General features: G+C 41.4%; 2 protein-coding genes across 7 annotated transcripts in view; both read right to left on the reverse strand.

Moving 5' to 3' along the window:
- Positions 1 to 18,494: 18,494 nt before the first annotated feature.
- Positions 18,495 to 90,924, reverse strand: MOCS3 (molybdenum cofactor synthesis 3). Of its 3 annotated transcripts, none has more exons than XM_075203342.1 (13): positions 90,763 to 90,921; positions 82,740 to 82,875; positions 74,854 to 74,946; positions 53,693 to 53,813; positions 51,424 to 51,502; positions 47,474 to 47,587; positions 46,484 to 46,592; positions 46,249 to 46,311; positions 42,056 to 42,219; positions 41,926 to 41,973; positions 36,763 to 36,859; positions 34,695 to 34,799; positions 18,495 to 19,488 (listed from the first exon to the last, which is right to left on the reverse strand). In XM_075203342.1, exons 1-13 carry the CDS (start codon positions 90,886 to 90,888, stop codon positions 19,331 to 19,333), a joined length of 1,413 nt encoding a protein of 470 aa, XP_075059443.1. In that variant the 5' UTR covers positions 90,889 to 90,921; the 3' UTR covers positions 18,495 to 19,330. The 3 variants fall into 3 exon arrangements, with proteins under 3 accessions (XP_075059443.1, XP_075059445.1, XP_075059444.1); XM_075203344.1 differs by lacking the exon at positions 18,495 to 19,488 and adding an exon at positions 32,427 to 33,455 and having other exon boundaries at positions 90,763 to 90,924; XM_075203343.1 differs by lacking the exon at positions 18,495 to 19,488 and adding an exon at positions 34,007 to 34,292 and having other exon boundaries at positions 90,763 to 90,924.
- A 35,829-nt stretch (positions 90,925 to 126,753) lies between these two features.
- The window catches only part of NDUFAF7 (NADH:ubiquinone oxidoreductase complex assembly factor 7), a 102,167-nt gene continuing 84,741 nt past the window's right edge, over positions 126,754 to 144,179 (reverse strand). For 3 of the 4 annotated variants that reach the window (XM_075203347.1, XM_075203345.1, XM_075203349.1), the window contains 2 exons: positions 143,035 to 143,208; positions 126,754 to 127,421 (listed from right to left, as the gene is read on the reverse strand). In XM_075203347.1, the coding sequence (XP_075059448.1) occupies positions 127,218 to 127,421; positions 143,035 to 143,208 (378 nt within the window). In that variant the 3' untranslated portion in view covers positions 126,754 to 127,217. The remainder of the gene's footprint in view (positions 127,422 to 143,034; positions 143,209 to 144,179) is intronic. The other variant, XM_075203346.1, reaches the window with a different exon arrangement.

Consider the following 144,179-nt stretch of genomic DNA (forward strand, 5'->3'; position numbering starts at 1 on the left):
AAATGAGGATACTGATTTGTAAATACTTAATATGGTTGTGTTCACCCGCCCTTCACTGGCATTAGTGCCCACAGTTATAAGTGCACCCGCTACCTGCATGCGGGGAAAGGGGTGTCTGCCCACAGCTTCCACATGCAGGGCCCGTCGCAGTTTTTCTGCCAACATTCCCCCCTACTACAGGTGTAAATTTCTTATGACGCTACTCCTCTGCTTGACGCCGGCAGTGTCAGGGACCCTGATGTATAACCTTTACTGGTCTCATAACCATATATCAATTTACATGAGCCAATTGTTTATATAACATGTAGGGGCGTGCCCATGAGGGATTGTCAATAGACTGCTCATTAATGCCTTTGTGACAGGAGTTGTGTAGCAAAATCCCTGCTGAACTTATAATTTAATTGTGATGTATATTTTTGTACTGGCACATCTCCATATACTCTGAGTATATCAGTATGCATGTTTTCTTACACTTTATTTTGTCCAGGTAACAGATGCAGTTCATACGGATGGGATCTGCTATAAGGAAGGGCAGTGAGTACACTTGATGTTATGGAAGAGCTGCCGGCTGTTCGACATAGCTTACAGGTCTGAAGTGGGGTGTGTCCTTAGCAAGTTCTCTTTATTATCGCAGTTGACACAGTGAGTGCATAGTTATTATGTACTACGGCGTTAGGGGTATACTTTTTCCTGGGGCTAGCTGTTATTACATTATAATTTTACCTATAGCATTTAGTTGATGGTGGGTAGCGGCACCCCGGGCTCCTCCTGGCTCACTTATTAGGTATATGTAGGATTGTTCTTGCATGTGCGTAGGTATTACACTATTTGGGAATACTCTACCAACAGGGGCCATACGGGTTTCTTGTGCCAACCAGGGCCATTTTTATTTTGAGGGACATTTTGTGGGCGATCAGGTATCCAACTTTTGAGAATTCTGATCTACACTTGAACTAGGTTATTCCCAGGAGGTTCTGTTAAAAGAGTGACCAATGAAACAATATTACACACTGAGGGACAATTTCTGGAGCAATACTCCAATAAACTGGGGAAAGACAGGACCATTTTGTGTCATCTGTGTTGATAAAGGAGGCAGATGATCTTTGTGATACATTTCCCATAACAGTAATTCTCAGTAGATTTACTATATGTTGCTAGGTGTGCTATGGCCCACGGGGATACGGATTATGCTTTATTAAGGATAGTGCCATCCGATATATCACCTTGGTGCAATCTGCCTGTTTTTCTTCAGCTCCACTGGCCAAATATTCTCAGGATGTGTCAAGGACACTATGGCATATAAACTTTATTTGTGAGCAGCCCTTATGCAGGTGGATTACACTAATAACACAGTGGAACAAACCTTTTTTAGCTGCGAAGTACAAGAGCAACATCACTCAGATTTATATTACACAAAGTCTGTATATGCTGATCTATCTGCAACTGTGGGAAAAGGTTTTTTTTATTTAATTTTTCTATTTTTGTGGTAAGTGAATAGTTTGGTGGTGTTGGAGATACAGGTATGTGTACGGATACAGATACATATGCAGAGACATGATAGGGATACGAATATGGGGTGCGGATACAAATGCATTGCAACGCTGGGTTCACGTGGTCAGGCAATGTTCCCCGTATGAAGCTACTGGGTTTGCACAGTGTCCAGGACAGAACTTAATTAATAAAGGTTCAGGGATTTGGATATAGTTATTATTATTATTATTTATTTATAAGGCGCCACAAGGTTTCCGCAGCGCCGAACACAGTACAAACAATGGACAGTACAGGGAATAACAGTACAGAACAATAAACGAGTAATACCAAGACTTCAGTTGCTCCAGGAAAAGCAAAAATATTGAGGTTGGAGCAGAAGAGAAGGTAGAGAGACAGGAGGGAGAAGGGCCCTGCTCATTAGAGCTTACATCCTAAAGGGAGGGCAACAGACAATCGGCACAGAGGGAGTCAGAGGAGGGGAGCAAGCGCACCCTTTTCAAAGGAGGATCCAGGAGATGAGAGCGAGCATGGAAAGAGGGTTAAGTGGAGGGCTGGTAAGCTTTGAGGAAGAGATGAGTTTTGAGTGCCCGTTTCAAGGAGCACAAGTTAGGGGATAGACGGATGGAGCGAGGGAGGTCATTCCAGTGCAAGGGGGCAGCTCGGGAGAAGTCTTGAATTCTGGAGTGGGATGAAGTTATTAGAGTGGAGGAGAGGCGACGGTCATTGGCCGAGCGCAGGGACCGGGCGGGAGTGTGGATGGAGAGGAGATTGGAGATATAGGGGGCAGTAGAGTGGGAGAGGGCCTTGTAGGTGAGTGTAAGAAGTTTGAAAAGAATTCAATAGGGGAAGGGGAGCCAGTGAAGGGCAAGGCAGAGAGGGGAGGCAGAAGAGGAGCAGCGAGAAAGGAAGATAAGCCTCGCCGCCGCATTGAGTATAGATCGAAGGGGGGCAAGGCGAGAGCGGGGGAGGCCGGCAAGGAGAAGATTGCAGTAGTCCAGCCGGAAAATGATGAGCGCGTGGATAATAGTTTTGGATGCTTCATTAGATAGGAAGGGCCGGATGCGGCAATGTTACGAAGTTGAAAGCAACAGAATTGCGCAAGAGATTGAATGTGGGTGGTAAAAGAGAGGGAGGAGTCGAGGGTGACGCCCAGGCAGCGTAGTTGTGGGACGGAGGAAATGGTGGAGTTGTTAATAGTGATGGAGAGATCCAGATGGGATAAGGACTTAGACGGAGGCAAAACAATAAGTTCTGTTTTTTCAATGTTAATTTTGAGAAAGCGAGAGGACATCCAAGAGGAGATGGCAGAGAGGCAGTCAGATACACGAGAGAGGAGGGGAGGGGAAAGATCAGGAGAAGAGATGTAAAGTTGAATATCATCGGCGTATAGGTGATACTGAAGGCCGAATGAGGTGATGAGGTGATAGTTGCTTGGAGAGACCTATTGGCTATAAGTAATAGGTAATAGATAAACACAAAGGGGCTGTCATTTCAGAGTATTTCCTTAAGTATAGTATTATGCGCTCCTGGGACAGTCGGTGCAGATGGACAGTCTTTCAATTTGGATCGGGCCCATGAGCTGACTATATTTTGGAAGTGGCTCCTCTGTAAGCGCCACTGTCGCCTTTTCCCTCCTACAGGGGTGGGCCTTCAAGGGGGGCCTATGCCCTGGTGTTGCAGCCCTACTTCTTTTCTGGTTTACTTCTCCATGCTACACAGTAACATATGATTTTTCAGGGGTGGGTCACGCAGACCCATTTTTTATCATTAATAGATAATGTCTTGCAATATGGAGGCCCTTCCTGCTCCTAGTTATGGATCTGGATTGGGACCCTTATTGTATTGATGGAAGTGGTATTTTGGAGGTGGCGTTTTCTTGCCTATAGGAATTTAGACAACAATCATTCTTGTAGTCTTGACAGGAGCCACTAATTACTGTTATTGGAGTAATCATTGGGTCTGCAGGGGCACGGTGTAAAAGTAGCCCGGTATTTCTGGCCTCACATTTTCAGCTTGGGTGAAGGCATTAATCCTGTGAGAGCGAGATTTGCTTGAAGTAATTGGAATTGCACTCTAGCCTGCACATTTGATTAATCTGATATACAATATTTGCAATGCAGACTCCTATGGCGCTGCAGTCCTTTATGTTTTTGCTTTGCTCACTTCATTTATATTTGGTGCACAGTATTTACACTGTGGTCCCTTATGGTTACATTTTAGGCACGGATAGCTGTTCAATTGCTGCGATGACACAGGGTTACAGCTGCTTTTTGCCTTTGGAGGCAGGGCGCAAAGGGATTTTTTCCTCTAAAGTGTGGGCCTGATTGGTAATTGGCACTACGAGGTTTTATGGTTTTACCTTCGCTTGTGTCTTCCACTGCCCGTTTTGTTTCCTCTTTTGCCTAGTGAGCAAGTATACCTCTGGTATGTGGAGCTGCGGGTGCCGCTGGGTGTGTGAGGTTCTTCACTGGTCTCTCTATTCTTTCTTTCTTTTTCAATCTCCTTTTCCCCACTCTGCCTGTTTTTAATTTGCCGCTGCTTATTTATGTTAACATTGTGGTTTCTTTTCTGTCTTGCAGACCACCGTAACCCGCTGCAGATTTGGGTGTTGGTACACTTAGATCTCCAATGGGCTGTGTTGCATAGTGCAGCTGGGGACAACTTTCCGTTTCAGGGGTCATTAATGGTTTATGGTAGAGGTTAAAAGGGGTTTACGGTGGCCCGGGTTTAGGGTGCTCCTAGAGGCTGACATAGCTAGTCATGGGATGCTTCATATCTTGGTGATACATTCAGGGGAGTGATTTGGGCCGCTGTAAATCCATGGACCTGATGTTATTGATGCAATCCGACCTAGCTTCTGTCCATACCTCCTAGCCTGTCCTGCTCCTAGCCTGTCCGATGTAATGCCCAGAAGGGTCTTGCATTTTTTCCTGAAGGGCGGTGGCAGTTGTGATATGAAAGATAGTTGGTCCCGTGTTGTCCCAGTTCATGTGCCTTTTAGATTGCTGGCAGTTGGAACACCCGCGAATTAGATTCCTGTGCCCGTTCCTATATAGGCCATAATCAAACCCCTGGGTTCAAGTGGGGGACAACCAATCACACCTATAATCCTTTGCAAGAGGAAGCAGGCATGAAAGCTGTCACCCAGTTGCAAAGCGGATCACAGAAGCCATGGCGACTATGCTAGTATTAGATCTGCGACCAATATTCACTATTAATGCAGCTGGTTTTAGACAGTTACTTGAGGTCTTGTGTTCCTGTTACCAAATTCCATCACAACACCATTTTACTAGAAGCTATTCCTCACTTCTACCAGAAGGTTCGTAAAAATGTAATTATAGGGCTGCAAAATGCCATTCTATCTACGGAACACTTAATCACAGATATGTGAACAAGCGGAACTGAGCAAAATAAAGATTATATGACTGTGAGTCGCCTTCACAAGCAGGAACAGCAGCAGCATGTACCCAACCATGGCAGATTTTTCCGAGGCAGACTACTCTGTGCATGAGCAGCTTCACGAAGAGGCATACAGTTGATAATCCGGAACGAGCTCCTGGCTGATCAGGATAGTCCCTTAACATCAGGACTATCATGATGGAATCAGGACAGTTGAGAAGTAAAGGTATGTTATTTTTTTGATTATTGAATACAAAAATACAAACAATGGTTGATTATTTTTTAGTTATAAAGTCCTTTAGAATGAAATATACATGAAAAATGCTCATTTTCAGGTTTTTAACATTGAAACAAAACCAGAGAAAAACAAGCCCACGCTCGGTGTATCCCACATTATATATGGTACCAGCTGCTTGGCAATAAGCCCGGGCTCGGTATATCCCATATTGTATATGGTACCAGCTGCATGGCAATATAAATGCCCATATATGTATACAAAACAAAAGACAGTTGTCAGTGCTTATCCTTAACACTGCATATCTGTGTGTGTCTAGCAAAATGAAAACATGAGGTATTAGTTCATATTTTGATCAAAAGTTTAAACCTGCATCTCAACGTCAAGGGCACCTCATTATATACAGGTCCTACACTGACCTATATGTTTTAAACACCATTAAAGTGCAGTTAAAATCAGATGCACTCACCTCCCAGGTATAGCGGTTTACATCTAGCAAGGGCTGGCTTGTGAGCCACACCCAAATGTGCCTTAAATAGGCTTTATGGACAGCTGCTGTGACAAAAAGGCAATATCATGAAACAAAACCAGAGAAAAACATTTTAACATTATTATTAAAATTATTCTATTGTTTTCAAATAAGCATTGCCCAAGCAATTGTATTGTGTTTCCATAGCACAAAGTAATTTATTTTAGCAGATGTAAAATTTAGCAGTTAAATACATAATTATAATACAGTACAGTCAATACCAAAAGATACATACATACCGCTGCGCTCCCACTGGTACTGGCGAACAGTACTTCACTCCAGAATACTGTGGTCAGAGAAGACTGAGGCCAGTGCCAGTTAGAGCTCTATTATATACACTCAGTGTTACAGTGAAAACAATGCAGATGGTGTGGCTTGCTTCTATTGGTCCAGGTATCAGGAAGGTCCAGAGTGCTGCAGGTCATAGGCCAGTTCAAACCAAAATATCCAAAGGTGGGGGTCATCTCTCCAGGGGTTGTGCTCTGACTTTCCCGCCAAGAATCCAGTTACAACTAGTCTATTAGCATTTTATAGTCAGTATTTCTTTAAACATTTATTCCCTAACATCACTAACTAGAGTATGCAATATGCGATCTCTTCGGCGAAGCAACCGGACAACTGCTGATGAATAGGGGATTAAAATGATACCGGACATGACACGTTTCCTGTAACCTGAACCTTACATAACACTAAAGTGTACATATAATCATAATATATACACTAATAATAAACTAAATAATATCTGCTCACAAATCACTGTGGAATGGAATCAATATAAATATGAAATATATAAATAACTAAATTTTGTAGTGCGAGTGTGTGCGTGCGTATTTTACTGCGTGATCGCATCATGCCATGTGTAGCGTGGCATACTGAGTGCAATCGCACGATAATACAATATTAACCAATATACTTTTGTTCATCCAATTATACGACTTCGACAGTTCCACCCTTTGATAGTATAATAAACTATCACCCTAAAGATTTTATATGCAGGATCTCAGTACCACGTTTCATTGCTCTGTAATGCAAGTCCCCCTTGGTGTATGACCATGCTGTCTGTAGATCAAAACAAGTTATCACAATACAGAGTCTTAATCCTCAAAACAATTATTTTCCTTTTACTATAGACCGTATACCTCTGGAGCTTGAAGATAACCTTTTTTTTTATGCCCTTCAATGGTACAATAGAACATGTAATACATTATTTGGAATGGTACAGGGTACAATAGAACATGTATCAACAATACAGAATACTCTACTACAGTTCTTCATGTCTAACAGGTTCATCCGACCAAAGCATGTCTTTTAGCTCAGACAACATTTAGATAGTACATGTTCATCAATAACATCATCCTATGTCTATCAATGTCATATACAATATCCTTCAGCTTGCGTTAATATATACACTCATAATGTCATCAGTTCTTTTCATCACTTGTGGGGCGGGCTATTGTCTGTTCGTTCTTCCCAGTCTCCCAATACTCAAGTTTCTTTGTACGTGAAACAGTGGCCGGCTTGCAAAATATTGGGAGACTCCAGACTAAGGGACCTAGGTGTCGTACTTTTCCCCTAGTGACCTCCCACCCATAATTCAGGTACCTCAGGAATATTTAGTGGAAAGAGACCTAGTCCTACTCGATATAATTACTGAGGCACGTGAGAGCACACCCAGCACTTTTTGGTCTACAACCTTACCCACCCAAGAATGATAATCATTCTCAAGGATGCCTGCTCAAGTCAGAATATTACTGGACTGGCATCGCTGGATGTACCTCTCTTCAACTATGGGGTCAACGTACTTACGGACGTAATGCTACTCAGACAATAGCCCCTCGCACTTTCTCCAAGCTTCAAGGTTTCCAAATTTTGCCTTTACCCCTGAATTAAATAGAGTAATTGGCTGGACCGATTGTGCTACTAACTTCTCCTTTATCCCCAACTCCTCAATATCACTACCTGAACCTGCCTCTGTCAACTGTCCACAATTAAAAGATTCGACTGTCCTGAAAAGAGAATGAGATGAGAGAAACACAGAACAGGAAAAACTACAACTTCATGCTGGACAACTGTCTTAGTCTTTGGCTCAGGTGCTACTAACTGCATACGAGGCCTCCCAGAACAGATTCATGAGTGCACTTGGACCCTTCTCTGGGTGTTGGCTCCTCTGCAGTGGGTGAAATGGATACCAGTGTGTCTCTGCTACCCTTGAGGTCGTAATGCTGGTAGCCTACACTTGGTACCCATCTGTCAAATAACCTGAGCCTAGGAAATTACTGTTCCACAACTTACTCTCCCGGTCCAATGTCCTGACAGTTAGTGTAACTTTTCAGGAGAAAGTGTTTTGAACGTTCTTGGTTACTATCTCATTGTTTACCCTTCCTCTCAAGGTCTAGACTAGTCTCTCAGTTACAAACTCATCAAAAGAAAAGTCAAAACATTTCAAAAGTCAACAGATTAAGAGGCAGCTTAGGAGTGATCTCGATAGTGGGGAGGACTAGTGGCCCAAGCTATCAGCCACTTCAATCAAGTTTCAACTCTCAGTCTATTCAATTCGTTCTAACTAGTACCGTTACTTTATGTTCACACTGGTTTGTGGCTAATCAAAAGTATGTAATTTGTTACCCCTACTCATACATTATCAGTAACATGAATACCCCTATCGCCTATTATAACTCTAGGGCTATCACACTGAATAACAAAAGCTTTGAGTATGACACAGTAATACATTAGAAACATTTCAATACACCTTTACCTAGACATATTTCATCGGTACACCAGTGTATACTTGAGGATCCTGCAAGGTGGTAATTGGATGACGTGGATTTGTTTTACCTAGAGAAAAACCCATCTGCAGGAGGGATATGGGATGGCTCTATTGGTATCATCTTCCTGACATTCTCTCAATCAAGACAGAACGTTGCCGTCCTACTAGCTTGAGAAGAAACGTCTGGTGCACCCCAACTTACTCTTACCAGCTTGCACATACCTTCTGTACCCAGCTGAGCCAGATCATGTGCTGCCTCCGCTAGGTCTGGAAGATACACTCTGGGAGCTACTGGTCTACCTTGTTCATCTCTCCAGGGTCCGCCAGACTCCTAACCACATCTCTTCACCTTTCAGACAGTTTATTCTTCAGGTAACACAAATCTTCATATATTAACTAATATGTGTATGCGTGCATGTGTGTGTGTTCACATTTTAAAACAATACAACGAAAAACAAACAAAACATAGATTTGTCAGCTGTCGCATAAAACCCTGCTGTCTATTTTGACAGCTATGTTCGCCCTGGTGTGACAGCCATGTATAGTCGTGTGTATAAGTGTGGATTTTACTAGCAGCTACTTCGGTTGGTAACTGTGTCACTGTATAAAGTCCTCTATGTAATGTCCTACTCATGTGCTGGCATTGCTATAGAAATATTTTTTTTTCAGTCACCTCAACGTCGCCCCCTAGACTAGAAAAATAGAAAAAAAACAAATGTATATCAATCGATTTTCCCTCTGCCAACTCACATGCCATTTTCAGTACCCCACATTCAGCTACTTGACTAAGTGAGAAGGGCAAAGGGGTCTATCTCTTTCTTCAAATATAACAGTATCAGTACATGTCTGTCTAACAGTGAAAAAATATAAAACATGAAAATTTTACATTTTCTAGGGTTTCACATTATGTCATATCTTGTGGCAGAAATCTTACTCCAATGTTCTACACAGAGATGCATATCTGTATGTCTAACTTCCAGCGATCCATACATCCACCCTTTGTGCATACATATAAAGGCACACTTTGTACAGGAGGCCCAAAACAAGATAAAAACAAAAACAGATATGAAATCTATAAAACGTGAATCGTATTTCCACAACAGATCCTTTCTGCTTAAATTAGCAGCTTCTATACACACAAAAAAAAAACTAACTGTTTCTGTAACTCATGTCAATCTAGTGTGTATCCCTGAGTCCGTCTTATGTCCAAAAATGTCTTAGCCCCATTAATGAGACACTGTTTATGTCTTTTTTGTATCTCTATACAAGAGAAGAGAGAGATATACTAGCATAGATGTAAAGAATGAGAAAATAGGAGAGCAATGAATAATAAGAATACATAGATTTGAATACAAGGGTTTGAAAACAAATAGACATGCAGAAAGGGAGATTTTACAGCAAACATGACAGCTGGATTGGACACTATGGGGAAATGGCTGTATTCATTCCACTAATCCCCTTAGCTATTCGCTAAACTATGAACTCTCCCCATACTTGACTAGGGGGTCTTACATCAACTGTGCAATCCAGTGTCGTCCGTCATTTGTTCATTAAGAGCTCGGTATCACCATAACTATATACCTTTGCGACGGATTTCCTGACTTATAATAGAGAAATGAAAAATTAACTCTTAGTGACTCATACTTATCTGAAATACATAAAATGATATTTTAGAGCAAAGTATGTATATACTTAATTTTTGGATAATGATTCTCAGCCAAACAAATTATCATGAGTCACTGCAGGCCAAAACAAAGAGTGTTCCAATAATCCATTGTTAATTTTTCTTTCAAGAGTAATTTTTCTATTTCTCTATTCCACCCCCTTAAGCACTAAGTCTATATTTCTTTTGTCTACCCTTATCTGTGAGAAGAAAAGACAAGATAGTTATCTTTGAACAACAAATGAAACAAACATTTTTATTCCTTACCATCGGGCAACGATCAGGAAAGCAAACATATGACACATAAAACAAACAAGCAATAACAACAAAGTATACTTAAATCAGTCTCTTTCTAAACATGCACACTAATACTTACCACAGTTTAATATTTACCACGCCTGGTTGTAGAACTATAGGTATGACCTGACTTCTTGAGTTGGCTATAGTTCTCCGTCAAAACATTTGCTGCTGTGAGGTGTGCAGGTAACTGTTGGGAAACCTCTGAGACTTATGTGCGCCTTCTCTGTGGGTATCTATGTAATTCCCCTTTAGGTGGCCCAAGTCTATTTGCTTCCGCTCTTGTCATTATACAGTCCCTTGCTTGATGTCCTGTTTTATGGCATCTAAAACACTTCCTCAACTCATGTTGTTTCTATTCCTTAAACCAGGTGTTATTATACTGTGGTCGTGTGTGCAGTCCCCCCTTAGTGCTGGGATACTTACCATCATTACCCTATCACTTAGTGTCTCTTTCTGTTTATTTATATTTCGATCATGTCCTATAGCTGACTCCCTGAGAACATTTACAGTGATTTCTTTCCAGTGTGGTAATGAAGTTTGCACCCTGCTTTTCAAATCTTTCCTGAGGCCATCCATTAAAACTATAACAGCAACCTCTCTGTAGTGTACATTATCTTTTATGTCTGATACTCCAGTGTATTTAGCCTTCGCTATCAGAGCCCTGGAAAAATAGTCTGTTGCATTTTCACTATCCTTTTGTTTGATAGTGAAAATTTTACTCCAGTCCACTACCACAGGAAAGTATAAGGCCAACTGAGAAATTATGCAGTTAATATTTTCAAGGTTATCGCCCTCTGTTGAGCATCTATCCTCCTCCAATATACAATCCTTGATAAACTTTTGTATATCAATATTGAGAGGAAGACAGGCCTTCAACATTACTCGCCAATCGTTATTAGTTGGCTCGTACATGTTACCATAATATCTAATAAACTTCTGGCACTTGGCCAAATCTTTTCTAGGATCAGGAAAATCAGACAAAATTGAAAACATTTCAGACCTAGTCCATGGATCATGTTTTGCTACATGTTTTAAGGGAACTTCACCGTCTCTGTCCACCTTCCCATTGGGAACTGCTGTTGTGCGGACAGGATGTAAGCCTACTAAATCACTACATTCTGAACTAGTTGCTGGAACTGCTGTTGCAGTATAATGGATGTCCCCCCCTTTTTAAACCTTTACATTATTCTCACCGCTTTCAGCCACTGCCCCTGCTGGTGGGATCGTTCCTTTTCTTTGTCCTGAAACATTACTTTTAACATTACTTAAAACAACATACAAGTTACTAGTTACAGTTTTTACATTTTTGGTATCGGCTGTACTTACCGCCCCGACTACATCTGTCGGTGGCGCGCTTGCGCTCAGTTCGCCATGCTTTGCAACGCACACTTCCGGAATGCTTATTTCCGGTACGCTTACTTCCGCTGCGCACCTACCCTGCCATGTGTTACCTTCCTGTTGCCACAGTTTTAAACAATCCTCATGTTTAATTCTCGTTTTTGTTGATTTGATCAATCTCACTTTATCTCTAACATTATTTAGTACCTCTGAATTAAAATTCCCTATTGTTGGGAAAGGCCTAACACAATCTTTGGTCATCTTGACCCATGTGTCACAATACGGCGTTGCGTATATACCATATTTCTTACACATAAGAAATCTCGCTGAACCAATAGGCCCTTCTTTAGGCAGTACATTGGCCATCTCTAGCGTATGCTTAGCACCCATGTTGAACAATACCAATATCTATGCGGACCACAGATAATATCGCAGTACTCTGTCTCTTCCGCAAACACTTTCAACCCCTTGCTACAAGCAATCTACCGCTAGAGATCTCTAATGGCCATGGACGTATTTGCTCAAGCCGCGTCCACTCGCTTCCTCTCACACTGAACGAGGACCTCCTAACACAGAAATATCAATGCGGACTAAAGGGCTATCAGCTCCTTGATACCCTTGTCTTTCCAGCAAATCTGTTGAGTTTATTATCACTGGTAGCACAAAGTCAATACAATCAACCAGCCTTTCCAATTTAATTCCTCCAAGCTGCTCTCCCAAGTCACAATCACTGCCTTACCATGCGGTCAGATCGCACCGCTTACTAATACTAATTATCAGTAAATGTTGCGATTACTATTGGGCGCGCTTGGCGAAAACCTCCTTCGTTTTCGCCTTTGGTATACCTGCCTAATATACCGTTTACCAGTTGGGCATCTGCCTCGTCAGACAGCAACTGACACTCTATTAAACAATAGATCAAACCTTAGTGTATTTTAAGTCACCAAATCACACGACATACACCTTTTCTGCGCAGAAAATCAAAGTTCCCAACAATAGTAATAACGTTTCAGAGGCTTTAACATCTGATTATACTATGCATGTATAACAACTATCACACCTATTGTTTAAACATGTGGAAAATCTACCAGAAGTACACATACGCTATGCAGGAAGTACACATATGTTATGCAATGCAATACTTTTAAAACGCAATACGACAATAAAAAGAATAATTTTTCTTTCTTTTCCCTAGATTCAAGTTAGCGCTCCTTTAGATTATGCAACAGCGGATATTCGGTTTCACAACACAGACTGAACAACAGGTTTTGAACACATTGCGTTCTTTCCCGTATGTGACGCGTCAATCCACCCTTTGTTGAGGAACCGAAATACGTATGCGTTGCTTATCGTCCGGTAGCGTAACCACCGCTAAGAGCCCCCAAATTATTAAAGTAATTCTATCGTTTTCAAATAAGCATTGCCCAAGCGATTGTATTGTGTCTCCAAAGCACAAAGTAATTTATTTTAGCAGATGTAAAATTTAGCAGTTCAATACATAATTATAATACAGTACAGCCAATACCAAAAGATACATACATACCTAGCATTCTACATACTAGAATGCTAGTACATGTAACTGGGTCGTGGGCTGGGGCCAGTCTCGGATTGTCTCTACCTTAGCTGGTTCTGACCTAATCCTTCCTCCCCCTATACGATCACCCAGGTATTGTACCACCGACATCCCCATCTGGCACTTCTCTGCCCTAACAGTCAAACATGCCCACCCCATATTCCCTAACACTATTTGCTCCAGATTATCTTCCCAAATCTTACTGAAATTGGAAATGTCTTCTAGGTAACCCTGAACTCTGTCCAACTCCTCTACAAAAGCGTTAATACAGGGCACAGACAGGGGACCTACTATGTCCACAGCCACTCGCTGAAAAGGTTCCCCAATTATTGGCAAGGACCTGAGGGGAGCACGAGCACTGGGGCGCCAAAGCCGCTGACACACATCACAGGACTTACAGTAGGCGCGGACGTCAGACATTCCAGGCCAGAAAAAATTCTATGTCAGGCGCTTCAGTGTTCATGGGCAACCGACATTAGATGCGCACAAAAGCCCTGTGGTACCACCAGCTGAACTTGTTACCGGACTGGTCTATCCCCATCTACCTTCCTAGCTACACAGTACAACAACCATTTAAACCCAGGTCACACTCCCTACCTCCATCGCTGGAAGGCTGCCACCAGCCTGGCGGCTCATGCCTTCCAGTGAGGGATCAGAGAGCTGCGCTGCCCTGAAATCTTCCCTGCGGCCCTCACTATCATCTAAGTCAGGATATGCTGCATGGGGGTCTAAGTTGGGGTGACTAGGGTCAGTCAAAGTGGGGTTAGTTAAAGGTAGGTCACTGTGGTCAGTTATACTCACTGCTGGAGCTGGCATACTGCTAGGGACAGGAGCATCACCACGCACCCTCACAAAATCAGGTTGGCAAGAGACAACATTCTCTGCATTGCTAGGGGACGTAGTCTTTCCAGCGGCAAAGAGCTGGCTGTTTCCTGAAGAAATAGCAGATGTGGTCTTTTCCTCTGGGCTGACTGAAACTGTGGTTGCTGGTGATGGCTGTTTTCTAGCAGCTGTGGTCTTTTCCTCTGGGCTGGGTTGTGCAGGTGTAGATCCTGAAGACTGCAACTTAGCCCAGGGTAATAGAGTTGAGAAATGCAGTCACAATTCCACCCTCAACATCGTTACCCAAAATCACATCAGTTGGGAGGCCATCCATAACAGCAACATCTCGCAACTCCTGCCCATCTCCCTAGTCCAGATACACCCTTGCTACAGGTACTTCCTTCTCCAGTCCATCTGCCACAGTAACTTTGGCAGTGCGATCCTGCAATACTGCAGTAGGATCGATAAGATGGGGACTCACAACAGTAATTGAGGCCCCCGAGTCTCTCAGTCCTTCACACTGCAGGGGTCCCACTTGGACCAGCTGCAGGTTCCTCCACATGTTTTTGGGGGATCTTTTGGACACACCGGTGACTCTTTCCCCTGAGTCACCTTCAGACACGCCACATTCCGTTGGGCTGGCAGGGGTGGAAACAGTCTCTAATGGCTCACATTTGCCAGTTAAGCAAGTCAGTCAGGACTCAAATTAGGGGCACGAGTCTGGGGTGCTGGGGCTGTGGGACAGTCCATCCTTTAATGACCGGTTTTCCCACAGCTGTAACACTTCCTCCCCATACTGGGCTCCGATGGTCTCTGATAATTTACAGGGACAGGTCGGGGCGGTGGCTTGAGAGTGGTAACCAAAGGGTTAGGTAATTGCTTTTGGGGGTGAGTAGTAGAGGGGTATCCCCCCGTTTGTACAGTCCTTTGGGGTTGGCTGTTAGCCTGGCGCTTCTGCCAGTGTGGCCTCACTGCAACATACTGATCCGCCAGCTGGACTGCTGCTTCCAGGGTGCCTGGCTTCCTGTCCAGCACCCATTCTGTCATGTCCGGTGCGCACCGGCATTGAAACTGTTCTTGGCACATTAAGTCTATTACCTCATCCACGGTCTGGGCACCTGCTCCACGCACCCACTTCCTGGTAGACTCCCGCAGCAGGTTGGCAAACTCCTCATGGGTGGCGTGGAGGTCCTCTGTAAAGTCCCGGAACTTCAGAAAATAGGTCTCTGGGGTAATAGTGTACAGTTTAATGAGTGCCATTTTCACTATATCATAGTCTGCACAGTCCTCTGTGGGCACCCCACGGTAGGCCTCCACTGCACGTCCTTGCAGTGTGGGCACCAGATGCTTAACCCATTCCTCTCTGGGTACAGCGTGTAGCCTGCAGGTCTTTTCAAATACCTGCAGGTGCTCAACAACATTCCCAATACAGTCCTTAAATTTAGGACAAGGTAAATATAACAGTCCTGATCCTCTAGGGGGCGTCTCGACCCTGGGCTGCATGGCTGGTGCCCTTCTCTTGGCACCATGCCTCGATGACCTGTGCCCGCTCAGCTGCTGTTGCATTTTCCCCTAAGGCCGCCAGCTGGATCTTTAGCCCGGCAGCCCTGCGCTCATCATAGGGCAGAGGGGCTGGTTGTGCGGGTAAAGTCTGCTGGGTAGAGGTCTCTGCAGGCTGTTGAGCAGGGATCTCAAAATATAGATTTACATGAATTGCAAAGCTAACAATATTTACACTTAATTGTGAAATTCTAGAAATGCTGTGATGTCCTGGATCTTGGTTTATGCGCAGGAAATCTAGCAGCACGTTTTAAATTAAACCTTCCTGTCTCCAAGTGAAACTTCACACATCAAAAGACCCAATTATGAAATGGGGTCTTTCTTCAGAATACACATTCCCACAGAACATCACAAACCAAAACAAGCCATTTTCCCACATCACAATAAACAAAAGGCTTCCATCCACAAAAGCTCATTGTATCAGATATATACATCAGAAATAGGCATTTGCTTTAGAAAGGGTAAAACAGAAAAAAATAATTTTCTACCCTGGTCTCAGATTCGTGTGTGTGTGATTCGTGGTACAGCACAAATCACACACAGCCTCTGCAAGCGCAGCCCCAACCCCACTCAGCCTAGAAATTGCTTGCCTGTTGCTCTTCAATATCAGGACCATCTCCTGAGAACTAGGTCTGCATCACCATCCTGCTTATTGCTCCAAATCCCTCCCTTTTTTTTGTGCTTCTAGCTGGCCGGGCATATCTCTGTGGAGAGGCCTGGGGCTGCAGCCCCATCAGGACCATTGTTAATCTGGCCCTGTACTATCAACCTTTTCATGGTCAGCCAACAAGGACATTGTCATACAGTACCCAGGAATAGATTCCTAGGCACTTTCTCCACAGGGGGTGAACAGTCCCAAAACACCAGTGGGAGGACACTAAGGGTTAAATGTTCTCATTTTCCCACCTATCACAAGATGGCTACCGCCCCTAATCCGCCCACCACTAGCCCTACCATTGTGAGAATATTGAAGCATAAACCTGTATTTTTGACTAGAGGAGTAGTGGATTAGTGACTAAAACTGTGCTTCCTTCACATGCGATTATTTGTAGGTACAGCATACACATCTGTCTGGTGATTCATATCTACATGTCTGTACTGCCATCTATGGAATAAACTGCATTTTGGTTGCAGCAATCTGCCTAGGTAAACAAACCACTAGGATGTGCGGTCCTCACACAAGGGCTGGCGTCTAAGCCACACCAAAAAAAAGCCCTTAAATAGGCCTGAGAGACAGCTGCCAAGACAACACAAGGCAATATTTTTAGACAAAACCAAAAGTGTGTGGCAATATAAATGTATATAGAGTTTTTCTCAGCGCTTGTCCTTAAAACTTCATGTATGTGTGAATCTAGCAAAATGAAAACATAAAGTATTTGTTCATATTTTGATTAAAACATTTAAGCCTACATCCTCTGGGTATTCTACTTTGGCACCGACTGGCTACGGGTTTTGGCTACTGTTGGACTGATTCAGGATTGTGCCAGTGTGGATCTTCTGCAGACATTGATACCTTATGCACCTGTCAAAAGCAGATCATCAGACTTTGTCCCTGCCCTGCAAGCAGAGGAGCCTACAGTGTGGCTCTGTGCCCAAGATTGCTTTCCATGGGATTGGGAATGTCCTCAAAAGCATTTTTTACCATTGAGGGTAAGGTTTTCTAGTAACCGTTCTTGTACGGTTAGCCCCCTGATATTTACTTTAGGATGAATTGTAAATACATCTTTTTTTATATAAAATTAAGTACAGGTGTACTTTGTCAGTTGTCTAAGTGATTCCAAACACAGGTGGTTATCGGATCCTCAGTTAGCACATTAGGCCGTTTACGGGCAAATCAGCTACACATAAGTCCGGTATTCTGACACCGACCCCGGTGCCACCAAGTCTGGGCAATTTCATATTTAAATCTCCCACCCAAATCACTTCAGGGACCTGCCCTGGGGTCTAGCTCCCCATTCCAAATAGATATTGGCAGCAAAGGGTGTGTGGCCAAATCCTGGGGCAGGGTGTCCCTGCTGCTGAAGCCTTCCACGATCCAGTGTGACTCTTTGCCTGACTGCAGGTTTGAAAAAGTGTACATGCTGCCATTAAGATTCTAGCTGTCATTATGTAGATTGCACTAAATAATAACTAGAATTTGATTGGTTGCTATTTGCAACATCTCCACTTTTTCAAACCCACAGCTTGATAAACTTACCCCCAAGTGTCAAATGAATCCAAGGAAATTGTTTGCTATAGAACCCTATAGTATAGATATATAAAATTACTATAATTACTTTACCCATATATAGTAGCTGATAATATTATTAATCCCCAGATTAAATGGGTTGGAATCAAAATACAAGCAACTCCCATATGGGAGAATTAGGTTTAATTCATGTAACTCTTTATTATACATATTCAAATGCCAGACAGTAGCATATATAAATAAATTTGATATGTAATATTTCTCTATCCACTCTCATAGAGGATACCTAATTGCTGATATAATTCTTTTTAATTCTCACCTTCTTTGCTTTTCTTCCCCTACTTACATGATTTTAATATTTTGCCTTCTACAGGAGAAACCATTCTTCTTTTAAGGAATTTTAAAATTTACAAGTTTTAACAGAAACAGCATATTTTCTCTGTGACCAAAGTGTGCACCAAATATTAATAACCAGTCTTTTCCTGATGTATAAACACCATTGGTTATATGGCGGCACCTTTCCCTAAGAAATTCCCAATATGACTGATAGGCGTGATAATAGGGATTAGGACTAGGGCTGTGCGGCTGTGAGTCTTTTTCTCTCCCACATATACACTGGACCACCAAGGCGAGTTCCAAAATATATTTTATTAATATATACATTTTAAAATTAAGTACATTTTAAAAATATTTTACAATGCAATGGCAGCTCATTTTTTAATTTCTCAAGAAGCCATACCTTAACATTCTAGGTATCATGTGCTAAACATTACTTGTGGGTTTGGGAGGTTGCAGAGTGCTTAATTTATCCATAAGAGGGGGTAGGGTACTGCAGCTCAGCAGTTTTACTTATGAGCCCAGCTTTGCTCCTGGCTGCTGCTTAGACACGTCTTTCCACTTTTAGCTATGCACATGTAGTCATATATTGGTATTTTGCCTGCTGTCAGCAGGTAACAGATTTAAGGATGGCTCAGTGCACACTTTGGTATTTATTTTTGCTATTTTATAAGGCTATGTGCTTATCTGATCTCATTACTGACACAACCCATTTATAACCATATAATCTTCCCTTTACCCTAAACTTCAGTTTGTACCCTCTGTACAGGAAGCTGTGCTGTCCATTCTGACATTTGGCCTGTCCCCAATTTGCCCTATGTGATCCAGTGTCTAGCAGTACAGTGAGACCAACTGCATCAACATTAAATCCTAAAAATAATTGGTAATGTTAGCTATTTTTAACAGTTGTAAATAAGTTGTAGACTTTATTTGATTTGAGGTTACTCCAATGTTCCCTTTCCTCTCCATATTGAGGATTTGTTATTCATATTACATATAAGCATTATATAAGCCCCCTCGACATACGTTAAATTCTTTTTACACAAAATAAAAACATAGAAACCTTTGCTAAAACAAAATACCAAAAGCTGTTTTATTTACAAAGACTTAAATTCACACATTTCAAACTTCAATATTGAGGAAATGTAGGATCAATCTTCTCAGACCAAGCCATCAAACCACCTTTAACATCTTTTGCTACAAACATATCCGTTTTTTTGCCAGAAACTTTCTGCAGTATTTTCACAGCTTTTTGCGAATCATTTCCAAGTTTGCAGATCACAATCACTGAAACAGAAAAGTAAATTATAGTTAGGCATCAATAGTTTTTATATAAAGATTCTTAAGAGTTTGCCGATTGAAAATTTCTAACAAATGTGTATTGCAGCAAAAGGCATTTTCAATGTGTTCATGGTTTAATATCATAAATACTAAAAAGGCAGCTATCTAGTAAATCTGGCTTATATATTACGGCATGAGTGTATACACTTTTGTTATATGCCATGTAAAGCCACACTAGAATTGTCTAATATCTAAAGATTTTTTGGCAAAGCAAAACAGATTGTTACAGTGGCCTTATACAGGAATCTATATAATACACGGGCAGCCCGGTGGCACAGTGGTCTCACGGCGTTGGGGCCATGAGTTTGATTCCAACCAGGGCCCTATGTGTGTGTATGTTCTCCCCATCTTTGCGAAGGTTTCCTGAAGGTGCTCCGGTTTCAACCCACTTAAAAGTTAATGCTTATTTTCGACATTACAACTTGTCGACGTAATGAACATCGCCATTTTGAATGTCGACATTTTAGCTGTGTCAACATTCTGATTGGCTACAGTATGGTGTCAAAATTCTGAATGGTGTCATTTTCATTGTCGCCATTTTGACTACATCCCAAAAATAACACCCTGAATCTACGCTTGACAAAAAAAAAAAAAGTGCATTGGAAAATTGTGCCAACATTCAGGAAAATTGGAAATTAACTTATAATTAGGATGTACATTTCTTACAGAGATCAAATCCTTTCAATTAAACTATTACTTAAATGAACAAATAAAAATGAGATGCTAATTGATCTTTCAATATAAGTCCTATCCTGAAAGCAGTCTCAGGAAATTATTTATACTAAATTATGGTCTGAATTTTAACCTTTCCAAATAAGTAGGATGACAGACTACATTTCCTTTGTGGTCAATAGTTGTAGGAATTTGTCATAAATTGAAGACTAGGATAATTCATCATGTATATAATAATGAACACAGCATAATAATAAAATTTGGAAATAAATTTCGGACGACGTTGATGTCACAAAGAAAAATTGAAGTTGTAGCTTAGTCACATGTTTAAGACATGACAAAACTAAATATAGATCAAATGGTACTCTGTCACCATATGCACTAAAATATAGACAATTGTTTTTCCATGTTCTTTTTTTATTTACACTTACCTTATCTCATCCTATATTAGTACGCTACTTTATATGAACTTTTATTGGTGGTGAAAAATTATACAGGTTTGTGACTTTGTTGGTTACAATTCTGTATCTAAAAGAGTCTTTACAAGTCACTATACCAGCCCCAGATGCTGTAATAACTAAACCAGAATGGCGGACATAGTAAACTAATCTTGTGAGATTCAAATCCTTTTATTCCAATTAATATTATTAAGGATTCAGTAGCCATGCCACTAAAGCCAAAGGGTATGTCTGATTGTGTGGTGCAAACCATGCTTTAGGGAAGGAAATTGGTTTCGTCCATAAATTATCAGTGTGGAAAACATATTTTCTGGTGCAAGAGGAATGAATTTTCTTTTTTTTTTGTTTACCAAGATTACTTATGCTCTTGCAAAAATGCCAGTTTGCTCCTTAGCTCACTATCCATCTTCTTTCAAAGAAGACTAGCTCTGTTACCGGATGTTCAGACATTTTTGAAAGGTTTACTTTATGTACAATCTCCTTATGTCCCTGCAGTGGGCTCTCAACTTGGTCTTGAGTGCTCTACAACATTTTTTTTGTACCATTGGACTAAAAGGAATTGAAAATTCTGATGTGGAACACGGTCTTTCTGTGGCTGGATCACGTATAAATAACTTACTTGTAGCTGAATTTATTGTAGAAATTTATTTCAATTAGTTGTGCAGGTGCCAATTTTTATCATTGCAAAGGTACTTATTTTTTTTACATATTGGTATGGGTTTGTATGGAAATGTATTGATTTCAGAGAGAGGATTCCATGTTTGGGTTTTGCAACTGTCTAGAGGCAGGTAATCTCATGTTAATTAGAATTTCATCGCTGAGTGATTATACTTGCCGGGGTATACTCCCTACGCAAATGATCACAGATGAATGTGAATTTTGCAAGTTAAATTGCGTTCAAAACAAGATTAGAGAAATGTTATATCCCGATGTTAAACATTCAATAGAAAACCTCAGACATAGTGGGGCCACTAGAAGCAATGTAAAAGATGTTAAACTCCTCCAGGCTGATTTATGGGCAGGCTGCATGAAGCACCTGGATTGGTTAGAGGGGCAAGATGCTTGATTACATCCTGCCAGGGTATCTGTGTAAATTTGTATAAAAAATGCAACGTGTTTGTCCATAAGTATTATACCATCTGCACTTCTGGAGATCACTAGTAACTTAAACTTGTGAGTGTATAACTGTCCTTTTTAGGACATCCTGAGCTAATAAACTTCTTTAAAGGAACCTGCTTTGACGCCTACTTACCCTGCTGTAATTCCTGTGACCTACAGATTTTACCTAATCTAATCCATTATCCAGCTGTTCTGAGGTTGGGACCCAGCATTGCAGTACAAACGCTCTGCCTGCAACTCTGGCCAGTGTGATAGACCAGGGGGAAACATCCACAGCAACCCTGATCTGAAGGCGAGAGGTCAAGGGTACCAGCAAGGGAGTACACTAGAAGCGAGTTACCAGGAAGGACATGGGTAACTGGTAAGTGCTTGCGGACATATGTTCATAGGACAGGATTTAAGACGTGAGCAGGGCTGATGATCTTTTGGTCCACTAGATGTGCATAAGAGGGGCTCTAAGGTTACCATAGCTAGTTGGATTATGGCTGTAATCCATCAGGATTATAGTAGAGCATAGCAGCCTGTTCCCGAGAGTCTTCGGGGTCACTCCACCAGGTCGGTTACCTGAGCAGCTGTGTGTGGCTGCTACCTGGTTCTTTGATTACACTTATATCAGATTTTAGAAGTTTAATGGATTTACACCCAGGGATGCATTTTGGGAGAAAGGCGATTTATACTGTTTCTTCTGGGCGCTCTAACCTGTGATGGCAGCATTATTATTTATCTAAGGTGTCTGGTGTCCCCAATGGATGATTGAGAAAATAATATCTTCATACCTGCGTTAAATCCTTTTCTCTTAGTCCATTGGGGGTGGGGAACCGGACATCCACCTTTACACACTGGGTTCTACTTTTGTGTGATATGTTTATGGGGTTTTTTTTGTCCAGAAAGGTGGTGTTCTTTTTCTCCTCTCATATCATTTCTCTCCCTCTCTTTCTCTCTTATTCTGTGGGGCTTGGTTAAAAATAAACGGAGGGCCTTCAGGAGCAAAATATAGAGGAGGAGGAGGAGGAGCTGTTAACAAGTTTAAGTGCCCACATGTCTGGATCTACACACTATACCCAAAAGGTATCCGATGCCCCCCAGTGGACTAAGATAAAAGTATTTATAGCATAAAAATCTTATTTTTTTTCTCTTCTCAGCTGCTGCAGTAGAACTATGAATGATGCAAGGACCTGTGGTACACGTCACATGCAGAACAATCTAAAAATGGGAGCATGAAGTTTGCATTGCAAGCTTTGGTTGAATTACAAGCAAGATCCAACTTCTAGCAGTCATTATCCTTAACAAAACCAAGGGTTGGGGGAGAGGCCTAGACAAACATACTAACGATACTGAAGTTGCCAATATGAATTTACATTGTATGGTTTATGTGAAAACCATGTGGTGGTGAGGACGACTACCACATTCAGTGGGTGTCGATTATTACATCCGCATAGTTACCTTTGTTGACTTACGATTTTGCTGCGGGTATTGTGCTCTGATGCCAAACAATGGAATAGCTGCCTTGTTTCAGTAAGGATTTATTGTAGTGTATGCTACCATTATGAAATCATTGTGAAGAAGTAAAAGCCATGTCATATGGTATTTTCTACCCATGATTTCTGTAATACAAGACACCAACAAAAAGCCAGTATGGCAGCCCTTTTTTGACAGAAAAATCAGATGTCAGACTGTTGGTGTACAGTACTACCAAAATAGGAATTTATATATCACTTCCTCGGTTGTATTACATATAGAGGCATCTTGTGTAAAAATTATATTTTTAAATTTGCTTTACAGTGAAAGATTAAAGTAATTCCCTCACATGCAGGCAACACTGGCAGGATATTAGCTAATGGCATAATGTATAGAAATGTTTCATTGACCCTATTTCTGTACAATAGGATTCAAATATTGTGAGCTGGCATAAGAGTTATTGTCTGGCATGAATAAGCAAGTGTCTAAACTTAGGCTACTTTTCAGTTCCTCCAAAAATGCTAATTTGTCATCTACAATAAATAGGGCCATGCACTCTGCCTAATATATCATTAACACCAGGACCCTTAATGAGTCTGGGAGCGTCATTAAGTCTGTTGAGAGTTTTCTGGTCCCGGTGGACATGGGACCGGTCGCACAAATCAGAGCTCTGTTGCAGCCACAGTGGAAAAACACCATTAAACACCGCTTAGCAGTCTATTACCGTGGGGATAATATATATCCCGCCGCAGAATTCGCTCCTACGATGGAGGTAGAAGTTTCTGGCGTCCTTCATGCCATCCAACCAACATTGCACCAAGGCAGAGAAAAAATGTGTCGATTGCAATAAGGCCGCCTTGACCAGCGTGCCAGCTCCACAAGTAGAAGATATGACGGAACATCGCCTAACAACAGATCAGTATGTATCAGTGCCTTAGGCAGTCACCCCCGTTTCTTATGCTGAAGTTGTAAAGGCAATACAAGAGACAATGAGACCCCTCATGCAGTTACAAGTCGGCAAACTAACGGAGACCATTAGAGATATGAAGGAACAATTATTACAAGTATCACAAAGAGTATCTGCTACCGAATGCCAGATTGCAGAGCTGTTCCAAGACATAGCCTTACTTAAGAAAGGTTCATCTGCTCTATATAAAACGCAAAAACAAATACAGAACAAACTAGACTACATTGAAAACCAATCCAGAAGAAATAATTAAAAAAAATTGGGTTTGCCTGAAACAATGAAAGGCCCAGATTTATACTGCTTTATTCATGATACTTTGCCTGATCTATTGCATATACCAAAAGTTAATGTCATCTTTGCTATAGAACAAGCACATAGACTGGGTCCTATGAGATATAATTCTGATTCTAAACCTCGTGTAGTCATATTTAAATGCTTAAATTATGTGCATAAAATGGCTATCTAGTCCGCTTTAAAGAAACATAACCTAACCTGGGGAGGGCATAAGCTGCGTATATTTCAAAATTATTCAGCAGAAGTGACAAGAGCCCGAAAAGATTTCTCCCAATTTGTACCAAGCTAGTGAAAGAGGGCAGAAAGTTTGCTTTATTATATCCGGCGCACCTCCCGTCTGTTTCAAGGCAGCGATCATAAAGATTTTACCAAGGTGGCAGATGCTTCTGCATGCTTGAATGAAGAACACATGGAGAGTTCAGATCAAATGGTTCCTGATGGAATAATGGCTGGCCCTGATTGAGATCCCTGCTTTGCTGTGCTCAAATCTTCAGATATTGTGGCTCTGTTAAGTCACCAAGTTGCCGAGTTAGTTTAAAATATCTCAATTCTTCTCCTCAATTTCTACACCACTATAAGCCCATACTAGCCCATTATGTGGCCATTTCACCCTTTAGCAAAAAGTCAGCTCTTTTTTTCCTTACCTTGGAGGGTTGCACACGAATGTATCAGAAGATTAAGACCAACTGATTTGCAGCAGACAAGGAAGAGAGGACGCGTTGTTTTTTTTTTCTTTATCTTTTTGGGTATATTTTCTGGGTATATATTTTATTTTTCCCTCACATGGTAACCAGACATAAAATCACATTGTTTTGCTGTGGCTCTTGAGGAACACCACCTGATTTCCATATTTCACGATACGCTTATATCGCTGGAAGTCGTAGCTGGTGCTCTCTTGCACTGCAGGTTTGCCCCCTTGTTTTTTCCCTTTGTATTCCTTAATACCTTTTTCTTTCTGTGTGTATTTTTTTTTGTGTTCTTAGATGTTAAAGTCGAATGATTACTTGAGGTATTAAGGTGCAGAAGCTGGTGCCATTCGTGCTCTGTAAAGATAAGAACGGCCTCTTGCCGGATGTGGTTGTAAAGGGTTCTCAAAATTGTGGTAGGATGTATATTGTGTATGTACGAAAGGTGGCTGCATCCTAGTTGAATCTTATGACTTTCCAGGATACACCCCTCTCCCATTTTCCAATTGGTCGTTTGTGACTCAGTTTCAGATTGGTTAGGGGATGTCCCTCCTCCACAGGGAAATCCTTTTGGATCTCTCATATCAAAACCATCTCCACATGTCACCTCTAAAAATATGTTCCTGGAATGTGATGTGAGGGGCATAAATTTGCCTATTAAGAGACCGAAAATCTTAGCATACTTAACTAAAATGAAGGTGGACATTACCTTCCTGCAGGAGACTCACCTGGTAGATACCGAAGTTGTGAAATTACAAACACAAATAGTTTGTAAAGAGAGAGAGATATCCGCACTAGGCAAATCTCACACCAAGGTCTATTGATAGGCTCTCTAATATATTATAGCCTATCAAAAACAGGATGTTTATAATATAGTAAACAACATCCTGAACGGTGCACCCATACACCTGAAATGCAATGTATACCAAAAAGAAAAGAAAAAGGCAGGTGACTGTGGGGCACTCAGAACAATGGATGAGTGTATTTATTTAAATAAAATTCAATTTTATTGATATGCATTAAAATTTATTTGATAATTCATCCTATACCCAAAAGCTGGCGAAATATTAAAACCAAAACCAAAAACAAAAATGGATAAAATTGCAGATCCACTGCAAACTTAGCTCGGTGGTCCTATATTGGTTAATAGGTTCTAAATAGAAAGTATCGCTAATGTAGGTTAATATATAGATGTATTGGTAACAAGGAAAATAATATATATGTTTCTTTGCTAAGGGTTCCCTAATAGCAAATAAATCTCCTATTTTGTCTCCAATGATGCATTAGGTCTCTAACAAGATTTCTATGTAATTGAGAGAAACCCCTAGTGGTGACTTGTAAATAGCTATCTAATGAGCTATAGGGTTACTATATCTCAGAGAGTATAATATATGTACATGAATCGTTTCAAGGAGTTGCGTGGATACCCTAATATAAGAACGCTGAGTAGATCAATATGAATCTCCCTAAATGCCCTCTATTTCTGTGAAGAGAAATCTCTATATCATGGGGTAGGAGAGATGGTCTGAGCGTTTCCTAAGCAATTATAGATAACAAGGAAAATGGTATATAAGTTTCCTTTCTAAGGGTTCCCTAGTAGCAAATGAATCTCCTATATTGTCTCCAATGATAAATTATATCTCTAAAAGATACTTTCTATTTAGATACTTTCTATTTAGAACCTATTAACCAATATAGGACCACCGTGCTAAGTTTGCAGTGGATATGCAATTTTATCCATTTTTGTATTTGTTTTTGGTTTTAATATTTCGCCAGCTTTTGGGTATAGGATGAATTATCAAATAAATTTTAATGCATATCAATAAAATTGAATTTTATTTAAATAAATACACTCATCCATTGTTCTGAGTGCCCCTCAGTCACCTGCCTTTTTCTTTTCTTTTTGGTAGAAATTACAAACACACAAGCAAAAAGTAATGGCCTCCGCATCCTATAATTTGAAAGCCAGGAGTGTAGTTATCTTAATTATAGACCAAACTAGATTTACGCTCTCTAATTTATACGCCCCTAACAAGTACACAAAGTACTTTTATCAATCAATGTTAGCAAAAATGTATCCCTTTGCTGAAACTAAATTGATAATTGTAGGAGATTTTAACTTCGTTGCTTCTCCAGCCATGGATAAGATGAATAAATCTGCAATCACAAGTCATCCAATAGTTGGGTATAAATTATATTGCCAAAAAGCTGCATCTGCATTTAATAGATATATGGAGAGTGTGCCATCCGGTAGACATAAATTATACTTGTCTTTCGGCGGCGCATGCTTTCTTATCACGAATAGACTATTTCCTGACAGCTGATGTCTCGCCCCACAAATAACGGACACAGACATTGATACAATCTGCCTCTCAGACCACGCTCTAATTTGGTTTAAGATTGATACCCATAACCAAAGAGCCCCACCAAATTATGGAGATTTCCAGCATGCTTAGCCAGTTCCGTACGATTTAGAAATATGCTTGACGCAGCTTTGATGAAATATATAGGAAACAATCAGTTTAATATGGAGGATCCATTATTACTTTGGCAGGCTGCCAAAGCTGTAATACGTAGAGTCATACTTTCTTATGTCAGTCAACAAAACAAGAACCATACTGCCCTACTCAATAAGAGACAGGCTGAATTAACCGAGGCATATCAACAATATATAAAAACTCCAACCCCACAATCAAAATCAAAACTACCAAAGACGTAAGATACAGATAATACAGTTACACATTTGGGAAACAGTTCTATTTCACATAGGAAGTACCGATTTCATCAGTTTGGTAATAAACCGGCCAAACTTCTTTCCAAACTGCTGACAGGGGAACAAACGCCTAATTCCATATTAATGTTACAGAATGAGGCAGGAACCTTAGTTTATAAAGGGGAACAAATAGCAGAACAGCTCTTACACTTTTATACTGAGTTATATACACAAGAACCCATTGAAGAGGAGAAGCTAAACTTTTGGAGATATATGAACATACCTTAAATACAAGATAATGAGGCTAAATTGCTGTCTTGATGGTCAAAGAAGTTCGTAAAGCTTTACAATCCCTTAAGGCAGAAAAAAGCACCAGGACCAGACGGTCTCTGCGGTGAATTTTACAAAATTTTATCCCCTAGACTGTGGATCTTATAACAGAATTGTTTAATACTATCATTTCTAAAGAAGTCATACCATTATACTTTAATTCAGCAATCATTTAAGTCCTCCCAAAAACTGGGCTCATATCACCCAATATCGCTCCTAAATGTCGATTATAAAATATTCACCAAAATACTAGCTGAAAGAGTGAAAGTACTTCTTCCCTCTATAGTGTATATTGATCACACAGGCTTTGTCTGGGGGCGTCACTCCGTAGTTAATATAAGAAAAACAATACACTATTTAGATTTTTCTGGAGCACAAGATCTTAACCTTATCCTTTCATTAGACGCTGAACCTGACCTGGTAAGATCTGTTTACAAATTTTACCAGAGATCATGCCATTGACGGGTGGGACAAGATTACGGGGGATATGCATTGTAATATCATGTTTTACACGGACATGTACTTCGATTAAATACTTAGGGATAACTATTCCACACTTAATTAGGTCTTTGTATCAAATGAACTTCGTTCCTGTCTTGGCAAAGGTCATCAAGTTAATGGATATTTGTCAATTTCTTAAATTTATCATTACTTGGACGTGTAGTTACTGTGAAGTGTAATTTTTCCAGAAATGGCTTATCTTATCCAAATGTTACCTATTAGCCTTAACAAATTGAACAGCGAAAAATGTATGTCTGCAATATTCAGATTTATATAGCGTAACAACAAACCTAGAATAGCAAGGGTCTGCTTACAGCTTACTAGAAAACATGGAGTGGGAGTTCCCAATATACATGCATTCATGCAAGTGGCTATGTTCCGTTATATATTGGACTGGCTGCACAACAATAAAAAGCTTCACGAACAAAAAATTGGAAAGAGCGCTATTCTACCTATATTGCCCAGCAGCACTGCTGCATTTGTCTAGAACTCAAATTCCCCCAGCTTTTGCTATCCAACCCTCTATTTTCAGATACTTACAAATCACGGATAATTATTAACAAGAAATATAAACATCCTGCCACAAGTACCAAATATATACCAATATAAGGTAATCCAGGTTTTTCTCCCAGTCTGGAGAATACAACACTCTTAGGGGGTATTCAATTTACCGCGAGTTGGGTTTTTGGCCCTCAGCGTTAAAAAAAAAAAAAAAAAATATAAATCATCACACGCGGGTTTCTAGCGACTGTTTTTAGGTAACGCGGCGTTAAAACTCGTGCAATTCAAATTAAAAAAAGAGGGAACGCTGCCCCCGCGCGTTGATCATTGGTGTTTGCAAGTTATTAGGGGAGTGAAGAGGAGTTTTAATGCGGTCATGTGTAACAAAAAAAAGGATTGGCATACATTTTCATACATTAGATTGCATTTGATAATATCTACATTACAGTACGTTCACTATTTTTTACAATAGAATCATCTATACCATGTCAAAACACATTAGTACATACATATTTGTACCAAAAACATACATAAATATATTTAGTGGTTTTTTTATGGGTTTTTTTTCATTATTTTTTCACAAGAAAAAAAACTTTTTATTATTACGCATTACTGATAAACATAGTTTATCTTTTTTTTTTTCATTATTACATGATTTCAAATACTTTTCATAGGTTTTTTATTTTTAGCACACCCCAAAGAGGTGCGAGATAAAACAGCATATTTGTCTGTTTAACACGCCGCATTAAATAACAATTGAATAGCTTTTAACGTGACGAGCTCTCAACCACCCTATTCTTTCAAAAGACCTTCTACTGGAGCACGAGAGGACCGTTTCATGAAAAAAAAAACTGAGCGTTAAAATTAAATCGCAGGTTAAACTGCTCGAAAATGGGAAAAAAAAACAGTATAAAATGACAACGCGAACATACTCCCCAAATGGCTGTACCTCTTCCAAAACCCTTCCGGTAGCTGTCCCTGCCTCTTTCCTTGCCAACATCCAGAAGGCACTCACCCGCTTTATTTGGAACCATAGACCTCCTAGAGTCTCATCCAATATCTTAAAACGACCAATCCCTGGAGGAGGAAGAGGCCTTCCCGACATCAAATTATACTATTTGACATCCCACCTTTCGCAAATCGTTGCCTCCTACGCTCCCTCTGGCTCCACTGCATGGCTTGATATAGAATCGGCCCATCTAACCCTGCCCGATCTCTCCTCTCTCTGGGGCATATCACCAGCTTGTCGCCCCCCTGCTGTTAGAGCACTGCCTTCTATCAAATTTGATGCTATGCTCTGGGACTCCAACTCCTTCAAACTGCAATATCTCCTTTAACCCCCATCTGGCATAACCCGGTGTTCCCTCCCGGATCTGCCTCTACGATCCAATGTAACTGGTCTCGTGCAGGGCTTAAATTTCCAGTAGATTTTTCCAAACAGGGCCGCTGGCTTTCGCTAGCGGATCTCCAACCCCAATCCCCGTCCCAAATCCTCAGCCCCTTTGAATTCTTCCAAATTAATCATTTCTTACGATCCCTGCCACCAACCTATGTTCTTAGGGACCTTACTCCATTTGAATCTCTTTGTAGAAAACATCCCTTGGACAAGGGCATGATTTCTCAAATATATAGCATTCTTCTCACTTCTGCCCTTCCCTCTCCAAACCCTCATGAAGACGAATGGGAAAAGGACCTTGGTCCTCCCCCGGATGAAGAGGCTTGGGAGGACATGAGACTGGAGATAGCTAAATGCTCTATATCAACTAAACTTAAGGAAACCTCTTACAAAATGTATTACCGTTGGTATTACACTCCCACAAGACTCCATACAATGTTTCCCTCTTCCTCGCCCTGCTGTTGGCGGGACTGTGGCCAAAGGGGTACGATGTTTCACATTTGATGGTCTTGCCCGATTATCACCACCTTCTGGGATTCAGTCCATAGTTTCCTAAATACCCTTTTTGAAGCCCCCATCCCGAAAGATCCCTGGATATTTCTTTTATGTTACCCTCCCCAAGACCTGGATAATTTCTCCAAAAAATTAACTGCCCACATCCTGACAGCAGGCAAATCACTCATAGCCCTTAATTGGAAAAAGACCTCACCTCCATCCCTTTTGGCTCTCAAGAGGCAGATTTGGCACGTGCCCGCTATGGAGGAGATTACATACTACCTCCACGATAGAGGCCACGTCTTCAGTCAAGTCTGGGCTCCATGGCTAGCCGTGGAACACACCTTCCCCCCTCAGCGCTCCGCGTCCTCCGACCTGACCCATGTGCGATGACCCTAACTCTTTCCGACACATATCTCCCCCTCTGCTATAGGCTCAACACACCCTAGTTATCGTCTAAATACTTACAGTGCTTATCTTTGTGGTCCTACCCCCCTCACCCCTCCCCCGCAATCCCTTTTGTTCCTACACCCATTTTATATTACTCTTTAAAAATGTAAAAACCGGTCATTTTTGTCTAAAGGTTTCCTAATATGCGATACTCCACAATAACTGTTGTGATTTTACTGTGTATGCTACACAGTGTTATCGTTTGTCTGTATTTTCTTGATTGACCACTGAAAATAAAAAATTCAAAAAATAAATAAATGACAACGCGGTGTTAAAAAATATCTTGCGGTCAATTTAATCCCCCCCTTACTGTGGAGGGAGAAGGGCATCCAAGCTATTAAAGATATTTTTCGAACCCAGAGGCCGAATGAGGTCAATTAAGAGACAAATATGGTCTACCAAACTCACATTTTTTTTGTTTCTCCTAGTCTGCTATTATATACGATCCCTTCCTACACCAGAAGAACTAAATGATTAAGGTAATTTGGTAGATGAACTCACTAACTTAATCCATTTTTTTCACAGCAATAAATAGAGATATTTGTATTTAGATTTGAAAAAATGTACTGGTGTTTGGACAGGGATTTGCAAGAGTTTGGAGTCTAACATCCCTGATATTGCAAACCCCAATATCTTACTCAAACATCATGAAACTATTATGAAATCCTTGAAATCTGCAATGTTACAAGAAGTCTATTTACGAGTGATTAACAGAGCGTACATTGCTCAAAATGAGAGGAAACACGGTTTCAGACGAGTCTGGTCATTGTGTAAAGTGTCAAAGGGCGAATGATTCATTCTTCCATAATATGTGGGAATGTCGCAAAATAATTCGATTTTGGGACAAGGTACTGAGTTTTATTAATACTACTTTCTCACTTAAACTGAAAAAAGAAGCAATTACTATGTTATGCTCAAACAGACATATAGAAACCAGAACTACATGATACTGAACTTATTCCAATCCTAGTACTCACATTGACTATAACGGAAAAAAAAGTTATCCTAAAAAATTAGACAATACATAAACCACCATTTCTAGGCGCTGTGAAAATTCTACTACTAGAACATCTATACTTTGACAGTCGAGCAACAATGCCCGAAATTGAGAAAGGGGTAAAAAAGTTGCATAAAAAGTGGGGTAGATATATTAATATACTAACAGACGATCAGCAGAAGCATAGCATGCAATTATTCAAATCTACTAAATGGTTCTTATATAAGCAACCCAGTACTGGCACGTAGCCTTGACTTTCATGCTTGGTGTTTGTGACTTATATTTCGATGTTTGAAATTTATTGGGATGAGGCAATATGAATATACACGAAGATGAAGAAGTGAGCGCAGATGGTACCAGCACGGGTAGTAGTAGTAGTAGTAATAATAATAATAATAATAATAATAATAATAACAGTTATTTCACACCTTGAGCGATGTTAGATCCTGAGCTGAAAGCGGATATTTGATTGCTTTGACATCAACATTGAGGTTTTTTTTCTCTCTTTCTATTTTAGCTTATTACAAAATTGTGTTGAACGGTGAGAGTACATCGTCCGAACTTTATGTGAAGACTGGGACTCTATTAGGATTCTTATATTCATAAACCTTTGCTTAAATTGATACTAGATACCACTTTGCTATTAATGCTTATAACTTTGACCATTGTTCATGGCCATGCTGATACTTGTCATGCCATATGTCTGTATTTTGCTCACTGTTTGACATAATACAATAAAAAGTTTATAAAAAAAAAAAAAAGAAAAGAAAAAAAGAAAAGAAAGTCTGTTGAGAGGTGAGAGGTCTAGTCATTCAGACAAACTTGGTGCATGGTTTCTGAAGCTGTTTGAAGTCAGTAATGCTTAATGATAAATATCTGAAACAAGAACAAAACTCTGGTAAAGATGTTTATCTTCAAAATCAACAAAGTTTGTAAAACTAATTTTCAAAAAAACGCTTTGCAGCTTGAAGTATGGGTAGAAAATTAATATTTTAGGTGTATTAAAGCTGCATAATCATCTACTCAAAACCTTATTACAAAAAAACAACGTTTAAGTAGGATGGAAAGGACCAATCACAAGCATCAATCAACTGACTTCAGCATGCAATCGGAGAGCTTAACAGAGCTAGACAAATAGCCAACTGTCCCTCTTCCAGATGGTCCATTGATATACATTGTAAGAAAAGGGAAACCACAGGTATTTTTTACTTAAGTTGCATTTCTCCTGCCCCCTGACACATGAAATTCGATCATATTGTAAAGTCTGTTGATTTTGCTGTTTGCCATAAGAATATATATTTTTGTAAAAATACCAGTTAAAAGTGCCGGATGACAAGAAACATCTTTGATTTGCATCTGATGTAAACCTAAGCCGTAATCTCACTTCATAAAATGCTTTGCTGTGATTTCTTAGAACAAAAGCTGTGATTGAAGACTACCACTTTGTTCTTTGGAAGTTCTTCTGGTACATCCCATGTTGGGAAGTGGTCCTAGTTGTTTAGCACCTCCATCGTCATTTTAAATTGCTGAACAAAACTGATTTGTAAGTTCTGCATTACATTGTAGCTTCTGCTAGAAGGAGTTTAGCAAAATGTATCTAGTATCAAGGTAGTAGTGCAGTTTCAAGACAAATAAATAAGTTGGAAGGGTTGGTGGTACCCAGATACTGATTGTTGTGGGAAGACCATCACAATGAAAGAAGATTCAGAGCTTCTGAATTAGAAAACATTATGTTGAAGTTAGATATATTTTGAACTGAACTCCATATTAACATTTTTATACAAGTAACATATTTCCTATCATTTATATTAAAATAAAAAGAGCATACTATTGATCAATTTGGGTCTCGGGACATACAGTTTATGGTTAAAAACTTTTGCATTAGAAGATTCCCAACAATTTGATAAATATTTTTAGCCTACAGTGCCCCATAAAATTACAAGAGAGGCACAAAATGTCTGCATTCTGATTCAGAAAATGCAATGTCCTACAATTACTGATAAATAAAATTTTCCATTGTGTCTGATGAAATACACAGCTGTCTGCAATAGCGAAATTCTTTGAACGTTACTAAGCAATGAACACTTACAGATGATTATTTTCATTATTACTTACCTCTTTTTCCTAATTCATTGTAGCAGCTTCTCATTTCAGCAAGGTTTTTCTTTAGAAAATCTATCCACGTTATATTCTTGTCTTCCAGCTGACTTAAGGGTATATCTATTTTTTATTTTAATAAGAAAAATAATTATGGACAGTAATGCTATATATAATTTGTATTTGCAACTTATATTTAAAAGCAAGCCATTATTTAAAATGAACATATAACAAAATCTAGATTGATGAACTGAATAAGATATCCAAAATATCTTCAGTGTGTATACTTATCCAAGTATGTCCTAATGACCTCTAACTCATTCTCATCAGTTTGCTGTGTTGTGGAAGTTAGCCCTAAGCATACTGATGTACAGACAAAAGGAAATATCAAATAAGGCTGGGTACACACTACAGGTTTTTCACCTGATTATCGGTCCAATCACACAATAAACAACCGTTGAGCCCTATATCACAATAGAGTGTACACTCAAACGATGAACAATTATCGTTCCAAAGTAATTCGTACCGATTAACTGGATTTTATAAATGGACTAAAAATCTCAGTACTTTCAGTAATTGGTAAAATAAATAGTTAACAATATCACATCGGGAGTAAGTTTCTGAAGTGTGCACCCAGCCAAAGTCAGGGAAAACAGTTGGCACACTGTCCTAGGGACAGCAACTACTTGTTTTTTTTAAATCAGCAATGTAAAGTTACCAGTACTAAATTAAAGATGTGATTACTATACAAACACACACTTCACCTTTGAAATAAAAGCTCACTGATAAACAACCTGATACAGAGATTCTGCTAAAGCAGCTGCAAAATAGGAGATCGCCACCCTCCTGAACAAAAGTTTACAAAAAAAACAACAAAATAATGCAGCGCTACACACAAAATTCAAATATGTATAGAATCAGCTCCTAGTCACTATATAGTAAAATATGATATTTATTCAATACATGTTGGAAACATAATCAATATAAATAATAAATATTGCATTGCGTTTTATTTAATTATATTTAAGTCTTATCATTGTGTGAACTGTTACAGACTTGTAATTATTAGTACTTGAACAGCTGATTCAAGAAGAGTTTAACCTACGAGATGCTTCTCTCACTGACACACGAGCAGCTTTACTTCAGGACACACAGTTCCGGATTAGTACCTGGATAGAGGCGGCCGTTAGTGCAGGCGCGCACTTAATATTTACAGGCACCCGTATATCGGACCTAATAGCCAGCCAGGAAGGAACTATACTTCTGACCTAGATCTCGCTGTGACCAATTAGCCATCATCTATACCTATTTTGGCTACGTCAATAACCAGACAGGTGAGCACTACTGGAAGTCTATTATACGGACAAACGTGATTTTACACATTGCACAATACAATAAGCAAATACGGAGAGCTATGCAGTATTGAGAACTCCAGACTTATATAGAATATATTATGTGCGCACATTAGACAGTCCTAATAGGATTGATATCTACATATTTATTTGCAGAACAGTATTGTTCGAAATTACATCTCATATTGGAGGATCAATATAATAGTATCAATTTTATCTGAACTGCATACACGGCAGTGTATACTGAGTAATTTACAATTCCAGGATATAAATTATGAATGTGGGCCCACATCTTGAAAATCAAATAATATGACACTGGAGGAAGAAGATTGCTAGCATATAGAACTAATTATTGGAATTGTTTTTATACTCAAGGATTATGCTTCCATAATCAGTGTGATCTGTATTCATATATTGGATTATTTTATTGGCATTGCGTTATTTATTTTTATATTGATTATGTTTCCAACATGTATTGAATAATTATCATATTTTACTATATAGTGACTAGGAGCAGATTCTATACATATTTGAATTTTGCTTGTAGCGCTGCATTATTTTGTTGTTTTTTTTGTAAAGATGCGATTACTGGTGCAACATGGCGGTAATGCAGTTGCATTCAGGATTGATTTGTACCATTATAAAAACTTTTTAATATTAAGAACAGGTCCTGGATTATAATTTATTTTTAATAAAATATGAGCTATCCACTTTTCAAAAGAGAACAAGGATACGAATAGAATGCTCCAGGTGACATATCTCTACTTCAGGCAGTGGTCGAACATCGATGAGTAAGTGAGGAAAGTTGTCATCTAGAATATTTTTATAATCCTGAAAATGGAAACATGAAAAACATAGGTCAATACTTTAACAGACCCCTTAAATGACTCCAAATAAAATAGCAGACACTCCAAGATATGCAATTTATATTTTGAATGTTGTCGGAGAATGTAATTGGGCCCAATATACATTAATAATAAAAAAAAAATGTCCGTATTCAACTAGAAGCAGCTCTGAAGAAACGTCTCTTGTTGAATACAGGTCTAGGTACGCTCTGCTCTGACAGCCAATATATTGCAGGATACTATTCCAACCTTACATGCAAAGATGTATCCAGTTTTCTAAACAATTCTGGAATACAAAATGCTAGACATTGTGTGGTATATTCAAAATGAAGTGAAGATAGTGATAACGGGAGAGAGATAGTCCAAATATCCTTCAGTGCCTGCAGTAAGGAAATACACCCTCCAACACCGGTGTCTTCACACTTTTCCACACCCCCTAATGGATTTATGCTTACAGGATCCAGGCAATAATGACGCCTTAATACGAAGATGATCCCAAAGTTTTCCCTGAAAACTCCTTCTTTCCTTCACATGGGATATCCACACTCAAATAAGCAGAGATTAAAAATCTAGCGCATTATCATTTTTAATAAAAGATTTTACATAAAACAGAGGTTTGACTTGAACCAGAGCATAGATTCCACAAGCGTGTAACAAGGTAAATTTTACCAATGAAGTCCGCTCACTCCCATCTGCATCGCTCACGGTCCGTCACCTCCGAGATTAAAACCAACGCGTTTCAACTTAAATCTTAAGTCTTTTTCAAGGTATGTTTATCGCTCCACCACGGTCCGTCTTTATACTCTTCAATGTCACGCCCCTCTTATTAATTCAAAACGAGGCTTGGATCGTTTGCTTTCCGGAAGTTGCCGGTTTTTCATATGGAGGCTTGAATGTATCGTAGAGGTTCTTCGGATAACACATATACAATAGAAATGTCCCTAACTAATACAACAAATATTCTGACTATGATAATAGTCCCGAACATATCCTTTCATATGTTGTTCTGTTCTTCCTTTTCATATCCAACCATAAAGCTCAGAAAAAATATATCAGAAAGAAACATAGTGAAAATGAATGGCACATATCAACTAGATACCAAATAAATGCCTGAATTACACATAAGGACTCTCATGCTGACAGATGTAAGTTTTATAAAAACCACTTAAGCTCGAAGTCAGCATTCAATCCCTTTGGTACCAAAGTGTCTAAGTTATAGATGTATTTCATTTCCCACCTAGATAAAGTGGTTAAGTTGTCAGTATTCTTCCAGCACTCTTCAACTTTATACAGACCCCAGAAACCTTTTATATATTGTCCAGAACACGAGTGTTTATCCTTAAAATGCTGGGATAAAGTATGGGTAATTAAACCTCTTTTTATATTATATAAATGCTCCCGCATCTTCACTTTTAAGGGTCGCGTTGTTCTGCCTATGTACAAATAAATGAATGATGTACAAATAACAATGGGAAAAAAATGTTTACAATTTAGTCAGACAAACTACAAGTTACAAGTCAGTATGGCTTGGTCAAACAAAACGACGGAATTTTGTTTTTACTTTGTAACTAAACTGAGAAATAAGTGTATATTTCACTTATTTAGACTTCAGCAACATATTTCATACGTTATCCATGGGTCATACCCTGCACCCCATATTTGCTGCAGTAAATGTTTTAAAGTTATTTCTGCCACACCAGGCACTTTTTGTGACCAAAATATTAATATATAAAAATGTGTACATTAAGGTTTATAATGTAGCTTTTTGGCACTATCATCATCATCATTTATTTATTTATATAGCGCCAGCAAATTCCGTAGCGCTTTACAATTGGGAACAAACATTAATAAGACAATACTGGGTAATACATACAGACAGAGAGGTAAGAGAACCCTGCTCGTAAGCTTACAATCTATAGGACCATCTGAGTTTGAAACACAAGGGCATGTGCTACATCACTACAGCACTGTGGATAAGGCAACTGTTTTATTTGAATGTACCGATTTATTTCTGATGGAGGAAACCCACAGCAGGGTTTTGGAAGATTCTGTGACACAGGCTATGACATTTTAATTGAATACCTGGTCTGAGACCAGGTAGGGAGATGGTGTTACCCCCTGACCACCGTTAAATTTATTTCTACACACACATCTATATTATATTATTATATATATATATATATATATATATATATATATATATATATATATATATATATACATATACATATATATATATATATATACACACACACACACACACACACATACATACATGCATATACACACACACACAAATATACATACACATATCGCTCCAACACTGACTGTCTTCTCTTTGCTTCTAAGGTGGGCCCTTCCACACACAATGAAGTGTGGTCGAAGTGACTCCATGTTAACATTCTATGGGGCATATTCAATTAGCTTTCGGATTCGCGGTAACGCGCCGGAACAGCCGCAAAACGTAATACACGTTACCGCAATAACGTGGATTTTCGTTCGCAGCCCATAGGGTTGCGTACGAAAATCCGCGTTAATGCGGTACCGTAATACCCGCAAGAACGCGCACTTTTCGCGGTAACGCGCGTTACCGCGAATCCGAAAGCTAATTGAATATGCCCCTATACGTGCAAAAGGGAAGTCACACTAACAACATCCCTGAGTGTTTGAAAAGGCCTGCCACTGAAGAAGATAGCAGACCACCAGCAATCAGTGGAGCCCTCTGGGAGACTTGTAGGATCACCAGGCAATAGTTGAGTTGAACTCTGCATTGCATTGTAACTGAATGAACTCCACTATTGTAATTTACTGTACTGTTCTAACATAAATTGACATGTATACACATATGACTCACACTGTATGTAAACATTATATTAGTTGAACATCATGTTTTAGATGTGAAAGAGCACTTCAACATATGTTGGTGGAAAGATTCTAGAATAAGACAAATTTTTGCCTTCCTCTAACAAACACAAGACCTTGCAATAGGTTTCATATATTAACTGAGGCATTTGCCTTAGTATTAAATCAATATGTATAAATGTAACATTAAATGAAGGTGGCTAATCCTCACATCCTTTGTCCAACTACACCGGGCCTGTAACACACTTTTGGCCGTGCACAGGGACTGACAGACATGTTGATAATACAGGAGAGTGGTGGGGCTTTAGCAAAATATTGCACAGCTCTCAATATTTATTTTAGAATAGGTCTTTCTTTTTCATGAACATAAATCTGTTGTTTATGTTGAAGTGGTTAGTAACAGTTTTGTAATTACACCAAGTAAGAAACACTACTGAACATTAGATTTAAAGAAAAGAACAGAGTGGAGTACATATTTGTTTTTTTAAAATTTCCTTCCTTTTCAGATTAACAAACATTTCCAAGGATACAATGTGAAACAAAAATTACAAACAAAAAAAGTTTTGGAAACAAACTGAAATCCTATAGACGTTAACTATTGTGCTACTGGTCTACATTTCAAGTGCATAATATTAAATTGGAACATTAAAACTGAAAAAAAAGAGTGTTAATGATAACATCTGCTGGTCTTCAATATTTAGTGGAATCCTTTTTTATAACTACATATATATGCCTCCTATTGAGATAACACTGGAGAAATCAATTTAAGATTACTAATCTATACATGATCCCCTATTATATGTATTTATTTCTCCAGTTTCACAATATGCTTCTTCAGAAATGTGCCTAAAATTGCACTGCATATTTGAATATGTGGCCTGCCAATGCTAAATTATCAAAATTATACACCTCTCGCAAACATATGCCCATCTAAATATAAATGAATATCCTGTCGGCATATGTTACAGAGCGACATTAAATGTTTATGCCAAGACTATGATCTACAAAGATGATTATATCTTTCTTAATCATGGAGTCACCCAACAATGTCCTACTTACAGAGTACACTACATGCCCATTTTAGTCCCTAAACACAAGATTCTAAGTCTAAGATTGTCTGGACTACAAAAAAAAAACAAAACGAAACAGTCTCATTCAATTTTGTAAGGTTTATTGAGAAAAAGAAAAAATAAAGTTCAATGTCTTTATGCTGCTTTTGCTCCTCTTCACCTGTCTCCCATTTCACACTGCGCCCTTCATCTGTCTACCCTGTATGACACTGTGCCCTTCATGCTGCCTTTGCCCCCTTTATTTACCTTTCTATTTACTTCTTTCCTCTCTTCTGTTTTTATTTTTTCCTCTCGAGGCTGCTCTCTGTGCGTTTCTTACTGCAAATGTCGGGCGTGATGTCGTCACGCCCAACATTAAGTTTGAATGAAGGAGGGAAGAAGGGCGTAGGACTAGGCTGTGTCAGATAAGCACTTTTTATTTCTGGGCCCTGGCAGGGTCGCAAAAAATATGCGTATGGGCCATATGCGGCCCATAAGTTTAACACGTCTGCCTTACATTTATCCACACTATATATAGTCTGCCATATTAATACTCATTATATCCAAGTCCCCTTGTAGGGCTAAACACAAATAGTAGTGTAGAGTCAGCACCCTGAAATTATTATTGGTGCCCACCACACATGCAGCTGCTCAGCACTAAATAAAACAAGTTCAAATACATAAGTACAATAAGCATGAAGCCCTCAAATGGCTGTTTGTTTTAATGCCCAAGATATCTTATACTGACATTGTTGCATACATAATTGTGTGTAATCCACAGATATCAATTTCTATACTATTTAAAGTCCAATTAGTAATAGCCAGTGATGATAACCCTCTAGACCAGTCTTTCAGTCTATTTAAGTATATGCAATTGTATGTAAGTGTAAGTAAAATCTAAACATACTATTCTAAGCTATTGATAGCGAAGAGATAACTTTTCTCTTTTCTTTTTGTTTGTAATACAGAGTAAGTGAGACAAAACAACCACTAATGCAAACTGTCTAAAATAGTGAGAAAGAGGATGCATAGATAAAAGCCTCACTCAACTCCATAGAAGTTGCATTTTGCAGTCCACCATGCTCATAAGCATATGATTGTATTAAAAGTTTGCAAACGTTCACTTTTCTGGAATTCTTACCTGAACTGTTAGCCTTTCTTCATTGGATAGTATGTTTAATGTTTTACACTGCAATTGAAAATGGGAAAATATATTTACCAACACTGTGACAAACAAAAGCAATTATTCAAAATAAGATAATTCCTAGAACCTTGTCTGAAGCCGATGAGCCACAGAAAGCCTCATAGTTTTCAAGAATTTTAAATGCCGAATTACTGCTGCAAACTGCACAATCAGGTTTTTTGCCTCGAAGCTTTATGTTGCGGAATCGTCCATCTAGTGCATCATACATTAGCATAATACCACTATATGATGCTATAAATAAAAAAGTTAAGGCATTATAAAATCAAATGATTCCCTCCTGCCACAGAATAATTCACACTTTTTTTTGATTACTCAACAATGGCTGCAATTCTTTTCACACATAAAAAGGAAAAGGAATGTGGTTAGAGTACCACAATGAGAAGGATAATGATTGGAGCTGGAGTATGGTCTTCTTGCTTTTATTACTACTATGATTATTACATTATTTATAAGGCGCCACAGATTTGTAGCACTGGACAATCATGAAATAAAAAATACATGAGGCAGTTACGCGTAAGTAGCACAGATGAATGAGAGTAAAATTTTGGGGACTCGCATAGAATGTAGCAAAAGACCTGACAGGACATAAAAGAGTGACAGACATAAGACAATAGAGGGAGGGGTGGTGAGAGACAGTAGGACCAACTGGGAAAAAAAATGGAGATTGTGGACAAAAGAAAAAGTGTTGGGTAAGATGCCACCAGAAAGTGGTAGGATAGGCGAGCATGAAGAGATGAGTTTTAAATGAGCGTTTGAAGGATTGTAGGTTGGGGGAGTACGGGAAAAGTCTTGGAGGTGAGAGAGGAAAGTGATAATGAGAGTTGAAGAGGTGTGAAGGTCATAAACACAGTGGAGTGGCCAGATCTGGGTATTTATCGAGACAAGGGCAGAGATGTATCAGGGAGAATTTTTGGTGATGGCTTTATGAGGGGAAGGAGATTGAACTCAATTCTGAAACAGATAGGGAGCCAATAAAGGGATTTACGGAGAACTGCAGAACGTGAGAGGAAGATGAGCCTAAAAACAGCATTAGAAGGTGGAAGTCAGGAGGGTCAGTGAGGAGATGGCGGCAGTAGTCAAGATGAAAAATTATGAGCGAATGGACCAGGATTTGGGTTGCTTTCTAAAAGAGGAAGTAATGTTACAGAGAAGGAGGCTGCAGGACTAGGCAAGGGACTGGATATGAGGACTAGAGCTGAGGTCAGGTGGATCACTGTGTTTGCATCATGCAAAACTACAAAGGTAAATATTTATGATGACAGAAATCTATACATACACTATATGGACAAAAGTATTTGGCCACACCTGTTAATTATTGAATTGAGGTGTTTCAATCAGACCCGTTGCCAGAGGTGTATAAAATCAAGCACCAAGCCATGCCGTCTACATTTGCAAACATTTGTGATACAAAATGGGTTGTTCTGAAGAGCTCAGTGACTTCAAGCGTGGTTCTGTGACAGGATGTCACCTTTGCAATAAGACAGTTTGTGAAATTTCATCCTTGGTGGATATTCCACGGTCAACTGTAAGCGATATTAGAAAGTGGAAGCATTTAGGAACACAAAGTGGAGGACCACATAAAATGAGAGCGTGGGCAACAACTGCTAAGGCGCATGGTGCGTAAAAGTCGCCAACGCTCTGCTGATTCCATAGCTGAAGCGTTACGAACTTCCACTGGCATTAATGTAAGCACGAAAACTGTGTAGCGGGAGCTTAATGGAAAAGGTTTGTATGGCCAAGCAGCTGCATGCAAGCCTCATATTATCAAGACCATTGCCAAGCGCCGTATGGAGTGGTGTAAAGCACACAGACACTGGACTGTGGAGCAGTGGAAACGTGTTCTGTGGAGTGATAAATTACGCTTCTCTGTTTGGCAGTCAGATGGGTGAGTCTGGGTTTGGTGGATGCTGGGAGAACGTTACCTCCTTGACTGCATTATGTCAACTCTGAAGTTTGGTGGAGGAGGGATAATATAATGGGGCTGTTTTTCATGGTTTGGGCTAGGCCCCTTATCTCCAGTGAATGCTTCATACCAAGTCATTTTGGACAATGCTATGCTTCCAACTTTGTGGCAACAGGTTGGAGAAGGCCCTTTTCTATTCCAACATCACTGTGCCCCAGTGCACAATGCAAGCACTACAAAGACATGGTTTGATGAGTTTGGTGTGGAAGAACTTGACTGGCCCGCACAGAGCCCTGACCTCAACCCCATCGAACACCTTGGGGATGAACTGGAACGGAGACTCCGAGCCAGGCCTTCTCGTCCAACATTAGTGCCTGGCCTCATAAATGCTCTATAGAATGAACGGGCACAAATTCCCACAGAAACACTCCAACATCTTGTGGAAAGCCTTCCAAGAAGAGTGGAAGCTGTTATTACTGCAAAAAGAGAGACCAACTCCATATTAAAGTATATATATTTGAATAAAATGTCTTGACCATTACATCAACAGTCACTGTTGATGTAATGGTCAAGTGTCCAAATATTTCTGTCCATATAGTGTATGTCTGATTTAAACAGAATACTACAAAACTGATGGGCATATGAGATGAAGATTGGAATTGAATTTGTATTGTCATTTAAACTGGACTATATATCAGAAATATCTATTTTTTTATAATCTTGTTGGTTAAGTGTATGGTGCATCCTTTCTGGTTTTAAAATATGAACGTGTTGATAATGTAATTTCTATATGTGCAGTTAATAAATATTTTGTAATACACTGCAATGAACAGAGTAACTTTAGACTTTTATTCATATAGTTTGCCTACATTTTGGGGGAGCAAACAAACAGTGGCATAGGATCCTCTAGAAGTGTGCCACAATGAAAATATAAATGTGAGCGAACCACCCCAAATCCCCCAGTGACTTTACAATCCAAACTAAATTATCTGGTATTGATACATTGCAGATCCAAGTAGATTACTTACACCTCCTGTGGTCCCATACTGTCTCTCAGCATGCTAGAGAGGAAGATTGGCTGAGATGGAAAGCTAATTGCACTTCAACATAAGACAAAAAAACAGACTCCTCCTTACTATGGTTTAACAACATTTCCGGTGAGCATTCTTACTAAAGCTTTGCACAACAGGTTTGAGAGGGTAGAGGTTGGTCCATTAAAATGTATTTATCATGACAGGCAAAAATTTAAAACATCACCAGTTCAGGTCAAATTAGGTCCAAGTGAAATTCAAATGACCATTTCAAAACATATCTTTACAAGGTAAATTTGAATACTTTTCCTATTATTGGTGCCTCTACCCCCTCTACCTTATGCATACCGCAGGTACTATTATATATCGGAGTGTAGCTGGCCTCCGAAATGGCTCCTATTTATAATAAACTGTTCAAAATCAAATTGGATCATTATTGGGCATGTTGGTAAATGCAGAGAACTGCTAATAGCCTGTGTTTGCGATCTTTCAACTACAGGCCCTAGAGCCACTAGAATATATCCGTCTGATCCCCCTGAGCACCAAACAACTGGATCTGTTCAAATTTGGCGATTTGCGTGTGCAGCCAAACAGAGCTTTGATCTTGCTGCTCAGTTTTCTTACTAATTCTATGGGGGGTATTCAATTGTTCGCCCGGACCGCCGAAAAACTCGCGCTCTAAAACTATTACCGTTAATACGGTAATTACTCGCTGAATTTCAGCTCGCAGCTGAAATTCAGCGAGTAAATTACCGTATGAACGGTTTTTATGCGCAATATTACCGTATTAACGGTAATAGTTTTAGAGCGCGAGTTTTTCGGCGGTCCGGACGAACAATTGAATACCCCCCATATATGTCTAAACAAATATCACACCTGGTGCGCAATTGTATGCAAAAAACTATAAGTATTGTGCCTTTAAAGAACATATTACACTATTTTCCTTATTCTGTGGAGTTTCAGCCTCTCGTATGGAATCAGGATTCCTAACATTATAGAGCTAAAGAGGAGGTCTCTACTCCAAATTACGCACTCACATCAGATATGCTCTGTTTGATTTTATTTCTGGTAGGCTATTCACTGCATAGATACATGGATCACTGACTTTTGAAACATGTTAAACTATGTTTCGTGCTTCTGTTTTTATCTTATATTTCAGGTATTATATTTCCAAACAGGAGCTTAAACATAATAAGTAAACTTAATGTATGTTTTCGTCTATATTTTTTCTTTGTAAGTTTACTAATCACTGTGTTCAGTTGTCACCTAGCACCTTAAGTTTTTTATTTGTTTGACAAATTCAGCTTAGTTTGCCTTAAAGGATACAGGACATTCCAGATGCTATTTTGAGCACTTCTAAAGCTTGTATGCAACCCATTATTCCAGGCACTAAAACAAACATAAAAATGTACAAGTTACATAATTAAAAAGGTGTATAATAACAACGTGGCATTACCATATATTAGACAATTCCATCCCAACTTTAGTCATTTCCCTAATAAGTATATCAATTACAAGTCCATGTGACAGTCATGAACCAAATACAAATGGAAGCACTTACCAATACCTAAAACGCCACCATCTGCACAGTTTGTAACCGTTTCGGAGGGTGGTGGGACAGGGAATAAGCAACGGTAACATGGCCCATCATGGTGATTATACACGGTTAGCTGGAAAAAATAAAATTATTAATTGTTCATGGAAGCAATCAAAAACGTTTTGCTTTATTTTAAAGTGATAAAATATTGTAGACCACATAATCAATTCCAGTCCTCAAGTAACCATAGAAGATTATGTCTTAATAATTACTGGCTTAGGACAAACATCTAAAATTTACATATACATGACTAAGAATACTTAAAAGGTAAGACTGGAGAACCTCTGCCCTAGACAAACCCAAGTTGTTTTAAAAGACAGTCCTTCCAAATACCACAGAGCAGAGATTGGCTCTTTTGAAACTGAGAAATGGTGTCATATGTGGAGACACTTCCTGTATCAGCAAGCTTTATTACAGAATATGGCATGAGAAAGAAGATAAAAAATCCTGTCATGAAACTTACTCCACTACTGACAACTTCGACCCAGCACAGGAGCACACAGCACACTTGCTTGTTCATAATTCCATAACGGAGGATGCCAAACAGAAAGCACTTATGACATAATTTCTTGTTTTTGACAGCCCTGCCATTGCCATATGATGAAAATCAGTGCTTTCATTGTTCCTCTGGAAAAATCTCTGGCATCCCCTATTCACTATAGCAAAAATAGTGTTTTATATTTAAATAGGTCATTTTGGACCTGAGGCATTTCAGGCTTGTGTTTTTGGAAGCATGTGAGGCTCACTATATATCTTTTTTTTACAGCCTTCAGCCATCAAGAATTTTAATTTACTGTAGTATCCACCCTTTTAACTGTTGAATATGACATTAATGCTGACCACAAATGCTGCAATACTGCCAATTATATTGCGGACATCAAAACAATGTAGAAATAAGTAACATTTCAACAAAGCAAGCTAAAGGTTCCAAAAATAACTTAAGCAACAACTTACCTGGCCTTCCCATCTAAGTGCACTGGTAGATACTAATGGTTTTCCAGCTAGCACACAAGCATCATTGACTAAGTATCTAGTAGGGACATTATCAGAGCAATCTGCTATTACATCATATGTTAGAAGTTAATTAAGGAATAGTTTGATAATGATATGGATCTTGTGAGGGCCATCCTACAGCTTAACATGTGGTATGTAAACTAAAACAAAATTTAGCTCAAAATAACCAGTAAATTTCATGTTTTTATTTTTAAAGAAACACAATGAAGGGGAGTATTTATTAAATAAGCACAGTCACATTGGTCTGCTTGGTAACATGTAAAGCTATAAGGGTGTACATGTAGAGGTTGAAAAACACTGTTGTAGACAAATCTGTGGAATTCTAACTTTTAGATATTTTTTTTTATTAAAATAAATAAATATTATAAAAATAAACAAACAAATAAAAAAATATTAATATAATGAGGCTTGCAACAGGGTGGAAAAATGTTTTTTTTTGTAGATGAAACATTTTCCTGTTCTTTGTAAGTTATCAAATCATACTGCTTGGATTAAAATTGCACATCTGTCCCACTTCACAATGAAAATTAATTTATTGCAAAAAATGGAATTTTGGACTTGCTTTATATCCCTTTCTTGGAAGTCCAATAGGGGGACGCTAGAACACTGGGGTATAGAGTGTGGTGGCAGGAACTTGGGCACTTTAAATTTACTGAGTTACTTTATACCCGCATTTGTTGCCCAGGAACCTCAGTATTTTCCTAACAAAGCCTGAAAAGACAGAGCGAGGAGTACAGAAGAGGGCGAGGAGAAGACGATATTAAATGAGAATAAGGATCGCAAAACCCATCGATTTAATGATATGTGCCCTCATATTTTAAGGCTCCAATGTAAGCCTGGTGAATTACTAAAGTAATCCACCTAGCAATGGACATATTAGACGCTATTCAACTTCTCTTGTGGTCATTGTAGAGGACCAAAAGGGCATGTCCTGCGCAAATACCGGGTCCTCAATGCCTTAACAACATCCACAGAACAAAGAAAGCCCACTTCTTCTAGAGACTTATCCCAGTCTAAGGCCAGTGTCACAATGTCCTGATTAAGATGGAACTTGTATACCACCTTGGGCTTAAAGGAAGTTTAGGCTTAAGCACAGCACTGTCCTCAAGGAAGAGATGAAGTGGTGACCTACAAAACACAGATCCTAGGTCCAAATCTCTTCTAGCTGGCAGTCTTCCAGGTAAGGAACTTCAATTCCACCAATTCAAATAATTTGAAAGGAGGATGCTGTAAAAGGCTGTCAAGCACCAGACTGATATCCCGAGCATTTACCAAGGGCATGTAGCCAAGCTGAATGACAAGGCACAAAACGGAAAGTGGTGCGAATGAAGTGCATAACTGAGGCTCTGTGGTGACTCCCAGATTGAAGCATGCAAGTATGTGTTCTTCATGGACTCATCCTATGTTGATAACCAAACACGAGAACGCCCTATTGAAGCAGTCTCTCTGCAACTGAACATTTAAGGATTTCAGTTCCAGAAAAGGTAAAAAGGAACGGTCCTGTTTCTGGAAAAGGGAAGGTTTGAGAAAAACCCAATCCTTTCTGATGTTCCAGAACTGGTATAATCACTGTTGCTTAAATATGGGACTCAATAGTTTTGCGCAAAAAGTTTTGCTCTGTCTCCAGGTAAATCCCTGGCTGAAAAAACAAACAAACAAAAAAAAAAAACATCTGGGTGAAGACTTCAGGAGATATGTGAAGAATCCTGGACTTACAATGCCTCTCAACAAGGCATCTGTGGTGAAACCGAACCACTGGTATCAGAAGAGCAGCATATGGGTTCCCACCACAGGAGTTCCTAGATTGGCAGCCTGCCAGTCATGATGACTGTTTGCTAGAGGGCTTGGGAGCTGGATACTTAGCAGCTAAAACCCATCTAACTTTTTGCAGTACTCCCTAAGGGCCATAGAATTGACCCCTGGAAGTCTGACCACTGGCCTTCCTGTAGGGTCAAAAGGAGTGAAACCTAGGTCCCTTTGGTCTAGGGGCATTAACAGGAAGAAAGGAACTCTTACCCCATGTGGCTTGGGCACACATTTTGGTCAGTCTGGAACAAAACAGAGTAAAAAGAGACTCCTTTTAGACTCCATGTCCATCTCCCAAGCCTGAAGGCAGGAGGCACGGCTTGCCAAGACTGCCGAAACTGAAATGCTAGCTCGTATCAATTGTGGCTTCCCCAATATATTCTGATGCCTCACTGATGTGCTCCAGAGTTAGCAATAAGGATGTTGACCTTTCGGGTTCCGGATGCTCTGCCAATTGCTCCAACCGCCCCTCTCTACAGCCTTACTGACCCAAACAAGCTAAGCAGGGGTTAAGGAATGCCCCTGTCACAGTATAAATAGTCTTAAGCGTGGACTCAATTTTCCTATCTGTGCTATTCGTAAATTAGCCATGTTCAGAATGGAGTTAGTCTTGGTCTCAGACAGGCGCGTTATGGGAGCATTCACCCTAGGCATGAATTCCCATTTCATCATATCCCCACTAGGGAGAGGACAATCTGATTGCAATCGGTGTCAGACTTTAAATCTGTAATCAGAATTAGTCTTCGCTTCACTAAGCAGGTCTAACAACTAAGGCAATGAGGGAAAGGAAATGGTTTATTTTTCCTCTTAAACAGCGAACTGTCCGATTCTTCCTTAATTGCTGACGGTATGCACTAAATTGTCCACTTCTTGTTTCCTGTAGGAGGGAAAACTCAGATTCAGACCCTTCCATAGTTGGAGAGCCCTTGGAAGCGGACATTGCAATGGTCTAGAATTGATGGCTGCTCTCAGAAGCCTCTCTCCAATGAAGAAGATACCTGAGCTAGTCCCTGTACTGACCATGCCAGGCCCTGAGCCCAAGCTGACTCATCTGGCAATGTTAAGGCAGAACCAGGTGGGTCCTGGGAGAGAGACTCAGGGGAGTAAATTACGCTCCCGAGGCTGCCATGGGAGATTCAAGGGAGAATTGGCCCAGGGTTCCTTCATCATCTTAGTGGGTGCTCCCACAGGCGAACACTCACGTCTCATATGCCAAACACAGGACATGTATCCCAAACTGGTGCAAGGCAATTTGGAGACACATCTGGAGCAGGCAAAAATCTTTTCCATTGTCTTACCTCCAGGTTTGGTCATGGACATATTCCCCTTCCCACACATAGAAAAAAATGAGGGAAGAAAAGAGAAGGCACAACAGCAGTAGCACAATCCAAGAGGATGAGGAAGAAAATACACCTAACCACTGCTTCCCTGCAGATGAAAGGGCAGACAATGAGCAGTAGGAGCTATTGTTGCTAGCTTTTCCTAAGAGGCCCTCTGTATCCCTTCTTGTCGGTTTGCCAAACTAGGAGAAGGAACTGAAGGGATGTCACCTAGCCCACAGCACTGCAGGGTATTTACAGTTCAAAGAACAGCCTCCTTAACCTTCTTGTGCCTAGTGCTGAGTTGCTATGACAGACAGACCTGGACCCCCCAAACCCTTAAAATAAAACATAACAAAGGTTCAGTGGCTGGCTGCATATGGCAAACAAGCACTCAGTTCCAGCAGGCACTAAAAATAAATAAATACTGAGGTTCCTAGGCAGGCAATTGAGGTATAGAGGGGGAGACGTTTAAGTTATTGCTGGTAAAACTAAAGTACCCAAGCTCCTGTCACCACACTTTTTACCCAAGTGTTCCAGTGTCTTCCATGGATGAGTGATAAATTATATTATGACTGTAGATGGTGGATTTTTGTTTTGTTTTTATTTAACACTGAGAAGAAATATCAAACTACATGCTCATTATAATGGTATATATTATCTATTATTGGTAGCTTTGTATGTGTAGTAGTATATTTATAGATGTTTGTTCCCTTTCAATTTCGTTTTGTTTTTCCTTTTGCAGTTATACCAAATATATAAAGGATATTGTTGTATAAGCTGTAAAGCATTCCCAGCATTTAACATCACTTGATATGGAATATATTCAACTGATGAATTCAACCTGAAAGGTGCAGACATAAAAAAAAAAAGACAACATGGATTTTAATAGCTTGCATTCATCCATTCCTACAACACAAACGAGTTTAGCATCAAACCGTAATAAACTGAATGATGGACGATAAAGAACAATTGGAGGAAATAAAGAGGAAGACAGTTTATTAAATGTGCTATTTTCATAAAACCACTGACACCTGTTTGTTGTATTTCTGCTTCATGATCTTGCAAAAAAAAAAACTTACAAGAACCAAAACAAAACAAAAAAACACTGAAGTGAAAAATATTGATTAGCTCATTACAATGGCACCTATCAAGGGGTGGGATATATTAGGCAGCAAGTAAACAGTCAGCTCTTGAAGTTGATGTGTTGGAAGCAGGAAAAATGGGCAAAGGATTTGAGCAACTTTGACCAAATGGTGATGGCTAGACTGGGTCACAGAATCTCCAAAATGGCAGGTCTTGTGGGATGCTTCCAGTATGTAGCAGTTAGTACCTACTAAAAGTGGCCCAAGGAAAGACAACTGGTGAACTGACAGGGTCATGGGTGCCTACTACAATAAGGATGTTGGCTTCCCAGTTCTCTACGGCCGGGATGAAAACAGTTGAAATATACTAGTTCAACCAACAGAATATTCTGGCGGTCTTACTCATTGCTAGGTCCCCTTAATGATCAATGTACTACACACTGTGGCGTTATCTATTGTACTTTTTACGGCCCTTCCTCGTAAGAAGATGTTATGCCCATGTTAAAAGTACTTGCAACAAAGGCTGGCATTAACAAACTCTTAGGAGTTGCTCTATTCAAATAGAGGACATTCAAATGTCTTCACACACTTCAATACATGTGTACTAAAACATATATAACCAGCAACATACCACATTCACTTTAAAAACCCTACATAAAACACGCCAAGGAAAACAGGTTTAATTGACCAATAAACACAAAACATATTTTCCTCCAACTTAACCTAAACATTACAGAAAAGCAAAACATTTCTCACCTAGACTTGATATTACAATAATATGCACAGCATAACAATTAAACACATCAATAAACATTTAACAAGTCCTTATCAATAATCAAACAAAAAAGAAGCACACCATCTTTTTTTTAATCCAGTACAAAATGGAACCAAGCAGATTTAAAAACATTTATATGGCATTCCCTAATAAATAGCATACAAATATCCATCTTCTATATACATGGATAACCCCTGCAGACATTACACCCCCATTAATCCACATCTTAACCCTTCTGTTTCCCTTTTCATCTCCACCTTAATCCCATCTCACAATTCCCCCCCCTTATGTTCACTCTCTATGCTCCCCCTCACTCCTTAAATCTATTCAACCCCCCTCCTCGGCATCATCAATGCCCACTCAATATTCTTCTACCTGCATTGCATTGTCCCCTTAATCACTACCATCATTCTGTCCCCTCATCATCGTCATTGCATTCATGATAATTAACACCCCCCTCACCCATACACATAAATTTTATTAACCCCTCCTTCCTCCATCATTTCCCCTTAATCAAGTGAGTTTAAATTTGGAGCTCCAGAGTTTCGAACCAAGTGCACTGTATACTGGGACGTCAATTACATGGCAATGTCAGGGGTCAGAACAGACAACTCATAGCAGAGCTCTCTGATGCCATACACAAAGCTTTCTCCTCTGAGCACAGTGACACAGCAGCGCATAGAAAAGTTGTGATTCACGCATGGCACAGCTCAAAAAGACTGTGGGTGCTATGGCCCAAGTGTTAGGTGACATGGCGCATGGGGTTTCTCTAACCTTTGTTAAGTGTACTGCTTGTTACTTGCTTTGAATATTAACACAAACCCTTTACTGCATGGGACCATTGGTTGTCTTTCAGAGGTATTATTTGTGGTAATTTGATATTGCTTTGCTAAGGGGTCCCCCTTTTTTTTCTCCCAGACCATCATTTATTATATGTAATAAATTTATAGTATATTGACAAGTAATTTATTAATCATTTTACCATTTATATTTTCAATGCAGACAAGCGGTTTAAAATGTAGTTTATCCCTTCTAGGCTTATAATTAAAACAGTTTTCTCCTTTGCAATAGGCCTAATTATAGAATAAAAAGGAACAGCCTGACTGAATAATGATTAAGTTTGGTTAAAGGTGTGCAAGACAATTTAACTATATTAGGGAAAGAAAATACTTACTTTTTTAGTGTTTTCACAACAGATAATGCTTTTGACATGCCTTGTCTTTTTTCAATGTGCAGAACCTGTCTATGAAGATTGCTCATTTCCACCAAATCGTAATCCAGTAAACCCAACCGTCCTATGTACAGAAAATGGGAGAAAAAAAATAAACCATTTGGGACTCATTTAGTTAGGAGCAAAGCAAAAAAATATAAAAACAACAAAACACCAGAGGAGCAAATATGTTCCTCGATAAACCATGTTGCAATACAAGTGATGTAAATGCCTTTATTGTTTTTTCTTACATGCAGGGAAAATACTGGCTGCATTTGCACGTTGCACACAAATACTGGACAATTTTATTTTAACATTGCAATTTATAGTTGAGCTAGGTCATGCCCCCTCCCCCTGCGTAGTGCAACATGGTTTTTGCCAAAATTTGCTCCTAACGCTAAATGCTTTATGGCTAATAAATAATATTCCACAACTGAATTTCAAAACTTCATAACATATTACTAAAAAAGCGTTTAAAATGTACAGATGTTACTGTGTTTTTAAAGGATAATTCCATAATAATAATAATTTTAGCTGTTAGTGGAGTTCAAAAAGTTTCTCTAGAAATACCTATTTTGGTATTTTTATTATTACCTATTTTGGTCAGGACTACAACGATCCAGTGACACCCTCCTTTATGATTGTAAAACGGGCTTGTTTCAACCACACATCTCTGTTGTTGGTGACCACAGACCACACCAATAACTGATAAGTTCTCAGGTAAAAGGCAAAACAATCTATACAGCCTATTCAAAACAAGAAATCGAAAATAAAGGCAAGTAGCCAGAGCACTGGAGCCTTTGGGGGAACCCCAGACCCCAGAGGTTAGAATAACTATGTATTTTAGAATAACTTATTGATTAATTGGAGTTCTTTAAAGATCAGATGTACTTTCCTATAAATATGAAATAAAATATATACGCAAAAGTTATTCTGCAAATTGTGAGAAACTGCTTTTCTGCACGGGGTTGGTTCTCCCTGGGGTTCAGCAGCTTTTTTGCATACCCAACAGTTGCATATTAAAACAGGGGGATCCCAGATTGCTGGATTCCTTGTTAAAGTGTGACCAGCTTATCTTGGCCTTTTGCCAATAGCCCCTTTTGGTTGAGGGAAAGCCGCATGCTTTTGATCCCCCCAGCATTAGAGCTAACTAGCACAGACTACAAGCATTGGTGCTATTCTTTTTTAGGCTATTTTCTGTTTATTATTCCTTTCTACTTAAACAAAGTTGATGATTATGACTAGAGTATCTTTACTGGGGCTGCATTAAGGTACACTTAAAGCTTATCTTGATGTAACCGCATCTATACACAGTATTTTGAGTCTAAAATGAGGCCCTTCATGTCTAAAATAAGAAGATTTTTACTCACTGTAAAATCGATTTCACTTACTCTATTGGGGGGACACTGCGAGACATTGAGGCATAGTAGTGGGTGTAGGAGTTTAGGCTCTTATCAACTTCTTTGATCTTCATTTTCCTCCCCTACTATTCCCCTCCTCTCCTCAGTTTTGACTAACCAAGCCTATGAGGAAGGGAAAGCCCAATAGGGCAAAGAATATACGCATAAAATATACACAACAGAACTATTTACAGAGCAAGGAAGGGTGCGCAGTGTCTCCCAATGGAGTAAGAAAAATCGATTTTACGGTGAGTAAAAATCTTCTTTTCCCTTTCCTACCATTTGGAGACACCATTTGGAGACATACCAAAGCTGCCTCTAATGCTCTGGAATGGCTGCACGCAATACCTTGCGCCCAAAGCTCGCATGAGAGGATGCAAAGCCCTGCAACCTGTAGAATTTAGAGAATGTATGGACAGATGACCATGTAGCCGCTCTGCATAGCTGCTCCGCAGGCCCCATGACGCGCCGCTCACAAAGCGCCAACAGCTCTGGTAGAGTGAGCCTTCAACTATACTGGGACCGGCAGAGATGCTAGAGCATAAGCCAGTCAAATGGTGGAAGTGATCCAGTAGGCAATAGACTGTTTGGAAGCCAGCCACCCCGCTTCTGCGCATCGTAAAGAATAAAAAGACCCTTGGTTTTACGGACAGAGGCCGTGCGGTCAACATAATACCGAAGAGCACGAACCACATCCAGTGACAGCAAGTCGTCAATTGAAGAGGATGACGAAAAATAAAATTACGGAGGGCGGAAAGTCGGGACCACAATCTCTTGATTTAAGTGGAACCTGGATACAACCTTCGGAACAAAGGAGGGTTTGGTGCAAATGACCGCTCTATCTTCGTGAAAAACTAGGAAAGGGGAAGTGCAGCACAGTGCTGCTAATTCCGACACTTTACGGGCTGACGAGATAGCCAAGAGGAATACCGTTTTCCCAGCGAGATGGCGCAAACCCACCGAATCTAGCTGTTCAAACGGCATATGGATGAGCGCATTGAGCACCAGGTTGAGGTGCCAAGGCTCTACTGGTTGAATGAAAGGAGGCTGCACATGAAGGACCCCCTGTAGGAAGGTCTGAACATTCATGGTGGCTTCTAGCTTCCGCTGAACATAAATGGAGAGCGCCGAGACCTGAACCTTAAGGAATGACAGAGGGAGCCCCTTATCTAGGCCAGCCTGAAGGAAGGCTAGCAACCTAGGAAGGCTAAACCTGGATGTGTGGAAACCCTGGGCCTCACGCCAAAGAATGTAAGCCTTCCAGACTCGATAATATATGCCTGAGGAAGACAATTTTCTGTCTTTGATCAGAGTACCAATAACCACTCATGAAAAACCCTTGGCCCTGAGAATTAAGGTCTCAATAGCGACGCCGTCAAAATTAGTCGAACTAAATCGTGGCAGAGAACAGGACCTTGAACGAGAAAATCCGGTCACACTGGCAGGGTTAAGGGAGGATCTGTTGCAAATCTCAGAATGTCTCAAAACCATGCCCTGCGTGGCCAATAAAGGGCTACCAGAATTGCGGGAAGCCGCTCTCCTTTTAGCTTTTTTAGTACCCGCAAGAGCATGGTAATCGGAGGAAACAGGTACACTAGCCAGAAGTGCCATGGAACAGACATGGCATCCGTGAAATGTGCCTGAGGGTCTTGAGACTTTGAGCCGTACAGGAGAACTTGATGGTTTAGCCTGAATGCCATGAGATCGATCTCCGACATGCCCCAGCGTTCCACTAGGAGGGCAATGACCCGCTTGTTGAGAGACCATTCGCCCAGTTGAACCCACTGCCTGAGGAAGTCGGCCTCCCAATTTTCCACGCCTGGAATATAAACAGCCGATGTCTGGGGTACGTGGCGCTATGCCCATACCATGATCCTGGCTGTCTCCCACATGGCTCCTATACTGCGAGTTCCCCCTTGGTAATTCAGATATGCCACGCCTGTGGCATTGTCTGACTGAATCTGAAGAGGCCTCCCTGTCAGAAACCTCTGAACACAAACTAAAAACACATCTTATGACCCAGTTATTAAAGTAATTCTATCATTTTCAAATAAGCATTGCATAGGCGATTGTATTGTTTCTAACGCACAAAGTGATTTATTTTAGCAGATGTAAATAGTCAACAATTCAATACATTATATTATGATACAGTACAGCCAATACCAAAAGATAAATACATACTGCTTGCGCTACGCTGCGCTAACCACGGGCACCAGTGGACAGTGATTCACCCTTTGAATACTGTGATCAGTGAAGACTGAGGCTGGTGGGGGTGCAGCTATGATTATATATACAGTCAGTGTTACACAGTGAACAATAGAGATGACGTAGTTTGCTTCTATAGGTCCAGACAAGGGTGGTCTCAGGGTAAACAGGTCATAGGCTGATTCAATCTAAGGAATCCAAAGGTGGGGGTCATCTCTCCAGGGGATGTGCTCCAGTTACAATGAGTTCATTAGCATATCACATGTCTGATATCAATCTGGCTATTTACTCCCCAATATCAATAACTAGAGTATGCAATATGCGATCTCTTCGGTGATGGAACCGGACAGCTGCTGATGAATAGGGGATTAATATGATATCAGACATGACACATTTCCCATAATCTGAACCTTAGATAACACTAAAGTGTACATATAATCATAATATATAAACTAATAATAAACCAAATACTGTCTGCTCATAAATTACTGTGTAATGGATCCAATATGAATAACATAAATAACTAAATGTTGTCATGCGAGTGTGTGCATGCGTATTTTACCGTGCGATCGCCGTATGCCACGTGTAGCGTGGCATACTAAGTGCAATCGGCCAATAAAACAATATTAACCAATATACTTTAGTTCATCCAATTATACGACTTCGACACAGTGTACATAAGCCGAAGACGGCAAAGAGAACAGACAAGAAAAACAGACGGATAGAGGGGGGGGGGGCAAGACAAGACAAGAGACTATCCGGTCATAGAAAGTGTACCTTTGGGTCTAGCCCAAGTACTCAACTTAACTCAAAACCCATTCCACAGTACGCACGGATCAAAGATTGAACTATGATCCGTAAAGTACTCATACCATATAAAACACTTAACAAGCGGGGAGGAAGCCCCTGTAAACTGATTAAAACTTATGGTTTCCATTTTGTAGCTATGTTGGATCTTGTTAATAATTTTAGGGAGTGCTGGAATTAGAGGTGATTTCCAGTTCTGGGCTATTGCAGCTCTTGCTGCAATAAGAATATGTCCAGTGACATAATGATTATGCCGCTAGAGATGTTTAGGATACAGATGAAGAAATGCCATATCTGGGGAAGGAGAGATATTATTTTTGGAGACCTGAGAGATTACATGAAAGATTTCGGTCCACAATGGCTGAAGTTTCGAGCAAGACCAAAAGATGTGCATAAAGCGTACCAATTTCACCACAATTCCTCCAACAATATTTAGATTCTGATGGCCAGATTTTATGCAGCTTATCTGGAGTAAGATATAACCTGTGAACAATTTTAGTCAACATTTCCGAATGGTTAATACACTTTGACATCTTATATATGTTTAGGAAAATTCTTTCCCATACCTCTTCTGAAATAGTGATATTTAGGTCAGATTCCCAGACAGCTTGAATCGGTAAAACACGATTGTCAATAGGAGTTAAGTGTGTCCTGTACCATAGGGAAATACCAGATGCGTGGGATGTGGGGGAGAGAATCACCTTGATACCAGGGGGGAGGGGTCCTATCACCCCCAAATGCGAGGGGCGTATTTGTAACCAGTGCCTTACTTGAAGATATTTGTAAAAATCGCGGACAAGGATATCATACTTAGCTTGTAATTGGGAAGAAACCCTCCCTCCAGGGAGGTCCTGCACACGTCTAGCTCCTTGCCTGTGCCAAGAGTCAAGACGGAGGTCTGGGATTAGTTGCGATAATGCTATAGTAGAGAGACTAGAGGAAGGGAGCTGGTATTCTGGTAAAAGGGACATCATCTTATCCCAGATGGTGAGAGAATCTCTTATGCTCCTTTATGTGGGGACTGGATTAGGTCTACTAGGTTTGTCCAGCCATAATAGATCTGCTAGTGGGAATGGAGAGAGACTATGCTGTTCAATGTCCACCCATGGTTTTTTCAGTGGGGGGGAGGCCTGCCAATCTCTAAGCTGATCCAAAATAGCCGCCTGTTGATATGCTTCCAGTTTAGGAGCGGCTAAGCCACCTTTTATTTTAGATCTAAACATTCTCTCTCTAGAGAGCCTAGACTTCTTGTTGCTCCAAATAAACTTGAACGCAATAGTATAAAATTTCTTAAGGAGGGCCATAGGAGTTATAAAGGGAATAGAGCGGAACAGATACAGTATCTTCGGGAGCAACATCATCTTTACCGCTGCCACTCTACCAATCCAAGATATCTCATAGTTTGTCCATGACTTTGCAAGCTTATCAAACTGCCCCAATAGTGGCTGGTAATTACACTCAATGACTAGCTTAGGATCCATAGGTATGCGTATGCCTAAGTATGTCATGTAAAGGGGACACCACTGGAAATTATAAAGCGATTTCAAAGAATTCAAAGCTTCTTGTGTGAGGGCCACCCCTAAAACCTCTGTTTTACCAGTGTTTAGTTTATAATAAGATAATTCTGAGTACTCTTTCAGGATTCTAGATACTGCAGGGATAGAAGTCTCAGGATTTGTAATAAATAGAAATACGTCATCAGCAAAAAGACAAATCTTATAATGGTATTTACTGATAACCGTGCCCTTCACTTCTTCGGACGATCTGATCCTAGCAGCCAAGGGTTCTATAGCCAAAGCAAAGATCAGAGGGGAAAGGGGGCAACCTTGTCTGGTACCGTTAGTGATCTGGAAGGCCGAGGAGAGGAATCCATTGCTGAGAACCCTGGCTGAGGGCATAGTGTACAAGGTAGATATGGCTTGAAGGAAAAAACCTCCAAATCCAAATTTGGAGAGGACAGCAACCATATATTCCCAGTGAATTCTATCAAAAGCTTTTTCTGCATCCAAAGACACCAATAATAAGGGAACTGAGCTAGCTGAGTGAGTCTCTAAGATGTTCAGGGCCATCCTAGTATTATCTGGGGCCTGTCTTCCCGGTACAAAACCCACTTGATCTAGGTGGATTAACTGCGATAGAATAGGATTTATTCTGTTGGCTATCATCCTAGCAAAAATTTTAAGATCTAGATTAAGAAGCGCTATAGGTCGATAATTGTGGCAGTGCGAGGGTTCCTTTCCAGGCTTTGGGATGGTGACTATTCGGGCCTCAAGCATTTCTGCCGGAAAGAACGTGTCATTAGTGGCACAGTTGAACAATTTGGTGAGAATCGGGATTAGCTCGGACTGGAAGGAGGAATAGAAGTCCAGGGTAAATCTGTCCAGGCCTGGAGCCTTCCCACGCTCCATAGCTTTTATAGCGGCCTTAACCTCTTCCTCCGTCCATTCCGAGCACAGAGCTTCCGCTTCCTCAGGGGATAAGGATGGAAGCGAGACAGATGCAAGAAAATTGTTAATTACTTCACTAGAGGGCTGGGTCAGAGTTACGTCTTTCTTTAGGTTATACAGATCCTCATAATAAGAGGCAAACCTGTTTGCTATAGAGAGAGGATTTGAAATATGAATGCCCCGTGGGTTACGTATAGATTTGAATCTATTGATAGCATTCTTCCCGCAAAGTTTACGGGCCAATTTGCTAGCTCTATTACCTAATGTGTAAAATCTCTGGTTTAACTTAGCTATGGCATTATTTATTTGTAGCAGCGAAATATCGTTAATTTTCCAATGCATATTCGCTATTTCATCCTTAACCTTAGTGTCTCGGGGGTTACGGGTTACGTTTATGTGTAACTTCTAGGGACGCTAATTGTGACTCATAAGAAGTCAGTACCTCTGCTTGCGTTTTCCTAATTGCTGCTGCAGCCTGTATTGCTGACCCTCTGACGGCCTTAAGGGCACACCAGTGTGTGTATACAGTGGTTTATTAGTTTCTAAGTAGGACTCCAAGGTGTCACTCATTATCCGAGAGCCCTCCGGACTAGCCAGTATGTGTTCTGCCAATCTCCAGGGTCTAGACGGTCGGTTCCCAGCAATGGACTCCAGGTGCCACACTATGGGGGCATGATCCGACCAAGTAATAGGAAGGATTTCAATTTTTTTACAACGTTGGAGGGACCATTTGTCAGATAGAATCATATCAATTCTAGAATATGAGTTATGTACATGTGAAAAATATGTATAATCCCTTTCACCCGGGTGGTACACCCGCCACACGTCATACAGGTCGTATTCTGATAGCACCTGAGAAAACGCTAGAGAAACAGCATTAAACGAAGACATAGACTGTTTGGAGAGGGTAGATGAGCGATCTAATTTCGGATCCGGGGCTACATTATAGTCCCCCATACAAAATAACATCCCTCGTTTAACTTTATGAACAGCCTGGCACAGCTTTCTGAGGAAAGGGAGCTGCTGCGTATTTGAAGCATAGAGATACCAACATAATATACTGGCGGCCCATTTTCCCCACCAAGATTATGTATCTGCCGTTCTTGTCAGAGATCTGTTTCTCCATTTTGAAGGGACACTTAGCACCTATCAATATAGCTACCCCGTTTCTCTTAAATGGCCCTGAAGCAGCATAACATGTAGGGTAGGTAGAATTATGAAATTGCGGTGAGGAGTGGCTCGAAAAATGAGTCTCCTGGATAGCTACAATATCTGCACCCTGAGCTGCAAAAGCTTTTAAGGGCAACCCTCCTTTTATTAGGGGAGTTCAGGCCCTTCGCATTAATAGAGAAAAACTTTAACATTATCCAGGATTTTTCAAGGGGTTAAGACAGCTTACCCTGATTTCCAGTCTCGGCGGCTTCCGTTTCCAAACAGTCTGTAACATGACGAGAAACAAAAGGGAAGACACAAAAGGGAGGGGAAAAACACAAAAACAAAAAGAAACCAAAAAATAGTTCCCCTATGGGTACTATTACTTTTGTCACTAAATAGAGAAAAGAAAAAGGAGTGGCAAAAAAAAGATAGCAACATGGGGGACGTGCACCCGGGCCTTGGGCGCTCCAACCTAAAACCCTCCAATCAAGAGATATACAGTACTGTTTTAACATGGTCATAGAAACATCAGCAAAACAATCGGTGACACAATTGTATCTATTCACCACAACCAGTGCTCTCTCATCTATGGAGACATTCTCATGGATTAAATAACACGAGAAACATGTTACATTTCAAACAGAGTAAAACATCTTGAGAACTTAAAAATTAAAACAGCAGCAATAACTATGCCAACTAGGTACTAAAACCGAACATCAAAATTTTGGCAGGTGCCCGCTCAACCCCAGTACAGAGGGGAAAGAGGGCAGGAGCCAAATTAACCAGAAATTCTTGTTAAGGTACTCAAGAAAATAGCCAAAGTAAAGGAATACAACATCCAGACTTTGAACCTATAGATACAAATTCTGATATATTGTAAATCATGTTATTTCTTAAGGTACCAGTGACTAAAGAAAATCTCATGGATTGGGAGTTGTTCACTCCTTGGAAACCTGGATGACTTTGGTACGGACAGTTGACTCTGACGGTTGACTACCCCAGTCTCTCAGCAAAGTTATGCCTTAATCCGCGGATGGGATTACCACCAAAGTGCCATTCCTATGAACGAGGAGTTTGGTCAGGAACCCCCAGCGGTATTTATGTTGGCCGATCTCAAAGCTGATGTTATATAGTAAAATGACCTGCGCTTGGCCAAGGTAGCCGCTGAAATATCCGAGAATAGTTGAAGGTCACCTAATTGCCCACCAGTTGGAGATGAAGGTAGTGAAGCTCTCAGAATCTGTTCTTTGACCTTGTAAAAGTGAACCCTGAGGAGGGTATCCTTAGGAGAACCTTCCGGAGCATTTTTAGCCTTAGGCAAACGATGGATCCGATCCATGAAAAAGATCTGTGTTGGAAGCACACGGTAAAAGCTTATTGAACAGATCAGTGGCGTACTGGTATAGGTCAGCATTAGTAACAAAGTCAGGTATACCTCGAATCTTTATACTGTTGCGACGTGATCTATCCTCCATGTCTACCAATTTGTTGTTATGCCCAGTGACCTCTTCCTGCAGGAGATCGTGCTCTGAGATTAGGTCATTATGGGAAGAGACCAGTTCATAAAATTTGCGCTCCAAATGATCCGTTCTGGATCCGAGGGCGGTCACTTCATCCTTAATTTCTTTGATGGATGTTCTGAGTTCAGAAGTTATATCTGTTTTAAGGGCTGACAGGAGAGACTGGATACATCGCAATGTAACTGGACCATCCATTTCCAATGGTTGTAAGGCAGACAATGGTTCTGGCTGCGCCATAGGCTGAAACGGATGAGAGATCTGGCGACTTTGTCCTGACATGGCTTGAGCTGGAGATTTCTCCGACGACGATACAGGAAAGCCAGATCCAAAAGAATTTCACTAGAGGAGCAGGCTTGGTAACTTTCAACTTTTTGGTCGGCATAATGTTACAAGAGAATCAGGACATACTGCACATGTGTATCAACAGCAACTCCCCCACTACATATGACATCAGGTGTTATATCATGGAGAGTGGTTAGGTTAGAGCACGGCTCAAGTGGTTAATTTTTCATTTAACCATCAACATCATCTGAATAACCCATGAATCCCGCAGCTTTCTGGCCAAGCAAAAAAAGACTTGAGGATATTACATATTCCGTCACTCTAGGTGGCAGCAGATTCACAGCTGGAAACACAGTCACAGAAAGACAATCCAGACATATACAAGACAGTCCTTTAAGGGAGCCAATATTCAGTGGTGGAAGCAGGCTCACTTCTGAAGCTCTCAGGGTTATTTTATAGCAGGTGTAAATGCTGTGACTCACACAGCTGTCATCCTTATTTCCATTCACCAGGAGTCCCTGGAGACGCACAGATTATTCAGTAAAGCTGCAGCCTCCTAATGCAGGAGCAGGCGACAGCGCCACCTGCTGGAGCCTCAAGGACACTGCCTGACTGTGTGTCAGTATGTGTGTGGAGCCGGAATAGAAGGCTATGATGGCGCCACGACTTTCGGTATCGCCGGGCCATGAGGGCTGCGTTCAGAGGATCCAGACAGGTAAGTAAGGGCAGATGGGGACAGGGGGGCGCTACTCCCTAACAGTTTTTGAGGGTCCCGCTGTGTCTCCCACTTCACCGTCGCCAGCCCCATTAGTGCAGAGCTGCAGTGCACAGCAGCGTGGATCCAGAGCAGGCACAGGGGACTCACCCGAACCTGACCCACAGACAGCCCCAGAGGCGACACAACACCTCTATATGACGGCAACAGGCTCCCCGACTCCTCTCCTCAGTAACTGCTTGGAATGGAGCAGTATGTCCCCGAGGACTCCAATTTATTTTAAGGGCAAAGGGAGAGCCTCTCTTACAAGCGGCCATTCAGTCCGGACACTAGGCCACGCCCCCGCTTTGGTCTTTTTAAACAATGAAAAGCCCGAAGGAGTCGTGGTCTCCAGATCTGCAGAACCTAAAGTATGTCTGATACCCAAAATGAGGTTAACAACATTATGGGCAGAGGCAGAATCTACAGCACTAAGTGAGTCTTCTTCCTGTAGATCAATGTCAAACTCACCTTCCTCTTCTGAGGAATGCTCAGAGTCACGATCACGGCCCTGGGCCGCATCAGAAATAATTCTCTTGGTTCTGTGATACTGTAAGCAGGCGCTCTTCGCCCTGAGCTGAATCGGACTAAGAGGAGCTAGGGGGTGTGGAGATCGGACTGCAGCAGCTAGGGGGTGTGGAGAAGTGCGAGAAATTGAAACATCACGTACCTCTGTGTACCATAACATCACCCTGGTGGGCTCTATCATGACTGTTAGTGACTTAGCCCAAAGCAGTTCCTCCATAGCTGTTGCCCCCTGAGCTGGACCTCGTCGCTTCTGGGTTTCAGCTTCGCAAGCCGCACAGAGAGTTTCCTGGTTAGACTGTCCAAGAGATAATTCAGCATTACATCTTGCACATGTATAAAATAGTGCAGAAATACCAGAGGATCCCTTATTTTTGGACGTCCCCGTCTCAGACATGTTTTAAAGATATAGACAAATTCCCCCAGCACACTGCTATAGCCAGCAACAGATCTGCTATTTCTACTGTAGATAAAAATGCAAAAAGTCTCAGTTGCACACATTTGCAAACGTATGTTGAAGCCACCCACCACGTCAAGGTGCTTTTGCTAATAGGGTGGTCCTACTCTAAACAATGAGAGTCCCATATATTTGGGCCATACATATGTGTTTTTAAATTGAGAGCTAACTTACCAAAGAGGTACCCCAGAGACCTCCAAATAGTAATCCAATGTCAGTACTCCCCCTCAGCTACTGACACCAACATGCCTCTCAGACAAATACAAAACTGGTAGTTGTACACAGTACAACAAGATTTTACCAAGTCTCTATACTAGGTAAATGTCTGAGCCTACACCAATCCCAAGGAACTGAGAAGAATAGTCCCGATTGTGAAAAACACAGTATGCAATATGTATCTATAGATTACAATATTAAATCAGCATAAACAATACCAGTTGAGGAGAGGCAGAGCAGAGGAACAGAGTGCAGCACAATGATCTCAGTGTCCAAATTTGGCTGCTTCCGTCGCCAGGAATTAGGAGGGGGGGTGGAGGGAAGTTCCTCCTCCAAGACCTCCCCCAAAAATGACTGTCCCTGTAGACTGCCGATCAGCGCATACATTAGTATGGATGTCGGCGTGTATAGCAATCACGCCTCTCTCAGAGTGCCCAGATAGTGTGTGCCAGTGATCAGTAAACAAATCGCCTCCTAAGGAGTGCGATCGTTACGGTGTCCCCCGCTACTCGCTGTCGGGGAGACTTGCTGGCATGTCCGTCAGGTCAGGAGGAGGGGCTGCTACAGCCTCACTCTCGCCCGGCTAAGGAGACAAAACTGTGGCCGCTTGCTCCCAATTCTGAAGAGTGCAGATGGTGCTTTAAGTAAATGCTGCCTCTATGGCAGACTTCTGAAATGTCCCCCTGCTGCTCGTCAATCTAGGGGAAGGACAGGCTGTCGGCAATGGTGCGAGGGTGAGTGAGCTGAAGCTGCTGCTCACCCTCCGCAGGGACCCAAAGTAAAAGAAGCCAACAGGCTATTCACTCCTCTGGGTCTTGGGTTCGATCCCTGCGCTGCACCTAAAAGGGAGAAACAAAATAAAAACATGAAAAACCTATTTCTAAATAAAGTTTAGACAGGAGACTATACTGAAGTGACCTAAATCCTAGGCACTTTAAAAAAACAAAATCTGAGGTTTCCACAGGAGAGGAGGGTCGTAGTAGGGGAGGAGAGTGAAGATCAAAAAAGTTGATAAGTGCCTAAACTCCTACACCCATTACTATACCCCAATGTCTCGCAGTGTCCCCCAAAGGTAGGAAAGAGAAAATGGGATTTTTATACTTACGTAAAATCCGTTTCTCTTAATCCATTGGGGGACACCGGGACCTTGGGGGTATAGAGTAGGGATGAGCGGGATCGGATTCTCTCAATCCGAACACCCCCGAACAGTGCCGATCCGAGCCTAATCCGAGCACTGTTCGGGTAATCCCGCCGATCGCAAAACTGAAAACGAGGCTTAACGTTATAATCCCGGCGTCTGATCTCGCGAGAGCCGGATTCATATTATGTTTACAATATAGCGAGGTTTGCCTTGAGAAAGCTCAGTGTAGTGAAACGCGTGTCGGCGTCTCACGTGCTGCTCCTCTCTCCTCAGTATTATTTACTATACGAGCCGATTAGGAGGTATAATAGATAGGCAGGGAGTGGGGCTGAATTGAAGGGTCTATATCAATCTGCTGCAACAATTAACAACTTACGAATAGATGTATGAGCATTCCAGTCTGTTGAAAGCTTAGTGGAACTATGCAGCACAGCTAGATACTGCTGAGACAAGCTAACCTTTCATCCAGCTCCATCTTATCCTCATCTAGGAGCACGATATGTGCTAAAAGGACTCATTAGTGAGAGCATTCTAATATATTGTATTATAAATATACAACTATTGAGTTATACAAGGGCAATGCCCCAATTAAGTATTTTCCAAACTAAGAGTCGTTAAGAGAATAGTATTTGATCTCCCGCAACATAATTCAGCTATATTTCACATATGCTAATATTGATGGTGGTATCAAGTAAACCAGCAGTTAGCGTGGAGTGTGTGGATACTCTCATTTTGAGAAGGGGAGATAGCGAACAGCATAATCCCTTTATGATAAAAACACTGTCTTTGGATTAATTTCCATTAATCTTGCACCTTTGCAGTGCGATGTAATTATAACGATATCTGATATATCTTTACACCATTTTATTATCTTATGTTTAGGACAATTGAGAGGGCAGCACGTACTAGCAGTTTTTGCTAGTCTTAACAGTTTATAGAAATTCACCTTTTCGGATACATTCTTCATTTTTCATCTTTTAATATTTCACTGCTCTATGAAATGTAACAATCAAGTTTTAATGTATACTAATAAACTTTAAATATGTTTTATTATTAATCATGTCCTGTGAGTGCCCCAGTGAAGACACATTGTTTCTCTGTTCATTTGAAAATGTAGCGATAGGTCTGTGTATATGCAGCCTGATCTGCATACAGCACATACACTTCACATTCCTACCCCTTACAGAGACTTTATATTTTAATCATCTTTATTGCATTTCATGGAATCATCGAATGTTCTTGTAAACTAGAACTAGAGATTTACAGATAAACCTGTGTGGAAATGATTGAGAATGTTTTTGGAAACAGTTTCCTGAAACCTGTATCAAATGATGCTAGTTATGACAATCGCTGTATACAGTACTCTCATACATAACCAATGCTGCACTATGCTAGTTTCTGCTGTAGAGTTTAGTATTTGAACCATTATGGTAGCAAAAAAATATTGCTGTGTAATGTGTTCTTAGAAATGCAGGGCAGGTTAAATCACAGGAGTAATGTACTGTGAAAAAATAAAATAATTACTGCTGGTGCCTAACTTCTCAGGGTCCTAGATATAACTGGCTCCCAAATTCTACATTCTTTTCGTCTACCACTGGATCAATGGAGCTGTGTAAATTCATAAGTTCTATTAGGTTTTAAAGAGAGAAGTAGATGTGTTTATAGATTGGTTTGTTAAAGTGCGCATGTCCTATTTCACAAACATAAGGGTGGGTGGGAGGGCCCAAGGACAATTCCATCTTGCACCTCTTTTTTTGGCATTATGTGCTCTTTGGGGCCTAGCTTTTGAAACTGTCATCCTGTCTGCCACTGCAGTGCCACGTGTTTGTGCTGCCCACTTGTGTCGCTTAGCTTAGTCATCCAGCTACCTCGGTGCAACCTTTTGGCCTAAAAACAATATTGTGAGGTGTTCAGAATAGACACGAAATGAGTGGAAATGAATGTTATTGAGGTTAATAATAGCGTAGGAGTGAAAAAAAAACAGTTTTTTAAAAAAATAAATAAATCGGAACCCAAAACCTTGACGGGGGTGTTTTGGCAAAACTCATTAGAACCCAAAACCTGAAGGTAATCAGAACCCAAAACACGAAAAGTGGCCGGTGCACATCCCTAGTATAGAGTAGGGACAGGCGAACACTGGCACTTTAACTTTAGATAAACAAAGCTCTGGCTCCACCCCCTCTATACCCCACCTCCTGCTAGAGGCCAGTCTATGTTTAACCAAGACCGCAGAAAGGGAGATAGAGAGAAACCAAAGAAAAAAAGAATAAACTTAACACATCATTGTCTTAACAACCAGACAACATGTCAAACAGAAGGAGAAACCAGAGCGTTAAGGGTGGGCGCCCAAAGTCCCCCAATGGATTAAGAGAAACGGATTTTACGTAAGTATAAAAATCCCATTTTCTCTGACATCCTTGGGGGACACCGGGACCTTGGGGAAGAAATGGCTCAAAGCACCTTTCTCCCAAAACTTGCATCCCTAGAGGCAAACACATTAAATCTGTAAAACTTTGTGAAAGTGTGTACAGAAGACCACGTGGCCGCTTTACACAATTGTTCACTGGAGGCACCATGGCGGGCCATCCAGGAAGCACTTACAGATCTTGTAGAATGCGCCCGTAGATTATCTGGGACAGGCTCCCCAGCCCCACTATAAGCCTGGCGGATAACAGCCGTAATCTACCTAGCAATGGTCATCTTAGAAGCTGGACAGCCTCTTTTGTGAGCATCATAAAGAATGAAAAGATCCTCAGTTTTGCGTAATTTCTGAGATCTTTTAACATAAATTTGCAAGGCACAAACATCAAGATAACGAATAGACTCATCGTTATCAGAAAATAAGGAATCAGATAGAGCCGGAATAACAATGTCCTGATTCAAATGAAACTTAGATACAACTTTAGGAAGGAAAGAGGGCTTGGTTTGAAGAACTGCCCTATCCTCATGGAAAACTAGCAGAGGAGGCTTGCAAGACAAAGCAGCAAGCTCTGAAACTCTGCATGCAGTAGAAATGGCCAAAAGAAAAAACGCTTTCAATGCTAGAAATTTGAAATCCAACGTATTCAAGGGCTCAAACGGTGGATGCTGTAAAGGCCTCAACACCAAATTTAAATCCCATGGTGGAACCAGAGGAATATAAGGAGGTTGAGCATGGAGAACACCTTGAATGAAAGTTTGCACATCAGATATGACGGCTCTTTCGATCTTCTTTCAAAGAAAACTTGCCGACACCTGACCCTTAAGAGGACTAAGACGCAAACCTGCCATCCTGCAACCTGCAACCTCAGTAACCTGGCCAGACGAAAAGAAGGCGTAGAATATCCCTTCTTTTCGCACCAACCAATATATGTCCTCCAGACACAATGATATATTTTTGCCAAAGCCGGTTTTCGAGCACGGAGCATGGTCTGCACCACCCGACCCGAAAAACCTTTAGCTCTTAGGATCCTGGCCTCAACAGCCACGCCGTTAAAGCCAGACGTTGCAAACTTTGATGACAAAAGGGACCCTGGGTTAGCAGGTCTGGGCGTATTGGCAACCGCCACAACCGACCTCCTGCCATGAAGAGTACGTCAGTGTACCAGGCCCTGCGCGGCCAATCCGGCGCCACTAGAAGCACTGGAACACCCTCTTCTCCACCTTTTTTCAGTACTCGTGGAAGCATAGCTATCGGAGGAAAAAGGTACACTAAGCGGTACCTCTAAGGGACGGACATAGTGTCTACCGCGACTGCCCCAGGATCTCTTGCGCGGGAACAGTAGCGGGAAACCCTGTGATTCAACCCAGATGCCATCATGTCGACATCCGGTTAACCCCATTTCACAACTAACTGTTGAAACACCTCTGGATGGAGAGACCATTCTCCTGGATGCAGAGTCTGCCTGCTTAGGAAGTCTGCTTCCCAATTTTCTATTCCGGGAATGAAGATGGCCACGAGTGCCGAAACGTGAGCTTCGGTCCACTGAAATATCCTGCGAGTTTCCCTCATGGCCAAGGGACTCCTGGTGCCGCCCTGATGGTTGAGATATGCCACTGCTGTGACATTGTCCGATTGAATCTTTACTGGCTTTCCCTGCAGCAAGTGTTGCGCACTTCTTAGAGCCTGAAACACTGCACGCAGTTCTAAGACATTTATTGGAAGTTTGGATTCCTTCTGAGTCCAAAGCCCCTGAAACCAAGCCTGAAGACAGACAGCCCCCCCCCAACCCCGAAGGCTGGCATCTGTTGTTATCAGAATCCAATTCCAGACTGAGAACAAGCGTCCCCTGTTGAGATTCTGCCTATGTAGCTACCAGATCAGCGACGGACGCGTCTGCGGAGACAGGCGAAAAACCTGACTCGCCAGATTCCAATGGGATTTGTTCCATTGCGACAGGAGATCCAATTGAAACTGTCGTGCATGGAACTGAGCAAACTGGAACGCTTCGAATGACGTACCATCTTGCCCAGAAGTCTCATTGCAAAATGAATGGAAGGTCTCCTTGCCACCAACTGGGATTTCACCATCCACTGCAAGGCTAGGATCTTGTCCTGAGGAAAGAACAAACGTCTCAGACGGGTATCGAATAAGAGACCCAGAAACACCATCCGCTGGGATGGGATGAACTTGGATTTTTTGAAGTTGATAATCCAACCCTGCGACTCCAGGGTCTGGATTACTACCTGAATATGCAACAGAAGCTTCACTGAAGAATCTGCCTTTAAAAGTAGATCGTCCTGGTAAGGGATGATTGTAAGGGATGACTTGGCCCTTAGCAGAGCAGCCATAACCGCCATGATCTTGGTGAAGATACGTGGAGCTGTGGCGAGACCGAACGGGAGAGCCTGAAATTGGAAGTGCTCTGACCGAACTGCAAACCTCAACAGGGACTGATGACCCTTCCAAATAGGCACATGGAGACATGCATCCTTGATGTCTAGAGCCACCATAAATTCTCCCTGTTCCATGCCGAGAATGACCGAGCATAAAGACTCCATCTTGAAGCTGGGCACTCTGACCTGTGTATTCAAATACTTTAGATTGAGAATCGGTCTGAAGGAGCCCTCTGGCTTTGTCACAAGAAAAAGATAGGAATAAAACCCCAAACCTCTTTGAGAATGAGGTACCGGAATAATCACTCTGGACAAAAGAAGGGATTGAATCGCTTCTATTAAAGCCAATCGTTTCCTCGGAAGCCCTGTGGCGAAGAACCGTCTGGGAGGAAGACCGAGCAGATTGATCTTGTAACTCTGGTTCACCACTCCCCGAATAAAGACATTGGTAGTGTACTGACACCACCGATCCCTGAACCGCAGAAGACGAGCTCCTACCACTGATGACAGCGGAGAAGCAAAAAACCTGTCATGCAGACTGTTTGTCTGCAGGCTTTGCAGCTGGACATCGCCTAAACCAGGCCTGAGGTCCCCGCTGCAAACCACCTCTAGGGGCAGATGACTGGCCTGTAGAAGATTGGCCTGAGGAATATTAATGCCGAAACCTTCCTGAGGACTGAAAGGACTGGCATTTGGATAATCTTTGTTTGGGAGCATTAACTTGGAGAAAAATGCCCTTTCCACCTGTAGCTGGACTGATAATGGAGTCAAGCTGAGGTCCAAACAAAAGACCCCCAGAAAACGGTCTCAAGAACCTTTTCAGACTCCCCATCAGCCTTCCAGGACTTAAGGCAGAGAATACGACAAGCTGAAACTGCAGAGGCAGAAATACGTGCACCAATCAGTCCCGCGTATGTAGCTGGCTCACGTAAATAATCTATCGCCCTCTGAATTTGCTCCACTAATGGAAGCAGTTCAGAGGAAGGCCTGCCTGCCAACAAACCCTGAAAACTGTGTTTTGACCAGCGTTCTACTGCTTTGTTAACCCACACAGATGCCAAAGCAGGCCTGAAAGAGGCACATGCTGCCACGAAAATGAATTTAAGGACGGCCTTAACCTAATGGTCTGTACCATCCTTAAGAGTGGCAATGTTAGGAAAAGGAATAGTAGTTAACTTGGCTAACATTGTAACTGCAGCATCCACACGTGGAAGCGTTTACCATTTAGCAAAAACTTCAGTAGGAAAAGGATAAACAGACTGCAGTCACCGAAATACTTGGAACTTGCTATCTGGGGAAGTCCAAGGCTCTTACAACAAATCTTCCAATAGGGAAGAAGCCAGGAAAAAGAAAGAATATATTTTTATTTTTCCTCCCCGTGCAAAAAGAGGAGCTTGTGCAACATGAGGAACCTCTTACTTAGGAAAGTGAAGTACCTGACACACAGCTTGCATTAATTCCTCCACACTCTGGCGAACCGAATGAATCTCCTCCACAACCGAAGGAGCATCCATGTCCGGATTCACAGCTAAAATTACCTTCATTCTGGGAACTACAGTCAAAATCTGGCTTATTTTCCTGAAGTTGTGGCGCCATCCTCCTACACTTATGTGAGGAAGACAGTGCCGCAGATTGTAACATCCTCTGTAAGAGGAAGAAATCTAAACCATACCCTGTACAGAGGATGCAAGTACCCAAGCAGGCTGTACAGACTCCGCCAGTGAGAAACAGTCAAACCTTGACTGAGCAAACTAGAACCCATGTCAGTTGCTACAGTGCAAGCAGAATCAGAAGATGGAGCGACCACAGCCTGTGACAGCACCAACTGAGCAAGTCCAGCCACTGTATTGGAGAGAGACCGAACCCAGGCATGTGTTGCCGTATGTAAAGCAGCAGCTGCTGTATTACACGGTATGCTGTTGAAAGCCGGCAGGCTGCGCACAGAGCCTGCGTGCCTGACTGACCTGATTGTAGCTTTACGTGACAGACAGCCCAGGTGAATCTCAACATTGATGTAACACCAGCTTTACCACGCATGGTTTTTCCCCTTCTGACATGTTAACAGATGGGACAAAACACAAACAAAACAGTGTAATAAACAGTGTAACAAAACAATTTAAATAACAAGCAGTCCACAATACGGAACAGAAAGTGAGCCTGCAATACAGCCAATAAAGCCCCACGGAGTAAAAATAAACTTTTGAAAATAACAATATCCAAACCTTCCTATCAGGACTCAGGACAGAAAAGGGGAGCTATAAAATGGCTGTTTATTCTGGTGTCTGCACACATAATAGTGAGAGACTACCATTGAGGAAGAGTAATAGATTCCCCCAGGGCCCAGCACTGAATTGGTAACATTCAACAACCCAGTGCCTAGCAAGGCTTCACTATCTTTGTGACCCCTGCCTGACCCTGTCTCCTGAGCTAAAAATAGAATCTCTTTTTTTTTTTTCCCCCCTCATAGAATGACTGCTCCTAGCAGCCTGCTCAGGGACAAACTGAGATTTTCTATTCCTCTCACTCAGCACGGTGCTGGCAGAGGGGTCACTTACCTTCTGCCACCCATCCTCAGTCTATTTGACTGTCAGATCAGGAGGACGGACACAGCCCGAGTCGTATGTGCCCGGCTCCTAGGAGGGTATGAAAACGTTGGGAGAGGGAGGCTGGCAACAGAGGCACCTCTCACAGCACCTCCGATCCCCCCTCCATACAGCACTTGCCACACGCTGCATACTGCAGATTCCTGCCATAAAATAATAAAAGTAACAGAAGAGGGCTGCTGAGCAGCCCAGACACAGCCTTTTCGCCGGGCACTTAAACTAGACTGGCCTCTAGCAGGAGGTGGGGTATAGAGGGGGTGGAGCCAGAGCTTTGTTTAACTAAAGTTAAAGTGCCAGTGTTCGCCTGTCCCTACTCTATAGCCCAAAGGTCCCCCTGTCCCACAAGGATGTCAGAGAAATAAACATTTTTAGTAAAATAAAAAGCAGCGTGATTTTGTTTAAAAATGCAAACACAATACCATAGGCAGCAACAGCTTCCAGCATAGGTTTATGGCACTACAAGTGCTGCTGCTTTTTAAACGTTGTTGTTGCATTCTGTCAGAAATCAACAGCACTCTGCGCACTTATCTCCAATTGTTAACATATAGCTGATCCGTTTTTCAAAACATTGCATAGTTAACTTTTAAATTATGAGCGCTAGCAAGCCCTCACACCTTTCTTCTTAGGTTGTAGCCCTGCAATATATACTTGCTGTGTTGCCTTATTGTACAGTACTGCAGAATGTCAGTCAATAAACAAGAAGCAAGAGTATTATTTCATTTTGTATCAGAACCACATACATGTTGCAATGAGTGCTGCTTCATCTGCAAAAGTAAAGACAACTCCAAATGTTGTTACCTATTCCAGCTGCAGCCAAGTATTGCGCTAGTGGACATCCTAAGCCTCCGCATCCTATAACTAAGACAGATGCTTTTGATAGGTTTAGCTGGCCTGCAAAACAAGACACATAAATAGACGTTAAACCATTATGTAGCCAGTCCTATAAAGAAAAGGGCAAAAGAGTGAGCTGAACAGGAGATACATAGCAAGAAGACATTGGAAAAATGCTTTCCTTACAAAATACATACATGTTTTAAAATTCTCATGTACTATCTGGAGGTTTGTACATATAAAAAAAAATGTGTAAATGGCAGTTAGCAGGTATTTATCTGTGATTAAGCACATGTTCACTACATTATTTAGTCCCAACTAATGACTATTGACTAAAAGCTCTCCTATAACTTCTGAAAGAAGATGACAAGACCTAAACATACAGTAAAGTGCAGATTTTGCAATGAATGGATATGTACTTCTTTATCTATCATTTCAATGTGACATAACTTCGGTAGAGTACAATAAAAAGCTTTATTTATCACCAGGCTGATAGTCACCAGTATACAGCAAGGGGGAAGGGTATATATTTTGTACAGCCACCCTCCTCACCGAGAAAGCAGTTCTATGATGAATAGTCTGGGACAGGTTTTTACTATAGAAGGAAGACCCCATTTGTGGCCTGTTATAGTGTAATCAGCCCAGTCTGTCTAGTAACGATGAAAAGGCTCTGCAACCCTACGGTTAAATCACAAATCAAACATATTTAAAATATTTGACCATTTGCAAAAGAGGGGTGAGTTATAAATCCGTTTTTATGTACCAAAAATAAAAAACATATGTAACTTAATTGCAAAAGTCAATCTTGGTGGTGGTAATAGTCTCAACTTAAGTGTTTGTTTGCATCGTAACATTCCAGGAACATGCTGAGTCCAGCAAGTCAGTTCTCCTCTTTGTCACAATAGGAATAGTTCACAATAACACTTAATTAATCAAAAAACAGATTGGGAACTCAAAAACACTGGCTCATTGATAGAGATTCCTCAAATGAAACCAAAAATAGTGATAATAAAATCTTATCCAAGGGTTGCTGGCTGGAGTTTTGAAGATGGCAGATCCTTACACTGGGACTTGCGCTGTGTTGCTCCAGGGAGTTTTTCTGTTTTGTGGTAAATGTGTGCATGTACGAGTATACTTCTATACCATACCATTAATTAATACTTGGCTGACAAAGGAAGAAGTCCAAAGGCGACCGAAGAATATTAATATAAATTAAGCTCCAGGTCCTAATGGAGCTAAACTCAGAAATAGCTAGACCGCTATTCTTAATTTTCAGAGACTCAATCTCATCAAGGTCAGTACCAAGGGATTGGCGAATAGCAGATGTGGTGCTGTTGTTTAAAAACCAGGGAATAATAGACCTGTAAGCCTGATATCAATAGTAGGGAAACTACTGGAAGGTATATTAAGGGATAGTATTCAGGATTACTTGGTGTGCAATAAGATTTTTACACACCGTAAAAATCGATTTCTCTTACTCCATTGGGGGACACTGCGAGACATTGGGGTATAGTAGGTGGACTGGGAGTTTAGGCCCTTATCAACTTCTTTTAACTTCACTGTCCTCCACTACTATGCCCCTCCTCTCCTGTGGATACCTTGATTTTTTTTAAAGTGCCTAGGAGATAGGACACGTTTGTATAGGTTCCTGCCTATACTTAGTCTGCGCGGGGATCGTTCCCAAGACCCAGAGGGGTGAACAGCCTGTTGGCTTTCTTCACTCTGGGTCCCTGTGAAAGGTAAGCAGCAGCAGAAGCTCACTTGCACCTCTTGCCGGCAGTCATCCCCTAGAGACGAGCTCTTTAGCCAATGATTGATATTTTTGCCATTAGGGCTTTAGGTGGTCCACATAAGGGTTTCTTTAATATTTATCTCGGGCCAATTGGTTATAGTAGCGCGGGGGGAGCTGCAGGGATTCACTTCCCCCCGCCGACGGACATGCTGGCAAGCCCCTCCCCCTAGACTATGAGCATCGGGGTTTTTTATGCGCCTATTGCTCTCCCTAAGAGATTAGGACATCTGAGGGGACACAAGCGCACACGCTGCCTGGGCAAATATATCATGGATGCGAAACACACCGTCAGCCATACTAAGTATACGCTGATCGACGTTTACTAGAGGCGGCCATTTTGGGGGCGGATCCGGAGGAGGAACTTCCGTCCACTCCCTTCCTGCTTCCTGGGATGGAAGTGGCCATATTGGGACACAGATATCGTCGGCTGCACGCTGCTCCTCTCCTCTGGCTCTCATCTACTGGTATTGTTTCTCTGTTTAATACTACACTCCATTGAGTAACATTGAATGCCTGTTTTAAGCTGTTCACTAACAGACTATTGATCACTGTACGGGGATTGGTCTGTTACAAGATTTGTGACCTAGTATACAGACTTGGTAAACAATCTTGCTGTGCTCAGACGCTATTGCTCAGTCTAGTTATCATTGTTGATTGTGTTATTAGTTTAAATAAACCTATAATACATTTCAAGCATGTCTGAGAAGGGGACCACTTAGAGTAAGGGATCCGCTGGTATGTCTGCGCTGTTTTATACTTGTGTCAAGTGTAATGCAAAATTATCTATTGAACAGTCTAACCGGGAGGCCCTCTGCACAGCTTGCGAGGCCGAGAACCAGGAGCGATGTGCCCCAGCACAAGGGACAACAGCAGTGGAGGAACCGCTCTGGGCCATGTCGCTTACCACAGCCATGGAGAGAGTGTGATGTTGCGGTCCACAGAGGTATGTGACATTCCTTTTTCAAACACATCCTCACTATCCCTAGTTGACGCAGGCACATCCTCTCAACACCAATCAGGTCAGCGTGAGGAGCACCAGCTCACGGTGATTCACAGGGCTAAGAAAATTATTCTAGATGCGGCCCAGGTCCCAATCCTGAATCAGACCATTCCTCAGATGAGGAAGGGGGATTAGACTTTGATACTCAGGAAGAGGACACACTTCGCTATAGACTATAGGGATTGCAGACCAAGAACCCACGGCCCCCTCGGGTTTCACTTTGTTTTAAGAAAACCAAAGCGCAGGTGGCGGCCTTTCCACCCTCCCCCCAGATGATGGAGATGGGAACCAATGCTTGGCTTAGGCTGCTTGGCTTAGGCCAAATAAGCAGTTTATGATGCCGGGCAGATTTAAGTCAGTCACTTTACCTTCTCCCAGAAGATTCTGGTAACTGGGAGGCTTTGCACAGGGTTGACACCCCTGTAGCCCGCTTGACCTCCTCTTCAGCGATTCCCACTCAGGAGCGGGTCTCTCTGAGGGATCCCACAAATAAAAAGTGTGATCACGTCCTCCGATCTGCCTATATAGCATCAGGCAGTATGTTTAGGCCTACCATGGCAGTGGCCTGGGCCAACAAAGCTATCCAGCTATAGACTGAGCAGTTAGTTATGGGCATTCAAAATAATACCCCACGCGCTGAGCTCCTCTCCTGGGCTGAACATATTCAGGAGACCTCTGATTATGTAGGGCAAGCAGCCATGGATGCGGTGTTCGTCAATTCTAGACTCTCTGGCCTTACTTTTGCATCTCATCGTACCATTTGGTTACTCTCGTGGACGGCGACGCTGATTCATAAAGAGCTCTAGAGATTTTGCCATTTGATGGGGATACTCTGTTTGGGTCAGAGCTAGAGAAGGTCATCCAGGTGGCCACAGGAGGTAAGGGTGTTGCGCTCCCCATGGGGTCCAATAAACTATGGCAGGGGCATTTTCGGTTCTCTTGCTCCTTTGCCCGGGGCGGCCCGCTGAGAGGACAGTCATCTGCCCCCAGAGCAGGGTATAGCAGAGGCAGAGGCGACGTCAGGCGCGAAGCTTCGAGACCAAGTGATAAGCCCGCAGCATGACCCCCTTCCCCTCGAGAATCTGTGGTGGGGGCACATCTTCTTCGCTGCCAACGCCAGTGGTGGGCAGCCACCGCGGACGTTTGGACACGGGGGATTGTGTGGCGGGGCTACGTCATAGACCTAGTCCTAACTCCACCACCGAGGTTCTTCTCGACCCCTATGCCCCCTTGTCCCCTCAGGCGCAAGGCACTTCAGAAAGCTATCCAGAAGTTGCTGACAGTCGGTGTCATTGTACCCGTTCCAGCACAGGAAAGAGGCCAGGGGTTTTACTTAAGCCTCTTCCTAGTACCAAAACAGGACGGATCCATACGCCCAATATTAAAGCTGCAGTCTCTAAACAAGCAGGTGATAACTCAAAGGTTCAAGATGGAGTCCCTTCGGACTGTCATCGCAGGAATGGAGCAGGGAGAGTTCCTGGCTTCCATCGACATCAAGGTTGCTTAAGTCCATGTCCACATATGGAGCCACCATCATCGCCTCCTCTGCTTTGCGGTAAGAACTTCCCACTTTCAGTTCAGGGCCCTACAAAATAAAAACATGTAAAAACCTAAACTAGACTAAGTATAGGCAGGAGTCTTTACCAACATTTCCTATCTCCTAGGCACTTTAAAAAAAACTGAGGTATCCACAGGAGAGGAGGTGAATAGTAGGGGAGGAAAGTGAAGATCAAAGAAGTTGATAAGTGCCTAAACTCCTACACCCACTACTATACCCCAACGTCTCACAGTATCCCCTAATGGCAGGAAAGAGAAAAGATTATTAGTGGTAATCAGCATGGATTTGTGAGGGATAGGTCATGTCAAACTAATCTAACTAGTTTCTATGAGGAAGTGGGAACTTAGACCAGGGCAGCACAGTAGATGGGGACTACTTAGATTTTGCAAAGGCCTCTGATACAGTGCCACAAAAGAGGTTGGTTTACAAAGTAAGGGAACTGGGTCTAGGGAACAACATTTGTACTTGGATCGAAAACTGGTTGCAGAATAGGGAACAGAGAGTTGTGATAAATGGAACATTTTCGAATTGGTCAAAAGTTTTAAGTGAAGTACCTCAAGTTTCCGTGCTGGGGCCACTCCTTTTTAATATATTTATTAATGACCTTGGTGATGGTTTAGAGAGTAACGTTACCATTTTTGCAGATGACACTAAACTCTATAAGGTAATAAAATCAGACCAAGATGTAGCTTCTCTACAGAGGGACTTAAATAAACTGGAGGATTGGGCGGCCAAATGGAATATGAGGTTTAACATAGATAAATGTAAGGTCATGCATTTATGGCTCAAAAACAAGCACGCAATCTAAATTAAATGGGATTTATTTAGAGGAATCTATAATGGAAAAGGATTTGGGAGTACTTGTGGACAGTGGACTTGACAATAGTGCTCAATGTCAAGCAGCAGCTGCAAGGGCAAATAAAGTATTGGCATGCATAAAAAGTGTCATAGATGCAAGGGAAGACCGTGTAATTTTGCCACTGTATAAATCGTTGGTAAGACCTCATCTTAAATATGGAGTACAGTTCTGGGCACCACTCTATAAAAAAGATATTTTGGAATTAGAAAGGGTTCAGAGAAGGGCGACAAAATTGATAAAGGGTATGGAGTCATTAAGTTATGAGGAAAGGTTAGTCAGTTTAGGAAAGTTTACTTTAGAAAAGAGGCGTCTAAAAGGAGATATGATTACTATGTACAAATACATTAAGGGTCAATACAGAGATCTTTCATGGGGACTTTTTACCCCAAGGACTATACACAGGACACGCGGTCACCCCCTAAGGCTAGAGGAGAGGAAGTTTCACAACCAGCAAAAGAAAGGGGTTCTTTACAATAAGGGCAGTCAAGATATGGAATTCACTGCCAGGGAAGGTTGTGATGGCAGATTCAATAGATATGTTTAAGAAAGAGTCAGACAAATTTTTAGCGGAAAAATGTATCCAGGGATACGACCGTTAATTAAAATGAAGGACAGTAGTGGATATAGGGGAAAAATAGGACTGCAATATTGGGTCTGGAGGGATTTTTACCCGATTGAAAAAGATTGGCGGTTGCCTAATCTGGATCAATTTCAAATATAAGTTAGGGATCGCAGGAGATCCAAAATAGGCTGAACTTGATGAACTGGTGTCTTTTTTCAACCTCATCAACTATGTTACTATGTTATAATATTGCTAAACAAGACTTGACCATCTTGTCATGCAATTCAAACTTATTGTCTATATATACTTCAAAATGCACAATAAGTCGAGAGGAATCTTGTTATACTTGGAGAATTCCAATTGTGGGACATAGAGCGCTTCCGATTCTTCCTTAAGATTAGCAGTATATGCACTGTTATATGTTCCACCGAAGAACGCAAGTTATTCCGGCTTTTCTTCCAGTTGGGTGGTGTGGTGTAATTTCAATGCTTTTCAGCATTTAAAGCCTTCTTCAGGAATAAGCACAGATTCAAATATTTTTAACATTTATAATTTGAGAGTGAACCACAGGGTGTATCGCCAACTTCCTTTGCATATATAAATTTCAGTGTAGGTTAGACACCTTCAAACTTTAGCTGCCCCCCACCACATACATATATCTCAGAAGGAGCAGTAAGCAGTTCTTTTTGCTCCATTTATTCTGTCTAGTAGTGATTCTGATTCAGGATTTGGGTAGGGGGCTGTGCTGCTGCCTTAGAAAAAAAATAAAAATGACTCAAGGTATTGACAGTGTACACCAACCTTTCTATGGGTTATTGTATTCAAAGACATTACACATAAAGGAGGTGTGGTCGGGGCTGTCATGGACCTTTGTTTACAGAATTCCATAGGCCACCAAGCAGATGTGCTATGTATTCTAGCTTGTCAGAGAATGGTGCAAGAATGTAATAATTTCTGTCTCAGGAAACATGGGTCTTTGTTTGAAATAAGGACACCACTGTATGTTCATGACACAGTCTGCGGCCAAATCCCATTGCCCTGCCAGCATAAGTAGAACGTAAAGGCAGATCAATATCAGAAATTTAGAAATGACCATGATGTACATTTTCATTTATGTTAATGTAATCTTTGCAGTTTTGCCACAGATTTACACAAACAGTTGTTCTCCGTGTGCGTTTTGGACATTTGCTTTAGTTGCGTTATGGGAATGTGTGTAAACTTTGTATAATAACTTCCTCTAAAGTCCTTCTTAAGCAAAGATTGGATTTGAATATATTTTGTCTATATCTTGTATAACTAAGCAAGGTAAATACATGAAGGGCCTAAACAATATATATATATATATTATATACCTAATAAAATAGTATATAGTAGTACCAGAAACATGTAATTTTCACTGTAGTATATAAACCAATTGGATACATGTGATTGTCTACAATTGAACAGGGTGTTTTTAATGATCTGTTAACTAAATAAAGGTGAATTACGTTGAGTACACACTACAGGTTTTTCACACAATAAACAACCGTTAGGTCAGATATTGCACTAGTGTGTATACTCCAACAATCATGTTTTATCGTTCAAAGTACACTGTATTGTTTGATTTGATTTTATAAACTGACTAATAATCTCTATAAACAATGGAATGATGTCGGGCAAATTCTGTGTGTATGCACTCATGATTAGCAGTGTAGGCAGATCTCTATAGAGTTTACAGAGATGCAAAATTTTCAGCTGATGGTTATAACAGATGAAGAGCACAGATCTGAAGGTAAATGTTGTAAAACATTTATAGTGTGTATGCATGAATCGGCATGCTGCTCTGGACTTTCAGTGGTTGGTAAAATCGCTAACAATAATGAAATCGAGAGAAATTTTCTGTAGCGTGTACCCAGCCAGTGTGAGGAGATGCATCAGTAATTAGTGACTCAACAAAGCTGCTTATCTGGAGAGTGTGGCCCGAATGAACACTGCCAGGCCTGAAAGCTACAATCCATTTAGTACCAACCCTCCCTTGCAAAAACTCCTAAAGGGCGATCACACACACATTTTAGTCTGTGCAAAGACAAAACAATACTTTACCTTTAACACCAAACTCTGGTAAAACAAGCTGTCTACCGTATCTTAGAATGTCTGGATTTGTAAGAGAGAGCTTGGTAAGTTCATCAAGTTTGGCATCTGCGCTATGCAACTTAGGAAGCGAAGAGCAGCTTTTACCCTAGAAAAAAATATAAACGTGTATTAATAAAATAGGTTCATGAAACAACGACTTTACAAAAACAAACAATAATAATATTGATTTACACATTTAATGTCACCATATTACTCAGTGCTTTACAAACAATACTTTAATCATTCACATCAGCCCATGCCCTAATGGAAATTACAGTTAAAAATGTCCACAACACAAACACCCATCCCAAGGCCCATTTTGTCAGCAGCCTATTAACCTACCAGCACACTGCCATGAACCAGTAAAAGAGTGTTCAGGTCAGACTTTTTATATCCATTATATATGCTGATACTCAGTATTCTCTCAACTAATATTCCTAATTCTTTTAGGACTTTTTTCCCAGTTGAATTCAATTTAATGTGTAGCCTTAGATGAAATGTACATAACTAGTTTATAATGATTATGATTATTATGAGTAGCTGTTAGAGCTTAAAGGCTCTTTTTTCCCTTCTATAATGGTCACATGGGCTGTATATTATATTTCCAGCAATCATTTGCTTGTCATTGTTAAATATGATGCAGACATCCAACAATGAGCCACACTGGCTCACTATTTTGTTTTTTTAATTACATACTTGTGTCTCCTAACTTTTGGATATTTTACCTAAACTTGATACATGGTACATATGCACTTAGCAAAATAAATGTTATTTTGACTTCAAGTAACCTTTTCTGTGGTAAATGAATTTGTGTCTACATTAAAGTTCATCTTTCCCCTCTAGTATCGGTGACCTCTTCAAACATTCAACAACAAAATATCATCAGCCGCCAAAAAAACTGCCACCCTTGCTGTTTTTATTATAATAATTCACCATTTCGTCCTGAAAATTGTTGGAAAATATGTTGTTATACATATGTATATTTCTGCAGTGCAGAAAAAAAAAAAAAAAACCTTTTTCCAAATAGAAATCAATAAATGGGCCAGACAAAATATTTGGCAACGTTTAGGAATAGACATAATTCACTTTGGAACTGAACACAGCAGGAGGTGGTTGCAATATAAAAAGCACTCATTAAAACTAGCTTGAATAGAGAAAGGGACTCAATGTAATGTTTTGGGTCAATTTGTGTACTGCATTGAGCATGGAGAAAAGATATAACTGCATTGAGCATGGAGAAAAGATATAACGCCAGATAATTATCTGAGGAGGCAAGACAGAAAATGGTAGCCAGGCATGGACAACTCAAGGCTACAAATCTCCAGATACCTTGATGTTCCTGCTTCCACTGTATGCAATGTCATTAGGAAGTTTAAAGCCAATGATACTCCAAAACCTCAACTTGGAAAGAGGAAACTTGATCTAGGTTTGCAGCACAGGATTGTTAGAATGGTGGAGAAAACATCTAAATCAACTGCCAACCAGATTCAAGTTGACCTTCAGAAACAAAGTATGAAAGTTTCAACTAGAGATGGGCGGGCTCGGTTCCCCGAGATCCGAATTCATCCGAATTTAGCCTATCCGAGTACCGAGCAGAGCACGCTCGGTACTCTCCCGCCCATTCGGATTCAAAATCGAGGCAAAACGTCATTGTGACGTATTCGTATTTCTGAGCTTGGTTCTCGTGAGATTTGAAAAGCATAAATACCAGCCTCCACAGCAATCCATCGCCATTTGACAGAGGGAGAAAGCAGGGTTAGGTCACACTGGCTATATCAGCGCAGGGACAGAGCAGTAATTGGACACATTATTGTTTGTATGCAATACCATTGTAATCTTAATACCAGTTGTTACAGCAGTAAGAGGAGGATAGAGGAGGATTTTTTAGTGCAGTTTCTGGCACTCCAAGTGCTTTTGGGGTGTCCCCCATTCTTTTACATTAATATTTCTGGCTGTCAAAAGTCATATTTGTCAGCAGTATCTAAAACAATTTGTAGCACTACAAGTGCTTTGGGCTTATAATGGATTCAAAGCAGTCCCCATATGAGCAGAATCAGCAACCAGATTCTGTCACCAGTCCTGATGGTAGTGTTCCCAGTATGTCATCTGGGAAAGGCGATGTCAAACTACACAGTCTTTTGAAATCAGTCAAAAAAAACACACACCCCAAAAAAATTTACTGTGTTGAAGCGAAAAAGAAGTGTAACTGAGGAAAAGTGGCAATAAAAAAAAATAATTGCCAACATGCCATTCTACACACAGTGGCAAAGAGAGAATGAGGCCTTCCCCTTTGTCTATTAGTGGCAGATCAAAAAATGTTACCAAGCCTACAAGTGGTGCACAACTACTGTTACGCGTCAAAGCCGAGCTGCAAGATAACAGTAAGGCATTAGAGGTTAATGTTTGCTCTGAATCACAAATGACACCAATTCCTGTGGAGAGTCCATCCAACAGTGGGATGTCTAATCGTGAGCATTCTGTTAGTGTACCCATAAAGATGGACCCTTTCAGCAGTTCTGCTGATGTGTGCCTGAACAGCCCGAGTGTAGCCGGTGATACACAAATTAACGATGCCACTTTGGAAATAGAAGAGGATGAGGGGGAGATTTGTGGAGGCGACGAGGGCGCTAATGAGGATGTTGATTAGGATGAGGTTGTTTGTGTCAGTCCTGCACCAGTGGCAGCAGTTCTGGCACGTGACAAGAAAAAGGCCATTGTCATGCCAGGCCATAAAACAAAAAAATCCACTTCTTATGTGTGGAATTATTTGTACCCCTATCCAGACAACAACTGTATAGCCATTTGTAGTGTATGTCAAGCCACAGTCAGTCGAGGGAGGGACCTTAACCATCTTGGAACCTCGTCTATGTTGCGCCATTTAACTAGAGTTCATGGCAAAGTGTTGGGAAAAGCTGAAAGTTCTTCCCAAAAAAATACAAGCTCTCCATCATCAGCTAGGACCCTCCGCTCACAGACATCCCGACGGCTACAAAATACACCCACCACACCATCCTCATCAATAGCCTCAGTAGTTAGCCCTGCATCCCACTTATTAAGGCTGGATGACTCCTGCACTATTATTGAATCCTCTGAAGAAAGCGTTAGTCCCACTGCTGCTGCTGCTGCTGGGGGTGAATCGTCAGCCCAGAGGAAGGCCAAGAAACAGAGCAGTCCTACATTTCAGCAATTAACTGTGAAACAATCATTTGCTAAGGGAAGTAAATATGACAGCAGTCACCCAGTCGCCAAGCGAATCACAGACGCCATGGCTGCCATGTTAGTGTTAGATCTGCGTCCAATATCTACAATAAATGCAGCTGGTTTTTCGCAGTTAATTGAGGTTTTGTGTCTGCGTTACAGAATTCTATTGCGACACCATTTTTCCCAAAAAGCTATTCCACAATCGATCTTGAGCTCAGATCAGTACGTTTTGGCCACTGTGCTTGATCCAAGATTAAGACCTACATTGAGTCTTTGCTTCAAAATGAACGAGATGTGAACTTTTGCAAGGAGCTATTGCTCAGCAAGTTGTCCGCTGAACTGGGCCTTGGCTTGACGACGTGTCCTCCTTCAGTTTCTCAAGCAGCTGCTGCTCGTAAAAAATTGAATTTTCAAAAAAGAAGCAGGGAGGACGCAGAGGGCAGGCCAGAACAGTTTAACATATGGGCTGGTTTGAAGGATTTTTAAAAAAAATCTGTGACCTTGCCCATAACTCCATCCAATACGAGTATAAACATGCAAAGGATGGTGGAGGATTACTTTCAAGAGCTAGTTGATATGGAAATGGCAGACAGTCCCTTTCCTTACTGGGAAGAAAGGCAGGCCATTTGGAAACACATGTACAAACTTGCTTTGCAATACTTAAGCTGCCCACCCTCCAGTGTGTATTCTGAATGAGTGTTCAGCACAGCAGGGAACTTAGTCAGTGATCGCCGTAGAAGGTTACTTCCCAAAAATGTGGAGAAAATGATGTTTATAAAAATGAACTACATCTTTCACGAGGAAGGCCTTCACCATCCAAGCACTGACTGTTCTCTAATGGCGGATTCAAGCGGCGATAAATTGATAGTCTGTGATGATGACGTGCACACTGATGAGGGGGAGGATGAAGCTGAAGATGAGGACAATAACATCTTTTTAAAACTTTCTATGTATTCCTAAGCAAGCATACTTGTTCTTTTACTGGGTGCGTGAATCATTTACCGCCCCCCCCCCCCATCCCTCCCTATGGTCCCTGTATACCCCCCCCCCCTTTATACCCTTCAAACTTGAAAAGTTAAAAATAACATCTTTGCAGTATTAGATAGATAAATATACATTTATCTCCCAAGAGCGAGAGAACCTGTTGTATGTAAACATGTGTTATCTATTTCTGTTTAATCTCTCGAGATTCTGTAATGCATTTTCTATGGGAAAAGATGTTTCTAATAAAAAGTTATAAAAAAAAAACAAAAAAACTTTCTATGTAAGTGTAGGGTGCAATCTACCCCAAAAGAGGAAAGGGACTTGGGGCATTTCCATATCACGTACCGTCTTGAAAGGCTGCTGTTTGGGCAATTTCTCCTTAAGGGTAGGGTGTCATGTAGAGTGACCCCAAACTGTCTTTGTCCATTTCTCTTATATTGTACAGTCTAGAACGGCTGAATTTTTGGGTATTTTATACAAGTAGAGGGGGGCCTAGAGAGACAAAAACCAAACTGCCTTTGTCCATTTCTTTACATATTTAACTATAAGTGTAGGGTATAATATACATCCAAAGACGATGGCTGCATTGCCAATATGCATAGATGGAGAGGAAGACAATCTGGTTTGTGTGTAGAATTAATGAAGGGCTACCAGGAATTAAACTGTTTTTTGGATACTTTATTAGCTTTACAATTACATTACTTATCCAAGAAACAGGTGGAGCACTAAATTTGGTTATTTTAAGTCCAAAAACATTGATTTTTAAACAAAATAGCAAAACAAAACCAAAACCAAAACACGACGGTAATCCAGATCCAAAACCAAAATCAAAACCAAAACACGGGGGTCAGTGAGCATCTCTAGTTTCAACTAACACCATCCATCATCAACTCAATGAAATGGTAGTAGGACCCCCTGCTAAGAAAGAGATACAAGAAAACCAAACTAGAGTTTGCCAAAACACACCTGAACAAGCCAAATTATTTCTGGGAGAATGTCTTGTGTATGAGACCTAATTAGAGCGTTTGGAAAGCACATAATCACTGTTTTCAGAAAGCAAAATGAAAAGAACACTTTTTCTACAGTCAAACATGGAGGAGCTTCAGAGATTATTTGGGGTTGCTGTGCTGTTTCTGGCACTAGGTGTATTGAATGTGTGCATGGCATCATGAAATCTGGAGAATTCTAGGCCACTTTGGAGAGCAACATTGAACCCACTTACAGAAAGTTGGGTCTCCATCAAAGATTCTGCAGGACAATGACCCCAAATGCACTTCAAAAAGTACCCGGCAATGGTTCAAATCAAGACGTTGGACTGTTCTGAAGTGGCCAGCAATGAGTCCAGACCTATTTTCCACAGAACACCTGTAGAGAAGTGATAGGCAACCTGAAACACTTCAGGGTCGCATGAGTGGCCATTTAACCTTGAAGAAGGCCGTACAATACCCTTAAGCTCAGTAATAAGTTAAAACAATATATTTAATCAAAGAAAGAGACACCTATCAGTAATAACATCAGTAAGCAATTTAAACATGTGTTACAAGCTATAACAAACCTGCCAATATAGTAGGAAGGCGCTGTGGCCGAGGGTGACGGCTCGGAGGGCCACCTGTTGACCAGTGCTGCTGTAGAGAATAGCAATGGGGACAAGGCAGCATTTAAATCTGGGAGAAACGGAGCAGTTTGAACAAGACTACTGGAGCAATCTTCCAGTAGATGGGGGCATCCATATCTATAAGAGCTACAGTTATTTTGATCAAAGGGTGTGCTACCAAATATGAAGTCCAGGGTGTCAATTTTGTTAATGCAAATTCTTTTAATTTTCTTATTTAAAAAAACAATACAGTATTAAATAAAAACAAAGGTTTTGTATATTGACAGAGAAATAATTATGGGGAACAAATACTGTTAATTTCACATCATGTTTAGAGGAAATTTTGAGCTATTTGAGAGAAAGTGAAAGGGTGTCAGTATTTTTGGCCACAACTGTACAGAGCAAAAATAGTTATTTCTGCAGTCCACGAATTCATCCATTCAGTTTTTACCCTCTTGTTTTTCCTGATAACAAATCTATGTAAAGAATATGTCACCTTTTTTCACGGCCGGTGTAGCAGTTCCACTACTTTGGATGGAAAGGAAAGGGTCTAGTTATGGTGAGCATATTGTTCTCCTTTGTCTTTTTTTTTTTTACGTTTTTGTTATTGTTTTTCACATGGTATATTTTTTTGTGAATATTTAGCAAGTAAGTTAAGACTGCAATCCCAAATACACATTTTTTTCTTTTTAAAACAATAAATTTATACCTAGTTAACATAAAGCTGATAGTGATTGTTGGAAGTTGTCCTCCTATAACTTAATCATCCCATTGCAAAATGTTGGACAAAGATCGAGCTGCCACTGAATTGCAGACTTTTGGCTAGAATGCATTTCAGCACTCAAGCTTGCTCCCTGACTTAAGTCGGATCCTTACCTCTATGGATCAATTGTACTGTAAACAAGCTTCCTGAGAATAGGGACTTCCAAAGTATCTCTGTTCACTAAATATATCATGTGACTCTGGTTACCATTGTGGCAACATGACAATTAAAGCAGTAGTGATTAATTATGCATCTGAAAGTCATTGATCTTAGTCGTCCTCCTACAGATTATTATCTCCTTTACAATGCCACTCTGGATGTCAAAGAAGTATGGCTCCTTGTGGCAGCCATACTTGCCTGGCATTAAAAGTAAGAAAATAAAAATATGTCTTCCTTACTTATGCATGATAGATTCAGTGTAAATGTCTGGGAGTTCTGCACAATATATTTTACATTCAGAGTTCATATTGAGAATAGTAAAGTCTAGGATACTTTAAAACCCTGATTTGAGGGCACTGTCTCAGCCATGGGGGTATATTTACTAAACTGTGGGTTTGAAATCCAGCGAGAAAACTACCGTAGTAACGGTATTTACACGCACTGTTACTGTAATAACGGTAATAATGTGCACGCCGCAAGATTTTTGGCGTTTTCGTCAACAACTGAATATGCCCCTAGCTGTCATTTTTTTTAGAATGCACTAAATAAATGAAAGCTAGGATCTGATTGGTTGCTATAGGCAACATCTCCACTTTTACAAACCCACAGTTTAGTAAATCTAGCCCATGGACACCTTTGTTGAGCGGAAAGGTATATCCTGTTCATTTCTGTTTTGCATAGAAGCAGTGAATAGGTGCTGTGTGCACATGCAACTGGTACACGTGGCAATTAATGGGTCTTTGAGGGGAGTAGAAGGCAGAATGGGGCCATGTCTATCGTTTTGGTAGCCGTAGGCAAGCCCCAAATTGTGGTCACATTTCCATCATGCCGTTGCTAAACCCCCTTAGTAGTATATGCCGATTTAAAGAACAGCAAAGGAGGGGGTTATGGCAAATATTTTTCCAACGTTCAGAAGGCCACAGAATAAAATAGAACTTTATATAAATAATTCTAAAAAAATTACATATTTGTAGATTCAGTTTTTCTCAGCTGGACTAACACATGCCCTAGTCCTAAGTAATTATGAAATCAATTAAAACGATCTTGGTTTTCAAAAAGCAAGTATCATTTCTATAACTACAAGCATGCACAATGTATACTGCAACTGACAACTATGTAAAGCTTACATACTTAAAAATAATTCAATAGGGATATAAAAACGTATCATTCTAGGTCAGTATAGTGTTGTACATGCGTTATATATCCTTTCTGGAGAACGTCTTTACGTACTTCCCACTCCATGTAACGCTATATAAATATACTGACATTATCAGACCTAATACAAGTATCACCTGTACTGGATTAGATCCCTGCTTAGCACTTTGGTGGGATGCAGCAAGCTGTTCTTTCAACAGCTGTATCTCAGAATCTTTGCGCTGGATCTCTTCCCTGAGAAAGTCCACATCATCGGAGTCCATACTGAGCAACACACGTGAATCAATGCATAAAGGACACTTCCGGTAACATGAATGCTGCTCTACAGCGCCATCTTCCTGTCGCCAGCAGTATCCAACCTTACAAGAGTGAGTGTTGTTGCTCGTTATTGTGCCGTAGACAACTAATTGATCGAGCAGTATCTTTTAGAAATTACGTGTACAATCAAAGGAAATTAAATTAAAAAAATATTGGTATCGTTACACACCAGAATGATATTCAGATATTATTAGAGTAACCTATAAGCTGCTAAAAGTGGAAATAAAATAGCTCCTAACTGAACGGCATAAAAGGATATCTATTTATAGGCTATACATTACCTTTGTTCATACAGTAGTGATGCCTGTTATTCTGTATGAAGATATTGTTAGACACCATATGCTTGTAATAGGTATCACTAAACAATTACGTCTATGGGGTGTAGCGATTTACAAGGCAAGGATGTGTCAATCTTTCTACCAGACTTAGCTTTAGGTTCTATTCCTACAAAGGCGGTATTTGTGTGGAGTTCCTATGTTTTCCAGCGGCTGGCTAGTCAGGGGAGCAGCAGCCCTTGGGCCGTTCCCATAGTGGGCTACTTTTAGTTGGGTCACTGGACTACCTGCTTCTTATTTACTTTAAAATGTTCCTAATAGGCAGCTGAGCAGAGTTTGCAGTGAAGCCGCATGCTGTTCCTCAATTTTTCCGATAGACTGTAGGGCAGTGGTTCCCAAACTTTTGCAGTTCGCGGCACCCTTAGGGTCTCCATAATTTTTTCAAGGCACCCCTCCAAAATAATTACTGAGCAGTCCCATTTTATAAGTAGTCCAAAAAACGTCGCAAAACATATAAATCCAAGGGAAAAGTATATATTTATATATTTTTTCAATTGTATTTCTGTCAAAGAATAATTTACAGCTAACTCACACTGTGCCCTCCTTCATCTCCACACACTCTGTGCTCCTGCATCCACTCACTCTGTGCCCTCTGCATCCACATACTCTTTGCCCTCTGCATCCACATACTCTTTGCCCTCTGCATCCTCGCTCTGCCCCCTCCTTCATTCTTTTGCCCCTCCATTGCTGTTACCTATCACCATTCCCCTCTTTCTTTACTGACCATACTTGACCTTCTTTCTTCTATTTCTTCTGTCTTTTCTTCTGTTTTCTTACCAATTCGGTGCGCCTGTGATCCAGCATCCTCTCTCCTGCCGCTTGTCACTGAATGTCGGGTGTGATGACGTCACGCCCGACATTCAGTGAGAAGCGAGGAGGGAGAAGGATGCTGGGTCCCGGGCACCACCGAATTGTTTTTTTCCTCTCTTCCTGGCCACGGCACCCCTAGGAGCCGCGGCGCACAGGGTGATGCTTGGCTATGATGTCACAGCCAAGTGCCACACTCCCACTCTGAGGAGCCACCCATACCTTCTGCCTGCTAAGGTAAGATGCAGCACAATGCCTGAGAAAAGCGCCATTTCCAAGGATGGGGAGGTAGCAACGTCCAGAGCTAGCGCCGGACCCAGCCATTGCTCATCTCCGCTGCAATTACACATGAAATTTATCACTTGCTAATGGCAGTTAAAAAAGATCTGACCCACAAGCATTGCAAAAGGATAATGGTACTGAGCATCTTTGTATAGTAAATACAGAGACAAATCCCTCCTCCATTCATGTCAAAAATGCTAATTTATCACATAGCAGTCAGTGAGCTGAGAGGCAGCGTGTCAGTGTAAGAGGGATCTAGTGTTTTATTTCACGAAACATAAACTACTTGAGAACATGTAAAGAAAGTCAGCAGAGTAACAGTTGCTAGCTACTTGTTGGTAGCTACCACTAATAAGATGGCTTCTGTTATTTTTTTTGCATAATTTTTCTTTATTACATTTTAGCAGTAAGATTAACATTATGTTACATAAGCATAACCATGAAAAATATAACCAACAAATGAAATGGGGTTTTTTTCCCGCTATGAACAATCAAAGACATAAGAGTTGTAGAAAGGAGAGAGAAAAGAGACAAGATACTGGGCGATGTCACCTGTGCATCGTTAATAAAGACAGGGAAAGAGAAAGAAAAGGGAGAGGGAAGGAGCTTCCTGGTAATAGATATGATTAAGGAGGCACTCTATCAGCTGGAGGAGCGGGCACTGAAGTTGTCAAGAGTGCTAGTTTTCCTGAATTGCGAACCAGAGACACCATGTGGCATTTTAATCAGCAAACTTAATGGCTGAGGAAAATATTATCTCATCCATTGATCTATAAAATTCTAATCTCTGCAGCCATTCAGGGGTGGCGGATCTCCAGTGGGTTGGTATCACTGCTTTTGCGCCCGATATGAGATATTTCAGAATTGATTTCTTTTGAAGCTGGAGGCTTCTGTTTTTTCAAACTACTTATCAGACGTCAGAGATGTGCTCTCCTGCCCTGGACCACAGCCACACGCTCACTGAGTACTGGGGTGCCCAGGGGACCTTCCAGTATGTCTATCTCATGGGTGGCTGCTGAGGATGCTGGTTAGGTGGCCAGAATGGGAGGAGTCATGTGCGCTATATGTATTTCAGCTATACTGAGTCGCAGCTGTGAAAAGTAGATTGACATATTGATTGGTGATTCTATATAGCCAAATATACTCCATTTTGTATGCTTAGTTTAAAAGATACATTTTATGCTTAAAATATATTCTGTAAATATGTAACAGCTTTTTGCAAAAGAAATACCTGACATTTACAAAAATGTCATGATGTTGATAACAAAGGAAGTACCTTCTTACACCTAGGACCTGCGGTTAAGCCATTTCTTAGAATTTAGCAGGGTAGATGGAGGTGTCTCTATCTACTTATATAGCTTGCGGTTAGCGGGGGCTGATGTTTGTGACAATCTATGCATTATAGGCAGTTCAGTAATATAACAGCTAAAATATAAATGTAATTGTACTTTGTGGAATAAACCAGAACTCTTCTTGATTACGCCTGGCTAAGATGTATTCAATTTGATTTCCCCAGCTTGCTGTCAATTCATAAGTTACATTATTAGTTACTGGGTATCAAGGACAGGCTATTGACGAGATCCTCACTTAAAAGAATCAAGGGTGGGGATTACACCTCTTACACAGCATGTAGTGCTGCAGAAGCTGGCTGGGGGAGGGTGAATCTGGTTAACTGGAAACGCCTCTTAAGTGCGCTTGTACTGATGTGATTATTGAGAATACCATATAATATATGGACAGATAAATTCTCACCACTCCTAAAAATAAACTTTCTGTGGAATTATCAAACTATTGAAAGTTTGTAGGCTTTCAACACATTGATCAACTCTGATTTGTGTCACATTATCGTCAGTGCACACAAACAGCTAATTTCAATAATACATAACACATTGTAGATGGTAGAATATAAAGGGAGGAGCACAGTTACTTCTCTCATGAATGGTGCCGGTGTTAAGAATTATACATTATAGGTAGTCTTTTAAACAGGATGTCCTATTGATGACAAAACTGCATGACAGATCACTATTGTGCACTCTGTACTGCACCGTACTGTATTTTCTTTGCGTTACCATATCTCACAACACAGGCAACAGGCATCTGGAGCAGTGGCAGTAGTTTGGCTTGGAATTACTTATTAAGTTGCAGGAACTTCATTTGCTAATAGGAGATAAATGTTCTTACCACTTTCTGTTCCAGCATTAAATGGTCTGGTCCCCCTATCCTACTATAACATGACTGTAAAGAATAGGAGTGGAGACTTTCACCTTGTAATTCCTAAGTCTTAGGGAGTGCTCCATGTATGCACCTGCAAGAATCTCATTCTTTCTTGCAGGATGCATCATGGTTACATGTTTTGGGTGGTGCCTTCAAGAATAAATATACCAGCCAGAAATCAGGTAAGTGATCCTGTAATAAAGTTTTTGTATTTTAAAAACCGTATGAATGTAAACTTACAATATACACTACACTAAAATACACAGTCAAAAGTATGTGGATTCCCAAACATTGTATTCATATGTGCTTGTTGAACATCGAATTCTAAAACCCTGAGCATTGAGATGGAGTTGGCCTTGGCCCTCCCTGCTGCTATAACAGTCTTCACTATTCTGGGAAGGCTTTCCACTAGACTTGGAACATGGCTGTATGTATTCGCATCTATTCAGGCACAACAGCATTTTTGAGGTTGGGTGATAAGGCCTGGCTCACAGTTAGCATTCCATATGTGTTCAATGGGGTTGAGGTGAGGGCTCTGTGCAGGTCTTTCAAGTTCTTCCAAACCAAACATGGGAAATTATTTTTTATGGCTTTGTGCACAGAAGCATTGTTATGCTGAAACAGGAAATGGCCTTCCACAAGAGGTTTCCACACAGTACAAAGCACCCAATTCTCCAGAATGCCAGTATATGCTTTAGCATTAAGTTTCCACTGCTCTGAAGAACAATGGCGGTGTACTTTACTCCTCTCCAGTCAATGTTTGGCATTGCACCTGGTGATCTGAGGCTTGTGCGTGGCTGCTCGGCCATGGGAACCCAATCCATGAAGCTACTGACAAACAATTCTTGAATTGATGTTACTTTCAGAGGCAGTTTGGAACATGATGTTTACAAGCTATGTGCTTCACCACTAGGCTGCCTTGTTCTGTGAGGTTGTGTGTCCTACCACTTTGTGGCTGAGCTGTTGTTGCTCCTAGACGTTTCCACTCCACAATAACAGCACTTACAGTTGACTGGGGCAGCTCTAGCTGAACAGAAGTTTGAAAAACTGACTTTTTACACAGGTGGCTTTCTATGACAGTGTTAAAAGTCACTGAGCTCTTCAGTACAACCATACCCTTCTACTGCTAATATTTGACTTAAGGGATTGCATAGCTGTATCCTTCATTTTATGCACGTGTTAACAACGGGTGTGGATGAAATGAGCAAACATACTAATCAGATGAGGTCTCCACCTACTTTTGACCATGCAGTGTGTCAGGGATAAGCCCCCTCTAGCTACTTCCTGATTAGATATCTTATCATATATTCCAACAGTCATACAATATATCACCTCTATTTTGTCAGGAAACAGCTCCTGAACTCCTTTATCTGTCACAAACCACCCTCTGCGCACTTGTGACTTGGAAGCTTACTGTAAGGGATATCGAAGTAATAATTAACAAAAACCCTATATTACCAATCAGTTCAATAGAATGAACTAATGAACTTGAATGTGTCTGTGCTTTAAGAGGAAAAATACTGACCTTTCTCTTACATATTGCACAATACAGAAAACAACAAGTTATGTAAGGGTCTTTATTTCACAATAGCAGGCCAAGGAAATATTTGGTCCAAATAACGTCAAGAAGACCCTTCCAAAAAGACCCCTCCAAAAACATAACACTTTAATGAAGATTAATGATAGAGACTTAGAGTGTCAGCAGTGATGTAAGCTTGGAAGGTGTGTTTTAAGTAATGATGAGTAACATTTTCTATAAAAGAATGATTTAATCAAATATATAGTCAATTGGCATTTGAGACCCTGGGCATATGTCTGCTTCATCCAGTAATGGCTGTATCTATGCATAATATCTTTTAATAAAGAATAGAAATATTATATTTTGGAAACCTGCTCATCACATTTATTATTTAAAGAGAAGAATAGAAAAATCTTATACAAGCTGGGGGCTTTCGTCCTATGGGCATCACATACCACACCTTACTCTCTTAATGACTGCTTCAACAAGGGGCAGACATGCCTCTGCACTGGTGAGTATCAGATATATTAAATATATCTGTGCTCCGAAGTGTATGGAGGTACTGAAGCAGTAAGTGAAGAGAGGGTAAGGGTGGATGCTGAGAGATAAAAGAATCTAGGACCTTATTGTTAAATGTGTTATTAATGTGTTTCTGCAGAAACTATTGCTAGTTTTAAATGTTGCTTAAATGTGCTTTTCTTCAGTATGGACTGGCCACCCATAACTGACATTTTAGTGTTTTAATACTGTGTATACTTGTTTGCAAAGTTAAGAGATGTGACTTGCAAAGGAAATGTGTTAAATGAAATGCTTTGCAGTATAGGCTGAGCACGTATATCTGCCAGAAGGCATTGTGATGTTTTGTTAACTACTCTGTAGACTTATTTGGAAAGTTAATAATTTAATATGCGAGTAGAAATGCCTGTTCCTCGCAATAGACGTATCTCTTGAGACTAATGGAATCTCTAATCAGGATATGAGATTTCATTGACAAGAAGAGGAAAGGTAGCACCCGGGCAAAAGTGTGCCTGTAGAGTTTCAATCCTGATTGCATGAAACTTTGAAAAGTGGTGCAGGGGGGGGGAAATAACAAAGAAGTTATAAAATATGTTTTCCAGAGACTGGAATTTTTAATGTTGAATCCTAGACGTAATGAGGTATAACATTTTCTTATTAGTGAAAAGTAAGACAATTAAAATGTTATTTAATTGTTAGTTGTTAATAAGTGATATGAGCAGTCAAAATTGTATAAATTTCAAAAGAAAGCAGGAAAAAAAAAAAAAAAAAAAAGAAAATGATACAGCCATTGTGCAGCGTATATCATTCTCATGTTTCAGCTCTCCCTCAATGTTTTTTTTTTTTATATCCAGATGTTTTGCATGTGTCACTAAATGTGTCTATCGTGAAAATACTATTGGTTCACTGCATATTGTACGTTGTAACTTCAGAATATTGTAAGTATTTCATATAAACAGATGCATATCAGAACCTTAACTAAAAAGAAGAATTACATCGAGCTATGGTTCCAGAGGACGGGTCTGGTAAGAAAGCTACTTAATAATTAATAACTGTTCTGCTGTCTATGTGTAAAATATTTAATCTGTTTTTAGAATTACAAACCTTACTTCAGCTGTGTTAATATCACAATTAATGTGTTAATTAAGATCAGTGAATTATTTGTTCCATATATGATAAAATGACATGGTATATCTGACTCGTACTTCTATCATTCTGGGGCTGTGCTATCCACTCGGCTCTATTGCAATAAATGGTGGACATTTAATTTCTTTATCACCTTGGAGACAGAGGTGTGAATAAATATGTATATGTGTAAATAAGTCTGTGAAGACAGTAAACTAAAGACAGTCTGATTTTTTTGTAGTGCCTGTGAACACTTGTGCAATAATCAAATGGTTTTAAAGACTTTATAGATAAACACTTTGCAAGCTAAAGTGTAATCTTCTCATAAGTTTATGTTGTGAATGTGCATTCAAGTTATTTCCTATGAGTGATTTGAGTGAAACAGCTGGTTTCAATAATGTGGCCAAATCTTAAATGTTAAAGAAATGGTGCCTTTACCTTTTAATTTCAGAACGACAGGGACTGAGGGAAAAAAAAATGAAAAAAAATAAATAAATTTCAGATTCAGTAGAAAACTTGTGATTGAATGGTTGAAGTTGTATTTGTATTTGTGTTAGAAACAGTTGAACATCATAAAAGATTGTTAAAAAATATGCTGGTTCTATGAATCTGGAAAATGTTCAGATTAAATTTAAGATTTAAAGAACTTTTGGATGTATTATGTGAACAAATAGTATTTGTCAGTGTTAGAGTGGCATAGAGGCATGAGATGAATACTTAAACAAGCTCTTTAATATGTGTTAAATAGTGATTTTGTAAATGTAATATATGTTAGAATATTTTCAGAGGGATTTCCAAATACTTTTCGTCCTAATCCATGCCCAGTGTGAACCGAATCTCTGATCATAGAACAAAATGTGAGTGTTCAAACTTTGAAAATTCTTTGCTGTTTAAATTAGAATAATTGGTATTTGAAATATCGCAACAAAACCTGTGTTTTATGTTACCTTTATCAGAAAGTAGTTGCATTGAAAAATAGTAGTTGTTTTGCTTTGAAAATAGCATCTGTGTAGTGTTACACAGTGGGATCTTCAACAGCGTCAGTTTTTCGTTTGAAGTTTCCCCATGTTACAAAGATGTCTCTCCTTCAATCTCCCTCGTCCTATGGAATGAGGTGGATGTTTTATTCCCATGCCAAGAGGAGGAGCTCAGTATATGGAAATCTGAGCCTGAACACAGTTTTTACCACAGAACGGACAAATGACTGGACCCTGCCCTGCATTATAATGCATATCTCTGTTGAAATTATTACAGTCATAGATTTATGCAGCGTTCTTCTTAATACTAATAAGAACTATTCACAATATGTTCTTTTGCTGTTACCTACAGGGGGGTTCAATCTTTATAAGGTTTCATAGACAGTTCTAATTATTTGTTATGTTTGCAAAATAATTTGCAATCTTTTGTACCCACAGGTGACCAGAATATGTGAATGATGTTCTGCTGTGAAGATACTAAACAATTAATGTGTTTTCTTTCAGAAGTATCCAAGAAGAAGAAATTTCATTTATGTACTAACAAGGTTAAATTGTTTGACACTTGGCCAGAGATATTTAGATTTCCTAAAGGGTGGTCCTGATATTTGAACACCCTCTACCTCAGAATAGCAAAAAAAAAAAAAAAAAAACAGAAAAAGAGAAAAAAAGAAAGAGGTAGTACGTTTATGTTGCAATTTTGTAGTCAGTGAATACCAGGATTTTCAGCCACAGCTATATGCCAGATAAATTTGAACATATTCCGGAGGCATTTAAAGAGATTAAAAGAGTCTAGCCTTTAACCCGGCATTAGGCATTAACAATTATAAGAAATGTTTTCTATTGTACTGATGATGAGAACACTGTTTAGGATGTTTAAAAGATAATTAGTGCACAATTAGATACGTAGCAAAAGTATTAACTTCATGTTTAAGGTTCATAGTCATAGTAGGTATTATTGTGGAAAAGACACAGGATATTGTGTTGCAGCATGGGTTACATAGAGAGTTGTGATAAATGGAACATTTTCTAATTGGTCAAAAGTCTTAAGTGGAGTACCTCAAGGTTCCGTGCTGGGACCACTCCTTTTTAATATATTTATTAATGACCTTGGTGATGGTTTAGAGAGTAAAGTTTCTATTTTTGCAGATGACACTAAACTCTGTAAGGTAATAAAATCAGAGCAAGATGTAGCTTCTCTACAGAGGGACTTAAATAAACTGGAGGATTGGGCGGCTAAATGGAATACGAGGTTTAACACAGATAAATGTAAGGTTATGCATTCAGGGATCAAAAACAAGAACGCAATCTATAAATTAAATGGAATTAATTTGGGAGAATCTATAATGGAAAAGGATTTGGGAGTGCTCGTAGACAGTAGACTTAGCAATAGTGCTCAATGTCAAGCAGCAGCTGCAAGGGCAAACAAAGTATTGGCATGCATAAAAAGGGGCATAGATGCAAGGGAAGACAGTGTAATTTTGCCGCTGTATAAATCGTTGGTAAGACCTCATCTTGAATATGCAGTACAGTTTTGGGCACCACTCTATAAAAAAGATAATTTGGAACTAGAAAGGGTTCAGAGAAGGGCGACAAAATTGATAAAGGGTATGGAGTCATTAAGTTATGAGGAAAGGTTAGCCAGTTTAGGCATGTTTACTTTAGAAAAGAGGCGTCTAAGGGGAGATATGATTACTATGTACAAATACATTAGGGGTCAATACGGAGAGCTTTCATGGGAACTTTTTACCCCAAGGACCATACACAGGACACGTGGTCATCCCCTAAGGTTAGAGGAGAGGAAATTTCACAACCAGCAAAGGAAGGGGTTCTTTACAGTAAGGGCAGTCAAGATATGGAATTCATTGCCAGGGAAGGTTGTGATGGCAGATTCAATATATATGTTTAAGAAAGGGTTAGACAAATTTTTAGCGGAAAGGTGTATCCAGGGATACGACCGTTAATTTAAAATAAAGGATAGTAGTGGATATAGGGTAAAAATTGGATTGCAATATTGAGTCTGGGGGGATTTTCAAAATTGAAACAGATGGGCGGTTGCCTACTCTGAATTAATTTCAAATATAAGTGCAGGATCGCAGGAGATCCAAAATAGGTTGAACTTGATGGACTGGTGTCTTTTTTCAACCTCATCAACTATGTTACATTCGTTTGTCCTTCGTGCTGTTGCACAACTCCTAGATAGTGCACAGACCAGACATGTGTCTGTAGCAAGGTTTATACAATGGGAAATTAAAATTAAATAAATTTGCATTACTCCTACTAATATTACAATATATAAATGTCAGAATCTCAATCCTGCTACATTGTTGCCCTCAGAAACCTCACAGGACAAGGAAGACAATGAGCATGATTGAATTAAGTAAATGTGCAAGTTTTTCTGTATGACCAGACATTTCTGAGACATTGGAGAATCTACATTAAATTTTCATTACTGATGAAAATCTTTCATAAACACATGATGGTTCACTAGTGACAGGATATGCAGTCACTATACATAATGAGGTAATTGAAGTTAAGTCATTGGGTTTACACTCAGTTCAGGTAGCCAAACTTAGTTGAAGGAAAACGAGTAAACATTTACACAGATTCATGTTACGCGTTTTCCGTAGTTCATGATTTGGGAGCTATTTGGAGACATAGGGGTTACCTAACATCAACGGGAACACCTATATCACATGCACAGTCAAACAACTGATAGAGGTTATACAGTTGCCAAAAGAGGTTGCAGTCATTAAGTGCCAGGCACATACAAAACAGACAAATGAAGGCTAACTAGGAAACAAACTAGCAGCTTGAGAAGCAGCTTTAGAAAGATAGCCACATACGCAATTGATGAGTTTTCATGATATCACATTTGAGAACATACGACAATGTCAGGTAAAGGCTACATTGAATGAAATTAATACATGGAAATTGAAACAATGTTATAAAACAGAGGATGAAATTTGGGTAGATATAAAAAATAAACCAGTAGCATTAAAAATGTTGTTACCATCATTTGCAGAAAGTGCTCATGGGTTAGTATACATGGGAGCAGATAACAGGATTAGAATTGTTATATCTTGTTGGTATGCCCAGAAAGTACTACAGTTGCTAAGTTTAAATGTGAAATTTGTACAATTTGTCTTAAGAACAATGAAGGAAAGATAGTACCTACAGTTGCCAGACAGTTGCCTAATATAACCTTTTCAGAGGTTGCAAATTAGTTTATTGATTTTATTCAATTAAGAGGGTTACAGTATGTGTTAGTTTGTATTGATATGTGTTTGTGGGTCGAGGTCTAGTTAACTGCCTCAGACATAGTGCAACTTACTGCTAAGAAGATTTTGCCAGAATTTGTATGTAGATGTAGTTTACCCAGAGTGAACTCATTTCACAGAAAAAGTGTTTCAAAGAATGTGTAATATGATGGGAATAGATTCAAAACTTTATACACTATATCATTCTCAAGGTTCCGAGAAAGTTGAAATAATAAATGGAGTAATTAAAAAATAGCTAAGCGAATACAGCTAGTCTCACCTTGACCTGGAGATCCGGACCCTCCAGCGGCTACACCGCGATTTGCGGCCTACTCGTGAGCTCACAGCCGCGAGAAGTGAGTGAAGGGGAAGATCTGAATGCGGTGACCCTGCTGACTGGGACCAGTGTCTCTACGGGAGCCCATCTTCTCTCCCTGGAGACTGAGGAGAGCCTGGTTGTTTTGGAGCCGGAATAAGGCCAAGAAAAGCACCGAGTGATAGGGCGTGTAGCAGCCACTGAGAATCAGATGAGAGGTGTCTGAGAGGAACCACAAGACAGCCTGGGTGAGTCTATACAGCCCTTTCTCCCACGTTAAAGATATATGAGTGGCCGGCATCTGTACCACCTGTAACGTTCATACAGACGGCCCCACGCCACTTTTCATCTGCACCTCTGTATTGTGTACCATCACGAGCCATCTTCAGCAGCCACATTTTATCTTACAACTCACGCAGGTCAGCACAACAGCCCCTGCCTGCTATACCCCCAGTTGTGCAGCACTAACACTGGCACCTTCCCTGAGATCATCTGTGGTATTCCCACCATGGGACGTGTGTTCTCTTACAAATCAAATCATTCTTATCGGCTATCTCCCTCAAGTAATATGCACTAGTCACAACCTGTGGGGGCATCAACTTGCTATTTCCAGAACATTAACCTTCAATTAACGTAATAGCTGTCTGGTGATGACGTCCAGGGCGAAAAGAGCTCCCGCAATGGATTCCTCTGGCTTCTTTGACAGAAACAAAAAACAAGCAAAGCCACAGTCGGCCCCAGCGGCTCAGGGGCGACAGGATTCCTCACCAAGTCCCGATATACCAGGAGAGGACGAAATTCCCTCGGCGACAAGACTCTTAATCAATTCTCTGGTTCAGGAAATCAAGACATTTCACACTGAGCTACGCCAAGCGATCTCAGACTTCCGTAAAGAAATTGCCGAACTGGGTGACCGCACTAATGCCCTGGAGGCTAAAACGGATGAGATTTGCAAATCTGTCGCAAACAACACACAGGAACTTTCCTCCTTACACACCGATGTTACATCTTTGACGGAGAAATGTGAGGACTTGGAAAATAGAGCTCGCAGGAACAACATTCGGCTCAAAAACATTCCTGAAACAGTGGACGTCAGCCCTTCCTGGTTTTCTGCTCGGTTTCTTTAAAACTATTCTAACAGTTGCTACGGATGCAGACCTCCTCCTAGACAGAGCGCACAGGTCACTACGCCCCAGATCCGCTCCAGGCCAGCAACCCAGGGATGTCATCCTCCGTATGAATTATCACATCAAAGAAAAAAATCATACAAGCTACGAGGAATCATGACTCTTGGAAATAACATTCAGCTATTCGCGGACCTGGCTCCTCTCACCATACAGAAGCGTCGAGACCTGAAGGAAATCACAAAGATCTTACGCCAACATGGCTACCGCTATCGCTGGTGTTTCCCCTTCCGGCTCCAAGTTTTCACGGAATCCAGACCTCTCTTCACGAAGACTCCTGCAGAAGGTGCCCTGATACTAGAAAAGTTAGGTTTACCTCCTAGTAGAGCACCTTCCCCGGTTGCAACAGCATCCCCGCGGGCTCCATGAAACCCTCCGCAGGCCGTATGGGACACTGCCTGACCGGCTCAGGGATCTGATGCTGAAAAACCTGGACTATTGAACTTCCTCTACCAGTCTAGCATAGGATATCCATAGAGAACAATGGTCGTGATTTTGAACTTCAGTGACTTGTCCCCTGAGGGCACCAAATGTTGTCCCCTTTCTCTCTGCAGGTATGAACACCATATACAAGCGATCCCAATATAAGTTGATCCCGGCTGTCCTGCGGAGGGTGCAGGGAAAGAACCGACCTCATCTACCATCTTCGTGTCTCCTGCCATTGACTGACTTCATCGTTCCAAGACTACAGTTTTAGTCGTTCTCGTTTGATGCATACTCATGGACTATCCTGCAATGGTGATGTTTAATTGTTTTGATTTTTTTTTTGAAGTTTTTGAATTCTTTGCACTTGTAGTGTTTTCATAGTTCACCAGCCTAATGTTATACTGTCATTACTATTTAGTATAGTTATGTACTAGACCAGTTAGTAGTTTGTCTTACAGGTTAATGTTTGTAAACCAATCTAAACTATTTTTGTTGATGCCCCCCACACACCTTCGCCCACTCCCCGAACTCCACTCCAGTTTGGGCCTTTCTTGCCCGCCCCCCTCCTGTTGCTGCGCCTTGTAGCAACACTTTCCTACCTTCCCGAAGTCTAGCAACCATAGGCCGGCAACCTTATGTTCCTTCCTTTTCCCTGGCTGGTTGCAGACGGTTTAAGCTTGACCTCGACCCTTGCCCTCTAATCTTTCCTTTTCCCAATTTCATTCACGCTCTCTTGCCCTTTCCGCCAAAGCATACATCCATCGCGACCCATAAAGGGTCGGGGATATGGGGGAGCTCCTCGGTAACGCATACTAGACCTTCTCTTACAGAAGGTCTCTTAAGTTACTGACAGTTAACGTTAAGGGGTTAAACACACCCCAGAAACGTACTACACTTCTGGCCGCCCTTAAAAAGTCACATGCAGATATAGTTTTCCTGCAAGAGACCCACTTAACCGAACCACACGCAACACTTCGAGGAAAGCTCTTCTCGCAGACATTCTTCGCTTCAGCTGCCTCTAAGCACCGAGGTGTGGCCATCCTGTTACGACCATCTGTCCCACTGGTGGTGTCCCGCTCGATCGCAGATCCAGAAGGTCGTTATCTCATGCCTATAGGCACATTGGGCCAGCTCCCAGTTACCTTGATATGCTGCTATGTCCCAAACAACGCCCAAATCTCTTTTCTTCAGAGACTATTCAGCCGTATACATAAACATGCCGAGGGCCATCTGCTAATGGGAGGTGACTTTAATATGATCCTAGACCCCTCTCTAGATCATCATTTCCTGCATCTTCATCTCAATCCCAGGCACATTCTGTATGGCAGGCTATTAGATTTGCCTCATTATTAAAGGAGAACTCTCTTCTGGATGCTTGGGGGGTGGTTAATGGCACCGATAGAGGCTATACTTTCTACTCTCACCCCCATAATGTATACACACGAATAGATTACTTCCTGGTTGACGCTTAACTAGCTACCAAGCTTCGCGGAGCTGAGGTTCACCTGTTCACTTGGACAGACCACATGGGTATTTCTCTTCAGTTGGACATTGGAAATCTCCCCAAACGAAGTCCAAACTGGCGGCTGGATGATACACTTCTGCTTAACCCTGCGACATGTCTAGAGATTGCAGAGGCCCTCACTGAATTCTTCAATCTCAATAAAACCCCTGAAATATCTTTGTCTACGATCTGGGAGGCGCATAAAGCCACAATTCGTGGACACCTTATTTGCATAGCTTCATCCCGACATAAAGAAGAGCGAGAACACATTTCGTCTTCTCTCCCTACTCACCCAGCATGAAGGCTCACTAGACCAGTCACATCTGAGAGAGTTGACGATAGTTATTATCAAAAAAAACAGCCCGTACCCTCAAATGGACCCAGCAGCTCTTTTACGAGAAGGGTGACAAGGCAGACTCCCTACTAGCCCGGAAACTCCGTCAGAGGCGCACACGTAACGCAATCTCGTCTATCAAGAACTCTCAAGGGCAATCAACATACAACCCAAATGCTATACTGAAGGAATTTCAGACATATTACTCTTCACTATACAACTTGAATGCCTCAAATCCGGCACCCCCTGACCTAGATAGAAAAATATATGCCTACCTGCGTTCTTGTCAACTCCCGCAACTATCTGAATCGGAGATTGAATTTCTCAGTTCTGATATAACAAACAAAGAAACTATTACAGCCCTACGTAGTATGAAGGAACCTTCTGCCCCGGGGCTGGATGGCCTCCCTGCTAAGTATTGTTATGTGCGTATTGTCGCTAACCAATAACGATTGTCGAACCTTGATTTGTGTTTCCAAAGCACAAAGATTTATTCGCAATAAGTGGAATAATATGCTCAAGCGAAGTAATAGTAAATACAGCCGTTACTTATCACAGGCGCTCTGGATCCAGTGCAGTCATTCAATCCTGAAGTCTGGGGACAAGATGTCTGCACTCTGGATCACAAGCTGCTGCTTATATACACAATCAAATACAGTAATACAATGAAGATGGTATAGCTTGCATCTATTGGTCCGGGTCTCAGGAATGTCCAAGGGGTCGTCAATCATTGGCTGGTTCATCCTAAGGAATCCAAAGGAGGGGGTCATCTCTGCAGGGGGTATGCTCTGCTCTTCCCGCCAGGATTCCTTAGTCTTAAGTAGTTCATAATTCCCTATCATTCATAACTTGCGTATGCACTCTGCGATTCCCTCGCAGAGTGAACCAAACAGTAGGATATGTAATAAGGTTCATTATGATACCACTCATGATGTTATTCCTTTAACCCATTCCGTGTATTTCACTAATATGCATGTAACTCTGATATAACATATAAATACTACTATATTTCGACATAACTGACTATGTGTTGCAACTACCATTAATGTGTACTATTTTATAAGTATGCGTGTTTGTGCGAATGTATGGTAAAAGACCAATTACTGTTGCTGCCACGTGTAGTGGATGCGTACGCCCTTTCACGCCGTAGCGTGCCCTTGTACGTCGATGCGTACCGTACGCATCTTTTCAGACAAAGACAACCAAGTTTGCTAGACTTTAATTGAAATGACTTTATCCAATTTGTTGACTTTGACAGTTCCACCCTTTGATAGTTTAATAAACTATCACCCAATCACCGTTTCAAGTTCAGGATTATACAATACTTCTTCACAAACCATGATCTCTGTATCTGGTACCACCCTTTCAGTCTCTTTCTCAGTGTTACTCCCATGAGACCGTTTTCCACACTTCAACACAGTAGGAACACATTTGACGACTAAACCAATTGCTAAGATAACACCCAGTATAAGGAGAAGGAGCTTACCTACACTCGCAATCATTTCCTGTACCCACTCCCCCAGACCGGAGAACCATTTTGCTGGGTTCAATCATGAGAACCAACCCGCCACCTTTTCCCCGACCTCATATAACGAAGAATTATGGCTCTTTCGAAATTCCCATTTCAGCTGTAAAATTTCATCCATCTTCCGGTCTATAACCTCTTTAGGGTCATCAGTATTATTAGTAATGTACGTGCAACATTTGACACCGAACTGGGTGGCCAGTGTCACACAGTACCCACCAGTAATAGAGGTGAGATAATTTAGTACCAGTCTATGTTGCACCAACTCCTTTTTGTACGCTTGTAGCTCCCTTCCAGTATACCTGAAAGTGTCATCATACATCTCGGTGATATTATCTATTAATTTAGCTAGGTCTTGGATATATTTAAAGTTTAATGTTCCCCGAGCGGTCCTGGTGAGATCTAGAGCAACCATAACTTGGAAACCAGCAGTTTCACTAATCAATTTTGTAGCTATGGGTTCCTCACCAGGAATCATATTTCTCTTGCCATGGTGTTCATACTGTGTGTGTATGTATGGTGGTGATGTAGTCTTGTGAATATCTACCATTTCTTCATGAGTAATAGTCATGATTTCAGGAACCAGTTTAGCTAGGAAACACAAGCCCTTGGAACTCGGAGTCACCCAGGAATAAGCTTTCCTTCCACAAACAAAATACACATCATCAGGGAGAACATAAGGAACAGTATGCCCATGAATTATATCACACAGAGTTTTGATAAAACTACCCATGCCTAGAGTCTCCATCTGCTCTAGACACGTGTCGGCATTAATGATATTTTCACATTTATCTGTAGAGACTTTTCCAATGGATACCTTCTTATGTTTGGTTATACGCCCTAACTTGTGACTTCCATCAATATTCCTGCCTAGTAGTGACCTTGTGAGTCTCCCTCTAAAATGAGTGTGGCGAGCCATTGTCTGATCTGATAGGTCAGCCTCCCAATTCTCCAGGCGCTTTGCATGAGATATGTTTAGGCACAGCAAAGATCTGCCTATGGAGTATTGTCGAAGCGTCAGACTAGGGGACCTAGTGTTATTGTACCTCCCTTCTATGGGCCTCCCACCCCTTAATTTGAGTACTTCGGATATGTTTAGAGGGAATGGCACTAGTCCTATGTTATGCTGCCCTTGAGGCACGTGAGAGCACACCCAACACTCGGTTTGGTTTAGCACCTTACCCACCAGGGAGTGATAATCCTCCAAAGGATGCCCGCCTATATTCAGAGTACTGGGGGACTGGCATCGTTGGATGCATCTCTCTTCAACTAGGGAGTTGCAGAACTTGCAGATACAATACTCATCAGACAATAGCCCCTCACACTGCCTCCGAGTTCCTGAGCTAGCAGACCTTTTCATAACCCCTGGACCAAGTTTGATAATGGGCTGCTCAGGATATCCTATTAACTTTTCTTCGGCCTCCATTTCATCCGTATCACTCCCAGAACTCTCCTCCATCCTCCATCCTCCTTCACAAAAATAGAATGTCCTAGAAAAAGTAAAAACAAGGAAAATCCTGGAACAAAAGAAAAACAAAAACCGCCACTCCATCGCTGGAAAGATAGTTCTGAGGCAACGTCTCTGGTTCAGGTGTCTCAACTGCAGGCTTTAGGTCTCCCGGAACAGGCTCACAAGTGACAGCTCTATGTCGTCGGTCTGAGTCTTGTCTTGCACTTTCTCCGGATTATGGACTCTCCTGCAGTGGGTGGAATGGACCCAAGTGTCTCTCTCTGCAACCTTCAGTGATGTAGTACTGGTCAGCAGCACTTGGTACAGGCCTTCCCAACGGTCTGTTAAACAACCTGAACGTAAGAAATTGCGGATCATAACATAGTCTCCAGGTTCAACATAATGACAGTTCGTTTCTGGCATACCAGGTGACAGCATTTTTAGTTTTTGTTGTTGTTGTTTCAGCTGTCTACTCATTCTTATAAGATATTGTACAGTCACTTCATTATTACACTTTAAGTCGTCTTGTGGACTCACGATCAAATGAGGTTGTCGTCCGAACAGTATCTCAAAGGGGGACAGATTAAGAGGAGGTCTAGGAGTGGTTCGAATGCTGTGGAGGACCAACGGCAAAGCCTCAGGCCATGCCAACCCAGTTTCAGCCATTATCTTACCTAGTTTGTTCTTGATAGTACCGTTTACTCTCTCCACCTTACCACTGGCTTGTGGTCGGTAAGGGGTGTGAAGTCTGCTACTGATTCCCATGAGTTTACACATATTTTGGAAGATATCACCAGTAAAATGGGTACCCCTATCACTTTCAATGATTCTAGGGATACCGAACCTACACACAAAGTCTTGTACAATTTTCTTTGCAGTGAACACAGCAGTATTAGTGGCTGCCGGATATGCTTCTACCCAACCGGAAAACACATCAATACACACTAACACATACTTTAGATTCCTGCACGGTGGTAATTGGATATAGTCAATTTGTATTACCTGAAAAGGTCCGTCTGTAGGAGGGATGTGGGATGGCTCAGTTGGAATAGTTTTCCCAACATTTTTCCTCAAACAAGTAAGACATGACATTGCTTTCTTACCAGCTTGAGAGGAAAATCCAGGAGCACACCAGTATGCTCTCACCAGTTTGCACATACCTTCTTTACCCAGGTGAGTCAGGCCGTGTGCTGCTTCAGCCAGGCTTGGATAGTATGTTCGGGGAGCTACAGGCTTACCTTGTCCATCCCTCCAGAGTCCTGAGGACTCTTGACCACATCCCTTCGCCTTCCAGACCGCCTTCTCCTGCAGGGAACACAAATCTTGCATTTCAATTAATTTCTGCGTGTCTAATGTCTATAAAACCATCATAGTCTCGGTCGATACAGTCATAGGTTGCCCTGCTGCCCATTTAGCAGCTTCGTCTGCCCTGTTGTTGCCCAATGACACTGGGTCTTCTTCAAAGGTATGGGCTTTGCACTTTATGACGGCTACTGTTCTGGGTAACTGTATCGCTGTCAGAAGTCCTTTTATGTGTTGTGAGTGTGCCACTGGTGTACCTGCTGCTGTCGTAAAGTTTCTAAGACGCCAAAGGGCCCCAAAATCGTGCACTACCCCGAAGGCGTACCTAGAGTCAGTATATATATTGGCTGATTTACCCTCTGCCAATTCACACACTCTCCTTAGTGCTACTAGTTCCGCCACCTGGGCTGAGTGAGGTGGGCCAAGGGGTTCAGCTTCTACCACATCCTGATCGTCTACAACAGCGTAACCAGTACATAGCTCTCCTGTCTCTGTCTGTCTATGGCAACTTCCGTCTGTATAAAACGTAAAATCTACTTTTTCTAAGGGGGTGTCACGTATGTCGGGCCTTGCAGTAAAGGTCTGATTCAGGTGTTCCATACAGTCATGCGTGTCAGTATTCTTGCCTAACTCATCATCAACCAGGGTCTCCTCACCTCCCACCCTTTGTGTCTCTTGAGACACATACGGAAGGTATGTAGCTGGATTTAAGGTGTTACATCGTTTGATGGTGATGTTTGAGGGTGCCATCAGGGCTAGTTCCCATTTTGTGAATCTAGCTGAAGAAACATGTCTGGTTTGGGCTGAATTTAACAGAGCTGATACAGCATGGGGTGTATAGATGGTTGAATTATGACCTAATACTACATCTTCGCTCTTACTTACTAAAAGGGCCGTTGCTGCTACACTTCTGAGACATGTTGGGAGTGACCTTGCCACATTGTCTAATTGTGCACTGTAGTACGCTACCGGTCTGCTAGCGTCACCATGTTTCTGTGCGAGGACACCTGCTGCACAGCCATCAGCTTCTGTACAAAATAGCTCAAAAGGCTTTTCATAATCAGGTATTCCCAATGCAGGTGCTCTTGTCAGACTATCTTTAAGGTTAAAGAACGCTTGCTCTGACTCTTCTGTGTGTACAACACGCTCTGGTTTTGAGGAAGAGACTAGCTCCTGCAATAGCAATGCCAGAATAGAAAAACCTGAGATCCAGGACCTACAGTATTCACACATCCCCAAGAAAGTACGAATCTGCTTCTGGCTCTGCGGCAGGGTCATGTGTTGTATGGCCTCAATTCTGTCGGTTGTCAGGTGTCTTAGCCCCTTAGTGAGGCAGTGTCCTAAGTATTTGACCTTAGTCTGACATGGCTGTAATTTATCCTTTGCCACCTTGTGCCCTGTTTGTGAAAGATGAAGCAACAACAATTTAGTATCATGCAAACATGACATAAAAGAATCAGAGCACAACAACAAATCGTCCACATATTGAATTAGAACAGACCCATTGTGGGGTTGAAAGGATTGCAAACAGTCATGTAAGGCTTGGGAGAAAATACTGGGGCTGTCAATGAACCCCTGGGGTAGTCTGGTCCATGTGTATTGCACTCCCCTGTAGGAGAATGCAAAAAGGTATTGGCAGTCAGGGTGAAGAGGGACTGAAAAGAAAGCAGAACATAGATCAATGACAGTAAAATGACTGGCAGACGGTGGAATCTGCATGAGGATGACAGCTGGATTCGGCACTACGGGGAATTGGCTCTCAACAACTTTGTTAATTCCCCTTAAGTCCTAGACTAATCTATAGCCCCTCCCCCCACTCTTCTTCACAGGGAAAATGGGACTATTTGCTGTACTGGCTGTACGAATTAAAATCCCTTGTTGTAACAGCCTCTCAATAACAGGATATACCCCTAGTTCCACCTCCGGTTTTAATGGATACTGTGGGATTTTTGGAGCTATCCTACCACTTTTTAGATTGACCATGACAGGGGCTACGTTTGCCATCAGTCCAGTGTCCTGTCCATCTCTGGTCCATAGGGAACCTGGTATTCCCAGCAACATCCCCTTTACTTAAGATGGACTTTGTTCTATAACAGTAGAGTGTAACATTAACCTTTGAGGGGTGTCCAATATATCCTGTACCTCATGTGCGACCTTCTCCGGCATATCTAAGAACACACCATCAGAAGTACAGTATATGACACATCCCATTTTACATAACAAGCCTCTCCCTAGCAAGTTAGTAGGAGCCGCTGCAGCCAAGAGAAACGAATGCTTAGTATGCAGAGGCCCGATAGTAACTTTGGCGGGTTTAGTTAGAGGATAATGTAACACTTTTCCCGTTACCCCCATAGCTGGAATAGTTTTACTGGTCACCTGTAGGTTGAAAGGAGAGGTTATCACAGATCGGGCCGCCCCTGTATCTACAAGAAAAGTTTGTTTCCTACCAGCTATGTCAACTATCATTGTTGGTTCTTCACTCTGACTCTCAGTTAACCTCACTGGCTGTAGACTACAGGTATGACCTGACCCCTACCGCTGACTATTGATTTCCCGCGCAGCATTTGCTGCCGTAATATGCGCGGGTAGATGTGAGTCTTCTAGTCTATGTGAATCCCTCCTTGGAGGATATCTATGTGACCCACCTTTCTGTGTATTGAGTCTTTCCTTTTTACACTCTCTAGCGTAATGTCCTTCCTCGTTAGAGTTGAAACACCTGATCACTTTGGGTTTCCTGTTATATGGGTTGTATGCTGGTGGTCGTGTATGCACCCCTTCTAGAGCCTGTATACTTACCGTCATTAACCTATCACTTTTCTCTTCCCTTTTTCTAAAAAGGTTCTTGTCATGCTCCACAGCAGACTCCCTAAGAGAGTCTACCGTGACGCCTCTCCAATTAGGTAATGTGGTTTGTACCCTCGTCTTTAAATTTTCTCTAAGGCCGTCCATCAGTACTCCTACAGCTACCTCTCTGTGATGTGGATCCTCACTTATGTTGGATATCCCAGTGAATCGTGCGATCGCTGTTATAGCTCTAGTAAAGTAATCTGAGGCAGTTTCACTATCCTTTTGTTTAATGGTGAAAATCGTACTCCAATTTACTACTACTGGAAAATAGATGGCTAAGTGTTTGACAATTTGTTCTATATTCCGTTGGTTAATCTCATCAGTCAAGGTGTCATCTTCCTCCAACAAACAATCTTCAATAAATTTTTGTATGTTAGTATTGGGAGGAAGACACGCCCTCAACACTACCCGCCAATCCTTACTGGTTGGTTCGTGAGCATTTCCTAAGTCTTTAACAAATTTCTGACATTTAGCTAACTCTTTTCTAGGATCTGGGAATTCAGTCATAATGGAACGTAATTCTGATCAAGTCCAGGGACAATGCATTGTAACATTTCTTAAAGGAACTACACCATCCTTATCCGGTTTCCCATTGGGAACTGATATTGTGCGGACCGGGAACGCACCCTCTGGTACACTGACTTCAGGAGACACTACAGGATTTACTGGTCCTAGATTTAGAACGCTTTCACTCCTAGTGATCACGCTACTCTCACCTATCGCAGCCATTTTCTCATACTTGTGCTGAGCCTCTAGTACACTAACGGCATGGGCAATGGCCAAAATCACAGTGGGTTCATCTTCACTTTCAGATAGATTTGATTTAAACTGGTTTAAAACAGGATACAACTTAGCAATTTTTCTATTTTCAGTTTTAACAACGGCTGTACTTACCCCTCCCGCCACATAAGGTGGCGGGGGCGCGCTTGCGCTGAGTTCGCCATGCTTCGCAACGGTTACATCCGCCTTGTGCGCGCTTTTCGTCACGCCTACTTCCGGTTTGCATTCGCTGCTCTGCCACGTGTTACTTTCCATTTGCCACAATTTTAAACAATCATTATGTTTATTCCTCACTTTCGTTGAGGTAATCAACCATACTTTATCTTTTACGGTATTTAGTACCTCTGCATTAAAACTTCCTATTGTTGGGAAAGGCCTATCACAAGTTTTGGTCATCTTGACCCACGTGTCACAATACACAGTTGCGTATGCACCATATTTCTTACACATGAGAAACTTCGCTGAACCAATAGGGCCTTCCTTAGGCAGTACACTGACCATCTCTAGCGTATGCTTAGCACCCATGTTGAACAATATACCTTCTACCCGGAACACAGACACACCGCAATGCTCTGTTCCTTCCGGCCAAATGTGAAATACAGACACACCGCAATGCTCTGTTCTTTCCACCTAATAATTTCAACTCTGTTGCTATACTCACCGCTAGAGATCTATAATGCTCGGTGAACGTATTTCCTTTAGCCGCGTTCACTCGCTTTTCTCGCCCCTGGCGAGGATCCCTAATACAGAAATATCACTGTGGGCCCCAAGGGCTATCAGCTCCTCGATACCCTGGCTCAACCACAAAAATCTGCTGAGTTTATTATCGCTGGGAGCGCAAGTTAATACAATCAACCTGCCTTTCCAGTATAATTCCTCCTAGCTGCTTCACCAATTCGCACTAACGGTGCGATCGGATCGCACTGCCTACCAATACTAATTATTAGCAAACCTTGCGATCTATTGGTAGCGCTTTGCGAAAACCCGGTTTTCGCATTCGGTATACCTGCCCTGTATACCGTCCTTCAGTTGGGCAATCTGCCTCGTCAGACAGCAACTGAGCACAATCCACAATAAAACAGTGTATCTACGTTACAACATCACACACTATACACCTTTTCTGCGCAGAAAATCAAAAGTTCCCAACAACAGTAATAATATCTCATTACTTTCACAAGTAATTATACTTTACATGTACAATAACTATCAAAACGATTGTTTAACCACGTGGCAAGTCTACCGGAAGTTCGCGTACGCACAGCAGGAAATACACATACGCTAAGCAATGCAATACAGTTAAAACGCACAATGACAGAAAAAAGAAACAGTTTTCTCTTTTGTCCCTAGGTTCTAGTTAGCGTGCCCTAGATAATGCAAAACGGACATTTGGTTTCGCAACACAGAGTAAAATTCAGGTTTTGAACACCATGCTTTCTTACCCGTTTATGACGCGTCTCCACCCTTTGTTGAGGAACCGAAATCCGTTGGTCTTGCGTATCATCGGCAACGAAACCTCCAAAGCTCACGAGCCCCCAAATTGTTATGTGCGTATTGTCGCTAACCAATACCGATTGTCGAACCTCGATTTGTGTTTCCAAAGCACAAAGATTTATTCGCAATAAGTGGAATAATATGCTCAAGCGAAGTAATAGTAAATACAGCCGTTACTTATCGCAGGCGCTCTGGATCCAGTGCAGTCATTCAATCCTGAAGTCTGGGGACAAGATGTCTGCACTCTGGATCACAAGCTGCTGCTTATATACACAATCAAATACAGTAATACAATGAAGATGGTATAGCTTGCATCTATTGGTCCGGGTCTCAGGAATGTCCAAGGGGTCGTCAATCATTGGCTGGTTCATCCTAAGGAATCCAAAGGAGGGGGTCATCTCTGCAGGGGGTATGCTCTGCTCTTCCCGCCAGGATTCCTTAGTCTTAAGTAGTTCATAATTCCCTATCATTCATAACTTGCGTATGCACTCTGCGATTCCCTCGCAGAGTGAACCAAACAGTAGGATATGTAATAAGGTTCATTATGATACCACTCATGATGTTATTCCTTTAACCCATTCCGTGTATTTCACTAATATGCATGTAACTCTGATATAACATATAAATACTACTATATTTCGACATAACTGACTATGTGTTGCAACTACCATTAATGTGTACTATTTTATAAGTATGCGTGTTTGTGCGAATGTATGGTAAAAGACCAATTACTGTTGCTGCCACGTGTAGTGGATGCGTACGCCCTTTCACGCCGTAACGTGCCCTTGTACGTCGATGCGTACCGTACGCATCTTTTCAGACAAAGACAACCAAGTTTGCTAGACTTTAATTGAAATGACTTTATCCAATTTGTTGACTTCGACAGTATTATAAGAAATTTGCAGGGATTCTCAGTCCAAAGCTAACTGCTTGGTTTAACTCTATATTCGATGGGGCCCCCTTTGATCTAGTCACGACCCGAGCCCGGATTAACGAAAGAGGGTAAAGACCTTTCTCTTTGCAGTAGCCATCCTCCCATATCCTTACTTAACGTAGATTTGAAAATATATGCCAAAGTTCTTGCAAATAGAGTAAATTGTATCCTCCCGAAATTACTACACCCCAATCAGGTTGGATTTGTCCCAGGCCGGCAGGCAGCAGACAACACTAGGCGAACTATAGATCTCATCCAGCATTTCAATGAGCGTAAACTACCCTCCCTCCTTTTATCCCTCGATGCCGAAAAGGCATTTGACCGCATTGGCTGGCCCTTCCTGATGAAGACCCTCTCGGCTTATGGCTTCAAAGACCGCTTTCTTAAAGGGGTCTCCGCCTTGTATGTCAATCCAGCCGCCTCTGTTCAGGTGAATGGGTGTTCCTCCCCATCTTTTCAAATTCAAAATGGAACATGGCAAGGTTGCCCCCTCTCCCCTCTTTTGTTTGCACTCACCATAGAACCCCTGGCCTCGAAAATACGACAAAATCTCAACAACTCCGGCATACAACTATCCTCCAGCATCTATAAGATTGCGGTCTACGCAGATGACATCCTCCTTACCATTACTAATCCCCTAACATCGTTACCAAACCTATTTCAGGAGCTCGATAATTTTTCTATAGTCTCAAACTTTAAGGTCAATACGACCAAGATGGATATCCTGGATCTCAATATCCCACCGAAGTTGAAGCAGCTTCTGGAGCTAAATTTTCAATTTCACTGGAACTCCGATAGTATTAAATATCTGGGTATAGCAATTACTAGAATAGGTAGAAGACCTCTACCAAGCAAACTACCCTCAATTGATAACACGCCTTAAAAAAAGAAGATTTTTACTCACCGTAAAATCAATTTCTCTGACTTCATTGGGGGACACTGCTATACATTGGGGTATAGTAGGGGGGATAGGAGTTTAGGCACTTAACAACTTCTTTGTTCCTTGCACTCCTCCTCTACTATGCCCCTCCTCTCCTGTTAAGACCTCAGTTTTGTATAACCAAGCCAGGAAGGAGAAGCAATGCAGAAAATAGCACTTAAAGCAGCACTACTTCTCAGAGCAAGGGAGGGTGCGCAGTGACCCCCAATGGAGTCAGAGAAATTGATTTTACGGTGAGTAAAAATCTTCTTCTCTCTTTCCTACCATTGGGGGACACTGCAATACATTGGGGACATACCAAAGCTGCCTCTAAGGGTGGGATTGCTCTGGAAAGACTGCGCGCCACGACCTGCGCCCAAAGCCTGCTTCCACGGAAGAAAAGCCGTGAGACCACGAACCTCTGCAGCAGACGAGGACGTTGTCACCTTGCACAACTGCTTAACCGAAGCACCCTGCCGTGCCATCTAAGAAACGGCAACTGCTCACGGATAAGGACCCTGCGGTCAATCTGGCCCTGAAGGGCACAAACAACCTCCGCCGATGAAGAGTGTTACACAAAAGAAGGAGGAAGAGTATTTGAATGCTTGGACACAAGCTTCCGAGTCAAGAGTAATGCAGATATTATTGTCTAACCCGGCGGTTCCCAAACTGTGCGCCGCGGCTCCCAGGGGTGCCGCGGCGCTGTCACTGGGGTGCAGCGGGCCAGACATAAAAAAAACCAAAACACAGAAACTTACCAATCCGTCGGGCGCCGGGACCCAGCAGCCTCCTCTCTCCTGCAGCTGTCACTGAATATCGACGTCAGTAACAAGCTGCAGGAGAGAGGAGGCTGCTGGGTCCCGGCGCCCGATGGATTGGTAAGTTTCTGTGTTTTTGTTTTTTTTATGGCTAGCGCGGGGCAGAGTGAGAGGGATCGTGGCAGAGGAGGGGGACAGAGGATGGTGACAGCGGGACAGAGGAGGGGGACAGAGGATGGTGACAGCGGGACAGAGGAGGAGAGCAGAGGATGGTGACAGCGGGGCAGAGGTTGGTGACAGAGGATGGTGACAGCGGGACAGAGGAGGAGAGCAGATGATGGTGACAGCGGGGCAGAGGAGAGCAGAGGATAGTGACAGTGGGACAGAGGAGGGGGACAGAGGATGGTGACAGCGGGACAGAGGATGGTGACAGGGGGACAGAGGAGGAGAGCAGAGGATGGTGACAGCGGGACAGAGGAAGAGAGCAGAGGATGGTGACAGCAGGACAGAGGAGAGCAGAGGATGGTGACAGCAGGACAGAGGTTGGTGACAGAGGATGGTGACAGTGGGACAGAGGAGGGGGACAGAGGATGGTGACAGCGGGACAGAGGATGGTGACAGCGGGACAGAGGAGGAGAGCAGAGGATGGTGACAGCGGGGCAGAGGAGGGGGACAGAGAGCAGAGGATGCTGACAGCAGGGCAGAGGATGGGGACAGAGAGCAGAGGATGGGGACAGAGAGCAGAGGATGGGGACAGCGGGGCAGAGGAGGGGCAGAGTAGGGGCACAGTGGGGCAGAGGAGAGACACAGCGTGAGAGGGGCAGTGGAGGGGGACACAGCGTGAGAGCGGCAGTGGAGGGGGACACAGTGTGAGAGGGGCAGTGGAGGGGAACACAGCGTGAGAGGGGCAGTGGAGGGGGACACAGCGTGAGAGGGCAGAGGAGGGGACAGCGTGTGAGAGTGCAGAGGAGGGGGACATTGTGAGAGAGGGCAGAGGAGGGGGGACAGCGTGACAGAGCAGAGGAGGGGGGACAGCGTGGCAAAGGGGGCAGTGTGTCTGGATGCAGAGGGGGCAGAGTGCCTGAGGGCAGAGTGTCTGGATGCAGAGGGGGCATTTTTGCATACAACTAAATAAGTATTTCTGTCCTGACCTAAATACTTATTACAATTTTTTGACCCAACTACTTCTAAAACAGGACTGCTCAATAATTATTTTGGAGGGGTGCCTTGAAAAAATTTGGAGACTCTAAAGGTGCCGCGAACTGCAAAAGTTTGGGAACCACTGGTCTAACCCATTACTGGCCTGGAATGACGCACCTCTCTATTCTCTCTGCAAGGTAAAAAGCGGTAGTGCAATCCACACTGCTGCAACCGAACCCCTGCGTACAGGGATGACATCCAAGGGAACACCCCTAGCCTGGGATAAACATATTTCCCCCGATTTTGCAAGTCAGAGGTGGCCAAAGCAAGCGACTTAGAAAGCCAGCAGTGGAACGTGTGAAAACTGTAGGATTGAAACTCAACGCTGTACTGTATCCAGACTAAGGGGAACGATAGAGGGAGATGCCCTACAGGTTCTATGCAAAGTACCAAACGGATCCCTGCGAGAAGCTCTCTGGTTGTAAGGCTTACATTTTCAGTGCCACGGCACCAATCTATACGATATACAGGATGGGCGAAACAAACCCCCGACTGTTCAGATCTGGCCAGAGAAATAAGCGGAAGGGAGCTGTTGCCACCAGCCGCCAACATCTGAGAGCCATGCTCTGCGAGGTAAATAAAGGGCCACCAGGATAGCTGGAAACTGCACTACCTTATAAGCTCTATAGCATCCGTGAGCACCTAGGGCGAGGGAGCGACTGGTACACCAGACCGAAGGTCCAGGGGATGTCATGGAGATGGGGAGACTCCATTAGGGGCTCTCTTGATCATGAGCAGTAACAGAGTGACCTGAGAAATAAAACCCGAGAAATAAAGATGGATGGCCTGGGAACTAAGTACGGAGAGTCCCTAAGACTGCACCCGGAGGGCAAAGGCCGTCTGCAAAGAGAGACCATTTCTCTCGGAACATTGCCTGCCTGGTGAGACTCTCGGCTTTGCACCTTATTCTCGTTGTGATAAAGGTGAAAGGTATGGGAATAGGGCACGTTGCACAGGTCATCACCTGGTTGCCTTTCACACTGTCCTTGGATCGCATGTACCTCCGTGATACTGCAGAAATACAACTACCGTGGCATTATCTGACCGATTTTGTATTCCTGAACAGGACCCGCTGGGCCAGACGCCACATTCTGTGTACCCTAAGCATTAGGCTTGAAAACACACTTCTCTAGGCGGGACCCAAAGACAGGCTGATACCCTAAGGATCGTGTTAATCCGCCTCCGTCTAACAGACTACAGCTCATCAGAGCCTGGTGAATGACTGACCTCACTCCTGACTGTCTGGCTAACTACTGTGAGAGAGACAGGCGTGTGGGTTTGGACAGATAGATGACCTCGAGTTCAGTAGCCTGGGAAACAGCCCATTCTTATGTTGAGAGGTTTACCGGGGAGATGTGAAGAGTGGAGCATGCAAACGTTACTGGCTCGCACGTTGACACCCCGTTTTCCAGAAGCCTCATGTGTCTGAAAATAAAGAACGTCTTTACACACCAGAGGAATCCTTTCCTGCACTGGAATGGTAGGGCCCATTCCCCTGGGAGTTGAACTCTGTGGGAACTTTAGTATAAAAGATAAGGTGTAAGCAACGTATCTCTTGTGGCACACTGAGTGGAGCCCTATGTAATCTCTGCACTTTGACATCTGCCTCCAGGGGATGGATGGGGATCTATTTGAGAGAATGAGAGGACCGCGCCACTGGAAACTAGTCATCCAGACAGGGTACTACAGAGACTTACCGGGTGCGGCGTAGCCACGTAACGACCGCCCTAACCACGGAAAATCTCGGTGCTCAATGCCCAGAGAGAAAAAGGCAGGGCCCTGAGCCAAAACTGAAAATTTCTGTACCGTCAAAGCGAGAGAGACACCGGTGCCCCTTCTCGACTGGTACATGCAAGAAGACCCTCATGATGTATATTGAGGCAATGAACTCTGTCTGCTCACTGCCTGTAGTGACTACAATAGAGTAAGAGAATGCAGGCCTGCGTGAGGAGGGGCTGCCAGCCTAAATGGATCAAAAGAATCCATCTGTGGGCCAGGAAGGAGTTAGGATGAGATGCCCGACACTCCGGGGATACCAGCAAGTATATAGGTTCCTCACCCAGCTGTACCTGTGCAGGCACTATATGCTCTTATGGGAGAGAAGAGACTACCTGATGGGGCACCACAATCCCACTAAAGGAGGGGGAAACTGGTTTATTACCACCCCTGACCTGGCCTAGTGGGGCTGACGGGGAGATATGTTCTCCTACCCCCAGAGGCCCCCTAGAGACAGCACTAATACTGCAAAAGAGATAAGCTCCACTTTTGGAACGTCCAGAATACCTCTGGATAACGGTTATGACCATGGCTGAGTGGCCTCTGTCAAAAACCAGATACGACCACGTTAGGTGTAAACCCACTGGCAGCCACCTTAAAGCTGCGTGGAGGCTAAGTTACACCTTCTGTCTGAAATAATCTTCCATGGATGCCTGCCCTGCGTAGGGAAATCAGTAAGTGAGTAGGGGAGCCACCGGTATGCTAACCTCAGGGGAGCCTATTATCTAACAATTTTCTCCTGTAGGAGAGGAAACTAAGAGGATGAAAACTTTGCTCAATCTAAAAATTGTTTATTTGGCTTCCTGCCAAAAGCCAGACACCCTGCCCAGCCTCTAAGGAGGTGTGGATGGGGCCATCAGTGAAGATGAATTTGCTCCCCAGGCTGCTTTACCTTTTCCATACCATCCCCATTAAAGTTCCTTCCTCTACTTTTAAAATGCTGCAAACTTCTATCATGCGCTTCATTTGGTCAAATAAGAGACCCAGGATCTCTGCTCGTATTCTACAACGCTCTCCCATGGCAGGTGGCCTCGGCATACCCAATCTTCGCAATTATTATTATGCGGCACGTTTAGCTCAATGTGTCCAATGGCACTCCCCGCCTGGGTCCAGGGTCTGGGTTGATATAGAATCATATCTATTAGGAGGCTCACCGATTTGTTCTATACTCTGGCTTTCATCTGCACAGCGCCCAGCCCCCTCTCAAACTCACCCAGTAATAGCCCTCTCTCTATCAATCTGGTCTCGGTGTAGTAGAATGGCATCTCTATCTCCTGCTCCCCAGATACTTATACCTCTTTGGTTGAATCCAGCTTTTACACCTATCACGTCCTATGTACACAAAATGGGCAGGGGAAGGTAAAATATTACTGCTAAACCACTTAACAAGGACTCTAACGTTCCCTCAGTTCTCAGAGTTGACTGAACGGTGCAGGTTTGCAATGGGACAGTTCCACCAATACTTACAAATCAGACATTATCACCAACAGGTTAAGGTTCAGTTTTCTGCTAGACCCCCCACTGTGTTTGAGAACCTATGCCTATCGGGACCATCCTCAAAAGGTCAAATCTCAACGCTATATAATGCCCTACTCCCCACCTCCACGGAGGCCAAGGACCATTTTCAGACACAGTGGGAGGTAGATTTGGGAACATCTCTAGATCCAGAAGAATGGTCGGACATCTTTGAGTGGACAGCACGTTGTTCCATAAATGTCCGTATTAAAGAAAACGCCAATAAATTGCTGCATAGATGGTACTGCGTTCCCTCTAGGCTCCATAGTATATACCCTCAAACAAGTCCAACATGTTGGAGAGACTGTGGCCACACTGGTACCTTCATACACACATGGTGGGACTGTCCAAATTGTGCCCGTTCTGGACAGAAGTTCTCGCATTAGCAACAGCTATTCTCGATACTCCTGTGCCTTCCGATCCTAAGCACGTATTATTGCCGCTACCTCTCCCGGACCTTCCTACGCATACCCATAAGCTTCTTCGGCATATAATCAGCGCAGCTACCTGTCAAATAGCTGCCTACTGGAAGAACCCCACACCTCCAACGCTCCAGATGGTCTGTGGTCGGATTTGGCACACCTATCAGATGGAACACATTACCAGTGTGCTTAGGGGCTCCTCCGTGTCCTTCAACAAAGTCTGGTCTCCCTGGGCCTCATATTACAACCAACCCCTGCTTCAATTTTAGTTGAGCCCGATTTGTTACTGGAAATACCAGATTAAACTGATATCTTCTGCTAAAAACATAAAAGCGTGAATTCTCCCCCCTTCCTCTAACCCTTCCATTCTGTTCTTTCCCCTCCCCTCCCCCCATCTTGCCTTGTACCACCCCCTTACCCCCTCTTCTTTATCTTCTTCCCCTTATTTGTATATTTTAAAACAAATTAACATATTCATGGTACCATGCTGATACAAAGCTGAATTTGTATTGTAAAAGCTCTGTGAGAGAGAATGTCATGCATATTGTTTAATGTATATGTGCACTTGTCATCTCACTAATGTACCTTTCAACAATTTTTCTATTTTGTAATACTGTTCAAGATAAGATGTTACTAATAAAACGTATTTAAAAAAATAATAAAAAATAAATAACTAAGCATACTAAAGAAACAGGAATAACACTTCTTTAGTTTATCATAGTATTAGAATCACTTCTAAACCTCTTCTCAAGCTCTCTCCATATGAACTGTTATTTGGACTTCAGCCAAGATACGTTTTTAATCCATAGACTGACTTGAAGCTGCATCATGATCTAACTGTTCAATATGTCATACAGTTGTCTAAACAGTTGCAGAAGCTTTAGAAGGCCCAGAAGAACACTTGAACAAAGACATTCAACCAAAAGCAGCTCTTGGGCCTGCACACAGCATACAACCTAGAGATTATGTTATGGTGAGAAATTTCTTACGCTTTGGTTCCCTTACAGATCTATCTGATGGTCATACTAAAACCAAGTTCTATTATCAACTGATACTGCTGTAAAGGTTGCAGAAAAAGACACTTGGATCCACAGTTCCCATTGCAAACAGGTCAAAGATCCAAGCTTAAAGGAACCAAAGGACTCAGAACTGAGCACAGAGAAAGAGACAGTTATATTTAGAAGAACTCTTCAATCGAGATGGAAGTGATGATGTATAATCAGTTACATGGTTATTGACTTATGATGCAAAGAACCTTCAACCTTGTTGCCTGTCTTATAGGAAATATGAACAATTTGTAGCCTCAACATGTTATTTAGGAGGCTTAAGGTGGAGCTAACAGAGTGTGTAGTGCTATTCTATTGACATTACATCTCGAGGCTTGAGTTGGATGGACATGAAGTAATATTTGTATCCCGGGAGACTATAACATCGTTTAACTTCGTGACATACCCTTATAGCCTGGTTTTTCTGGTAGGAGCATTACCTTACACCCATTTTTGAATATTTTGCCATTTGTGCGATTTGTTTATCATTTTATTTAAATCATTTTATAGAAATAAATTTTAAAGTAGTTACTTTATTACGCTAGAGGTGTCTTCTCTCATTTTTTACATGCTTGCTCTCATGAGCTTATTGGATTAAGGAGGAAGACTATAAAGACATCTCTGAATACTCATGATCATTTATTATCTGGAAAGAAGGATACAAAGATACCTTTCAATGCTCATGGTTTCCTACTATATGGTAGGAATCCATTTGATTTATTAACACAGAGGTGATGGTGAGGTGTCTGTCACTTTGGATTTGAAATTTCAAGATATATAGTTATGTCTTTTCATCACCAATAGGAGTTTTGGGGAAGATCACATTGGAGAAAAAAAAGAACCGTGGACTGTTGTATTGATTATTATACATTTTCTTCCCTTATTTTGTGCTGTATTCTCCTTAGTTTTGGGTGCATTTAGGCGCTGAAAACTTTCTTATATTTTTTTTACGTTATTTATATATTTTGGAAAGGAATTGAGGAGAAGGTGAGAAAGTGATAGCCCATCTGATATATATTATGAATAATCAATATGAAATTACAACATTGAGTAGTTTTGGACTATTTAACGGCCCAGACAAGAGGATATTGTTTAATCCTTGAGACTGAACTTGGAGTCCATTGTTTATTACCTAATCAACGACACTTCCGATCCAAAAACTGTAATTACAAGTTATATAAACCACGCTCACAATATGAAAGAAGGATTTTGATGACAAAATTAAGATAAGGACTTTGAAAATGATTTGTCATGGTCAAGCATATGATTCTTTGGACTTGGAAAGTGGTTATCTAACCTAATGTATATTTACATGAAGTTTATTCTACTAAAAATTGTGGCAATATTGTTCCTGTATTCTTGTTTAAAATATGGTTTGTGTTGTATACAAATATTTGCGAAAGCCAAACCAGTCCAAGAACATCAGTGCTGACAGAAATATATACTCCTATTCAATTAATTATAGTCACATCAAAAAGTACCTTTTATGTGTATATAAAAGGGTGGAACTGTCGAAGTAATAATGAACAAAAACCCTATATTACCAATTAGTTCAATAGAATGAACTTGAATTTTATGTGCCTATGCTTTTAAGAGGAAAAGTACTAACATTTCTCTTACATATTGCACAATACAGAAAACAACAAGTTATGTAAGGGTCACATGTTCTTTATTTCACAATAGCAGGCCAAGGAAATAATTGCTCAAAATAAGGTCAAGAAGACCCTTCCAAAAAGACCCCTCTAAGAACAAAACACTTTAATGAAGATTAATGATAGAGACTTAGAGTGTCAGCAGTGATGTAAGCTGGGAAGGTGTGTTTTAAGTGAGATTAAGTTACATTTTCTATAAAAAAATAATTTAAACAAATATAGATTGTCAATTGGCATTTGAGACCCTAAGCGTATGCCTGCGCTGTCCAGTATTGGCTGTATCCATGCATAATATCTGTTAATAAAAAATATAAATATAATATTTTGGAAACCTGCTCATCTCATGTATTATTTAAAGAGAAGAATAGTAAAATCTTATACAAGGAACACACAGGATTCCAGCCTAAACCTAGACTCACCTCTCTTTCAGGCTACAGATTTCGCTGGTCCCTTTCCCAACACAGATGCACGCTTCACACCTCTCAGCAACTGCCACCAGCTACGTATAAGGCCCGTAGCAAACCTATGACTTAATCACCCAATTGCGCACCCTCACAGTCCTTCAATTAGATTGATCCCCAAGAAACTGACAATGTCCCCTGGGTGTCACCATATTTGGCTCACAAATATTCCAAAAGTTTTGGCCTTTGGTAACTCCCCACAGATATATCCCAGAGACATAACTCCCCCTTCAATAAACCAGTCATAATCTCCCGCACATTTAAATACCAAACAAGATGGAATTATAACAATGTGACATACCTTTTCCAAAAACATGTGATTATAGCTTTTCCCTGATACCACTAGTACCTGTAATCCACAACCATGGTCTGATTTCTGCTCCTCAGTATGGATTTCCAAAAATATAAAATTTGAAGACATTTTCTTTGAAGTTCATATTTCTATATACCTGTATAGGCAGCCTTCAAATGCTGTATTTGTCTGCAAGATTCTCACCTAGGCATATGGCTCTCTCAATTTTACACCTAGTGGTTCTTTTGTTTTTACACTACCTATTGAAAGGAAGTCAATTAGGAAGTGGAAAACAGGATCAAAACAATGGATGTCTAGGATCTGCATATCTTAAAATAGTCTCCTCAAAGGGTCTGCTCACCTAATTACCTCCTACTGGGCTAATTGATGTTTTCAAAAAGGAAACAAACATTTATCTGAGGGGAAAATCAGGTTCACTTCTATGTATCAATTCAAAATTTTATTTGGGCCCCGACATTTAATATTCTATTTCATCATATCAGATTTATGCTTTCATCCTGACACAGTGTATGTCGTATACTTTGATGTTGCAAAAGCTTTTTTTTTGTTCTCCTGGGCTTTTTCCCCATTGGCATTTTTATTGCTTGTAATAATGCTGGTAAAAATTATATCAAAGACAAACATGTTTCATATGCATTTTAATAGTGTTTAGGCCAGGTGCACACTTGCAATATTTGCGTTTGTTTGACATGCAAAAAATGGAACATTCCAAAAGCATCGGTAAAGACGCCAATGGGTATGGCAACACTACAAACTATGGTTTCTGATGTCACAAACATTGACATGCATTACAAATACTTGCCAACTTTTAGAATTGAAACTCAACTGCAGTGGGTATGAGCTCTTAATGTTTAATGGTCCTGTCATCTTCTGTTAATTTCCGCCTCCCAGCTGCATCAGAGCAACCTCATGCATCCTAAGTTTTAACATCTTAACCTACAAAGACAATAACAACTTTCCTACTGCACAGAAGAAAATGCATTTAAGAAACAGTATATTTGTTTAATAAAAAAATCATACTATATAAAAGATAGAAAACATATTTTCAAAAAGATATACACACAACTTTCACTTGAACCAATCCATGTCAGCTTAATTGTAATGGGGTAAATCCAGCGACAGGCTGATGTTGGACACTTGCACATTCACTATTACTGATTTTCAGTCTACCATCTGGAAATATGGAAAAAAATTTGAACCGCTCTCCCATTTTATCTGAATTCATAAGAACATTGTAGCTCTGTATTAAATGTTGTTGAGTAGCTGCATCTTTATTTTTTTCCAGAAGTACCTGAAAAACACAACAGGATTGTAAAACTAAAATTAAATAAAAAAGGTTACTTACTAATTTTCTAAGTAAAGCATAAATGCATTGCCTGCTACATGGTTATATTTGTGAACATGGTATCATCTGCCATAATATGCAAAAATAACATACATTAGGAAAGCCCTGCTATCTAAGGCAAGTAATGGAACATATGTTGCAGCCTTTTTCTCAACTCAGTCCAGGTAATCTAAATATAAATTTTGGTCAGATATTTGCATTTACCCATATTAACTATATTGTATGTAAAAGTATATATATATATATATATATAAACAAATACAATAGATAGTACAGCGCGTAACTCTGAGAAGATAAACAAGTTCCAATTCAAATATTGTCCTTTGGAAGAAGTGGATATCCTATGTTCAGGAGGCTGCCAAAGTTCCCACAAAGCCAGTTGGTGGACTGGAATAATCTAAAACAAAATAAGTAGGAGGGGGCGCCACATAGTATAATACTGTATTCAACAATACAGATAGGTGTACCGCAAGCCAGAATTTAAATCACCAAGTGGACATAGGCACTCAGGTATTAGAAGTGAATCAGTAAGGATAAAAACACACAGAGGAGGAAATATTTCCAAGACCACCAACACCATACCAATATGCGTACCAGATAAAAGAACTTTAAAGCTTATCTGTAGGTATAGTCGGTCCCTTCATAGATTAGAGTAGCTTTGATTCCCCTTCAGGTTGGTGAAGTGTTATTCTCAACACTTACAGGAGCATGAATAGGCACTTCATATATCCTCAGTGGTAGCCACATTTATATAAAGGAAAAAAGGGGGAAGGCTCTCATAGTGTAATACCATATGGTTACACATTTATTGCAGAGTAAAATACAGATGTACACTTACATTAAAAAATTAAGATATATGCTTATCTGGGTATCTTTGAGCTGGAACAGGACAGCAGGATTCAGTAACTATCACGCTACCACATTGCCAAAGATCCAGATCACTGAGTCCTTAGGAAATAATCCTCAGCCAAGTTCAACACAGAATGCGCTGCCACGCTAAAGTCAGATAATGCAGACACCCGAATAAGTGACTGAATCCCCTACAAGTGCTTCTAAACCTCTTGAAATTGCGAAGCCCTGAAAATGGAGACCCAAATTGTTTGCAGGATGAATTTTTTCCCTTGCCAGGCACAAATAAACAGCTCTCAATAGCCTATTGAGAGCTGTTTATTTGTGCCTGGCAAGGGAAAAAATTCATCCTGCAAACAATTTGGGTCTCCATTTTCAGTGCTTCGCAATTTCAAGAGGTTTAGAAGCACTTGTAGGGGATTCAGTCACTTATTCGGGTGTCTGCATTATCTGACTTTAGCGTGGCAGCACATTCTGTGTTGAACTTGGCTGAGGATTATTTCCTAAGGACTCAGTGATCTGGATCTTTGGCAATGTGGTAGCGTGATAGTTACTGAATCCTGCTGTCCTGTTCCAGCTCAAAGATACCCAGATAAGCATATATCTTAATTTTTTAATGTAAGTGTACATCTGTATTTTACTCTGCAATAAATGTGTAACCATATGGTATTACACTATGAGAGCCTTCCCCCTTTTTTCCTTTATATAAATGTGGCTACCACTGAGGATATATGAAGTGCCTATTCATGCTCCTGTAAGTGTTGAGAATAACACTTCACCAACCTGAAGGGGAATCAAAGCTACTCTAATCTATGAAGGGACCGACTATACCTACAGATAAGCTTTAAAGTTCTTTTATCTGGTACGCATATTGGTATGGTGTTGGTGGTCTTGGAAATATTTCCTCCTCTGTGTGTTTTTATCCTTACTGATTCACTTCTAATACCTGAGTGCCTATGTCCACTTGGTGATTTAAATTCTGGCTTGCGGTACACCTATCTGTATTGTTGAATACAGTATTATACTATGTGGCGCCCCCTCCTACTTATTTTGTTTTAGTATATATATATATATATATATATATATATATATATATATATATTTATATTTATGACTATTGGCATACCCAGGAATAAACACAAGGTAAATAAAGTAAAAAAAAAATAAAGTAGTAAATATATTTGCTGTTCATATATAAAACTATTCCAAAGATACTTTACATGCTTAAAATCATATTTAATTATTGAATAAAATGTATGTGTGGCAGGATGGACCACCTATGCCACCCTGTCTGTTGTTGCTGGGAACCGACTGGGCTTACTTTGCCATCATTCCCTTTCGTTTTCCCAAATGCACCCTCTTGCCGCAGTAGGAGGGGCTTACAATGCTGCCACCACTGAACTCCTTTATGGCACTCAGAACCACGTTCCTTCTGGGTAACGGTCACTGCTAGTGTACTCCTGTGCTGGTAACTCCGGACCTCTAACTATGGATCTGTGTTGCTGTGGATGGATCCTCCCTGGTCTATCACACTGACCAGAGCTGCACAGGTAGCAGGCAGAGCGGTGGTAGTGGAAAGGCTTGGGTCCAAACCTCAGACAGCCGGAGAACGGATTAGATTTTAGAGTGTAAACGTCAGGTCACAGGATTACAGCAATATTGAAGAAGTTGTCAAGCAGGGTCTTGAAGCAGAGTGATGTTTATTGCTCAAGTGTCCTGACAAGGACAGTTCCACTGATTTAAGGCATCAGTGATAAGGTCAGATGGAACATCAGAATGATACATTACATGCTCACACAGCACACCTTTTATACAGTTCTGACATAACTCCTAGCAGAGGTAAGCCAGCCCCTTGGACCTAGCTGGCTCTAACCCGTCTAGAATATTCCCTCAGATCTCAGGATGTAATCTAGTTTTGCATCTAACACAATTTAACTTTCACATCCCCCCTTCAGATGTTCTGTCTTCATTGTTTAGAGTTACTGGTCCTGCACTCAGGTAACAGCCCCCCTGTTGTGCATTCAAGTGTTGGTCACTAACATTGAATATACTTAATTAGCCTGAATGAGGACATCCTCTACACTACACAACAGACTTACAAATGCTTATCAGAAATCAAACATATACCTTAGACATGAATGCATTTCCTTGCACTAAGATATGCAAAAGGCTTTCAAAACAAAGACTTATTGTATCAGGTATACATCAGAAATAAGGTATTTCCTTTAGCAAGAGTAAACAGAAAAAACAACTTTTCTACCCTGGTCTCAGAGATAAAGATTTCCTATCTCACAATATACACAATATCAAAAATAAGTGCATTGGCAATTTATATAAATTAGCGGCCTGCGCTATTTCCTTTAAATGAATTCATACCAAAAGTTATTTATCAGTGATCCAGTCACAGTATGCTTCCTTTGCTCTGTGGAAATATAGTAAACCATAGTTTAGGTAAAATTAAAAGTCTCAATTGAATGTGTATGCGTTTTATTCTTTAACTTTTATTATATTAATGTTTCCTACTGGGAGTCAGAATAGAGCAGACGTGGGACTTCCAGTTATGTGCTATTGCCGCTCTAGCAGCTATCAATATGTGGCCCAATAGGCAGCGGTCCTGCTTTGGAATGGATGTTGGGTAAACATGAAGAAGAGCTAGGGCTGGATCTGGAGCAACAGGGGTCTATAAGATGGTTGAGATCAAAGCAAATACCTCGCCCCAAAGCGGCTGAAGCATCGGGCATGTCCAGAAGACATGAAAAATATCTGCGATTTGGGCACATTGGCGCCAGCAAAACATTGTTTGACCTGGTCATAATCCTATGCAGCTGCTCCGGGGTGAGGTACAACTGATTGATAAGTTTGACCTGCATCTCTGTATGGTTGATGCATTTAGACATATGATGGGAGGTGACAAATTCTTTCCCATTGCTGCTCGGTGAGAGTTAGATTCACATCCGTTTTCCATTGGGTTTGTGCAGGAGTTTTGGTTGGGGGGATCAGGGAGTAAATGTAGTGGTACCAGAATGTTATTCCACCTCTACTACTGCTCTTTGTCAGTCTATCCAAGACAGACGATGGAAGCGAGATGAGGGAGTGGGGGGTCTTAGAGGCCATTCCGACCCAATGTCTGATTTGCAGGTACCTGTACGTCTCTGAGGCTGGCTATAACGATCTTGGAGATGAGAAAAGGGAAGAAAGAGGACTTGGGCAAACAGGTCTGACAGGGAAGAAATCCCTCCGTCGTTCCAAACGACCAGGTATAAATCTGAAATAAGTTGGCATACTGCCTGCAGGGAGAGATTGCGTGATGGGAGTGCAAAATCGGTATGCAGCCCAATGATCCTATCCCACACCTGCATGGCATCCGAGATGGACCGTAGCCTGCACACAGCAGATGGACGGGCAGACCTGGGTGTCCAGAGAAGGTCCAACAATGGGTAGCTAGGGCACAGGGCTCTCTCCAAGTCTACCCATGTTTTCGAGGTGTGGGGGAGCGCCCAATCCCGCAGGTGGCTCAATATGCTGGCCTTTTGGTAATAAGTTAAGTTAGGAAGCATCAATCCCCCACATTGTTTAGATAAGGCCATGCGTTTATGGGAAAGGAGGGGGCGTTTCTGATGCCACATATATGACATTTGTAAAAGATATTTTATTTTGGATGAAGACAATTTATTAATATGAAAATATTTACATTGTTTTATCTTATTTTATTATATCATTAATATTTGATGTGGTATTATTATGTCAATTGGATCCTTGCGTGTGAGCTGATGAGAGGGATATGAACAGGAATGAAGGTTATTCAAAGAACAGATGTTTCTAATCAGAGATGTTGGACAAAGAGTTGCAAGAATTTCTTCAAAGTCTCCATTGCATCCCGGAGAGCTAAAAGGATCAAGACACGCCTATATACCTTCTCAGCCAATTGTAATATGACATTTGTAAATTGTAGTAACCTACTTTTATTGGTACTAAAAGTAACTGTCTGGAATGTGAACAGACAGAGTTTTCAGAGACTGAAAATGAGTGATATTATCACAGCGCAAGCTTTTCTTTTGTAAATAAACAATGATATAATTGTATTCTTAAAGTTTCTTTTGCTGAAGAAATTAAATTATTACTTTAACACATCATTAACGTATGAAAGCGGGCCATCAATCGTTTAGGTACTATGTATGGAATAGTGCAAAAAATATACATTAATTTAGGTAATAACATCATTTTGAAGACAGCTATACGGCCCAACCAGGAGACCTCGAAGTTAAGCCCAATTCTTGGTTATGGAGGAACGGTGCAAGAAAACTGGAGTGAAGTTGATTTCAAATACTGTGGATAAGGTAGGGGGGATATGTACACCTAAATATGGCAAAGATTCCTTTACCCAGAAATTTCTCCTGCAAAGACGATAGTGAAGATTGCGGTATATTAATAGGTAGAGCCTCAGATTTAGTAATATTCAGTTTATAAAATGAGGCCTAACTGTAATCATCTAGGATGCATTTCAAAGCTGACAACGAGGTCTCCGGACTGGTGACAAACAGAAACACGTCATCTGCAAATAAACATAGTTTGTGTGTATAGGAATGAAAAGTAATACCTCGGAAATGAGGAGCGTGTCTGATTGTGTGCATTAAAGGTTCTATGGCCATGACAAACATCAGGGGAGAGAGGGGACACTGCCTTGTTCCATTAGTAATAGGAAAGGGGGAGATAGGAAACCATTACTAAATACTCTCGCGGAGGGTCCCTGATATAGGGCTAATATAGAGTGTAGAATGTTACCCTGAATAACAAATTTAAGTAAGACTTCCTTCATGTAGAGTCAATGGAGCCTATCAAATGCCTTCTCTGCATCAAGGGATAGCATAACAAGCTCCTCTCCGGTCCCAGACAAAAGATCAACCACATCTAAAATGCGCCGCCTATTATCTGACGCCTGGCACCCCAATATGAAACCCACCCATCCGGGTGGATAAGCTGAGGTAACAAGGGGTTTAGACGATCAGCTATCAACCTAGCATAAATTTTTAAGTCGGTATTAAGCAATGCTATGGCTCCATAATTCTTACAATGGGAGTGATCCTTACCAGGTTTAGGGATCGTTATTTGTGCTTCCAACATCTCAGCAGGAAAGCTACCCCCTGTGAAAACATTATTATGAGGATTGGTAGGAAGCGGGGCCAGTTCCGATTGAAATGTAGTGTAAAAAACATTCATGAAACCATCAGGGTCAGGGGCCTTGTTACTAGGGAGGTGCCTGATAACCTCCTCAACCTCTCGCTGAGACCAAGGGAGATTAATCCGCTCCAAACTATCGGGGTCCAATGATGGGAGATTAAGGTGGTGGAGGAAGTTAGATATCATCATCATTTATTTATATAGCGCCACTAATTCCGCAGTGCTGTACAGAGAACTCATTCACATCAGTCCCTGCCCCATTGGGGCTCACAGTCTAAATTCCCTAATATAGACACAGATTCACACAGACACAGACAGACAAAGAGGGAGATAGACAGACAGGGAGACAGACAGAGACTAGTGTCAATTTTTGATAGCAGCCAATTAACCTACCAGTATGTTTTTGGAATGTGGGAGGAAACCGGAGCACCCGGAGGAAACCCATGCAAACACAGGGAGAACATACAAACTCCACACAGATAAGGCCATGGTCGGGAATCGAACTCATGACCCTGGTGCTGTGAGGCAGAAGTGCTAACCAGTTCTGATGGCTGTACCGTGTCTTTGTGATCCCGTAAATTATAGAGTCAGTATAGTATTTGGCAAATTGATTTGCTATACCAGCGGGGTTGTGGATCTTATTGCCCCTCAAATCATGGATAGTTTTTATTTGATTTCTAGCTTGCTTACCTCTGAGTTTGCGAGCCAAAAGGCAACTCGCTCTGTTGCCCGTAGAATAAAATTTCTGACGCAATTTAGTAAGGGCTGATTTCATACGGGAAATAAAAAGTGTATTAAGCTGTTTTCTAACATCATTTATTTCTTTTTGAAGGGCTTTAGTAGGGTGTGTCTGTTTCTGTGATTCTAGAGTATTTAAAGTTGATTTAAGCGTATGCTGGCGAAAGAGATATTGCTCCACGCAAGACTGCTTTCAAAGCACACCAATGAGTAGAGAGAGATGTGTCTTCTGGGTTATTTATCTGAATGTATTGTGACAATGCCTCCGACAGACCGAGCCTAGCCTCCAAGGAAGTAAATAGATAGGCCGGCATTCGCCACAGCCTCGGGGAAATTTTAGTAAGATTCAAATTCCAGGTCCACTCTATCGGGGCATGGTCTGACCATGTGATGGGGAGGATATTAACTGTATTGGTGTGCTGTAGTGTCCATTTGTCTGTCAGAACAATATCTATTCTACAATATGTGTTGTGTACACTAGAGTGATATGTATAATCCCGTACATTTGGAGATTGGACCCGCCAGACATAATAGAGATCATATTCCGCCAGTAGCTTACGAAAGGCTGTTGAGGGACCTAAAGATGGATCAGGGCCTGACGATCTGAATGGTCTAGACTTGTTTATTTTGGGATATATAGAGTCAGATTGAAATCTCCCATCAGTACCAGGTGGCCTCTACGTACTTTCTGTATCTCTTCGCATAATAACTTAAGGAAAGGGATTTGGCGGGAGTTAGGAGCATATAAAGAAATTAAGGTCACCTGTTTATCCTTTAGGATGCCAACCAAAATTAGGAAACGGACAGATTTGTCCTATTTTTAACTGTGGATTAAAGCATACACAAGCACTGAACAGCACAGCCACACCATTCCTTTTGAATGGACCATTAGCAAAGTATCCCAAGGGATATCTTGGGTCTCTAAGTTGGGGAGGGGCACGAGACGAAAAATGCGTTTCTTGCAGGGCTATAACATCTGCCTTACGTTTATGGAATGTAGTGAGCGCCAAACGGCGTTTATTTGGGGAATTAAGTCCCTTAACTTCAGGGAGTAGAACCGAACCATGAGCTATGGGACCTGAAATGAGAAGATATCGCTAGTGAGCCTGTTTTATTTTTATAACGTGTAATGTGAGTGATCCGGGGGAAAAGGGAAACCAGGGAGGAAGGATTCAAAAGAGAAAAAGAAGAAAAAAACTGAACTGAACCGTAACATGGGGTCAGAGCATTTGCACAGAGGGAAGCGTGTGGCAAACTGGGTACCATGTGGGGAGGTGGTGGAATGAGGATAAGATCCCACCCATGTAACACTCAGAGAAGGGTAAAAATGAAAGAGAGCATCAACAATAATATAGCAACCATATAATAACAGATTAAACCTTTGATATACTGTAAAAAAAACAGAACAAAAACCATATTATGGCAGTGCAATATGAACAATGCAAAGAGGAGTGAGCGCCCAACGGAGGCACCAGGCCATCCGCTGTGGCACCCCTATCCTCGCATGGCCATAACTTATCCTTAACTAAACCTGATCGATACATTTCGTAACTTATGCATCAAGATTTATAGAAAAGCACAGAAGAACAAACAGAGGATATTAAACATTAGGCACAAAGAAAGGTAGTAATTATACTTATCAAGCCAGAGGTAGAAGCTGTATAACTTTACGAGTTTAACCACAACATTGGACCTCAGTCCTTAGAAACGCGAGTCCATTCCGGCTGGAGAGGGGTCTTGCTAGAGGCGGTTCCAGATGGAAGAAGTATGTGCCATTCTTCCAAGAGTTTGATGCCGGCTTCGAGGGGCGACACAACATACGAGGACTCCTCATGTCGCACCAGCAGCTTAACTGGGAAGCCCCAAAGGTAAGGGATGTCATTCGCTCGCAGGGCTGTCGTTATTGGGTGGAGAGCTCTTCTTTGGTTGATGGTGATAAGTGACAAATCTTGAAAGAGCTGCAGGTCCCCCAGCGTGGATGCATTGGACGGGTCTCGAGCCGCTCGAATTATAGCCTCCTTGATGTGGAAAAAATGAACCCAGAGAAGAGTATCTCTCAGAAGATTCCCCGGCACAGATTTAGGACGTGGAAGGCGATGAATTCGATCGATGAGGAAGTCCCTGTCAACCCCCGAAGGGAATAGCTTCTTGAACAAAGAAACGGCATAATCTTGTAAATCTGCATTGGAGACAGATATTATTTTTAATATTATTTCTGCGGGAGCGGTCTTCCTGATCCACCATTTTACTTCACCTCCCTCTGGAGGGAATGATGTGAGGAGGAAAGGTCGTTGTGAGAAGCAACCACCTCCCCCATCTTTGTCTCAAGGTGGTCTGTACGATCTCCAATTTCAGTGATATCGGATTTCAAACCTCCAATTGCCGCTCTCATTTCAGACGTCAGATTAGCCCGAAGGGCAGTTAGCATCTGGTGTAAGGTAGAATGCAGAACACGCGCTGTTAATGGAGCATCCAGTGCAGCATCCGTTCCCTGCTGGGGGAAAATCTCTTACGATAGAAGGTGAACTTGACGCCGAATTTGGCTTTGGTTGAAACTTAATTGGAGCGGCCAAGACAGTAGGCTTGATCTTTTTAGGAGCCATAACAGACTGTCCGGTATGTAAAGCCAGCACGATTTGAGGGTATACTTCGCTTAACGACTGGTTGCTTAGAGTGTCACACTAGGTGGGTTTCTTGTATGTTAATTCAAAGAACTTTCATGGTAATGCTGGGGAAATACTCGTGCTACATGAAAAATACAGAATTATTCTCAGCCTTGTGGTGACAGGCGTGCCAAGGTATTCTACAAAGCACTCTGCAACTGCAATATTACACTTGACCAGCAGGTGGCAGCAATGACCCAGCTTTGGAATGCAGGTATTATTTGTGTATTTTCCAGCTCGTCAGGTACAACACATAGGCTAAACCAGGGTACAGTCACAAAGAGACCCACAAAGTCAGCACAAAGTCCCTGCTGTGCTACTTAGCCGTCAAACAGCGTGGCGCACTAACCTGGGGCTGACAGCTATGTGGTTGCCAAAGCGGGGCCCGGCTGATGGATTTGGGCTGAGACTCCCACTGATAGGCCACGCCCCCACCTGAAGTATCTCGACGGGCTCCACCACCAGCACGCAAGGCCAAGGATCGAGACCGAAAGTAGGCCCCTTCCGCGGGTCTGTACTCGATGGGGTGAGCCGACTGACAGCCGCTACGAGATGGAGGCAAGCCTACCCGATCTTGAGGGGAATCACCCTTCGGAAGTCCTGTCGGGCGGCTACAGAGGCAGGGCGGAGGCCGCGACATAGCCCAGCAGATCCCGCTGGAGCTCCAATCAGACCACCCTGTGAGTACAATGCAGGCCTGGTCCCCGCTGCGGCTCGTAAAGGGGGCAGGGAGATAGTCTGTGCGGCAGATGATAGGCAGCCGCTGCCGTGGCTGGGAGACCAGAGACAGAAGCGTTGTCGTGCCCGGAATCGCGCCTGAGGGACCAAAGGAATGTTGCCCTGACTTAGCCCAAGTGACAGGGTCCTATTCGCGGCAAGTAGACCACGGTGGAAGTATCTTTTAAGGCCACAAAGGGAGAGCTGGTAAAGTCTGTGACCTTTCCGAATGGCGTCCAAACCACGCCACCCTGAAGCTAAATTTTAACTTGGATGTATCTCCTTCAGTTGGAACGGATACAAATAGAGGTAAAATTTTCTTTCTGATCTGACCCAATAGATACCATTCCTAAACAGCAGCACAGTAACATCATTGGGAGGCTTCTGAAATCACAAAATTGCGGAGCAGCAAAGGCAGCACTGAACACTATGCAGATCTGATAATCATAATGGCTGTGTCAATTGTTGTCAATGATAGCCTAGCCCTATGTGCGGGGTTAAGTGGCCCCCCAAAAAAAAAATCCCAAGAGTTAGTGCATTAAAGTATCAAATTCTAGTAATGCTAATTATGCAAATTTGCTCACTATTACTAATAAAATGGTTATAGAAACCTTACATATCAATTAATTACTTGGAAGAAACATCACTGAGCAATCAGACTATGTGTAGATTTACTAAGGTTTCTAAAAAGGAAAAGTGGAGGTGTTGCCAATAGCAGATTCTAGCTATCATTTTCTATAATGTACTACATAAATGACAGCTAGCATCTGATTGTTTGCTATGGCCAACACCTCCACTTTTCCTTTTTAGAAGCTTTAGTAAATGTACCCCTATGTTTCTTTGACTATTGATCAGGGGCAGGTTGGGCTGGGGGGCATTGCAATGGGATGGGTCACCTGCATTTTTTTCCTTTAAAATGTTCCTATAGGCTTCTGAGTGGAGTCTTGCCCCCCTGGGCTAAAATTTGCCAGTCCTCCCCTGCTATTGATCATAGTATGCAGTGATGGTTTATAATGAAATCCGAAAGCCACAAACTTTAATGATCCAATTTAAAGTGCCATTGTCTAATATAGCGGTGGCCATCCTGTGGCTCTAGAGCCACATGTGGCTCTTTGAGGTTTGAATTGTAGCTCCTGGCCGGGAGCATCAACGAATTATAGTTATCCAGGTACCGACAGGGGCAGATTGGACATTCAGCTGCTCAACTGACCAAGAGCAGCCGCATCTTGTGACCTCCTTTGAAAAATGCAGGGAGGTCACAGTGTCACAAACATTCCATTCAGGAAAGGAGGAAGACACAGTGTAGTGTTCTCTTCCTCCTTCCTCTGTGCGGGAAAGTAAGGAGCATGTGAGATTTGATAGCATGTGAAGAGGCTAATGGGAATGTAAGGATATGTGATGGCATTTGGGTAGAGCGATGGATTGTGTGTAGGTCTGTAGGCATGTGGGTTGGTTTGATTGGAATGTATGGAGTATGTGGAGAGCTCTGATGGCATGTAAGGGATATGTGTGAGGAATATGGGTAGATCTGATGGCCCGTGTGGAGGCTAATGGGCATGTAAGGGGCAGGCGGAAAGGTCTGATGACATGTAAGGGGCATGTGATGAAATCTGGTGGCATGTGGGGAGGTCTGATTTGCGTGTGGAGAGGTAGAATGGCATGTGGGGAGGTTTGATGCACAGTTCTGGGGCATGTGGGTAGATCCAATGGGCATATAAAGAGGTCAGAGGGGCAACTTAAGAAGTATGAGAGATTGTGGATGCAGCAGCAGTGTCAGCTACTGTGTGAAGAGACTATAGGTGGCCCTTTGAACCCTCCGCTGGACACAGCAGCAAGGTAAGAGCTGTGCTGATTTTATGTTTAAGCTAAACATTTTGGCAATGTTGGATATTATCTTTTTGCATAGCAGGATATTGTAAATTATGTTATCTTCAATGTATGTGTATATGGTATGTATGCGCATGTTTACACTGGATATATCATCACACACACACACACACACGCGCGCGTTAGCAGCCAATTAACCTAGCAATATGTCTTTGGAGTGTGGGAGGAAACCAGAGCACCCGGAGGAAACCCACGCAAACACGAGGAGAACATACAAACTCCTCACAAATAAGGCCATGGTCAGGAATTGATCTCATGACCCCAGTGATGTAAGGCAGAAGTGCTAACCACTTAGCCACCGTGTTGCCCTAATATATGTATATGCACACACATAAAAGAACACATTTCAAACAAAAGAACACCTTTCCTACAGTCAAACATGGAGGAGGTTCAGGGACTATTTGGGGTTGCTGAGCTGCATCTGGCACTGGGTGTCGTGAACACTGTTGAACCCAGTGTCAGTAACATGGGCCTCCCTCCAGCAGGACAATGACCCCAAAAACACTTCAAAAACCACTCAGACAAGACACTGGATTGTTGTGTTAGGTAGAAATGAGTTCAGATACAAATCCCAAAGAACACATGTAGAGAAATGTGAAGCCAAAAGTTGAGAGAAGGCACCTTTCATATCTGGGAGTGTTAGAGCAATCTGCACAAGAAGAGTGGACCAAGCTACCAGGGAAAAGAGATGTATTTTAGGTGAAAGACTGCACTGGGACAGCCAGCAGTAGTTTTTCTAGGCATGAGCTTTGTATTTTGGGAAGAAGAACATGCAGACTCTTCCAGACTAGACACTAGATGACGCTTAATCCACCACTGAAATTCAAAGGTTAATGAGGAGAAACTGCTTTGACACTAAAATCTCTACACTATGTGTAGTGGGCGTAGTATTCATTATATTAGGTATCTTATACTAAAGGGGTTCCCACTTTCTAATGCCTTTGATTTATCAGTCTCTACATTGACTACTAAATACATTGCAGTTTTTTCTTTCTTCTTTCTGTTAACAGTTTGTCACACCTGGTTATTATATTCTAGACATAATCGGTTATTATATCTTATACATACCTGAAAGATGTGTTGGTGACATCTGTTATTATTTGGTATAATATACTATATTGACATGTTGTGTCCTTTTATATTTTGCAGTTTAATTTTCTGCAGAGAAATTTTGGGGGTAGGCTCCCTGCATGGAAAAGATTATATCGTTCCAGTAAGACCCAGAACCTGTGCACTACCAGATGTGGATGTATGTGCTACGAAGTCTAAAATTGTATGTTAATAAATGCTATACCAATAAAAAGGGGAACCTATTATTGAAAAAGAATAATAAAAACTACACAATGTTAAAAAATAAAAGTAAAAAAAAAAACTAAACAAGCAAACAAAAAAATATTTTTAAATGTTTTTTTTTTTCTTTCTTTTAACAGTTTCTCCCTGTGAATGAATATAAAAAGGTATTTATTTAGTCCTCACAGCGTAGCAAGAGTGTTCTGACGCATATGCGGCTGATTCAAGGCTTAGATTTCTCGTAAGTACGCTTGGCTTATGCACACTGTGGGAGAAATTTACTAGAGTACGGTTTGAGAAAAATGGCTTGAGCTATATTGCCTGGTAGACCTGAAGAGCCCAACCTACTCAGCATCAGGTCACTGGGGGGTGGAGTTAAAAAAAATAAAAAATATCGAGGCTCCGGCACTTTGAGTACCATCCCAATATTGTTTAGCAATGGGTCCTTCCTGGTACCACTGGCAATTGAGTAAGAGATTAAGAATATAAAAATGTAGTGCAAGTACTTGTGGCAAGTGCCAGCATGCACGGACAACCTATGAATGCGGTTTAGGAGTTTACTAACCAGCATTCATCAGATGAGTTTGTTAGATTTTCCAACCGCATCCAATGAGTGGCAGTTTGCAAACTGCATACTAAACCACTGGTAAGTAAATATCTTCCTGTGTGTCTATAATGGGACCTTAGGGAGTATAGTGTGTGTGTTATTGGAGGACTGCATACATTTATCTAACTGGAGAAATTGTGTCTGATTTTACCCACTGTTTCTGTATATAACCTGTGCCTAAATCAAAATCAATGCCACACATACACACACACACACTCAATCACAAGAACACTTTTTCTTCACATTACTATTTAACTCTTTCAACAATAATTTCATGGCAGTAAATAACTGGCTCAATTTTACTACTTTGTTATATTTTTAAATAATAGATTGATAGATGCATTGAAAGTCAATTACAGTCTGAAGTCTGGATCGTATTAGACATCACCAGACACTGGGTTTCATCCCTAGTGATGCTCTGCCAGGCCTCTACTGCAAATGTCTTCAGTTCCTGCTTGTTCTTGGGGCATTTTCCCTTCAGTTTTGTCTTCAAGTGAAATGCATGCTCAATCGGATTCAGGTCAGGTGATTGACTTGGCCATTGCATAACATTCCACTTGTTAGCCTTAAAAAACTCTTTGGTTGCTTTTGCAGTATGCTTCGGGTCATTGTCCATCTGCACTGTGAAGCGCCGTACAATGAGTTCTGAAGCATTTGACTGAATATGAGCAAATAATATTGCCCGAAACACTTAAGAATTCATCCTGCTGCTTTTGTCAGCAGTCACATCATCAATAAATACAAGGGAACCAGTTCCATTGGCAGCCATACATGCCCGCACCATGACACTACCACCACGCTTCACTGATGAGGTGGTATGTTTTGGATCATGAGCAGTTCCTTTTCTTCTCCATACTCTTCTCTTTCCATCACTCTGGTACAAGTTGATCTATGTCTCATCTGTCCATAGGATGTTGTTCCAGAACTGTAATGGCTTTTTTAGAAGTTGTTTGCCAAACTCTAATCTGGTTCTTCCTGTTTTTGTGGCTCACAAATGGTTTACATCTTGTGGTGAACCCTCTATATTCACTCTTGTGAAGTCTTCTCTTGATTGTTGACTTATTGACATATACACTTACCTCCTGGAAAGTGTTCTTGATTTGGCCAACTGCTGTGAAGGGGTTTTTCGTCACCAGGGGGAAAAAAAAGCACCAGATTCCAAATGCAAATGTCACACCTAGAATCAACTCCAGACCTTTTACCTGCTTAATTGATGATGAAATAACAAGGGAATAGCCCACACATGTCCATGAAATAGCTAGAGTCGATTGTCCCATTACTTTTGGTCCCTTAAAAAGTGGGAGGCACATATAGAAACCGTTGTAATTCCTACACCGTTCACCTGATTTGGATGTAAATACCCTCAAATTAAAGCTGAAAGTCTGCAGTTAAAGCACATCTTGTTAGTTTCATTTCAAATCCATTGTGGTGGTGTATAGAGCCCAAAATATGAGAATTGTGTCAATGTCCCAATATTTACGGACTTGACTGTATGTATGAATTTATACCAATACTGCATTGACAATTAAACATTATAATTGCTTATCTGACATAGCCCTTAGAGACAGAATAAGCTAGGTAAAAAACTGCCTATTTTCCATAGAGAAGCCGAACTTTAATTTTTCCTTACCTTCAATCTTAAATCAATTCCCATGTTTTTCAAGAACTCATGCTGTGTAATAGGACCTAGAGAGGCCACTGTGTTTCCAATGATCCTTTTCAAGAAACTAAAGTCAACATCGGCGGTAAGATCTGCTGATCCTGGAGCTATTAACACATCATGTAACTGATGAGCCTTGAATCCCTAAACACATAAGACAAACTTGAGTTAATTTATGAAATTATTGCTTGTTATATGAACATTAGTAGTTTAGTTTGCTGTAAAAACATGCTGCATTTCCTTTCAACTAAAAAGTAAAACTACAAACCTTTCATTTAAAGAACACACACAAGCACAATCTTCCAAGTTGTTTGTGGAGTAGTGCTTATAATTTCACATCTGTAACCATTGAAACAATCAGTGCAGTCCACAGTGTGGGACTAATTCATTAAGGCATGTAAAACCCAACGTATTTAATGTAAGAAGTATAGCGGGCAAACCCACATCCATATTCAATAAGGAGCGGATGTAAAGATATGTCTGTTGAATATCGTTCTAGGTGCTCTTTACTATAATAGACAATACATTGCAGGACACATCCAATACATATGTGGAATATAAAGTCTCAAAAGAACGCACAAAAAAAAAGTATTCAATGATTATCACATGTTAATAATTTAGTATTTAATGGCAAAACATAAAAAAAACGAAAAAAAACAAACCTTTCATAAAACTTACAATAAGGATCTTATGAATGTCTACTGTACATAAAATACATTTTTACAGCTGTTCCTGATTACAAATACGTTTTAGCATGCATACATGACCGTCATCACTATCATAAGACAATTACAATTGCACATAAGTTAAACAGTAAGTGTTTAACTTATGTGCAAAACAGAAAACTAGTTTGCACCCCTTGCATTGTAACATGGTTTTGTCCAGGAGACTGAAATAAGATACCTCTTCATTTAAAATCCTTAATGAATCAGACCCCAGATTATCAAATATAATGTAAAAATCACATATATATTATATATACTAATATCAAGTCCTATCTGGACATTGTTAGTAATGCAAATAGTACCTGAAGGGGTCGAGTGGACAGCTCGCCCCCCCACCCCCCCCCCTAACTAAGTCACTTGTTTTGTAAGGGACAATATGATATCCACGTC

The sequence above is a fragment of the Mixophyes fleayi genome, chromosome 3 (genome assembly GCF_038048845.1).
Source record: "Mixophyes fleayi isolate aMixFle1 chromosome 3, aMixFle1.hap1, whole genome shotgun sequence".
In the NCBI taxonomy this organism is placed as follows: Eukaryota; Metazoa; Chordata; class Amphibia; order Anura; family Limnodynastidae; genus Mixophyes; species Mixophyes fleayi.

Bases quoted from the DNA above. Each gene is read 5' to 3' on its own strand.
- MOCS3 (XM_075203342.1), bottom strand. From the start codon at position 90,888: ATGGACTCCGATGATGTGGACTTTCTCAGGGAAGAGATCCAGCGCAAA. The intron at 47,588-51,423 runs CCTTTATATATT...CTTCTAACATAT, and splicing joins TACAGCTTATACAACAATAT to GATGTAATAGCAGATTGCTC. The intron at 19,489-34,694 runs GTAAGTAATAAT...TTTCTGTTTCAG, and splicing joins CAATGAATTAGGAAAAAGAG to TGATTGTGATCTGCAAACTT.